The 144,179-nt window shown below is 36.8% G+C and overlaps 1 protein-coding gene across 1 annotated transcript; it reads left to right on the forward strand.

Annotated features, from left to right (window-relative positions):
- The first annotated feature begins 19,721 nt into the window (after positions 1 to 19,721).
- Positions 19,722 to 121,447, forward strand: LOC138711926 (cytochrome P450 6j1-like). The gene is made up of 10 exons (XM_069843226.1): positions 19,722 to 20,392; positions 27,185 to 27,458; positions 35,389 to 35,492; positions 42,568 to 42,774; positions 56,267 to 56,530; positions 109,400 to 109,676; positions 111,815 to 111,906; positions 115,566 to 115,787; positions 116,984 to 117,247; positions 119,716 to 121,447. The coding sequence occupies exons 1-10, from the start codon at positions 19,870 to 19,872 to the stop codon at positions 119,883 to 119,885; spliced, it is 2,397 nt and encodes a 798-aa protein (XP_069699327.1). The 5' UTR covers positions 19,722 to 19,869; the 3' UTR covers positions 119,886 to 121,447.
- Positions 121,448 to 144,179: the final 22,732 nt, after the last annotated feature.

Here is a 144,179-nt window from a genome sequence, read left to right on the forward strand (position 1 = left end):
GAAATATCAACCGTGTGATCAGGGATACCAGATATTATTAATGTCTACTTATTCATAATCCTTGAAGATAGATGCTTTGTCTAAAACGGTAAGCTTCAAGCAAGGAGCACGTGATCGGACATTCTCGATATTTTTAATGTGTATTTGTTCATAATTCTTGAAGATAGATGCATTGTCTAAAGGCAATCAGGGATAATGCTTGAAGCTAAATGCAATGTCTAGGACGGTGAGTATGAAAAGGCGACAAACATAATCCAACGGTTCTGATATTTTTCATGTTTTTTGTGCACAATTTCTGAAGGTTTTGTATAATTAGTCAACAGTCCGAAGACTGGTTGGAACCTCTAAGTGACACCAATAAGACATCACTCAAGAGGCAACTAAGCCAGGAGATAATGGGATAGGTGTTTTTTCCCCCCTTGATTGCATACATCCCAGACTAGTAACATCTTATTTCACTAATCAAACTTAAGATGTATAAACAATATTTTTCTTCTCTGACACAAATGGTTGAGTTAAGATGTACTGTCTAATAATATGGTAGATGTAGGTCTATTAGCCAGAACCTCAATCAGAGTATTGAAGGTACACTAGAATCCCGATTATCCGTCACCCTATTGACCGATTGATGGATTATCCAACAATCTTTTTCTCGTTTTTTTTTCTATAGAAATATATGGAGTATGCTACTGTACATTTGGTAGCAAGTTATTTTTCCTAGACAGGGTTATTACAAGACTTTGCCCTTATACAGTATGTCCACTGTTCGAGTTGTCGTACTGTATAACTTCTATATAAAATGTCTTCCACAAGTATCAAAAGAAATCGTGTTGTGCTAAAAATAAAAAAGTGCAAATAACTGAGTGTATACGAATACGAGATTGGAGTAACAACCGTGTGCAATTAAATAAAAATCAACGATGACGTATATAAAGTATGTAAATCTACAATATGAGACCTCCACTATTCCTATCTTTCCACAGAGAGCCATTACAAGAAACTTCCTTCTCCCCTAAAATTCAGTTGTTAACAACCAGACATATCAGTGTGCTTCTGATCCTCTACAAGACCATAGAGGAAATTACGAAAGTGTAAGCATTATTCACTAAATTTACGAAAATCTTTTATGATACGGATTATCCGATTTTTTCGATTAACCATTGAGCTCACTCCTTCATTACTACAGACAATAGGGTTTCTACTGTAATTAAAATATTTACTATTTTCAACTATGATTTCAATTATTCATCGACTGAAATATATAATGATCCTCAATTTACGCTAAGAGAATATTTTACTGGAACAAAATATGGGTAACTTTCAAAATTTCAATCAAAAGAGATGACCTCAAAATCTAAAATGTTCCGAATGTTACGTAACTTACTGGCGCACCGTGAACGAAACGCTAGAATTTCGGCTTTGTACACATAATACTCACGGCTAAATTTCCGGGAATTAAAAACTGTATTTGGACTAGTTTTCTTAACATACTCCATTTTTCTAACATTTTCCCTGCAATTCTGCTTCGCTTTCATCACCACCATCATTAGACTATTACCATCACCATTATCATCATCACCATCATCATCATCAAGCATAAATACTGTGCTACGTCCGGCACTCGATTTCGTACTCTAAAACTGACGAGTGCGACACAGTTCTGAGCAAAGATCAACTACTGTTCCGGTTCATTAGGTCATAACTTCTACTCTGGGTTACTCGCGCGCTATCAAGAAAAAGACGCTTGTATACGCCTAACATCAAGACGATAAAGAGCTACGGACAATGACCTTGCGCATTATGTAAACTTCAATGTCTTCTTTGACAACTGTTAGCGTCCCTGACCAAGCCAGCCACTGTCTTAGTTACGGTTTTATCATGGTGGGCGCCAGTCTCACCAAGATTTGTCTCCCCTTCGCTATGCATTACCCTCACCCAAATATCGCCACCAATCAACAAGTATATTTAGAAATTAATTTGCATTTCCCAGAATAGATAGGCATCGGTCGGGCCGGTCATAGTTTATCTCTATAGGCTATTAGCTGAGATAAAGCGACCATTTTAATGCTTTTGGAGACAGTCATTCTAGAGTAATTATTATTTCTTAACATTAATTGCGTACACACAAGGACGTGCATATCATTGACTTCTATGGAGCACATGTGCCCATACACACACATACGAACAATATACAGTAGACGTAAAGATGGGCGGAACATGGAGCCATCCTAAGCACTTCAGCCCAAGGACTTTTTATGCACCTATACTGGAATGAGTTCCGTATGATTATCGATTATGTTGTCCGGCTAACCGTCACACCAAGCATTCCTCTGCAACCATCTAATTTGTATATTTTATTTATTTGAATATACAATTACTTAAACCATATTTTACCCGAAAGTACATTAGGGTTGTAGTTATAGACAGATAGTAGATAAGAAATGATTGTGACGTCAATGGATCCCATGGCTCCCAATGTGACGTCATTGTGGGCGTGGCCAAAGTATGACGTCAGAAGTGGGCGGAGCCAAAGTATGACGTCACGGGCGTGCCTAAAGTATGACGTCACGGAGGGTGTGGGGGGCTAAAAGTATGACGTAGGAAAGGGGCGTAACTTAAATTACGTCATAAGAGTTCAAGGTTAAAGTGTGACGTCATGCGGGTATGTAATGGCATGACATGTTCATACATGTTTATCTCCTCAATGTGAGGGGCTTAAATTATGACGTAGGAAAGGGGCGTAACGTCATAAATGACAATCTGAGAGTTCAAGGTTAAAGTATGACGTGCAGGTATGTAATTGAAGTTGTGGCATGACAAGTTCATACATGTTTATCTCATCAATATAATGTCTGCTATGTGTGCAAATATTATGCTGATTCATATCCGGCAATTGTTCTCGGGTTGAAGACACAAGTTCATACATGTTTGAAAATCCCATCTGCTATGTGTCCAAATATTATGCTGAATCACTCGCACTGCTATGTATGCAAGGTCACATCCGGCGAGTGTCCAAGAATTAATCTATCACACTTAAACACATACATTCTTTTTCTTAAGATTCTAATGTAATGGTAATTTAATTGACGGGAATGGATATTGGAATGTGGGACATAAATGGTTCTATAAAAAATTAATCTAGCACACTTGTAAATTAAACAGGATGTGGCTGAAGTTGGAAATGGGGGAGGGGGGTAATAATTTGAAATACACACGGCATAACTTAAAGTGTGACGTCATTCACAAGTGCAAGTATGTAATTGAAGTTGAGGCGTAACGTAATAATTTGAATTACATATGTTCATACAAGTTTGTATAGTTGAAATACAGAAGTTCATACATGTCTGAGATTTCATCTACACAATGATGTGATTACACGTGCAAATATTATGCTATCTCACATCCGGTGATGCAATTGCTGAGTAATAATAAAAGCATGTTTTTGAAGCACCTGCAAGGTGTCATATCACACAAATATTGCATGATGCAAATAATATGCAAGCTGTTAATTCACATCCGGTGAAGACGCAAGTGCTGTATAATGGCCAGCTGTCCAATGGATGTCCTGAAACTGGTTGTACTTTAAGCCAATTGTTGAGTAATTGATAAAAAAATATTAAGATTCTAATGTACTGGTAATTGAATTGATAAATAGTAATGGAAAATGGAAATTGGAATGCGGGAATTATTGATGGCGTAAATGGTTGTACTTTAAGCCAATTTATAAAAAAATTAATCTAGCACACTTGTAAATTAAACACATACATTCTTCTCATATTATTATTATTCCAATGTAATACATTTTGAAGTAAAATTGAGTGGTTTGTTTAGCGTATTTAATTTAAGCCATACATTATTACCAACATTAAATTCATCAGAATGTGACATTACTATGATTTAGAGCAGTAATTGTAGCAGATAAATCAATGTTGTGTAATGCATAAGCGTGCAAATATTATGCAAGCTTGCTTAATCACTTCCGGCGACGATGCAATTGCTGAGTAATGATAAAAACATGTTTTTGAAGCACCTGGAACGTGTTATATTACACAAATATTGCATGATGCAAACATCCAGCGTTTGTTCTCGCAGCGTCTTATGTTACACAAATATTGCATAAGCGCTTTCTGCTATGTATGCAAATGTTATGCAAGGTTGCTAATTTTACATTCGGCGATGAAATTGCTGAGTGATGATAAAAAAAATATTACACTCTATTCATACGTGGTATTTGATTAAAAACAATCGCAGAACATGGAATTATTATTATTATTATTATTATTATTATTATTATTATTATTATTATTATTATTATTATTATTATTATTATTATGGTTCCAATTTAATACATTTTGAAGTAACATTTATTGGATTTATTTTAAGCCATACATTATTACCGAAGCATTTCGTAATACAGTAATTGCTTCTTCTTCTTCTTCTCATTATTATTATTATTATTATTATTATTATTATTATTATTATTATTATTCGTCATAAAGAAGATTAAAGTGCGACGTTATAATTTTGTAATTGAAGTTGGAGTTATTGAAGTTGGAAATGGGGGGGGGGATTTGATAAAATTCTAATGTAATAGTAATTTAATTGATAAATAGTAATGGGTAAGGGAAATTCGCAAGTGTTAATTGAAATTGGAATGGGGGAAATATTGATGGCGTAAATGGTTGTACTTTAAGCCAATTGATAAAAAATTAATCTAGCACACTTGTAAATTAAACACATACATTCTTCTCATTTTATTATTATTACAATGTAATACATTTTTTAGTAAAATTGAGTGGTTTTTTTAGCGTATTTAATACATTACTACCAACATTAAATTCATCAGAATGTGACATTATTATTTCGTAATACAGTAATTGTAGCAGATAAAACAATGTATATGTATATGTTGTGTAATGTTATTACATATGCATAAGTGTGCAAATATTATGCAAGCTTGCTGAATCACTTCCGGCGACGATTCAATTGCTGAGTAATGATAAAAATATGTTTTTGAAGCACCTGGAACGTGTTATATTACACAAATATTGCATGATGCAAATAATATGCAATCTGTTAATTGACATCCGGCGATTGTTCTCGCAGCGTCTTATGTTACACAAATATTGTATTGATTACAAGTAAATAATAGCTATCTGCTATGTGTGCAAATATTATACAAGGTTGCTAATTTTACATCCGACGATGAAATTGCTGAGTAATGATAAAAAACATGTTTTTGATTATGTAGCATAATGACCTTGGAGGTAATATGGCTGGATGATGAGGTGAATTATTTAGAAGTGTAATGAAAGAAGTATTGCAGTTTGGAATAATTGACATTGAACAAGTTTAGACAGCAGTGGGAGGGGGGGCAAGATGATGAATAATACGCTCAAATTCATACAACTATTACACTATCACATATTTTATAAAAGATCTTTGTCAAAAAAAAATTGGTAGTGTAATAGCAGCCATAGCGTTAATAATGTCTCACAATATTTATTTTTAATTTTAATTTAGATGATACTGCATCTCCAGTCTTGGTTTGAGCTGAAGAAGAAGAAATCGCACAATTTAAATGCTCTGAGTGTAAAAAACAGTGACCATGATGAAGCGTGGTGAATGTTAAGCTTGAGTATGAAGAATGTTCGAATTGTAATAAATGTTCGTTTTGGAAATAGTTTTGCACTGTAATTTCTTGTATGTCTTAACCATCCATTTCCATCCCACATAACCAAAGGGTTGGGTTCGTTTAGAGAATTAATCTATAACACTTTCCTTTCAAATATTAGTAATCCAGCATGTCGTTGGAATAACGCAACAGCATGTCGTTGCAATAACGCAACAGCATGTAGTTGCAATAACGCAACAGCATGTCGTTGCAATAACGCAACAGCATGTCGTTGCAATAACGCAACAGCATGTCTTTGCAATAACGCAACAGCATGTCGTTGCAATAACGCAACAGCATGACGTTGCAATAACGCAACAGCATGTCGTTGCAATAACGCAACAGCAAGTCGTTGCAATAACGCAACAGCATGTCGTTGCATAACGCAACAGCATGTCGTTGCAATAACGCAACAGCACGTCGTTGCAATAACGCAACAGCATGACGCGTAATCTTGCGACATATGCGTTACAACTTGTCGAAAATCGTAATCTTGCGACATTTACGTTACAACTTGTCGAAAATCGTAATCTTGCGACATATACGTTACAACTTGTCGAAAATCGTAATCTTGCGACATATACGTTACAACTTGTCGAAAATCGTAATCTTGCGACATATACGTTACAACTTGTCGAAAATCGTAATCTCGCGACATATACGTTACAACTTGTCGAAAATCGTAATCTTGCGACATATACGTTAGAACATGTCGAAAATCGTAATCTTGCGACATGTATGGACATTCTTCATAATCACGCTTACGACATGCTGTTGCGTTATTGGAACGACATGCTGTTGCGTTATTGAAACGTCATGCTGTATTGCAAGCTAGCATAATATTTGTTGAAAATAGTAGATAGCTATTATGTGCATACAGTATTTGTGTAATATAACACATCGCAGGTGGTCGTCAAACAATCACGGGATGTTAATGCAGGCCTGCATCACATAGCATCAATATAAATTCCAACTTATGTCATACTCAATCTCTTTCTTTAGAATTTCACTTTCTTTATGATCCACTTAATACAGTATAATATTATACTTCTCTGGAATTTAAGTGGATATTACGAACTGCTCTAAATCATACTTTCGCTAATATATATGGCTTAAAATAAAACCAATAAATGTTACTTCAAAATGTATTAAATTGGAATAATAATAATAATAATAATAATAATAATAATAATAATAATAATAATAATAATAACAATAATAATGTCACATTCTGATGAATTTAATGTGGGTAATAATGTATGGCTTAAATTAAATACACTAAACAATCCACTCAAAATGTATTACTTCTTCAATTTTGGTGAAAACATTATCACAATTGGGATTCACTAATTGAAAATATATTTCAATACTCAGGGCATTTTATTTCTTTGTATGAATAAATATATACGCATAATTTTATGTTGTTACTATTTTCTTTTACCAAGCACATCCCCATCCCCAATGACTAGATTCAGTTTAATCATTGACATTCTCTCAATAATCCTCAGGTTTTATCATACAAACATGTAATGAATCCACCACTCCCAAATCAGTAAGCTACCACTGGAATTATGTTATATTCTGGTAACATATATGTTTAGAATAATCTCAACTTATACACCAATTCTTAAGAATTATTAATATTTGAAAACCTATATACCAATTCTTAATATTGGAAAAGGATTACTAATATTTGAAAGGAAAGTGTTATAGATTAATTCTCTAAACGAACCCAACCCTTTGGTTATGTGGGATGGAAATGGATGGTTAAGAAATACAAGAAATTACAGTGCAAAACTATTTCCAAAACGAACATTTATTACAATTCGAACATTCTTCATACTCAAGCTTAACATTCACCACGCTTCATCATGGTCACTGTTTTTTACACTCAGAGCATTTAAATTGTGCGATTTCTTCTTCTTCAGCTCAAACCGAGACTGGAGATGCAGTATCATCTAAATTAAAATTAAAAATAAATATTGTGAGACATTATTAACGCTATGGCTGCTATTACACTACCAATTTTTTTTTGACAAAGATCTTTTATAAAATATGTGATAGTGTAATAGTTGTATGAATTTGAGCATATTATTCATCATCTTGCCCCCCTCCCACTGCTGTCTAAACTTGTTCAATGTCAATTATTCCAAACTGCAATACTTCTTTCATTACACTTCTAAATAATTCACCTCATCATCCAGCCATATTACCTCCAAGGTCATTATGCTACATAATCAAAAACATGTTTTTTATCATTACTCAGCAATTTCATCGTCGGATGTAAAATTAGCAACCTTGCATAATATTTGCACACATAGCAGATAGCTATTATTTACTTGTAATCAATACAATATTTGTGTAACATAAGACGCTGCGAGAACAATCGCCGGATGTCAATTAACAGATTGCATATTATTTGCATCATGCAATATTTGTGTAATATAACACGTTCCAGGTGCTTCAAAAACATATTTTTATCATTACTCAGCAATTGAATCGTCGCCGGAAGTGATTCAGCAAGCTTGCATAATATTTGCACACTTATGCATATGTAATAACATTACACAACATATACATATACATTGATTTATCTGCTACAATTACTGTATTACGAAATAATAATGTCACATTCTGATGAATTTAATGCTGGTAATAATGTATTAAATACGCTAAACAAACCACTCAATTTTACTAAAAAATGTATTACATTGGAATAATAATAAAATGAGAAGAATGTATGTGTTTAATTTACAAGTGTGTTAGAAAAATTTTTTATCAATTGGCTTAAAGTACAACCATTTACGCCATCAATATTTCCCCCATTCCAATTTCAATTAACACTTGCGAATTTCCCTTACCCATTACTATTTATCAATTAAATTACTATTACATTAGAATTTTATCAAATCCCCCCCCATTTCCAACTTCAATTACTCCAACTTCAATTACAAAATTATAACGTCGCACTTTAATCTTCTTTATGACGAATAATAATAATAATAATAATAATAATAATAATAATAATGAGAAGAAGAAGAAGAAGCAATTACTGTATTACGAAATGCTTCGGTAATAATGTATGGCTTAAAATAAATCCAATAAATGTTACTTCAAAATGTATTAAATTGGAACCATAATAATAATAATAATAATAATAATAATAATAATAATAATAATAATAATAATGCCATGTTCTGCGATTGTTTTTTAATCAAATACCACGTATGAATAGAGTGTAATATTTTTTTTATCATCACTCAGCAATTTCATCGCCGAATGTAAAATTAGCAACCTTGCATAACATTTGCATACATAGCAGAAAGCGCTTATGCAATATTTGTGTAACATAAGACGCTGCGAGAACAAACGCTGGATGTTTGCATCATGCAATATTTGTGTAATATAACACGTTCCAGGTGCTTCAAAAACATGTTTTTATCATTACTCAGCAATTGCATCGTCGCCGGAAGTGATTAAGCAAGCTTGCATAATATTTGCACGCTTATGCATTACACAACATTGATTTATCTGCTACAATTACTGCTCTAAATCATAGTAATGTCACATTCTGATGAATTTAATGTTGGTAATAATGTATGGCTTAAATTAAATACGCTAAACAAACCACTCAATTTTACTTCAAAATGTATTACATTGGAATAATAATAATATGAGAAGAATGTATGTGTTTAATTTACAAGTGTGCTAGATTAATTTTTTTTATAAATTGGCTTAAAGTACAACCATTTACGCCATCAATAATTCCCGCATTCCAATTTCCATTTTCCATTACTATTTATCAATTCAATTACCAGTACATTAGAATCTTAATATTTTTTATCAATTACTCAACAATTGGCTTAAAGTACAACCAGTTTCAGGACATCCATTGGACAGCTGGCCATTATACAGCACTTGCGTCTTCACCGGATGTGAATTAACAGCTTGCATATTATTTGCATCATGCAATATTTGTGTGATATGACACCTTGCAGGTGCTTCAAAAACATGCTTTTATTATTACTCAGCAATTGCATCACCGGATGTGAGATAGCATAATATTTGCACGTGTAATCACATCATTGTGTAGATGAAATCTCAGACATGTATGAACTTCTGTATTTCAACTATACAAACTTGTATGAACATATGTAATTCAAATTATTACGTTACGCCTCAACTTCAATTACATACTTGCACTTGTGAATGACGTCACACTTTAAGTTATGCCGTGTGTATTTCAAATTATTACCCCCCTCCCCCATTTCCAACTTCAGCCACATCCTGTTTAATTTACAAGTGTGCTAGATTAATTTTTTATAGAACCATTTATGTCCCACATTCCAATATCCATTCCCGTCAATTAAATTACCATTACATTAGAATCTTAAGAAAAAGAATGTATGTGTTTAAGTGTGATAGATTAATTCTTGGACACTCGCCGGATGTGACCTTGCATACATAGCAGTGCGAGTGATTCAGCATAATATTTGGACACATAGCAGATGGGATTTTCAAACATGTATGAACTTGTGTCTTCAACCCGAGAACAATTGCCGGATATGAATCAGCATAATATTTGCACACATAGCAGACATTATATTGATGAGATAAACATGTATGAACTTGTCATGCCACAACTTCAATTACATACCTGCACGTCATACTTTAACCTTGAACTCTCAGATTGTCATTTATGACGTTACGCCCCTTTCCTACGTCATAATTTAAGCCCCTCACATTGAGGAGATAAACATGTATGAACATGTCATGCCATTACATACCCGCATGACGTCACACTTTAACCTTGAACTCTTATGACGTAATTTAAGTTACGCCCCTTTCCTACGTCATACTTTTAGCCCCCCACACCCTCCGTGACGTCATACTTTAGGCACGCCCGTGACGTCATACTTTGGCTCCGCCCACTTCTGACGTCATACTTTGGCCACGCCCACAATGACGTCACATTGGGAGCCATGGGATCCATTGACGTCACAATCATTTCTTATCTACTACTGATAGTTTATATTGTTATAATAAGAATACATTTGACGTCAATAACCTAATCTATGCTACTTAAAATTAACACATATTATATCTACTACTTACTTGCTTATGGTTTTTAAGGAACCCGGAGGTTCATCACCGCCCTCACATAAGCCCGCCATTGGTCCCTATCCTGAGCAAGATTAATCCAGTTCCTATCATCATAGCCCACCTCCCTCAAATCCATTTTAATATTATCCTTTCAACTACGTCTCGGCCTCCCCGAAGGTCTTATTCCCTCTGGCCTCCCAACTAACACTCTATATGCATTTCTGGATTCGCCCATGCGTGCTACAGTCCTGTCCATCTCAAAGGTCTGGATTTAATGTTCCTAATTATGTCAGGTGAAGAAAACAATGCGTGCAGTTCTACGTTATGTAATTTTCTCCATTTTCCTGCAACTTCATCCTACATTTGAAATAATTACAAGTTCTTAAATACAGTATATAATATATATTACATATTAAATTACACAGCTGTTTATAACAGCATGTTTTACTGAACACACTGATTAATAGTTTATCATATATTACATCAGAAAAGTGTAAAGTGTAAATGTCCGACCATTAGAAGTCTTCTGTTTTCGAATACTGGACAATGAAACAAAAGATGATCTACAGTTTGCTGTTGCTCACAGATATGTAAGTAGCCATTTTCCTTATCTAATTTAAATCGTTCTAAATAAGAGCCAAATTTTCCATGACCCGACAAAAATTGCGTTAGCCAAAAAAATCCGGTATAATTTTGTTGCTATTTAAACGGATGTCGATTCTTGTAAAAATATTTCTCTCGTAACTGAACCCCTTGTACTGCATAGCCACTGATTATTCCACCTATTCATTATATATATATATATATATATATATATATATATATATATATATATATGCATGCTCATTTAATTTTCTTTTCCCATATGAATAAGGACCACAGCCTATAGCTGAAATTTAAGTTTGAAACTGCAACACTTTTTGCCAGTTCGTCAGCCCTTTCATTTCCTGCTGTTCCACTGTGTCCTCGCACCCATGAGAAGCAAATGTGTCTGAATTCCACTGCCAGAGTATTTAAGTTAAATTTATTATCTATAGATTTGAGAATCACTGTAAATACAACAATTACAATTATGAAGTTTAGTCTACATCATTGCATCCTTAATAGCCAATAGCTCGGATTGCACGATGGAGCATTCAGGTGAAAGTTTGTTCATCTCCTTGTAGATTTCTTGCCCGTTGCAGAATACAACAAAAGCGTATCCGACCTATCAATAGCACTTCCTTTAGATATTTTGATCCATCTGTAAAGATTTGTACATTGCGGTTACTTATGCAACCGGTGTATTCGACAAAGTCATAAACAGAAGCTCGGTGTCCGGCTATTAAGAAATGGGCCGGTTTCTCAACCTCCAACTTTAAAAGTGTATCCTTATATGTGTGTTCCTTTCGAAGTTCAGCTGTTCCAGTCAGGTATAAGGACTCGATACCTGCAATCACTAACGCTGCATCAGTAGATATGGTTATATTATATGCTTTTATGATGCGCAAAACGAAACCCGTTGAATTTGTATTAATTTATTCTGAGCCCAGCGCATACTGAAGCAAAATTAGTACATTAAACGTTTAGTAGTGGAGTGCCTTACCTCACAGTCATACATGGGTTATCTGTATTATACCCGTCATAAAAGGAAGAGTCGATAGGAATCCCGCGCCTCTTATGCAGATCTGTGATTTATACATACAAGCTGAACCGTAAATAATGTCTTTAATTTCAAGGGGTTATTCTTAGTAATATTTCAAACAGAGAAGTTTAATACAATTTTTTCTTCCTTTCCGAGAAAAATATTGATTTATAATATGATATATGTATAATAAATTATTTACTTTTGTTCGGAACAAATTTCTGCAGATTTAAAGGACAAAACTAAAGTTACTTCAATCCCTTATTTAAATTAAATCAATAGCTTTCTAAAAACATGCCGTGAAATGTTTCATATAAAACAATTTTTTCCTAGAAAAGGAAGCAAAAGCGAACAGCAATAAGTATATCAAACTTTTTTGTTTGAAATATTTCAAAGAATAACCAACTGAAATTAATGACATCACTTACGGTTCACTCTGTATAATATAGTCTCCCACCTTTCGAGATAAAGTCGATAACGACAGAGAAATTGTGGAATGTGTCGATGTAATGACAGGAGAAATAGAGGGAGAAACCTCGAGAAAATTACTACAACCTTGACTTCATCCACCACAAATACAATTCTGTCATCGTCGATATTTAAACTAGTCAACCCCCATTACAGTAGAGCTCTATATAGACAGAGTACCGCAAAGGTCGCCGGTGGACCCAAGCGCTCGCTCTGTTAACATTGCTGGAATAGGGAAATTAACGCTCTCTCTCAGTTTTTATGCTGTAAATTCCATTCTAGGGCACTGATAATAATTGCAAAATATACTGACATGTAGCTAAATGTCTCACGCATGACACTATGAACTTTTAAATGTAATATCTCAATTAGAAGCGTTGCAAATACATGTTATTCGTGTGTCACCTCTGAAAAGCCGGGAGAGCAAATATACATGTAGGCGTACTGCAAGTATTATTCCATGATATGTTTTGAACTAAGAAACTCAGGCAGACCACAACACTCTTGTTTTACAAGTAGAATTTTAAGAAATATATTATGTAGTTTGATGGCAGTTACTTACATACAATATCGAACAGAATACATTAAATAAGATGACTGGCCTATTCAGTTTCAGTGGAATTCTTTACTTTCATATTTGTTTGCAATATTCTCCAATAAAAGCTCAATATTTTAGTAATTTTAGTACATTTGTTTTTAAAGCAAACACAAACGTATAGATAAATAAATTAGGACATTGAAATAATATTATTTGAAGCAAATACTTGAATATAAAATTATTATAATCATGGCCATTTTCGGTCACTCTCAGTAAAATGCGTTGCCTGAAATATGTTTGTAAGTCTAGCATTAATTTTCAAGATTGATGGAAGAAGTGCGTAGCGAAAAATGCAGTTATGAGAACATTAGTAAAAAAAATTCACCAATAAAAATTTTAGTTAAAATTCTCATATTTTCATAAATGAATCTTTACAATAGTTCGTAAGTGAAATTACACTTTACTCAATTTTTAATGCTTTAATAATAATAATAATAATAATAATAATAATAATAATAATAATAATAATGGCTTTATTTAACCTGGCAGAGTTAAGCCGTAAGGCCTTCTCTTACACTAAACCAGAATAGAAACTTCCTTACATAGTTGAACAACAACTGGATCGGAATTAAGTAATTACATACTAATACGATTTAGGTACACAATGAAATCAAAAGAGGTAGTTACATAAAAATTTACCTCATAAAATAAAAATAAACATAGTGGAATACATATGAATGTTGTTAGAATCAAATACTAAACACACAAAAACAGAAGCCGATAATTCAATAAAAAATGTACACAGTAAAAATAAAAATAAACACATTGGAATACATATTAGTATTATATATATTATTTTATATATTATTTTAATGTACCGGAGAGAATTTTTCTCCATTCCATTACTCTTTCATCGTATATTAGTATTAGATTACAAATAAGTAAGATTCACATAATTAAAGCAGAAACCGACTATTGAATAAAATGTACACAATAAAAAATAGACTAATAATAATAAATAATATATAATAAATATAATAATACTAATAATAATAATAATAATAATAATAATAATAATAATAACAGTGGAATACATATTGATGTTAAGTGACAAATAAACACGATTTACATGATTACACAATAAAATAAGAAACGAAAAATAAAAATAAATACAGTGGAATACATTGCATTAAATATTTGCAACGCGTTAGGTCTGGCAACTCATCATAAGATATTTTTCTAATTTACATTTAAAAGAAAATAAAGTTCGGCAGCTCTTGGCTTCAGGTGGCAGAGAATTCCAAGTAGCAATAGTGAAAGATGGTTTAGTAACCTAATTTTATTATTAGGCCTATGGTTTTTCATTTTCTTGAGTTACGTACTTATTCCAGTTTCAGATGCTTGTTTTTAATAAAATAGTGTAATATCAAGGTTTATGACTAGTTCGAACTATTGTTACATTCTACAGGCACCAGAGAATCATATTCTGCAGTAATTATCTGAAATAAGTACTTACTTACATAACCTGACTTAGGGAGTTCTTCCATCCATATTGTCAATTTTAACATTGTAATCTTTATAATGGGACCTAAATTACTTCAAAGTTCGAACTGCCTCTCTCATTCCAACACTTCTACTACCACACTTTGCACTACTTCTCGATTTATCATGCCCTTTTAATTAATAACAAAATAATATTTTGTTTCATTTCATTTAGGAATATTTGTAATATGTTCGGAGACTTATTTAGAGGATAGTTTTTAGTTATACTGGTCAATAATGTGTTCTAACTTTACATTGGAAATCTCCTCTTCGCTATGTAGCATACATGATCGTAAAAGGGGAAGAGTTTTGTTGAATACAGTATTCGGAAAGGCAGAGTCATAAAAGAGGAAGAAAATATTGACCTTCTGTAAGCAGTAACTAAAGAGATATGTTAAAAGGAAACTAATTTTAGAGCTCAAGTTATGTTTTTTCTTCTAGTGATCCTCAAACAGCCAAGGTGGAAGAATGATGGACTCCGAATTTCTAAAACGAAATATCGAAAGGGTCACCCAACCCACTTACCGCGTTACGAAAACAATAACTTTAAAAATGGGTAACTTCTTTTTTTATATAGAATGAAAGTCTCCCACTTTTCAGAAATGTTGAAGGGCAAGGTTTGCCGTTTTTCCTTCTTTTCATTGAACTTGTGAGACCGTCATGTCTCGTTTTTATGGTTTTATTTCTCTCCCAATTCTAAGTGCACGTGTAACAAAGGTTTTAGGCCTATTTTCAAGAGTCTTACATGTGTCAATTTTCCTTTCAAAATAAAGAATTTTTTTGTCCTTCAGCTTTCTAAAATCCTTCTCCGGTAGTACCTTGACTTTAAACGTCAGGTTGTTTGTCTGACAGCTTGTCTGATAGTCAGTCTCGACTGTTCTACATTAGTTTGAGTTAAGTTGTGCGAAATGTTGTGTATTTTTTTTTTTTTTTGAACAGTGGAAGTAGGGAAAAGTGCATAGGGTTTAATGACAAAAAATGTCATTATTAGTTATTAGGCCAAATAATTCATTCATGTATTTGTGTCAAAAATCTGTGTAACATGTGTATGAAAAACCGTGTGGCTACAGTTTCTAGCATAATAAACTCTGAAACATTAAGTTTATTGATTTTCGTACAGTGCCATTTCTATGGATCGGTGGCTAAAAAACAATAAAGGTGACAAAGAAAAAAAATCAGAATACCGTCATCGCCTGCATGTTTGCACCAGACAGAGAATTCAACTTTGTTCAATTTTCCCAAACTTCAAAGAAATTTGTCAGACGAGGTAACAGCAACTTCTTCCATGATAGAAATTATAAAGTATTATTTTCATAGCTGTGCATGCAATTACTGAAATTATATAAATATTAGTATACAGCAGTACAGAGCTCCAATGTAAGCTTGTCCATTTTATATTACCTTTTTCTTATATAATTCGTCCTTAGTATGATAATTTACTTTCTAAATGGACACGCGGTTTATCCTTGCCACCCAAATGCCTTTAAACTTTTTTTTTTTTACCTTGGGGATTTAGTGAAGTGAATTTTAATGGCAGGCAGAGTAACTATCTCATGCCCCCATGTTTTAGATTGCTACCAGTGCACTTCATTAGAACCAGGTACCCAGCTTCGAAGCCGTTAGCCCTGTGAACTTACAATATATTTATTTTCCCCTATTATCATAATACAGGATTGTTATCTAAGAAATTAGCAAGTTCTTTGTGATAGTAGAAGAGAAAGGGTGGGGGAAGGGAAGTGGTCCGTGGCCCATTTCTTTTAGGGCTCATCCCGACATTTGTCTTATTGCTCAAGGGAAACCACGGAAAAACCTAGAGCAGGATGAGATGTCGTTCTGACGACAAGCCAATTGGCTATAGTGTTGTCGGAATATGTTCAGGTGGGAGGTTTTGGTTTAATCATTATTCAAAGTACAAATACATTAAAGGTACATGAAAAAGTGTTTTCAATAAGAACAATGCATCTATGCTGCCAATAACGTGATGACCCTGAAACAGAGAAATAACATTATTAGTGCATTAATAGACTTGTCTGTGTGTAGAGTCAAGTGGTTATTTAGTGTTCAAGTTGGTATTCGTCTTGTACGTTGTCGTTCCAAGCTAGAGGGTGGAGTACGCTCTTAGGTATTTTATGTTTGTCTAATGCAGGGTTGTAATTTCCTAGTGAAGAAATTAGTAGGTTTGTGCTGCTGTACGACTTGGTATACGTGCAGAAGGCTTGATTTGAAATATATTCTTGAATTGTCGAAATTTCTAGTTCTTCATGAATCAATCTAACAGGAGTTACTCTAGGAAGTCCTGTGATGAATCTTAAAATTTTGTTTTGGAAAACTTGTAATTTTTTACGGACTGTAATAGGTGCTAAGAAAAAAATTGGTATTTAATTGAATTCAATGGTTTTCTTATGCTACCACTAGCGGGCTTTGGGTCCAGAGAAGCGCGCGAGGTCACGTGAACAGAATCGGACCGTCGCATTGTCGGCAAGCGGTAGGGAAGACAGTTGCGGTACTCTGTCTACATAGAGCTCTACATTACAGGCCATCGAGGCTCGCATGGCGGCGAAAGGTTAAGGCTCTCACAAAGTGCATTATGGCAGTAGGGACGTCAATCCTGCGTACCTTCCGCCTTTACCCGCAAGAAAATGTTCCTTTCTGTTAGATGCTAATTAATCCCAGGGCCACAGTGCGGCCGTAAGGATTGGATCAAAGGAGAAAATCCATTATCCATGGGAACCGATCCAGCGACTTCTCGACATGCAATGTTACAACTTAACCGTGACGCTACCGCGCGCCCCATGTGTTTATTACTTACCCTATTGTATACTGTTTAATGTCATTATCTTCTTTAATTTTATGGTCCACCTTCAGTGCCAATATGAATCGCCTCATCATCTGCAAATGAAAGCGTTCAATTGTGTATTATTTAGAATTAAAATTAACTCACTGATTAATAGCATCATGTAGTAGAACATTGAAGAGTTCTGGCATTTCAACTGCAAAATGAAGAATAAAACTAAACGATTTTAGTGTACCGTATTCCCTCTTTATTATTCTAGGCCGGTCCATCTCTTCTTCGATTTTCCAATTCTCCGTTGTTAATCTGCTTTATATTTACATTACAACTGTGATATATTTGTCTTTGAGATCCATAACGCAAGTTATTTCTAACTTACCCCGTACTTTTATTTTATTTTAAATTAAAATAAATAAATAAATAAATAAATAAATAAATAAATAAATAAATAAATAAATATTCTTTAATGCAATAATTTTCATATCCTCAGTAGGGTCTTTAAACAATAGTTATTTTTATACAAGTTCGTAAATGTTCTATTTTTCGCTTCGCCTCGTTTCACAAACTGTACACTCGTGCCAAAAAGATCATAGTGTTTTCTCTGCAATAGCACAAATTAACATTAAATAAATATTTCAAGTTGGAGAGGTTATAGGATCACGATTTCATGACCGTCTAAACTCAAAACCATTAAGAAATAAGTATGCATGGAATTACAGCCTGTTTTATTCATGATCACGATTTCATGGTCGTCTAAACCGGCAATAATCAAAGAAAAAGTTGAATGTTAAATATTTTTGCAACGAGTACTATAATAACGTCGGGCTAAAATGTAAATATGAAGTTAAATTTGTTACGTACTTATGTTAGGCCTACATGTAATAGTTACTACTTTTTTAATGAAGTTTATACATTGAATAATGTATTTTCTTTGTTGTTGTTGTTGTTGTTTAGTCAACTGTCTGAAGTCTGAACCTCACAATTGACACCAAGAAGGCACCACTTATGGCAGTGCGTAAAATGAATAGCAGTGACTAAAGTGATTACTTACTTTTTACGCACTAGTTTTTAGAAGGTTTACTACGCACTGATAACAGTAGGTAAAATGCAACATATCGACTATAATAGAAACATATTTTTAAGCTACGACTGTTTTGATTGTTTTCAAATGATTAATTTTGATCGTGTTACAAGCACCATACAAGAAAACGACAAGGAAATTTAGTAAGTTGATATTTCCGTATTTGAACTGACCATAATCTCCATTAACTTTCTCGTCTTAATATTCCAATTTTCGATTTAACTACAGATGTCTTCCCTGAGAAAATGACTCTCATGTCTCAGAAGACTGTGTTCCTCGTAGAACTAACCTATTCACTAAATTTAATATTCACCCCTGCGACGAGTACTCGCCTGTCAAGCATTACTCAATTATACACAGTTAGAGCCACTTGCATCTGCCAGTTTAGCTGGATTAACAACTCCGAATGATTCCAAGGTCGAAGGCGGACAGCCTTAACATATGGCTCCTCTATTTGGGCATTTATTTCATTGCCTATTTTATGAACGAATTGGCCGCTGTGTGCAAACAGACAAGGTACGCAGTTTTAATGTTGCATGAAAATCACGGTCGTGATTTCGAATACCACAACGGGCATAGACGTTTATTCATTGCCAGTGGGATATGTTATTATGTTTTTTTACTTTAGTGGAGGTATAAGATGTGTAGGTAGGTACATAGGTAGAGAAATACAGAGACACACACACATACACACACAGATAGATCAGACAAACAAGATAGAAAAAAGATCGGACAGACAGACACACCAGACCGCACTGTTTTATGAATGAGCTACGATGGATATATGCAACTCTTGCACGCATGACTCATCAAAGTACCATCTCGCTCAGATATTACGTCATGAATATAATTTATTGACATACTACTAGCTACGAGAAGCTGCCACCTCTCAGTGTTTCGTCACTTCGCGATGAGCTTCTCCAAGTGTTAAATTCCACACACAAACCGCAATAGACAAGTGATTTTCCTCATTAAGTTGAAACTTTAAATTAGAATATAGTTATTTCGGTTCAATTACATTATAAAGAATCTACAGGACTGCTCAGATATGCAGTTCCTATTCGACTCATTCATATTGAATCTCGTTACCACAGTTACAATAATCTTAACAGCTATTTACTTGTACTTCACTCGTCATTTCAACTTCTGGAAGAAACATGAAATTCCTTTCGTGAAGCCGACGCCGTTCGTCGGCAACCTCAAGGAAGTATTTTTCCAGAAGCTGGACATCAATAGTCATTTGAAGAATATCTACAATGACCACAAGAATAATCCTTATGTTGGAATCTTCTCGTTCGACAGACCGACTTTACTCGTCAATGATTTAGATCTTATAAAAAAGATTCTGGTGAAAGATTCACAACACTTTGTTGATCACATCATCGCAGTCGACGAAAAGCTGGACCCCATGTTCGCCAAGATTTTGTTCTCGCTTAAAGGCCGAAAATGGAGACATACAAGGAATAATGTAACGCCCACCTTCACGTCCGGAAAGATCAAAAAAATGTTTCACATAGTGAACACATGTGCACAGGAGCTAGTTCATTACCTGCACAAAGCAACAGCAGATGGTGAGTTAACAAGCTAAAATTGTTTATATGTGGATAGTGGAAAAAAATAAGGTGCAAAATAATCACTGTATCCACTATGGGTCATTCCATGTCAAATCATCCAGGTCATGACACCCACCTATCCAGTTTTTAGCCGATAATTTATACACTTGTTCTTTAGTTCATTTCATGATTTCTGGGCAACTTTTATTACATTCTGTTTATTCTATTGGCAGTAATTTTAGAAAGTATGATCGAATGCGTTTTTTGGATGCCGATTGTTAAATTTACAAACATAACTGTTTCTTCTAGAGAAACAATAGTAGGCTTATGATTTTTTTCTGATTATTATTTCATGCCAATAGTTTAAGAAGGCACAAACCAAGTAACAAAAAAAAAAATAAATTGTAGGTGTTTTTTTAAATTTATTGTGCAATTTTTTACTAAAATTCAATCTCAATTTTGAACACATACCTCCCTGTGAAAATGTATGAAAAAATTGCTGCATAATCTACAAATAGTATTATTTCAGCAGGAAAGAAAACCAAATTAGGGAAATGAATGGCACACCCTTTTCCTTTCATCCAATTGTGATTTCCTCTTATGTTGATATGATGATATGATATGATATGATATGATATGATATGATATGATATGATATGATATGATATGATATGATATGATATGATATGATATGATATGATATGATATGATATGATATGATATGATATGATATATGATATGATATGATATATATTTCTTCACAGCACTTCTTTACATGTAATGGTGTACCTCACATTTCTGTATCCGGTCCACCATTAACATATTATTACAATAACACATTATTTGCAGTACACGTCTACACACATACTCTCAATTACGCTATGTACCTTTTTTGTTACTTCGTCAATCTCCCCTTCAGTATTTCCCTACATTTCATTTGCTATTCTCTATTTGTTCATTAGTCTTAATATATCTAATATTATATACTCCTTTCACACCCCCCTTTTCCTCTAACTACTATTCACTAAAATCTCAATTTCAATTTTTCTCTATAAATTATCATATTGAATTATTTGCCTATTTGTTCTTTGACATTTTATTCAATCTTATGTTGATATAAAGAAGAGGAATAAACTTTTAGAGCAAATATTTAATTTTTATACATCCTTTACTTATTTAAAAATAAAACATAAGAAAATTATCTCAGACTACTGGAATATCAAGTACTAATTAATTAAATATACTTACAAAATACTCTTGCAGATAGGAGAAATGAACATATAAATAGCTGATTATGCCACAAATGTTGAACTTGTGGGACATTTGTCACAAAGTCGGAGCATGCAGGTTCTACAGGGACATCGTTTTATTTTTACTTCAATTTTTATTGTACCTGAGTTTTTGAATGTACTTCACTCCCACCCCTTCTACTAATTAAGTTCCAACTGTCCTCCAGAGAGAATCAAGGCTGCATATAGTAAACAGCATTGAGTTAGTGAGTATAGTACGTTCCAGAAATATGTTCGCATTTTCCAGTGACGAAAGAGCTTTCAATATTGAATCATATTTTCGCACAGGTACTGTTCGTTTGCCTACGTCGCATCCCGATTTCCCCCACCTGCTTCTGCACGCCCCTCTGTAAAAGCTGGGCTGTCTTAGCTCTTTTCTGAAAGGATTAATTTCTGTTGGGAATTGGACGTTTACGTAATATTATACAACTGTTAAAATAACTTAAAAAGGGCCTCGTTAAGTAATTAACTGTCACGTGATTTCCCCCCTTTCTACGATCCTGCGGCATAACCACTTGGACGGACATAAGATAGCATGTCTGAGTAATTTTATCTGTGCGGGTCGGGCAGAAGTGAAGATTGAATTTACAGTACGTAAGGTACTCTTTTATAGAGTAGGTACAGAATTATTTCAACATGAGTTACTAGTACGAAGGACGAAACTGGTAATTAGAATTAGATGTAATAGCCTATAGTGCGATAATATGCACAAAAGAATTGAAGCCTGTATCGAAATGAACGGCCACCATTTTCAAAAATGTGTTTAAATATTCATATTATGATTATTTTTCAATTGAACTTCATTCTCTATATTGTACGCTAATGTGCTGTAGACAGTATAATATACATTGCATAATGAATACGTTCGCATGGATAACTCAGTTCGTGAGTAAAAACACTTATTCTTAATACAGTACTGCATTTTGATTAAACAAAAACCTAATGAAAATTATCGAACTCAAAATTGCGATATTTCCTAGTTTACGTAAATGGACGAACTACTTTTCTTCCCTCCTATACCTAATAAAGTGATGTGTTTGTGTTTTACGCCAGTAGGCCTATCATCGAACTCCAGTCGTGGAAGGGGGTAGCGAACTGTGTTTCCGGTTCTCTAAAAGTATAGACAGGTTAATATTAAAAGTGTTAGTAAAAATAAAATGATGTCCCTGTATTATTTGTGTTGCAGGTAATAACTTTGATTAAATCGTGATAAGTTTCTTTAATAGAAATGGCATTTAGGAGCAATTTCACATTTTGATGAATAGTGCATACACACACACAGAATGTGTCCCTGATGTTCCTTCAAGTACACATTATTTCGGCCGGAGAGTAGCAAATTTATAAATTTATTGTTATGGAGAAAGTGAAGTTCTGCTAAGTTGCTTAAAACCAGACGTTTCTGTTCATATAAATTTTTGCTGATGCTAATTTGTCAATTTTTTCCTGCGGTAGAATCTTTCCTTTTTTTTTTCTTTTGTTCAGGCATTGATAAAATGTCTTTTTCCATTATAAGGGCTCGTGCTTGTCTGACCATATATTCTGAAAATTTAAACATTGAACTAACTTTCTGTCGAGACCAACTTTGTGGCACAAGAGTAAGCAGCTGGATTTTCTCACGGTTATTTGCATGTTCTATTTTTTCCTTAATTTCATTCATCAGGATATCAAGAACAAAACATACGATTAACAAGTGGATTATGAAGCCTTATAAAACTAAAATAACCTAAATGGTGGGAAAAATGCATTGTCTCAAATAAAATGTACCTTATATAGTCATTAAGCTTGGTATACTGGTAAGTGACTACGTTTATGTTTTCTTTAAAACTGAGATTTTTCACACTCTCAAACCTATTTTTTTCCGTGTCACATAAACACAGGTTTGTAATGATACTGTTAAAATTTCAAGGTAATCCATGGGGAGGCAATATTTAAAAAAAAATCACATACAATATTCGTTTAATTTGTTTGGAGGTATTATAGTTAATGATTTCCTGAGCAAGGAATTACAGATATTTAATATGTAGCACATAGATTTAAAAATGTATACTTTCCTGCTTCATATGCAAAAAAGATCAAAGTTTTATTGCAAAAACTATGGGAGATATGGCATTTTATGTCTGGTAGAAGGTCACTTAATACTATAAAACTGAGCATGTGCATCTATGACTTCTTTCAATTCCAGCTCTGGAATTATTCAACCAAATTCATTTAAATTTTGGGAATGTTCATATATCTAGGTAATACTTCAATTCTCAAGATTTAAAGAAAATCGGTGAGGAAGGATGTCATTTTTGTAAATTTCTGGATGATTTGACATGGAATGACCCCTATATCGATTAAGTAAAGACTTAATAAATCTATATTTTAGAGATTTTTCCTTTGCGACAGTATCCCCACCGAAGCAGGGCATATTGCTGTTTGGACCTTAAAATTCCAATATTTATTCTTCTTCAGAGGATTATATCGTCTGTCCTGCGGGCTCTTCGTCTTCCTCTCGGCCGATAGTCGTGAAGTAGTTCTGTTAGTCTGTGTACTTCCATTCTTTGGATACGTTCATAAAAATTTCAGCAAACTAAAATCATAAAATTGTCCAAGTCTTAATTTATATAATGATTTAATATTGTATAACCCAGCTATTGATACATTTCTAAGGAATTTCATTTCATTGCTTTCTAATTTTCTCTTAGTATTTGTTTAGAGACTAATTCTCGCACCCATAAGTTAAAAGAAGGATGGCTAAGCTTTTGATCAGGGTTTCTGTTAATGCCTTCTTTTAACCAAGCGAGTTGGCTCAGACGGTAACGGTTGAGACTCGTATTCGGGAGGTCCCGGGTTCAAACCCCGTGGCCGGCAAATCTGACTGGGGTTTTTCATGGTTTCTCTCATTCATCATTCATAAATGCCAGATTTGATATTTACACACCATGATTCATTACCGCCTCAGTAACCAATATCGTAAACATTAATCAAAATATAAAATCAGATGAATACTAGCCATTTATAACACATCTATATATATAATTTGAACTGGTAATGGAAATTACGGGAAAACGGCTGAACGGATTTTAATAAATGGCCCCTCATTTTGAAGCTTGGAACCTAAAGTTTTTCGGAAAAGTAGTAGTTTTCAGTGAAATGTCAATTTTCCTACATAATTTTTCTATTTTCCAAAATCCATCTGTTGTCAGTTTTGAGAACTAATTTTATTCAATAACGGCCGACTTGATTGAATTTCAGAACAAAACACACACTACAATAAACAATAGGCTATTACACGAAGGCCATGACCTGCAGATTGCCGACATATTTAGAGCTCAATTCAATTTGTTATTAAAAACTGATTCTGCAGTGTATAATTTTCTGAGTACAGCTGTGTATTGGATATTCAAATCTACGAAACTTGAGGTAGTTTGATGACATTATTACCATTAGAAATTAAATATTATTATAGTTAATATCATGATGCATCTATTTTTTTATTAATTGTACATAGTATTGATGCTATATTGATGACATGAAAGTGAAACGTTTTGTGGTTATGTAAGTAAATATAGAGAATTCTTAATTTAGATCTTCATTTCTATAATTTACTGAGTGGCTGCTATATATAACTACAAAACTTAAGTAAGATAATAATATTGTTATTAAAAATCAAATATTTTTATACTTATTAGCCCAGTGGGGTTGGGTCTTTTTCATATACTTAATGGCGGTGTAGTGTAGATATTGATATGTGTCATTGTCTTCAGTATTGGCTCGAGAGAGCGCAAAAATTACAGTTCCTAATGGCGGTGTAGTATAGATATTGATATGTGTCATTGTCTTCAGTATTGGCTCGAGAGAGCGCGAAAATTACAGTTCCTAAGGAAAGATCAAAAGGTATTACTTACTGATAAAATAAGAGGCCTAGAAAATTTTATAGTCTCCAGATCATTTCAGCAAGATCTCTTAGTAGGATAAAATGATTTTACGCTCTACATTTCAAGTTCTACAAGAAAATGCTATTATTCGAAAGCTTAGCAAACCTGACATTTTTTTAACTTTTGCCTACAATCCACAATGACCTGAAATAGCTACTGCTATCGTCCTGACATTGATACTTGCGTTTTCGCGTTGAAACTCAAAAACTGAAGTTGGATAGGTTCAAGAAAAAGTATTTGGCCTAAAAAATCCATTCAGAGGGAGCATGTTTCATTATTATGGAAGCAAATAACTATCAAAAAGACAAGTATTCTTCATTGAAAATAAATCTGAAAATTTTTTATTTGAACGTCTAACGAACTTAGTTTGCAGCAGCATTTGCTGCACAAGCCACTAGTAACATTAGAAAGAGGAACACAACAATAAGCAAAAACGGCCTATTGATACACCCAAAGTTCCTACGCACGCGATATGACCACAGATGTTAAAGTATAGATAAACAAACTTAACAAAAATTGTTTTGTTTTTCAAGTGTACAACAAATTCTACACATTTTCTGGAAATTGTTTATTTTGTTAATTATATAATTTCCTTCCACAGGGTGCGTGCAGTGATACTATATTGCAAACTCAGCAGCCTTTCATAGCTCATAAGGCTTAATAATAATAATAATAATAATAATAATAATAATAATAATAATAATAACAATAATAATAATAATGACAGTGGGTTAACAGGAAGATTGGAGAGAATGTGTAAAATTAATTTTCGAAAACTATAGTATTGGGCACTGGAAGATGTGTACACATTGTTAAACCAGTTTTGGATAATAATAATAATGATGATAATAATAATAATATGTATAAGATACATTAATATGTTACTTAATAACACGTTTCAACAACGAAGTTATTTTAGCTTCGACAAAATTTGCGATAGCATGATATTTGGAGAGATGAAGTCGAGAAGCATTACCTTATATTCGCCTTGCATTTGGGGAAAACTTCTGAAAACCGAACGGGACAGTCAACCCAAACTGAAATGGAACTCACGCCGAAGCACACCTCCGAATTAGGAGACAAGAGCGCCTACTTCTTGAGCTGCGCCGGTGGTTGTGTGTAAGATATTGCAACCTCAGTATTCAACTTATGCATTCTGTAATAATATTTTATCAATATAACCTCAGATTTTAGATGGTCTGCTCCTAAAAATTTCAATGCTTTAGATTTTAATATTGTAAATTCTGAAATTGTAAATGATCATATTTTTTGGTGATTATAAGCTGCTGTCTGACTCTGATATAGGGTAAATTAGCTGATCATTCACAAATAACATGCTACTTAGGAGTACATTGTGCACATTAATTCCGTATGCAAAAAAAATCACTGCTATTTTTCTGCATACTGAATGCACAAAATTAAAAAGAGCTGCTGACAATAATAATAATAATAATAATAATAATAATAATAATAATAATAATAATAATAATAGTGGTGGTGGTGAGAATCTTGCTTCACGCTTTGATCTACTTTCATCTTTCGTCTGGTTCTGGTTCTGACATTTCCTCGTGCTTTAAATGAAAATGTATGGTCGCTTTCAGGCTCTGCTGTGCAGACCATGGAGACGATGTGCAAATACACGACAGACGTCATCTCGTCCTGCGCCTTTGGTATCGAGAGCAACTCGCTGAAGAACCCTGACGCAGAGATCAGGGGGAACTTCCGAAAAATCTTCGAGAACACTCTCCTTAAGGGTATTGCTGGTCTTTTCATGTTTTTTGCTCCAAATCTTCAAAATTTCTTCAGACTAAAGTTTGTGGACGATGAGTACGCCAACTTTCTAAGGAAAACAGTTTGGAGTACGGTGGAATACAGGTAAGCCATTGCAATATTCATATAACATTCTTCAAATTGTAAAGGCCGGAATGACGAAATGCTGGAGAATTAGTAGAATGAAAACGTCATACGAAACCAAGGCGAGCTTGGTGTACATACAGAGTGATTCACGAGGATTTACCGTTCCTTACGAAGCTTATTTCCGAAGACATTCTGAGCAAAAGATGTCATATAAACATATGCAATAATCTCAATATTTTCAGTTACACTAATTTGAAATTGTTAGTAAAATTTCTTTTTTTCTTTAGTTTTAAGAGTGAAAAATATTACAAATATAGAATGAACCATTCAGAAGTGTCATTTATTTAATTGTCTAGTGTTCTGAAGCTAAAAATGTGTTGTTAATTGCTTTGTACAGATTTTGTTTTTCAATTTTTAACAAAAAATTACATTATTCTTATGCACTTAACACAAATATTGTTACAAATCATACGACTTTAGAAACTTGATTCTTTACAGTTTAATTATCCATCCTAATGTACAGTCTTGAAGAATTTGATTTGTAACAACTGTTGTGATAAATGTGTAAGAAAATGTAATTTTGTAGTTAAAAATCGAAAAATATTCTGACGAAGCAACTATGGAATTCACAACACATTCGTAGCTTCGGAATATTAGCTAATTAAAGAAATTATATTCCTGAATAGTTCATTCTTTATCTGTAATATTCTTTTACTCTTGAAAGTCAAGAATAATGGTATTTTGCAACCTATTTAAAATTAGTGTAATTCTGAAAATATAGAGATTAGGACAAATGTTTATATGACATTTTTTGCTCAGAATGTCTTCGGAAATAAGCTCCGTAAAGGACAGTAAATCCTCGTGAATCACCATATACGAATAAGAATTTATTATTCACAAAGTTATACTGACACAGACGGTCTTCATTCTTGAAACATTTCTAAGCCCGAATTTCAATCTAATTCGTTACAACAATTTGAATCTTAAGAAAAGGTAATAATTATGTTAACTATGAAACAATCACCATCATAAACTATTTAGAATTAGATCATGCTGTCTGTTTCAATCAATCTTACATATATTCTACATTTTCTTGATCGTTCGTTTCATCAACGCTTCGGTTGTCAATGGCAAAGGTTCCTAATTAGCTAAGGACTGTGGGCTTCTGTCAAAAACTAAATCATGGACGCCCTGCTTTTAAAAATCTTGATACCTGTGCGGTAGTTACCCATACGAAGCATTATTTTTAGGGAAGAAAATGATTTATTTAGAAAAGGAGAGACAAATTTAACTTCACTAACTTATAAGTGAACGAAATATAACATCTACAGCTATTCTACCTAATTGTGAAAGGGATCATGCCTTTTCTTGTCGTGAAAAATTCCTTTTACATCAGCTTCAATATGATATATTTTCAGTCTCAAATCTGGATCAACATCGTGCCGATTCCTACGCTTGTTCTTCACGCAACTAGATTCTGAACTTGTTCTTCATGCAACTATATTTCTAAGTGTATTTCCATAAAGATATGTGGAAAATAAGGGGACCATACAAGGTGGAAGTGAAATAACCTTGCAGATTTTCAGAACCAATAGCTCATGTTGTATATAACAAAAAAAGTGTAATACCATATTAGTGGAAAGTTAATAGTTTTCTCGGGAAAAAAAAATTGTCCCAAATGTTTAACACCCTCTTATTCGATAACTATTGCGAGTAGGATGGTGATTGTTGTCCATATCGATATAAAATCTAATAAGGAATTTCTCACCCCTCTAGAGTATTTCAGTACGTGGAAGGTTTTCGTGTAAATTTAATTCCAAAACCTCTAATTTCAAGCCTCTGAACGATGCGAGCAGATGGCAACGTTGTAGCGACAGAGGGAGACTTGCGTGCAGCGACAGATCTGAGTTCGTTGAGCTCTTACATCTTTATTACGAGAGGAAAGACGCTAGTATTAGCGGCGATGTTGCCAGACTGCTGAAACTTCCAATTTAATTTTCTAATTAACCGTGCATTTAATCACGAAATACAATATAGGTTTTCTTTAAGTGTACTTTATCGTCCCTTTCAATCTGCAGAGTTATTTTACTTCTACTCTGTATACAGTAACTTATTATTTTCACATACTTCCTTAGAATCAGGAAAAACGATCACCCAGAATTGATCTATTGTACGTACATTATTTGAAAACATGTTTCCATAAGTAGTCATAAGTGCAACTTGCTCTCCCGCAGGTACAGTTGTTGACTTATCGAGTCTTCAGATAAGTAATTTCTGAAGCCAGGCACTGAATCACACAGCTGCTAACCGATATCCGTTTTAATTTTGGCAGTAACTCGTCAGTGAACTCCATAAATTAATTCCTCCTGTGTTCAGATATTATACACTGTATTTAACTCGGTTTGTCCATAACCACAATTATTTAATTACTGATTCAATCTTAAGTTCAACGTAAATATTTACATAACTATCTCAAAGCCACAGTGGCTCAGTGCTAGCGACCTGGGCTTATAAACCAAGGGACTCGAGTTCAAGTCCCATTCTATCCTGAATTTATAACTTTTGTTGGGCAGTCCGTGGTTTTTTCCGGGTATTCTGGTTCCCCTATGACACCCAACAATTCTCCTTCATTAAGAGTGTAATGTGGATCCATCGCCTATCGTACATTCTGACGAACTAAGTGGTCTACAACAACTATGAGCCCGCTCCTACAGCTGGGATGAATAAGGACAATTTAAGGGTCCTGCCATTGGACGAATAACCTTGAAGCCTAGTGACAGGAGTATTCAAATATACCAAGGTATCTGCTAAGTTGGCTACTATACACACCAACGCAATATTTGTTGAACTGATGACATTAAAATTTAACATGCGCATTTGTGATGTCTAAGAACCCAAAAATATAAAATACTAGAGTGATATATTAATTTTTATAAATTCTGGTTTTTTGGTCAACACAATTCTTCTCCATTTTATTACGAATAATATGACAACTTTCCTTCCGTTCTTTACTGGACATTCTTGTAATTTAAGCCGTGCCTCTATAAGTTCAGATCATCTTACCAAAGGAATCCCATTCTATTTCCGCTGCTCCTACAAGACATAGCCTACGCTGAGAGTATGACTGAAAAACACTTTCTTTCTTTGTATTCCTTTCCATAATCAATTGATTAGGTCTATACAATAATTATTACAGTGTCCAAACAACATTCTGCCCTCTCATTTAGCTGAACACTAGACCTTAACACTCGGCAGACTAGGGTTCAATCAGCAGCGTTGACTGGAGTAATGCTTATGGTAGTAAAGGTGGGGAAAAATAACGTAATTGTTCCTTGCTTGGAATTGTTCCGAAAAATAATAGCATCTTGGAATACTAGATTCCAAAATAAGTGTTGTTCTGAGCTAATACGAAATACTTGCTGTTACAAAATACTCGTTTCACTCTGGAACTACGGTATCATTACGCCTGTTCCACAGAACGGAACATGTTTGGCACTATTGGAGGCAGTGGCGCCAACTTTTGGAAAACACTGGGTGGGCTCAAACACCTGAGATATATATATTGAGATAAATAAATGTCATAAGTAATAATGATAAAACGACAAATTATTGGATGGCTCGGACCCACGAACCACTGATTGGATGTAGAATTGGAAATCCTTTCATCACACTGAAAGAAATGTTAGAAACTAAAGTAAAAGATAAATAGTGAAGACACGAAGAACTTCTTCGAAAATAATGTACAAATTATCTTGAAACTGATGTTACTGAGTATACGATTCTATCAATATTAACATAATGTCTTTATTTGGGTATAGTCACTGTATTGTGAATTTTACCAAGAAAGATGAAAATATATAGATTAAGCTTTATTTACTAATGTTTTCCATTTTAATTACATTACCAATTCTTGAAATATTATACTAAATTCTCTTCAAACACGACTGTATTTTAACCTTAATGAGACAGCAGAAAATAGTGAAGATATTTTATTTACAAAAATACAAAGGTTGTAAATTTTCCTGTGTCATTACAGTGAGAATATTATTCTTCATGAAGGTATTATGAATTTTAGCACAGCCGAAATTATTATAGCTTTCTATTTACTAATTTTTTTTAGAAACTGAACACCACTGTGAACTTGAGCTGGACAGAAGAGGAAGAATAGTTTAGTTTTTATTTATCACTGGGTTCCATTCAATTTCGTGACCAATTTAGGCCTACTAATAATTTAAAATTACATTAAATCTCCTGTTTCGAACAAATCTATTTGTTCAGTTCAGTTTAGTATGAAAAAATATTTCTTTTCCACGAATTCACATCTCAGCTCATTAATGACATCATATTGCATACCTACTAGTCATACATACATGCTCAAGATACTACTGTTCCGTTAGATACTAATAATACGTACAATTTCCAAGATACCACTATGCGCCTGTATAGTTATATATGGTACTGTTATTTCGGAACTGTTATTTTGAACCTAGTATTTTCAAGGAACTGGAACAGTTGGAACTGTTACGAGAAAATATACTTTCCCCATCTCTATATGCTAGACAAGATCTGAGGATGAGCTTTCAGAAGATCTCCCGTTTCCTTCAATATTTGCTATTTCACTTCGCTAACACTCCACTTCAACGTTAGTCTTTCTCTCATTTTATCTTACAAAAAGGACACGCTACAGGATGGCGTACAAGCTTCGGTGATTCTGAATGAAGATGGCCAGTTCTCACGGTGCTTGTTTCGTTGCTCGTTTCCTTGCTGGCCAGCAAGCTTGATGCTCTGATAGGTACACCGATGGCTCCCGTGTTTGCTACTATGCTGGTTGCTGTTGCAGCTGGCTCTTTTCATAGTTCAAATTGAGAAATCATCTAACCCATGAGTGGAAAACAACTAAAGTCCTACATTAACCTTAACAATAATGTCGTAAAAAGGTAATAATGTCGTAACAAGGTAATTAAACCGGAAGTGTAAAACGGCTAAAGTCCGATATTTAATTGCTGTTTCTTAGAAACTAAGGAATACAGAAAAAAACAGAGTTAGTACAAAAACAACGAACAAGGTAACATGATTTCGACGGTGATACTATATCATCTTTGGTTCCAGCTTGCAAGCGAACACGAAAAATAGAAGCAACCTATTAGCGGTTTCAGAATAAGAAGGCATATGGCCTACGCCAATTGAGTGCTAGCAGCAATACGACATTGTCACACGGTGCACGGTGCACAAGACGTGGAAGACAGAGATAACAGATAAGGACGCTCGTTGCAGCGAGAGGACGGGTCGAGATCTGTTCCTTCATTGTATGTAATGTTTAAATATAATTAATCTTACTGAAGTAATTTTCATCCCAATTTTTATTACTTCTTCGCTTCACAGATCAGTAGACTTTGGCGTCACTAGCTTGCGAATAAAGTGACAGATACGTAGAAATTTACTTTGCTAATGCGTGAGAAAGAATGTCTTAATTCTGTCTCACACTTCCTTGTACAGCAAAGCTGAATTTATTATATGATTATTTCTCCAGAGGAAAGATGAGATACAGTTTGTTTGTAGGGGCAGTCTACGAATCTAGCGATAATAAAACGTAAACATATCTGTAGAAAGGTAATTTAGTATTGATATTGAAGTTGAAAAATATTTTATTTTTCCTCTGTTAAATGAAGCCTACGTAATTTAATCTAATTCTGTAGCTTATACCTACCTAGGGGACCAGGGTTCTATATTCTGGTTACGAATCTGGCTATAATATGTGTTCATACATAATTCAGTACTCATACTGAAACTGTAGACTATTTTATTTTTCCCTGTTAAACTAAGTCTATCTAATTTTATTTTATTCTCTAACTTTTACGTGTCTAGAGGTCCAGGGTTCTATAGTCCGGCTAAGAATCCATATCAGTTATTATTGGATCTATTGGTGGATTAAATCAAATTTCGATCCGAAAGATTCTAACATATTCTTCAATTAATCATATGGGGTGGGGCTATAAGAATATAAGCATATCTGTTTATATTTAGACGTAATTCAGTACTCATATTGAAATTGAAAATTACTTTCTTTTACTTTGTTAAATCAAGCCTATCTAATTTAATTTAATCCTCAAGCTTACACCTATCTAGAAGTCCAGGGTTCTATGTTTTATCACTCTGACCTGTGGCAGTATAAGCATACGAGTGAAGGTAGTTATATAGTCGTGAATTTAACCGTAACACAATAATATCGTTAATATATTGAAGGTAAATTTGTATATTAGAAAAACGTATAAAATGTAATACTGTATATTCTATATAACGCAAGGTTTTTAAAACATAAATTGAGTTTTGGAATTATAGAATGTCCTCGTTTCTTGAATGCTTGAATTTATTTTATAAGTGAAATGTAATTAAATTGCTTCATCTTATAATATTTTTAATGCTCTTAAGAAAGAATTTTGTTAATACTCGTCGTATAATTCATCGAAAACGAGGCAGGAGTGTCTATGTTTACAATATCAACCAAGTATCTCATACGTTTAAGCAATATTTCATCTTGTTCCAATGAAAAGTGAAAATCGTATCTGTGGTTATTCTCAGTTTTCTTCTTGCTTTCCACGTTCTGTAATGGCACAGCTAACACATACTAGCTCTACTAATATAGTATATTTAAAATATCGTACGTTGAAGTATTGCACGATTCTGAAAATCGTCGTTTTGTATTATTTTCCAGGAGAGATAAATACAGGTATACCACCTATTTGAATTGTCTCTGTGCCCTGTCCGAGAATACAAGATAACGTACAGTATGTACTTCTAAACCACACGCCTCTGCAGTCATATTATTTGTGTGTGAAAACCTGACACGCACTGCATCATAAGCAGTATATACAGAAAATACAATACTCCTTGCCTGTGAGTGTAGAACTATCCTTTTGAGTGTAACAGATGAAACACCAGAGTCACTTGCAATACCTTCAAGAGACATTGTTACGGTAAGTTACACACTACACAAGAGAAAACAATTCACATCTGAATTTGAAAATAAACAGAATCTATCTTCGTTTACAGAGAGGGACTTCAGAGCAAAATATGCTGTATATTGTAGGTTGGATATCTCTGTTTAGTCTTAAAACGATAACACGCGACCCAGTTGACATATAATTGCCATTCTTGTACAGTTGAATTCAGAATTCGAAGCTCTGTCGAATGGCGTAGCTTAAAATTCATTCCTAGCCATAAATATTGTGCGCGCAAGAAAGAAACTAATACGCGACGCATCAGCGAGACTTCGCGACGATTTAACTAGGCAACACCGCTCACTGTCACTGGGTAGTCGACATAGACCGGCATGAACTAGCTCCGCCTTATATGCCTTCTTATTCTGAAAGCGCAAGCTAGCCACCTAAACAGCAACCAGCAAGTAAGCATGCAGAGCAGCCATCAGCGCTGCCAGCTTGGAATCCATCACAGAAACAAGCACCGTGGGAACCGGCCTTAAGTTGGAGATGTTCTTTTGCTACATTCATTATCACCTGGGAGTACTTCCAGTCCTTATGGAGGACAGTTTGTGAGTTAGGCTCCCTGTTAAACGGATGCATCAGTCGGAGATTTCTAGTTGGTGAGGATTGTTAGCACATAGTAGTCTCTAATATCGATGACATTAGGGAATTCCGACACTGCAAATACATATAAATACACATATATACAGGGAAGTTAATTCACCTCGCCTTTCCCTCTAAGAATTGTATATATTCCTCGTAGACACATTAAGCAATAATCCCTACCAGATCCTGTATCGTATTTATTTGTGAAGTGTCCATTTTATATTTCCTTTCTGAATTCTTGAACTTTCATACAAATTCAATCTCCTATCCCTCCATACATATCATAGTACCTCATCACGGACATTGTGATCTCGACAAGTCAAAATATATTTAAAGTAACAATTACGTTGTATGTTTTCCAGGGAGAAATATGGAATCATCAGAAACGACTTCTTGGACTGCTTGATGGAACTCCGGAGGAAGGGCAGAGAAATGACACGCGGTCATTCAACTGAGGAGGTCTTTAGTAAGTGTCTCACCACACTGAGAACTTATTTAAATGTATGTCGTCGCTAAGAGCCTACTTCGATAATGGCTTAGATATCTCGATAGTTTATTATATGCTGAAACAAGGCTTATCATTTAAACATTTTTGAAGTGTAGTTTGGAATGGGCTTCAATTCATTGCTGATAAAATATAAAACATATCACGTTTCGAAGGTGGATATACAATCCTTCCCTATCCTATTCGTTGGAGTCAATAACATAAATAACCGAACTCATTTTACTGATCGACTGAGAACAGAAGGTCAGAAATTAAATGCATACACACAAATCATTAATGGTTTCGAGGTATAAAGTGTTAAGAATAAAGAGGTACAAGGTGAACTAGAAGGGAAATGTATAGAATTATTCAAAAGTCAGAACAATTTTCAAAGTCCTCTTTGTTAAGAAGCAAGTTTACAGGAAAATAATGCTACAGTTTTGTTCATTATAAATGAAGTTTATTCAGATATAAATCAATTTCAAAACAGTAAGATATTTTATCCTCTATCATTTGTAGCCTCTCGTCTAGGGAATAAACAGTATTCAGAATGAAATCTTGCGGAATATCCTCAAAATTTTACAATTTTTCACTATGGAGACAAATTACAGGGTCCATACCTCAAATTCACTCAGGGTCTGAATCTTCTAGTGAGCTTCCGATGCACAAAGAATAAGAACAACAGAAATTATATACACGAAAAAACAGTAGTTTACTCTTCGAAGGATCATAAAACTAATACAGAAAAGGTATAAGGATTTTAAATAGTTCAAATGTTAAGAGAATTTGACAAAAATAAATGGTTTCATCGTGTAGACAAATGGCAAATTTACTACCCAAAAGTTTAAAAAGCTATATACCAAAAGGAAAAGAAAACAAGGAAGACCAAAGTGAGACCGGAACACGTCAAGTAGCCTAACTCCTTGAAACTACACGACGACGACGACGACGACGACGATGAAACTTTGTTCAGTCTTTTATTTCTACTTTTTTCTTGCCTCTAACTACAACAATTTTCACTCTTTCTGTACTACTTTACACATGGTCTACATATTTCTCTTTACTTCTTTACTCTCTTCTTTGAGCCAATCCTCCTTTTCTTCGATATTTGTTTATTCTTTTTTAATTAATTTTGTTTTTAGATTTTAATTTCTCTCCTTTTATATCTCCTCTCCAATCTCTTTTTACAGCAACTGATGTCTGAGTTTGTAATGTACAAGTCAAGTGTGTGTGTATACATTGTACAGTATATACACAGGTTATTTCAGTGATTTTGTTGCAAAATTTAGGGGTAGCAGAAGTGATCAATGTAAATAATCTTCACACAGGAACCATGTGCGGAAACATTTCGTTTGATGGCTGTAAATCTTGATACAGTCAACCACCTCAAGCCATCTTTCTGAAATTTGATTGCGGACTTCCTCTTCTTGCGAAGATTGGTGAATTCTTATAAGCATGGTATAGCCTAAGGTAGTTGGCATCGTTAATAATATTATGACTGAAAAAAACTTGCAGTTTTTTTTTCCATTTTCATTTGCTCTTCCAAAATTGAAATACAGATCAGCAAGATCTGTTGATGCGAGTATTCCCGTGATAAGAGGAAGCTAAAGAAACCAAAATTGAGACCCGGAATCCAAGAGGGGCCCAAGTCCATTACATCAAACTTTTGGGAGAGTAAAAAAAATGTTTGCTGTTGCTACAAAATGCTTCTGACTAATTATTTTTTGTTTCGTAAGTACATCTCCATTACATCTTTTCATATAACCATGGCAACAAGCTTCTACTAATTATTTTGCATGAGAAATAAATTTTGAAAGTGATTAAACATTGGGCTCCTCTTGGATTCCGAGTCTCAATTATTGTCTTACATAATGCTTAAAACCCAAACAAGCCTAACGTTATACAAGAAGGGCAGCTACAGTACATTTAAATAAGGTGAGATGCACTGACCATGAATTGCATATCAGTTTAATGTACGCTAGAAAGAAGGTTAAAAAAATGTTATGTTTTACCTAACGATGTTCGCAACTGCCGAGGTTATATTATATTAGCGTCGCAGGTGTGCCGAAATTTTGTCCCGCAGGAGATCTTTATGGGAAATGCCTGTTATTATTCGGTTGAGAAGCTTTTATCATCCAGTCTGCTGCCAAAAAATCTGAAAGTTAGAATTTATAAAACAGTTATATTACCGGTTGTTCTTTATGGTTGTGAAACTTGGACTCTCACTTTGAGAGAGGAACATAGGTTAAGGGTGTTTGAGAATAAGGTGCTTAGGAAAATATTTGGGGCTAAAAGGGATGAAGTTACAGGAGAATGGAGAAAGTTACACTACACAGAACTGCACGCATTGTATTCTTCACCTGACATAATTCGGAACATTAAATCCAGACGTTTGAGATGGACAGGGCATGTAGCACGTATGAGCGAATCCAGAAATGCATATACAGTATGTAGAGTGTTAGTTTGGAGGCCGGAGGGGAAAAAGACCTTTAGGGAGGCCGAGACGTAGATGGGAAGTAAGTAAGTAAGTAAGAAGTTCTTTTACATGCCAGTAAATCTACTGACATAAGCCTGTCGCATTTAAGCACATTTAAATGCCATCAACCTGGCCCGGGATCGAACCCGCAACCTCGGGCATAGAAGCCCAGCGCTATACCAACTGCGCCAATCAGGCCGACAGAGAGAAGGTTCTATGCCTATTCGCATGAAGTTCGTTAGTTTACAAATATAATCTTGGCAACGTCATAGCATACATTAAAGAAATTATTTTTTTTACCATGCCCCTCTAATGTTAACCTATACCGGTTAACATACACTTCAGAATTTTTAACTACAGAACAAAACGTTTCTGGACATGGGTTACTTTATGAAAACTGTTCAAATTATCACTTCTACCATCCTCAAACGTTTGTAACAAAATCTATTAAACACTATATAACAAAGACGTACAATTAAGAATGATTTTATTAAGCCACCGGCGCCGGCGTAGCACAGTCGTCTAAGGCGCTTGCCTGCCGATCCGGAGTTGCGCTCGGGCACGAGTTTGAATGATTGGGTTTTTTCGAGGTTTTCCTCAACTTTAAGGCGAATATCAGGTTATCTATAGCGAATCCTCGGCTTCATACCGCTATCACCAATCTCATCGACGCTAAATTACCTAGTAGTTGATACAGTGCCATTAAATAACCAATTTAAAAAATATATTGATTTATTAAGACATCTTCCTTATTAATGAACTAAATGACGTACAAATGGAAAATATGTAGAACTATAAAACCTAACGTTTTGCTACACAATTCAGCGTTTACTCAGTACAAATGTGAAACTAGGATGTATTAAAAAATTCAATAATTTCCAGACAACTCTTACAACACGATAAACGATTACAAGTGTCACTATTACTGCGGTCAAGACATCGATAGTGTAAGGTCATGAGAATTGTTACTGAGCCGCTGAAAAATTATAGCGATATGCATATGCCGCTTGTAATCAGCATTTAGATTCGATCTGATACATCATGAAATGCTAAGATAAAACAAGCGCGTTGAACTTATATAAGTTGTGATGTTAGCTAAATACTTCTCGGAAACGAGATAAGAAATTTAATTTCATTCCCAGTTTAATTAGAACACGCATAAATGAACTTCAGTAGTAAAGTCGTATCTACAAAAAAGAGCGAATTAATGCCCATCTACCTAACGTATCAAGTTTTCTATCTGGTCAGTTCCTGCTCTATTGCCAACAAAGTTGAATTAGTTTTAAACCAGGATCTGTAAATTTAATTTCATAAATCGTCATTTGTGTGCTCAATATCGTTAATTACATTTCGTAAGATGTGAAATTTATTTCAGATCATTTAATCATAAACTTTTTAAAAATCCAAGTCAAGCATAAACAAAGAAAGTAGGCCTATGTTGAATTGTTTAACATTCGAACTTACCTGGGGGTCTTTTCTAATCCCACACCATATTTTGTTAACATCTACATCCATATACTCCGAAGCGTTCCAGTAACCTAGATATGCTATCCTTGGTTATTTTAGTTTCCCTTAGAATTAAAATTATTATTTAATTTATATATTGATTGTTTTCATGTTTATTGCTTGGATTCGTGGATGGCCCGTGCTATAGAACAAGTTTTTATTTTCTAGTTACAATTAGGCCTATTTTGCAGTGATAGTCTTTTTTGTAAACAAAGTGAACATGTACTTTGGAAAGTGAATAAATGGAACAAATAAAGCATAAATTGCAATGTAAGCTACGGATAATTGTAGGTTCAAGAGTAATTATTTGTATTTGTAAAATTAGCTTCTTGTTCTTCATACTGCATCAGATGATGAGACTAAATTAAATAATTGTCTAAACATAATAATTAACACTTGATCCAAAAACAATTTCCTTTTCGTGATATCTATATTTCAACGACAGTGAATGAGTTCTCTGATAATTGAAAAAATAAAAACAACAGATACAGAACAAAATATTCTGCCATTAGACTAATTCAATTAATTAATTAATTCTTTAAACATATTAAATAATTCTAGGTGCAATATAAACTTTCAATTTGCTTATAAAGTATTATTAGTACATTATGCAACGAGCCTATAATGATAGTAATTAAGACGCGAGGATGTTTATGAAACGAGCGCAAGCGAGTTTCATAATTTTCATACAGTGTCTTAATTACCATTATAGGAAAGTTTCGTACGACTTTTTATGCTCGATCATATTTCTAACTTGAAATTATTCATAAGTATTCATGTTATTCTTATGTGACTGGTGAGCGAACTGACCTTGTGCAATCTCGTAAATTGTGAGATGTGCACAGACGCGAAAGTATTGACTTTTTCCGGGCAACGAATGTCGACGACCTTGATATAATCTAGAGAGTAAGATAAACGTTAAATTTGATATAACCTTGAAATTGAATTCGACATTGAAAAACGAGATGACAAATTGAATTTATTTGAATATTATTTACAATTAACGCTAATTATTATAGTAACAGAACATAACCTTCTGCGACAGTATTGGATTTCCAGCCTGCGTGACGTTTTGCTAGTTGTCTTTCGATTGCATATCCGAGAATAATCGAAAACCTGAACTTTAATGAATAGGTGTACTTTAATGACATGCATTAAAGGACTGCTACCAGGTGTATAATTACTACATTTCGGCATGGTCGAGCATAAAATGCATTAAACTATAAGATATTCTAATTGTTAACAACAAATATTCTTGAGGTAAAAAACACTCCAGATAAGTAGCATGAAATTCTGGAGCAGCTAAGTTGCGAGGGTTAATTATATTAATTATGAGGCTGTAACCAGGGCAGCTATCCCTTTTGGATTCCCCTTTCTCCCCCCCCCCTCTTACTTTGTCTGTCTTGTAACCATGGAAAATATTTTATTCGTAGTGGTGACACTTTGCATCGTAAGATCTTGATTAGTATATGATTTTCCTGTATTTTGTAATTATATTATTAATATAGCCTAAGTGAAATGTATCTTCAAGATAATTGTGGAATATGCCGTGTGACGATGATGAGAAAAACTGTAATTAGACTGTAGCCATATAGACATTTTCCACGAAAGCTGCGTCGAGCTGCTCTTCGCTGAAAGAGGAGATGTTGCTCAGGAAGCAACTTTCCCCTATTTGTAGAACGGCTATTATTGACAGGAAAGCAGAAAGTAGGAAAAATATAAAAAATACTCAGAAAAAGGATAGGGAAATGATCGCTAATGGAGGAGAAGATCAGACAGCATTAAGCAAATAATTAAACGTCAAACATAGGATTGCCTACCACTGAGTCAATTCAGGAACTATAATGTGGAGGAAAATGCCAAATAATCTTAAATGATCAGCAAATGTACCAAATAGTTGGATGGATAGGAGAAGATTCCAGCCTCACTTTACTGTAAAATGAATAATAAATCAAGCAACACTTCAATCTGTCTGCGTTTCATCTGTAGGGAATTATGATGAGGATAAAAAGTTTGTGGTGAAACAAGTGTATTACAACTCCGTAAAAATAAATTCAACCGGAAATAAAGCAAGAAGAGCTTCTGAATTCTGAATCAACGTATTGCACAAGGTAATATAATTATATGGATACACGAGACACATTTTAATTTGATTTGTGGAAGGAAGCAAAACTGTGCAAGAATTATTGGAAATTGTACTGTGCAAATTTGGTCTGCATCAAAAGGACCAAATATGCATTAATCCGTGCAATATCTAAAGTAGACGTTTTAAGAATGGATCGAAGAAGAAGTTCTTGTACAGTTCAGTCTGCCAACGATTGGGTTGTCTCATTTTTCCGAACGTGGCAAGAATGGATAATCAACTGAGGTATATAGTCATAGTAGCCCATAACGTCCTTATCATGCGTCTCTTCAAACTGCAGTAGAAATAACGCAGGTTACATTATTAAACTTGCGCATTATTAACAACACTTCAGTATTTGTTGGTTACAGAATGGGAATGTATCATAATCAAGATTACCCTAGTACTGTAAAAATTACAGGCAGATTTACTTTACTTTTATTTGTCTTACCCACAACCCAAATGTGAGTAAAGTAACTAACTAAATCGCATTTACTGCAATTTTATAACTTATTACTTGTATTTTGTTTAGGGACGACTTTGATTATCTTCAACATCTAATGAAGTTCTTTTAGCTATCTTTTCATTGGTTCACGGTTCATTGTAAATTATGCTTTGCTCTCTGTTCGCAATCACACCACATTGTGTTTTTTTAACTAATTTGCCGAATTAAAAAAAAGTTATTTTTTATAAATACTCTACACTCGACAGAATACAGCTGTCAGCTACAGCATTCACAGTTAATCGTTTTTTTTAATAGTCTTGTCCCAGCTATTGTCACCCAACGCCATCTTACAATATATAATCTTCTAATTGCTACTTTTATGTATCTCTAATTTATTGAAACCCTTATGAGGAGCTCAATATGGGATCTTAATGGGAGAGATCAAGCGTGAAGTCTTTATTTATTCATATGTGTTCCTTCCTTCAGATGACTTACACGAATGTTGCAGGGCTCGATGGGGACGACTTTGTCGGCATGGTGTTCTCATTCTTCATAGCAGGCTTCGAGACGTCCGCCTCAACGCTGACGTTCGCTCTCTACGAGTTGGCCTTCAAGCCGGAGATTCAAGCCCAGTTGCGGATAGAGATTTGCCGACATCAGCGAGTTACATACGACGCCCTCCAAGACATGCCGCTCCTCGACATGGTGGTGGCAGGTAATTGTAGTGTTCCACGTCGTTCTCGACGAAACCGAGAATCAGATGTATCCCCTGTCCATTCTTTATTTTAATCAATGTGCATCTAAAGCATCTAAGAGGGGAAGTGAAATGCACTGAAAAATCCGTGCCCATGTCATTTTTCCTTACACCGCCTTATAAACAAACGCGCAGTAAAGCTCTCTGCATCTCTGCATCAGTGATGGATTTTAGGTGACCAGCGAGAGCCGAAAGTTCGTAAAAGCTACAATGCCCACCTGACACAACCCGTTACTGACCGTCCTGTATGCTCATACCGCACCAAAACATTACTGTCTCAGCCGGGGATGGTGGAATGGGGAGATAAGGGGTGGTCTGTAGTGACTCAATCGAGTTAATAATGCCCAGGCCTGATCTAATGATATCTCAACAATTATGTACAATCATTATATAGAATTCGTAAGGACACGACAATAATCCACAGATTAATATATCGACACAAATATTTTCTAACGCATTTTGTAACCTTCAATCATCTTTACATTATGTTCTTGTTCTCTTTTTCTCTTCTTTCTCTTCTATCTTTGTCAGAATCTCGTCTTTCTTCTCCTCCTCATCTTCTTCATATGCTATTTTTAGGAAAAAGTATGTAAGATTGCAAAAATAGTTTCTGTAACTTAGGAAAGAAGGGAAGTTGGTAGATATAGACCTAGGTTTAGATGATTTCGAAACAGACGTACGGAATGAAAAATAGAGAGAGACCGATGACTGCCGACAGAGAATAGTGAGCTGGCATCTCTATGGAAGCAAAAGCCCTACATGCATCCTAAATGTGATGCATTAGTATGTTCGAGGCACTCAAAATTTCACCAGTATAAATAGTGTAGTTGTAATTTAAATTAATAAGTAATAAAAAACATCCATAAAGAACTTATATCTGGGCTATTTGGGTTTCTAAACTTGCTAAAATTCACTTCTAGAAGTATAGGCCCCATACTGTGAACATCGTTAAATTCCATGCGAACAGATCGCTCGCCGAACGCCATCCCAATAAGTCAAAACTACAACAAAGCGAGAAAGAGATATAAACAGCTTCTAAAAGAAAAGAAGCAGGCGTACAACGAATCTATAGACGATAATAAAGAGAGCAGAACAGGACCCATTCACCATACTGAAAGTAAAACGGCCAAGGTATGCGGCTGACTTTAATAAGGAAGACTGGAAAAATAATTTTCCCACATTCTCAATAAGAATAGCTCAGAAAGAAATCTCTGCCAGAAAACAGGAATGAACTACAATCCATGCCATTCTTCATAGAAGTAGTTCTGATAGCTGTGGGAGAAGGAAAGAGCGGAAAAGCGACAGGAATTAACGACATATACAATGAGTACCTACAAGTCACCATGCCAGAACTCCTGAACACTTGGACTGAAATATTTAACAAATTTCTATAAATGTCTTTCAAGGTTCTGTCTAGATTGCTGTACAAATCCACTCTCGACAAGGTACAAAAGATCATCCCTCAAGAAAAATTCGGTTTCATACCGCGTAAATCGACGATAAAAGCGATAATGCAAGTTCTCAGTAAAGTCCATACTAACCTAATCAGACCGCAATCATAATATCTCTACGCAATTTCCATCGACAACACTAAAGCATTTGAAAGCACTGCATTTGAAAGAATTAACTATTGCACTTGGACCAACAGACCCCATTATTCTACTAGTGCGGAGCATCCTACAATATAACTAGGTACGAATAGACATAGGTTAACATGTACAAACGAAATTTTTAAGACAAATAGAGTTCGACAGGGAGACCCAATGATTCCCTTACTGTTTAGTGTTATGACAGCGGATATTACAAATAGAGTCACACTTAACAACGCGAAACTACTAATGTATGCCGACGATACGGTGATACTCTCCCCGAGCCGTACAAGTATTCAAGCCTCGTTCGAAAGCTTGAGAACGTAGGGTCAACAAAAACAAGGTAGAGATTAAAGGGGGGAAAAACAAAAGGAATGAAAGCTGTCCAAAAATTACATAATTGCATGTGATGAAGAGAAGACGAGTCTCTCATTCAAATATTTAGGCATCATCTTGGAAAGTACCGAGAAATCATTCAAGAAACATATTCAAGAAAGAGTTAAAAACCTGTCAATTGTAACAGCCGTACATCTTTTTTAAATAAAGATAGCTCCAGTGCTGTGGCAAGTACGGGATAGAAGTAGCATGGCACTTTATAATGTCAAGCGATCTCAGGAAACTCGAATCTGTGAAGACGGGATTTCTAAAGAGAATACTCTGCCTATTAAAGTTCGCTCCCAGTCGCCGAATACTTTATGGAGGATATCGTCCAGAAACACTACCTCCCAATCACCGAGTCGTACAACCAAGAGATTGAAGAAAGGGAGAAGAAAATGAAGGGAATGCCAGCCGAGATCTTCGCCACGGATGCCATGAGACCCGAATCTTAATTTTGATTTTGATTTTAGTACCACAATTCAGAATTTATATAACATTACTCAGATGTTGGGATATACCTTTCTCATGCAATATGTTCCACAGTTTTTGTCCATTAACTGGACATAAGATTATTTAGATTCAAATTTTAAAAGTATATGAATTTATGACATTCAACAACGCTGTATGAATATATTTATTGTATTAAAACCCTTCTGTATATATTTTAATTAGACTGTGACTAAGAAATTAGACATATTCTAGCTGTGAAGCGATGTACGAATACTATGAAATGTAAATAAATACAATACACACCTGCAGACACGCACGCACGCGCACACACACACACACACAAATCATTAATTTTTACTAACATTTTTATTTTCTTGTGTATGACTCCCAGATAAATTGACTCGTAGATATTTATACGATATAGCAAAATCTGAAGAATAGTTTGGGAAATGCACCACCATAACATGACCAAACCCACTTTTTCGGATTAGCAATGCTTAAAACCTAAATTCCCTTGGAAGTCTCAAAATAGATTTTGTGTGTTAACCTATTTGAAATAGAGACGAATTAATTTTTACCAACAATTATTATCGAGCATGTGCATCATTCACAGATAAATTGCATCGTATAAACTCAGTATGAACAAAATCTGACCAACAGATCAGAAAAAATCGTTATAATCAATTGGCACGATCAAAACACTCTTTCGATAGCCTACCTACCAGAGATTTTGAAAAAAAAAATAATGTTTCTAGTTTATATGTTGTGTTTTCCCATTTTAAATAAAGACTAATTAACTTTTCATTAAGAAAATAATTATATTTTATGTGCATAATTTTCAGGCAAATTTCTTCCGTCTACCACTGTGGAGTAACAGTTAGCATGCCTGATCGTGTAAGGAGGCGGACTCTGGTTCAAATCCTTGTCGGGACAAGTTACCTGATTGAGTTTTTTTCGGGGTTTTCCCTCAACTCATTAAAAACAAATGCTGAGTAACTTTCGGCGCTGCACCCTGGACTCATTTCGCTGGTTTTATCATCTTCAGTTCATTCAGACCTAGATAACCACAGTAGTTAATAAAGCGTCGTGAAATAAGCCAATTATGAAATTGCTTTCTAGGGACCCAATATGAACAAAATGCAAAGAATAGGTTAAAAAAATCATTGTACTAACACATACAGCATATGAAAAATGACTTTTCCATTATTAAGGATGCTGAAAATTTTGTTTACCAACGAGAGACTGCGTACTGATTATTATTAGTTATTAAAGTGACCTGGATTTGCATCATTCTACAGGGTGTCTAACTAAAGCCATTCATAAATTGAATCGGTCGGAGCTAAAAGGAACTACGTCAAAATATGCAGTTTTTGGTTATGCAACAATTTGAACAACGGATGTTCATGCGCATCGAACGTGGAAGAAGGAACTAAGACTTTTAAATATTCTTTTGTCTTCTATAACATAAAAATAAAATATCTGTGTTATTAGTGGAATGTTTTTTGCTTCTTCTGAAAAGTTGTGAAAAGTGACTTAGTTCCTTTTAGCTCCGACTGATTCAATTGTTTTAAGCATCACGCATAACACGACTAGGGATAGACACACAATACTTTTCGTCGTTGAAATTCTCTAACTCACAGCGCTTGTATTTTAGTTTAAGTAACGATTGAGAACAGCTAAAATAATAAGTAGACATAGGTTCGGTGGACTGATTAATACATTAATTCTTAAGATGCAGCCGAGTAAAGAAACAAACATTTATAATGCACGGATCTCTCGAGGATTGTTCATGGCTCTTAGGTAGATTGATGTGTTCGTATGAATGTTTCGACTGCCTGAGAGGGTTCGATATTCGACCCTTCGTTTCGTATTTTTAATTTCGAACTTCGATTCCAGGTGATTCTAGAACATTCTAATTAATACTGCTTTAAAGTGAAAATACGCAATTCATCGCAACATCATATGAATCAGAAAGTTCCACAGTAATATCTATAAAAGCTCGAATTCTACCGTCGGTAACCATTCACGGTTTGAATATGTGAAGCTCATAACGGCAAAAGTTAAATACAGCGAGAGCAGAACTAAACAAAAGATGTTCCAGCAAGCAAACTATGTCGACATCGCCCAACTACATGCGGGTTGTTATCGATCTCGTATATCTTAGACCATATGGTCTGTCACAGTCTACATCCAACTTTTTTCTTGGTGTACCTAGGTTTTGAAGTTCTCATGATAGTGTCAAAATGTAATGAAATTAATAAATCGTTTTCAAATTCTGCCTTGTCTGTTTTTTAAAGATACGTTGCTTATTCCGAATGAAACAAAACAAATAAATTATTCTGAAGAATTGGGTAATAACTTGCATATTAAGAAAACGATGTTACAGGAACTATGAGAAGAGCAAATGACTCGATAAAACATTATCCAAGACTGGAATAAACGTTGGAAAGGAGGAAGAAAATAGTGTGCATAACAGATTGATAGCATGTGTTTAATATGCAAATTATCGTACAAAGACTAAAATTCGTAACATTCACGTGATGATATCAATGAGCGTTACACTTATACCTGATTCCGCCTACGAAACCATTAAATACCTCTCACATATCTCGATTGTTATTTGGGGCTAAGAGGGATGAAGTTACAGGACACGTATGGGCGAATCCAGAAATGCATATAGAGTGTTAGTTGGGAGGCCGGACGGAAAAAGACTTTTGGGGAGACCGAGATGGGAAGACAATATTAAAATGGATTTGAGGAAGGTGGGATATGATGATAGAGACTGGACTGATCTTGCTCAGGATAGGGACCTATGGCGGGCTTATGTGAGGGCGACATTGAACCTCCGGGTTCTTTAAAAGTCATATGTAAGTAAGTAAGCATCCAGTGTCTCTAATTTATTTTCATTCATAAAATCTCTTTCTTTAAACCTCAATTATATAAACACTCGTTATTTAAATCTAGGATACAACGTTCCTACCTATAAAATCTAATGGATTAGATTCTAGAAGGAAAACTTAACGTTTCTTTCTTACATAGGATCAAATGTATCCCCTTTCAGTTGTGTTTGTTACGTTTAGTATGCGGTTCCCTTCGATAAATTGACTACTTCTACATGGACTTCCAGCTATTTTTGAATACCTATAGTTATATCATTATTTTATAAAGAGTGAAGACGGTACAATTTTAAGGATCCAATATCTTACATTTGATCAATATTTGTTAAAACAATTCAAATGTATAAGTGAAGAAATAATTTCACTGAAAAAAAAATTACTTTCTGAAATTACATTTCTAACGCAATAAATTACACGTGGCAAATGGATAATAGTATAAGTAATGTATGTGTCAAGTTCCTAACATACATAACATTACGTAATTCATATTCGCCATAATGCAATTGTTTTTAAAGCAGTACATTTATGTCAGTCATTGCGCCACGCAAATAATTTAAAATTACAAATGCGACATGAACGACATGATGTATATGAAGTCACAGAACAAAAATAAATTTCATAAATACATAGTGTACTGCATTAAAAACATAAAAAAACGAGAAACAATTGTTTAAAACAGTGATCAAGATTAATTCATTCCATGTGGTTTATGAAGAGTTCATCATAGGCCTAGTAACTATCTCAAAACAAAGAAGATTTTTATGCAGTCCAAGAAAAGTACGCAGTCTACTACTAACGAGGCACCGATAAACCGGAAAGAGAATTTTCAGTCTCTCAACAACATAATGTAAACCTAATAAAAACATTAATGTTTCGTTATTATAATGGCAGTCAGGTGTTCAGTTACATACCTCTAGACCACACATTTTCAAACGGTGTGCCGCGAATGATCCGCAGGTATGCAGTGAGAAAATGAAAATAGTAAAAGTTGCCCTAGTAAAAATTGCTACAATAAAAAATAAAAAGGAAGTAAAAAAGTTAGTCCACAAGAATCAACTTTGAGCGAACGCGGGATCAGTCAACATTCAGTAAACACAGAGTAGGTGTGCGAGGAGCAGCCAGGGTTACCAGACAGTAAAGTTACAAATCGTACCAATCTTGAATTGAATTGAACTGAGCACTATGACCCATCACTGCGACCTTATTAGATCTACTGTGCTGATCCTCAAGTCAGGCGCATTTCCAAACCACACTAAAGCTACGGTTTGTTATGGCTATCTTCCCCGACTATCATCGCTGGCGATCTTCGCTGGGATTCTGTCCTTTTGATTTGAATGTGCATGGTTTCTTTACAGCGATGAACGTCAACGAACGTCGTCGGGCTCGACGATCATCGTCGGAGTTTGCTTTCGAGGCAAAAACCTGACGATCATCGCTGAGAAACCAATTGTAAAATTACAGTAGGTCATGAACTAAATCATTTAATAGCATGTGATTTCCACATTATAATACTATAATGGCGATAAAACAGAAATCTTTCTGCAATTTCTCCACTAATGAATACGAGATATTAATTGATTATGTCTCTAAACACAAATCCCTGTTCGACATGAGCCAAAAAGAAGAACTAACAACAAATCTATACTTTGCAACAACTAGAACTATTAATACTATGGAGTAAAATAATTCATAATTGAAGGACACACACGATACGGCAGATTTAGTTATTGAAGCAAAAGTTTGAGTGTGAAATAGTAAGTGAACTGGAATGCCGAGCAAATGAGAGAAGTGCAACAACCTCTTTCTCAATTTTTTTATTTGAAACATCATTTTCTAAATTTCTAAATGAAAAAAATAACAGTTTAAAAAGTAAAAATAAAATGTTTATATCATCGGTTTTTATCTTAAAGTTACTGCTTGTATTTCAGCTGGGCTTATTGGTTTGTGAATAAATTTTGTGGGTAATTCTACAATATCATTTTCAATTAAACTTAAAACAAAAGGAAATTGTTCGGGAAAGAGTCTGAAATATTCCTTAAAATTGGTGGGACCATTTTCAAAATGTCTTAATATCAATTAATTAAAAGAGCCCTCTGTATAGCTATCTGTTTCTAAACATGAGATTAGCCATTTTAAAGGTCCATGCTTGTTTTTCAATGTGCCGCCCTGGGTGGCACAAGCGCTAGAGGCTCGGACTGTCTCTACCGCTAGGTCCGAAGGGTTGTGGGTTCGAGTCCCGCCTCGGGCATGGGTGTTGTGTTTTGTATTAGTTTAAGCAGGACGAATAGAAGAAATAGTGTACGCACTCTGTGAGCTTACACGGATTCGCCGCAACGCGGCGCTGTTACTGCTAAGCGAGGACTGGGAAGGAATTCATAGTACCTGTTATGCTGAAAGTAGTCCTTTTTAAAAGCAAATATCTTCCATTTAACCCGGCTATTCGTAACTTAAGAAATATCTTTATAGTCTCTTAATCATAATTAATAGTCTTCTATCAGGTATTACTATTATGAACGTTCGTAACAGAAAATACAATGGGATCTGAAACGTTGTGAAAGCAATTATACGTTCAGTATTTAAATAATCTTTTCGTAACAAGTTGCGATTTCAGGGACAGAAAAACTTACGAAATGCTAGTAAATAAAGAGTTGAATGATATTTTACATGCCTATAAATGAATTAAGTTACTCACCATGATTAGTTGCTTGCTATCTTTGAGAGTTTGCGAGATGACTTGACGGATTTACGAGCTTGTAAAAATCTTCGGATTTACTTTGTCCTGAAGAATCGGCACTTTAAATAGTGGTAGACTAATTTCGGAATAATATCGATGATGTGTTCTCTGCAACAACCTGCTCCCGAAGACTGGATCGAAAGAGCGTTAAGATAGATCTCATCCCACATTGCACTTGCTGAGTTAATCTTTTCTTTAATTTTCAATTCTGTTTGAATAAGTACGTCATATACAGCTTGGGAGAAATGGTTTAAAAAACTGACGTTCCTACCTGATCGGTAGTCTTTGATTTGGGTGAGAGCTGCACAATGTTTAGACATATTACATTCCTGTCGAAGGGCACAGAGGGTACACGCAATAAACTTAGAGGAATGATTTACTACATAACCGGCCACATAATACACTAAACATGTCAATTAACGCAGCAGGAGTGGTATTCACCAACTCGGGCACAGGACTTTCCCAGTATTGACCATGTATTTTTTCATGAATAACATTTTTTCCTTTTATACATGTTTCTACAGACTTCCTAACTATCTTGTTGAGTAATTCCACATTTCGCGCTAATGTTCGCATTTGCTTCACAAACGATGTGCGTAGTTCATCATCACTTTTCGTTTCAGAGTTTCCAGCAATGTTAAGAAGGATCTGCTTGGTAGTAAATGCATATGGAGGAAATCTATCGTCGAAGGATGGTCATCTGAACTGAGTGAAAACAAAATTCCAAAGTGATGTTCCAAGGGGTCTTGGGCGAGTTTCCCTGTTAGAATATATTTGTATCCTTTGCTCCGGAGCCATTCTAAGATATTCTGAAAGGTTACTACTAAACATTGTTGTAGCAGACGCAAATGTGTTGGTTGTAATTGTGAGACACTGAAGAAAATCAGTAAGGAATTAGTGATCAGAAGAGTCTTTATAAAGAGCCTTAGCAGAAATGTGTGAATTTAATGCGGCGGCAATACAGTTTAAATGTCATAAATTCTTCAGTGCCCTCACTGCCTTCGAAACCCGATGACCCTAATTCTCGATAAAATTTAAGGCCTTTGGCGACACTGTTGCTAAAGAGTTGGAACGCGAGTCTGGTGGCATCCATTGTCTTAAAGGACGAGAGATAGCCTATAAATGAGCTGTTGTCAAACTTGGGACAAACCCTACACATTCGTACATCCAGATAAGTCTTCCTTAAAAAGTCTCCTATAAAAATTAAAATTGATAGTTTTCTCCTTCCAAGAGAGTTCGATTTTATCATGGAAATCATTTCTCATGCATTTCAGTATGTGCACAAAATCTGAGAATGCCCGTATCTTTCTTTTTGTCGTCGAACGGATTAGGAATATAGTATTATGCTGGAAATTTTTTTCATTGATTTCTAAGACTTCCAGGCCTTTCTATTTGTTTGACTGCCATCACAAGTGAAACCGACTACCCTCGTCCCAACTGCTTCTAATTGAAGTACAACTTGTATAAGAATTTTAGCGAGAATGTCACCTGGAGTACCGTTTCTGCTAGCGTAAATAGCAATTAGTTGAATCCAATCTTGCATAAATACTAAAGCATGATTTGCTAATTGTTTCTTTTGGACATCAGATGTGAGATCTCCGAAATCAAAAAATACGTCCACTTTAAGGGAATAATTATTCAATTGACTTTATTCTCTGAATTTGACCTCATCGAATATTACCACTCCGCAACGTTTATTTTCATATATTTCATCATTTCGGTAAATTAGGGAAAATGTGAGGTACAACTCTTGGTTGTAATTTTTAACGCACTCGCGGTATTGCTGTCTTATGACGTTTTATATTAAAACAGTCTGATCGGTTATTTACCGAAAGCTGCCTATCTTTCCGCGGAATCGCTCTGGCCCACTTTCCAAACTCATCTTTTTCTTTGGGAGATGAAAAGAAATGTCTTGTTACACTATTTCTACTGTATTCCGATCTATAACCCGGAACAAAACAGTACGGAATTTTTGTAATTATTTTGTAAACCACCGCATAATATTCATTTGTCACTAGTTAATTCAAAGCACAACAAATTGAAGATATCTACGTAACTCTCAACAACAAAGCATATTAACAACCCCTAGCAACTTTCATCATTAAACGCGCGAGAAATATATTTTCGAGGTATCTGACTTCAGACAACAGATGGATCCTAGCGATCGAAGCGCCACTAGTTGTCAGGTCCGCCACTGACAATGGGAAAGCATAGAAGTGCGTACACTATTTCTTCTATTGGTCCGGGTTAAGTAAAAAGGAAATGAAAGAAAACGGGAAAACAAAGATAACTTCGGTAAACGGCCTCTGACCGGTAAACTTTAAAAAAAAGGCAAAACTTATATTATAATGTTATCATATTATCATCCACTTATCAGCTGATCAGACTTGGTCAACTATACAAAACAATTTACTATGCACCTACGAAGTTCGCCGGTAAAGAAACCACTCTCTGACGATGAACGCTGGCGATTTCAGTCTTCAGCGTTGATCGTTCGGCGAAGATTGTTGTGTACAAACCATAGCTTAAAGTTCGCTGCATATCCAGGTTCTTAGCAGGCAGCCCCACCCATACCTAGGCCAGCATCCTCCATGCGTTAGGGGAATTATGACGGAATGGAGAAATGTTGAATGAAAATGAGGATTCCTAATATGGGGAAATGGAAGAACCCCGAGAAAAATACCAACTGCAACCTCTTCTGCCCGAAGTACCTATCATATGGACCAATCTTCAAAATATCATTTGTATTAGTTAGGAACCACTGGTTTAGATTATAAGTGTGTGCCGCGGTATTTTAAATTACAACGTAAGTGTGCCACGCGTTGAAAAATATTGAAACACGCTGCTCTAGATCAATGTTTAGCAACTTTCGGTCTGTAAAAATGAATCTCAATGTAACCTATGTCTAATCCAATGTAGGCCTACGCCTAATTGCAATATAAGGGGAAGAAACGTTAGGCATTATAACTTAGAAATTAATTACACTCTATCAAATCATTAAGAAAATATTCCAATTCTCTCCTGCCCTCCTAATGGAACTAATACAAAGTCAGACTGATAGTTGTACTTAAACATCCCAACCTGAAATCGTGTATGTATGTACGTATGTTAGTATGAATTCATTTTTTTATTCATTTTCTATTACATTGTATTGCAGTTTCGGGGATTACAAAATGCTACTATTTTATATTCCAATTGTTACACCACATCTTAATAAACATATTAATTTATAACTGAATTTCTCCATTGAAGCTTCTTTTTTATGTGTACTAAGTTTATTATTATAATAATGTAATATAATAAAATTTTAATTAATAACTATGAGCTTAAATAATCATATTTACACCTTTAGCTATTGTTTCTATTTGCAAATGAATAATTAATTACATAAACTTGTGAAAAAGTCTCATATTATTTATTGGTTATAAGCTGATAAATAATTACTGACTGGCCAATTGCCCCCATTCCTCCCTATTTCCTTTATGAATAATAAATAATAGTCTTTGTTGTTTTGTGTCTGGGCATGCATAAATTAAATGGTTGATAGTTTGTTGCCCTTTATTACATATGCTTGTTGGATCAATTACATTAAATGTGCTGTATATATTAGAGGTCTGCACGAGCTCGCCAATTCATAAATTTCTGCGAAGTATATACTCATTAAAAATAATGCATACACAATTAGATGCCTACCCGACATCCATCCACTACCGATATCGTAAGTTACTGGTAATTCGACTTCGTACTTCGTAACGGCATTAGTCTCGTCTCTTCTCTGTAACAGACGTAGAACATTGATTATTCCATGTTAACACTTGAATATAAATAATTGATTAAATGGCGATCTTACTCGTGTTAATTGTGTAAGCATGTGCGGCTTACAGCTGTTTCGGTGCTTCTTCACACCATCCTCAGAGCCTACTAGATCTCGGCGTCATCTCGAAATTCGCTGCCTGTTGTGTGAGGTGCGTTCGATTGTTGAAAAGTGTTGAAATGTGGTGTCTGTGTTTGTTCTGAAATTGATCAAATTTTTTAAAAAAGAAGTACCAAGATAAAGTCATTCATTAATCTCACAATTAATGTAATGCTCGCTTAGGTCGTAGATCGTTCCTTTTCATATTTGTAATCACTTCTTTCCTTTTCCCTTATTTTTTCGCCTTGCGACAGAGAAAACAAATGTGCGCCTTTTTCAGTTCTCTGTAAACAGTTCGGAACAGAACAGCATGACATTTTTTCGCACTTACATTACATTCGTTTCCTATATGACTATATACTGCATAGCGCGCGCTGGAATAGGAATGACCGATTTGTCGGCGTTTGTCAGCGCAAAGGATTACGGTACTCTGGATTTCCACGGATTTTGTTAGTACTGTCGTGTCTGTGACTCAGAGCTAAAGAGCTAATCGTCCATCCAGGCGGATAAGGTTCAATTCAAGACCAATTTGGAGTGGACAAGGCAGACCAACACATTTCACATCCCCCTCATTTCATCTACACTGCTCCGTCGATATAGGTGAAAATCAATGTTAACCTACTTAGATACAACACGCTGAGCAAGTCTCCTGTAACAGGAAAACATTGTGTTTAGGTAAAGCATGAAAGTCGAGGAATATTATGAACAGGAAAACTTCGATCATACGGGAATTGATGTTTCAAATTCATTATAAAAAGTGAATCTGATACAATGTTAATACAAATTAATTTTATTTCCTAGAATGTACCTATCTTTATAATACAATAATAAATAAATAAATTACTAAATAAACAAATAAATAAGCAAGCCAAGCAAACAAATAAATACATACTGTAAGTAAATAAATACGTAAATAAGTAAATAAATAGATAAAAAATAAATAAATATTACCTTAAACTCTCCAGATGCTTAATATTGAGCCGTTTTCTAGGCGTTGTATAATATTTACTTTGTCAAAAATACTTAGGCGCGAATGTTTTGTAACATGATGCCTAACCGGTATGCAGTGGCTTGCATTCTCGTCACAACAACAGACCACGTTGTACTTTTTTCTGCTTTCTTTAGACTCAAAAGTATTTTACTAAATCGGCGAGCAGTGTATAACCTGCGATCATTAAAAATAGGTTAGGTTCGTGAAGTGCGGTTTTCCTATGTTTATATACGAAAAGTTTCGATCTCCGGACGCTGCGATTTATCAAGCTCTAATATGGGGATGGAACTTGCTTCTGTCAGGTCTGAGACAGGATGGTCCACCTGTTTGCGTCGAATTCACGAATGCCAATCATGCCACCATAACATAAATAGAGAACAAATGGACCAAAAGTGTCTAAGTGTGTGGATCCGTGCCCGGTTCGGTCCTCGAAGATCCAAGCCAACTATTAGTCCACACATTGTAGAATTCACTCATGATTATGACAACACTGTGTTTCAGAAACGCTGCGCAAGTATCCCGTGTTGGGGTTCCTGGACAGAATGTGTTGTGAAGACTACTCGCTGCCACATCCCTCCGGTCGGGGCAGCGTGATCCTGAGAGCGGGCACAGGCGTCTACATCCCCCTGCTGGGTATACAGTTAGACCCGCAATACTTCCCCGATCCTGATAAGTTCGATCCACGGCGTTTTACGGAGGAAAACCGTAAGACGTGGCCCCCGTACGCTTATCTTCCGTTCGGAGATGGACCCAGGAATTGTATCGGTGAGCAACTCTTTGGTTACTTATCAGATATGTCAATAACAAGTGCATCCTTTGCCAAATATTTAGTAAAGTCAACTTGATATCTCGTGTAAACGAACTGAAATGCTGGCCAATCTAAGTAGATTTTGTGGTGGACGAAAATGATGTTACTTTTTTTCCAATTCAGTACAGTACATATCCTTAGTCGAGTTCTAGCACATTCAATTTATATTTGAGGATAGACCCACACTGCGGCAAACAAACATGTTTCAGGCTGCTCGAAACAAAATCTTTGTTACTGTTTCAAATGCCTCCAGTAAACACTGCAGCAAACAAGTTATTACCAAACACACGGTTGCTGTGATCCTTCAAGTTGAAATAATTGTAAATAGCAGGACGTTTTTCTACTCATACAAAGAGCTTCTCAGCATCACACTTCATCTAAAAATTAGTTTATATTGCTTTGAATAAAAAAACTCAATTTCTTACAGTACTATCTGATAAAATTTACTTTTGTTTCTTACGTTAATATGTTGTTTAGTCAACTGTCCGAAGTCAGACTCAATTAAGAATGTTCTACTTGCGTTGGACTCTGAAGATGCAGTCTCAATTGATATCGCGAAAATTGTTCCTTGTGACACAAGTGTGAAGAATGATTTAACTTACATTTAGCATACATTTTCATGTATCATAAAAACGCTCAGAAGTCTCCAAAACAGGTACCTTACACTTTCTGAAAGCTTAGAAATTGTAAATAGTATTGTTGAATAACTGACTCGTGGTATAAGTGAAGTTGTAGGTGCAGTAAAAGCTAAGGTGGACACTGTACTTTCGAAAAACCATGGATATGAAGAACTACAAAAGGTTGTTGCAGTGATGAGTGGTGATTCAACAGTGAAGATAAACTTGGATTATCCCCAGCAGACATTGTGAAATGGAAATATGCACCGATTACTTCTTGTGACGTTGAAAGCAGTTTCAGTCAGTATAAATCTGTCCTCGAGAGACAATGGAAGAAAATTCATTTTTCAGCACTTGAAAGAAATGTTTGTAACCTATTGTTATGGTAACAGGCAATAAAAATTGTATTTTGTTTAAAGGTCACATAACAAAATCATACAATAAAAGATAAGGTACTTCCACTGACCATTATATTCTTTGTTTAGTTTGATTAAACTATACTACTAATATTTAAGGTAGATAGTCACTTTTTGATAATATTAAGTCCACATTTAGTTCCATATTTTGATAAAAATAACTATATACGAGATGTGATCATTAAATTCCGAGACCTGTCCCATAAATGGAAATAATATTACCTGATTTAAATTTAGCTGCCATCCCCTTCAAAGTAGGTTCCTTGTTTAGCTATACACTGATCCCAACGTGTCTGCCATTTTTGGAATTCCTCCTGGAAGTCGCGTTCTTGAAGCCTGTCAAGCACCATCTGCGATTCGTGTTGGATCTTCTCCACCGTGCCAAAACGTCGACCAACTAGCTTCAATTTCATCTTCGAAAACAAAAAAAAAGTCGCAGGGGGCAAATCTGGTGAATACGAGGGAGAGGAACGACGATCATCTTGTTACGGGTGCAAATCTGGCGTATTGCGAGAGGTGTGTGAGTTGGTGCATTGTCGTCATGGAGCATCCATTTGTTCTCTGTCAGAGTTGTGGTCGTTCATGTTTAAAATGGACGTGAGGATCATTATGCACAATTAGTCGAATTTTGTCGACATTTTCGGCAGTCATGCACGTATGTGGTGACCTGGCCTCTCGTCGTCCTCCAGCGATGTTCTGCTATTTCTGAAACTCGAATGCCACACAAAGCACTTCGCCTGACTCACTGCTTCATTCCCGTAGGCTTGCTTCAACATTCCATGGGTTTCGGTTGCCGATTTCCTGAAGAATCTGATGTTGGCTCTCTGCTCCAGTTTCGAGTCAATCGTGATTTCGCAAATGCGCGGATGCACTTGCTAACAAAACCTTATCTAACACAGGTCTCAATGAAGATAGGTCGTCTAATGTCTCTGCTGTGCGCGCGTGTCAATCACGTGATCCCTTCGTTCACAGCAGACACAGTATCGGAATTTAATAATTACACCTCATATATATTTACCTATTTCATACATTTTAGTCCATATAAATCCGTTCCCTGCATATTACTCAACACCTTAAATACCAGGGCATCCGAAAATTAATGGGAATAATAATGTAAAAAAGCGCTCACAGTGGTAATCATTAGAAGTTTACAATATGTTAAAGAGCAACCGTTTGTTTTACACATCATTCATATTGAAATACTCCAAAAACAATATTTTTTATAGGCTATACACTGTGTATGTAGTCAGTAATATCGCTCTAAAAGGTGTTCAGAAAGTATGAACAAAGGTGCTTCATAGACATCCAAACTGCACGAGAAAAAATGCCAACTCAATGCGCCCACCGCAGCATCGTATACGACCACATGCCATTGAGGACAGGCCTACTGTGTTACATAACAACAATGCTCGCTGTCAAGTAGCCGACACAGTGACTAATCTCTTAAGAAGGTGAAACTAGGAAGTACTCAGAAAAAGCACAGACATGAATCCTTGTGATTATGACTTATGCTCGAAAATCTTACAACCCCTGCACGGTACTGGCTTTCAAGCTTCATAAATATATTTGGTTTGTAACCATAAAAGTGGTGTCATTACTTTTGGAATACCCCAGTATAATAGTCTTTTACTTATTTGTCTATTTCTAATTTGTTAGAATAGCTCTACAGAACAGAATAGCTAAAAAACTGAAATTCAGGTTTTGCTCTCTCTTCCAGGTATGCGTTTCGGATACATGCAAGTCAAGACGGGATTAGTCCATATCTTATCCCACTACGAGGTGACGCCCTGCAAAGACACTCCGGTGCCACTCACGTTCAGTCCAAAGTCTTTCCTCGTGCTGCCCCTCACGGAGATACAGCTCGATTTTAAGAAAATTAGCTCGTAGTTCTGTCGCTCCTTCTCCGCAAGCTACGTATAAATCTTTCACAAAAATAATTTATTTTGTTTACAATACGTTGTTTTAGGAAGGTCTTGCAGGGCTATTTGTATTTTTTCAACTTGGTTTTCATAAAAGTATAAGTTTCAGATGTAAAAGTGGATTTAATCTTTCAAAAACCCATATTTGTTTTGAAAATGGGTCATCTCCACGAAAAAAAATAATAATTTTCACAGACATACCGTATGGCTAAAAATGATTATATTGCATAGGCTTTTTGTATCACGTCCAATTACCCTTCAATGATACAAAATTATTATTTTAATTTGTACGCATTATGAAGGATATAAAACAGTTTTTTGCCTCCCCTGCAAAATTTAAGATAGTGAAGATGACCCCTTTCCAAGTTAATTTCTCCAAGTCGCTGTTGAAATTTATTCCTAGTTATTATGAAGTAGGTATTCAGGTAGTTTTAAATTCAAACACAACTGAAATAAGAGAATGCAGCAAAATCTTATCTAAGATAGCGGTAACGAAATTGTACCTTTTCGTATTAAAGTACACGGAAACGAAGCTGTTGATTTAAAAAAAAAAAAAAAAAAAAAGAGGGAATATGTATTTTTACATTAGAACAGAAACAGACAACCTCAAAATTTTGGTGATCTGCTGACAAGTTCTCAGTTTGAAAACTCTACCTCTGTAATAAACAATATCCACGCCATTTTTTATTTTTGTAAATTCAATGAATGTCAAAACTTTAAAAACGTTAGAATTGGAATTAGAATTAGAACAGAATTAAATACTTACGGAAATAACTTTTTGAAAATAGGCCTATTAAACGTTTTGTGAAAAACTAAAAGTTAGCACAAATTACGTTTCAACTTAATAAATATGAAACTTGCCAGGAAATTTTCTTAACAGTAACTTTGATATTTGGTGTGTAACTCACAAAATCCATGGTTGCAAATATTAATCAGTTAGCTTAGTTCTGTATATAATTTTTATAACGTTCGAGTTTGAAAATGAAAGGTAAATTGATATATCACTATGTCATAAATATACGATACGACAGGCCAACATTTCTCAGGTTTTGCAACATCTAAATACATAAATAATTTCTTCATGAGACAATTTGAAGTTTAGCAACTCGTCCATTTATATTAAATTCTGTCTCTACTAAGCAGATAAATTTATGTTTCCCCGTGGAAAAAAAACACAAACTGAGGTACCAAAGAAATATTTTTCAAATTTAAAAAATCTACCATCAGAATCACTTATCTAGACAGATAAAATTTTTGTGTATCAGCTTCCTTTACATGTGGTTTCTTTCCTTTTTCTTATTAAGATTTAATAGTAGCGAAGTGTGTTAAATCAATACTTCTTCAGTTGTTCTTCCATACATTTAGCTTATCAATGAAAGAATGTACTCATTTAGCCTTTCCACAATTTCTTTACCTTCTTCTTCATATTATAATTTTTCCTATCAGGTTAGCTAAGGAAACTAAATTATGAAGGAAACGTCAATATTCAAGATATTTACCATAATACCTTTTATTTATTTTTTTTTTCAAAAGTTATGTGGTAGCAATTAATAGTTTATGCTCGACCATGCCGAAATGTAGTAATTATACACCTGGTAGCAGCTCTTTAATGGACCTCATTAAAGTACACCTATTTATTAAAGTTCAGATGTTCCACCAATCAGAAAACACCATTGTAGCAGTATGAAAGTGCAAGTATCGATTTTATTCTCGGATATGCAATCGAAAGACAACTAGCTAAACGTCACGGAGGCTGGAAATCCATTACTGTCGCAGAAGAAGGTTATGTTCTGTTACTATAATAATTAGCGTTAATTGTAAATAATATTCAAATAAATTCAATTTGTCATCTCGTTTTTCAATGTCTAAATCAATTTCAAGGTTATATCGAGATTAATGTTTATTTTACTCTCTAGATATATATAAAGGTCAATGGCATTTGTTTCTCGGAAAAAATCAATACTTTCGCGTCTGCGCACATCTCACAATTTACGATATATTGCACAAGGTCAGTTCCGCTCCCCAGTCATATAAGAATAGCATGAATACTTATGAATAATTTCAAGTTAGAAATATGGTCGAGTATAAAAAGTCGTATGAAACTTGCCTATAATGGTAATTAAGATGCTCGTATGAAAATTATGAAACTCGCTTGCGCTCGTTTCATAAACATACTCGCGTCTTAATTACTACCATTATAGGCTCGTTGCATAGTGTACTATTAATAAACTGTTGAAGGATTTTGCCGTTACTTAGCCAACGCACCTCGCAATGCAAAAGTAATGGTCCATATTGCAGTTCTAAATCACCAATCAATTCTGTGAAGAGTCTCTGTGGAAACAATGGCACGTATTCTGTTGACTATGTGCTTACTTCAGGCTTTGCTGCATATAATAATAAGCTATAGGGATATCCTGAACTAGCACCAACAGATATCGCGCGTGTATTTTGAGGGATGCGCTTTGCCTGTGCATTTGCTTTCAAGTATATAAGCATTGAGAATTTATGTAGGGTATTAGTACTTATATTAAATGCTCTTAAAAACAACTTTAGATGCCAAATTTTTGTTGTGTTCCCTATGTAAAAACCAGGGAAACTTTTCTGCTGACAATCAGTTTCCGAAACATGCTTATAGCTAACTCAGACATATTTAGTTAAGTCTAGACTCATACCTGCTCCCTCCACACATTCCGTGCTCTTTCATCAATGCCGTTGTCGTTCAATGCCACTTTGATAATATAGGCCTACTGCTTGTTCTTTGTGTATTCTGATTCACAGCAGACAGCACAAATACATCAGCCGTCCGAACAACACGTTTTATATAGGAGTATAAAACAAAATATCATTTTTCAAGTAATTTCAAGTCTGCATTGCATAATCATTTTCATACTTTTAATAAAAACCCCATCGATTTCACACTTGTCTTCCTAACACAAAATAGTCCATGGGGTTTACTTTCACTTCTATACAAAATTTTACATAACAACCTATTCTCCAAATTACTTGTCTTCACGCTTTTAGTTTCTAACTACTTCACAAAATCAGCATAAATCTTTCCTTTCTATTCCTCGTGACAGAACTTCCTTATATTCATCCTCCTATACTGTATCATTGCCTCCCCTCTGGAATTCGTTACCTAGTGACGTCAGGGATTGCCGGACACTGTCATAGTTTAAAAGTAAACTAGAAAACTACGTTTTATCTCACGAAATCCGTTTCTGAGAATTTGCTAGATTAATGTCGAAGTTTTTGTCTTAGTATTTTGGCAATAATTTCCTTTTGTCAGATTAATCCTTTCCCTTGTCTCTGTGCCAGAACACTAGAAAAGCTTATTGTCCCTTGGTTAATAACAATGACACTGAGTGTCACTGTTATTTTGTGTCTGTATTTGTTGTATATGTTTTTACTTTTTATTTGCTCTTTTTGTATCATTTAATATGTTAGACTAATTTTTATTATTTTTAATTTTTACTTGTATGTTCAGTTGTTTTTGCATGTCATATTCATTCTGTGACTCGTTATTACTATAGACTAATTGCACTGATGTATAATTTTTCTTGTAGTTTTATTGCATTTCTGGTGCTGTGGAAGAGAAGGCTTGAAAGCCTTAACTCCTTAATTAATTAATTAAACATATGTGATAGTTTCACAAGTGACAGGTCTCGTAAAGAATGCTAATCATTCACATAAAGTTGGGCGATGCCCATAGGTCTTGGGCTCCTCAAAATGTGTCGTTCTTGTGTACCACAGAAGGGCTGAGGAATTGGAAAAATGAAGCCAATATCATTTGGTAGCCCTATGATATGAAATGACTCTAAAGATCACTGGAATAATTGTTATTTTCGCACAGTTAACATAATTGGATATAGTGCTAAAAATAAGAAAGACATTTTATGCACATGTGTATGCTAACATTTCGTCTGCCATTACAGTATATATTCAGTCTACTTTTAATTGAACCCTCAATGGTCCTGTTGCCATGTCTACATGTGAAATTAGATTTAATGAAACAATCTGTAAAAGTTTTTGATAAGGGTAGTGAATACTTCATGTATCTGTGTGTTAAATTTCTCTCAATCCCCTATGAAAAAATTAAAGCTAGTGTATTCGTAGACCAAGAAATTCGAAAATTGTTGATGGGCATTCAGTTCGAAAAAGGAAATGTAAAGAAAGCCTCGAATGCATTCAGGAATGCTATTTTTAATGTGTTTGCAAATAAAGGAGACTTAAATTGCGTCAACATAGCGAAAGTGAAGTTAGAAAGTTGTAAAAATATTGGTTGTGAGTGTAAAAGTACATTTCCTTCATTCCTATCTAAATTATTTTCCCCAAAATTCAGAAGATTTTAGCAAGGAACAAGGTGAAAAAAATTCATCAAGCCATTGAAAATATAAATAAGAGGTAACAAGGAACATTAAATATTATCATGATGGCGCACTACTGTTGAATGAATAACATTCGAGGATGTCAAAAAAAATTGATCATATGCAGTATTAACTTAAGATTATGGATTGTGCTTGTTTATAGTGTAAATTACTACAATGTTTAGTTTTTTAACTAATCTTCAAGCAAATTTAAATTATGTTTCACGGAAGCTATAACTTTATATCTAAGAAATAACGAATTAATTATTTATCTACTACATATTTAAATTGTTGCGATTTGTATGAAACCATTACGTGATAGGAACATTTGAAAGTTATTTTCGAATTCAGCACAAAAACTATTAAGAACTATGTATCAGATATAAAACAGAAATTTTCAAAATGCAGACTAATATTATGTAACCATCCTAAATCTTGCCCTTCGTCTAGTCCGTCTCCTGGTATCGATTACACATTGCTATGAACTAGTGATATTTGAATAGACTTTTTAAATTAAAAGCTTCCTTTGCAATTGCTATCATGCCAGGGTCAAAAGGAGGACAGCAATGACAAAGAAAGCTTTTAAAAGGAAAGGAAGCATTTTCTGCGGATTTCTGGAGAAATAACTAAGGAAGAAACTGGTGAAGTTCTTTGTGTGGCGTGTGGCAGAAACATGGATATTACGACGAAGTGAAGAGAAATGACTAGAAGCATTTGAAATGTACACATGGAGAAGAATGGAGTGTGTAAATGAACAAACAGAATAAGAAACGAAGCTGTGCTAGAAAGAATGGATGAAGAAAAAATAATGCTGAACCTGATCAGAAAGAGAAAAGGAATTGGCTGCGTCACTGGCTAAGAAGAAACTGCCTACTGAAGGATGCACTGGAAGGAATGGTGAATGGAAGAAAAGTTGGAACCAGAAGATATCAGATGATAGATACAATATTAAGATACATGTATCGTATGCGTAGACTAAGATTAAGCCAAAAAATACGAAAGATTGGAGAATGTTGGGTTTCCAGTGAAAGCTCGGCCCTTGGGGTGAACACTATGAATGAATATTCTCACTTACACTAGATGTCTCACCAATCGTTATCGAGATGACATCCCTTACCAAGAACTGAGAAAATATTAACAGCGGATTTTCATATCGAATTTTGGTTTGTTCATGAGAATAAAGCTGAGGACGTTAAGCCTGGTGGCCCCCTTGGTGCTATTCCCCTTCTCCCTTCCTCACCTTCATCGTAATCACTCATTCCATACACTACACTTACATGAACACTTACACATACACTCACCTTAATACATGACATAACTCTCCACAGATACACATCATGTACAATGTGGCTCGTCGAACTGGTGTGCAACTAGAAAATGGGTCGCAGTCGAGCCATCTATCCGCAATATGCAGAACCCGAATCACGTAAAGTGAAGTGGGCAGGCATTTCATGCATGCATACATACATACATACATACATACATACATACATACATACATACATACATACATACATACATACATACATACATACATACATACATACACACACATACATACATTACATACATATTTTGTATGAGTTTTGTCTGTATTAAAATGTCTCGCCCTCGGCCGATATTGAACGCTTGTGTCTTGAGACAGAGGTCGCTAAAACCCCGAGACCAGTAAGATAAATTATATAGAGAGTTTCACACGAAAAGTAATTCTCATAATTAATCTTATTTGTTCGACGAGTGAGATTGAAGTTCATCTTCAATTTTATTAACAAAAAATATGACGTCCTGCTACGTGATCTCTGAACTTTGTTATCCAGATTTTTTTAAGTAGGCTATAAGAGTTCATGTGATATCTTTTTCGTTATTAGTAAAATACCCACTAAAGTCCGCATGTTTCCCATGTCGCTGATACACAACAGATTGATCAAGGACCTACCCAATGTGAATCACTGAACTTGACCTCCTACTACAGTAACCTTCTCATATAAAAATTGTCATTTTATTAATATTTCAACAGAATTTCAAGTAACTTAGAATTAAATGTAGATTTTACATAGGTAATAAAGCGAATCAGTATAGTGCTCAGAACTGTTGGTATGAATTAAATATAAGAGAATGATCAATTTAAATATAAATACAAATACTTCTCACTCTACTGGTAGTGACAATAGTTAATCCTTTCAACAGAAAAAATTTTTACCACTCACCAAACAAACATTACGAATAGGCTTACAGAGGTGTTCAAATTAACTTATGTGACCATTCATTTTCTGGCAGTATCCTCAAAATAAATTGCTGAAGACTGTTTCCAAATCATTGCAATTATTTTTCATTGGCACTAGTGAGAATCCAATTATAATTTATCGGTTTTCAGAATTATAATTTTATATTCAGTCCTGCATTTCCTGCATAAGAATTATATTGACTTCTCTGCAGTGTCCAGGATATTTATGTTGAATTCGTCGATGGAACTCATGATATATCAAAGTACTTAGTTGTCTATTTCTAGTCATTGAGTTATTAATATTTTTTTAATGTCAAAATCTTTATACAGAGACATCATTTTATTTTTACTTCAACTTTTATTGTACCTGAGTTTTTTAATGTACTTCACTCCCACCCCTTCTACTAACGAAGTTCCAACTGTCCTCCACACAGAACCAAGGCCGCAGTACTGAGTTAGTGATTATAGTACGTTTCAGAAATATGTTTGCGTTTTCCAGTGACGAAAACTTCCAATATTGAATCATATTTTCGCACAGGTACTGTCGTCCGTTTGCCTACGTCGCATCCCGATTTCCCCCACCTGCTTCTGCTCGCTCCACTGTAAAGACTAGTACTTGGGCTTTCTTAGCTCTTTTCTGAGAACTTCAATTTCTCTTAGGAATTAATTCGACGTCTACGTAATATTATACAACTGTTTAAAATAACTTAAATAAAAGGGCCTCGTTAAGTAATTAACTATCACGTGATCCCCCACCTTTTTCTACGATCCTGCGACATAACCACTTGGACGGACAGTAGATAGCATATCTGAGTAATTTTATCTGTGCGGGTCGGGCAGAAGTGAAGACTGAATTTACAGTACGTAAGGTACTCTTTTATAGAGTAGGTACAGAATTATTTCAACATGAGTTACTAAGTATGAAGGACGAAACTGGTAATTGGAATTAGATTCAATAGACTATAGTGCGATAATAGGCACAAAAGAAATGAACGGCCAACATTTTCAAAAATGTATTTAAATATGCATATTATGATTATTTTTCTTTTTAACTTCATTCTCTATATCGTACGCTAATGTGCTGTAGACAGCATAATATACACTGCATAATGAATACGTTCGCATGGATAACTCAGTTCGTGAGTAAAAACACTTATTGTTAATACTGTACTGTATTTTGATTAAACAAAACCTAATGAAAATTATCACACCCAAAATCGCGATATTTCCTACTTTACGTAAATGAACTACTTTTCTTCCCTCCTGTACCTAGTAAAGTGATTTGTTTGTATTTTACGCCAACTCCATCAAACTCCAGTCGTGAAAGGAGGTAGCAAACGGTGTTTCCGGGTATCAATCATTAATCCAAAGCTATAGCCACGTTAATATTAAAAATGTTAGTAAAAATAAAATGATGTCCCTGTACATTCTGACAACATTTTCAAATGTTTATATATTAAGATATGATTTGACGGATTGTTATGAAAAGTTTAACTCTTTGGATGTGCGTAATAACGTAGTATTACATGAATGAAGTGTAGGCCTACTCGTACTTGTTTTAGGCCATCGAAATTTCTGTAAATTTCCAACATCTTTAATAGTCTTTTCATTACCATTCTGTGACAAGTAATAAGAAAAGAGCCATAGAGGTAGCTCAGTTGGCTAAGGCACTTGACTGCCGATTCGGACTTGCGTTCGGGCGCAGGTTCGATTCCCGCTTGGGCTGATTACCTGGTTGGGTTTTTCCGAGGTTTTCCCAATCGTAAGTCGAATGTCAGGTAATCTATGGCGAATCCTCTACCTCATATCGCTATCACCAATCCCATCGGCGCTGTATAACCTAGTAGTTGATACAGAGTCGTTAAATAACCAACTAAAAATAAAAAACAATAACAAAGAACCTCCTTTCACTTTTAATAAAACTTCGATATAACATGACTGCAGTTTTCGGTCTCTTCAAAACAAACTTCTACGTTACATTCACATTGATCTCTTGAGTTCCCGATATTCTTCTTGTTTTAGTTTTCTTCTCCCTTCTTCTCCACGTTTTTCCGTTACCCTTGGATTCTCCTTTTTCCCTTGTTTCATTTCTCATACTGCCCACACGTAGGTCTATGTAAATACATTATAGCACAATCTAGCTATGCACCTTTCGACAAGTACCTACACGCAGTTCTACGTAAGGATATGCAGGATAGTAAGGCTACGTTTTTATTTTTTTTTTTTCGAATTTCTCCACATTGACGTAGTTCACCGTCATACTCGTTTTGCTGGATGCGATACTTCGACGGATACGTGGAAGTTCTATTTCGGTAGATGATAGAACGATCAAATGTGACGGTGGTAAGTTAATTAGGATTGGAAAGGAGACGAATCGTGGTCTTTTGAAGTTCCTGGAAGATCATGGGATCATGGGAAAGCTCGAAAACCTGAAGTCGTGATATCCGGGTCCTGGAAGCTAATTTCGGACCTGTCGAATACAAAGTAGTTATGATACTGATAACCATTACTCCAGTCATAAGACGTAATGACGCAAAAATGTTAACTTCCATATTTTCACGAAAATATATTTTCAGCATACCAAATACCATGAAGTGTCTCTGGATATTCTATTTGCCTGTCCTTCTGTGTACTAAAATCTGAACATCCTCTGTTCACAATCTGAATCTACGAACCAATTCATCTATAAATAATGCACATGAAGTGCAATTATATCTACTAAAAAACCCAATCGCCTTTAAAAAGATAATAACTTTTTCAATAGTGTCGCCATTTCTTTAATGATTCCTTTTACATAATTTAAAATGACTATTACACTTTTACTAAGTCATACTACTTTTTACCAATAAAACGGTAAGAAAGAACATGTTTCAACCAATCATGGCTGCTTATCGCTACAATTTTATCACTTCCCTAGCTTTGTTTATTTTTATCACTTCCCTAGCATTTGTTTCTTTGTTTGATAATATTTCAAACTGCAAATTTTTATGATGCTATAAAACATGCTTTGCGATCGCTTTTGAAAGTTCCATATAAATAAATAGGATCTACCAAAAAATAAAACTGAAATAGTCTTCCATTAAAATATTACGATATTACTGCCAGTATCATTTGCCAGCAGAAGGCTTTCTTGCTTGCATATTAGTAAATCCATCTCATCTAAAATAGCTCACAGAAATTAGTTTTCAACTTACGAGTAACCCGTAATCTTGAGTGATTAATATTTTTACGAATTATGTGCAAGTCATACATCGCTTACATTAGGCTGTATTTCCATACGAAAATCTGATGGGATAATTTTGAGGCGCTTTTGAAAGTTCCATATAAATAAATAGTATCTACTAAAAAATAAAACTGAAATAGTCTTCCATTAAAATATTACGATATTACTGCCAGTATCATTTGCCAGCAGAAGGCTTTCTTGCTTGCATATTAGTAAATCCATCTCATCTAAAATAGCTCACAGAAATTAGTTTTCAACTTACGAGTAACCCGTAATCTTGAGTGATTAATATTTTTACGAATTATTTGCAAGTCATACATCGATAAACTGTATGTATCGCTGTTCTCTAATTCTTGATGTATTAAGTTCTACGGTTTTTCACGAAAGTCTTTATCTTTCGTTTAATAGAATTACTTATATTCTGCCAACTGATCACACCAATACAGAGTGAGTCAAAAGTATGTTTGGAAAACGCGTGAGTATGCTCCTGGATAAAACACACGGACATATTCCTTGTAGGGAAATTTTACGGAAAATACTTAGTTTCTGGAAAAATGAACAATTTCAAGTGATATGGATTGGACGCGGTAGCCCAGTGTCTTTGCCGCCCAATCACCCGAACTCACCCTATTAGATTTTTATATTGCGGGACATTTGAAGACTGTCGTCTATGCAACACTAGTGAATGATGCAAAAAAGATATTGCAACTTGTTCAAAATGCATGCCAGTTGATCCATGATGACAACATGGTGTTTGAGCGAATTCGCCGTCGTGTGTACGACGTGCTCAGGCATGTGTAAACATTAGAGTATGACACATTGAGCACCTTTAGTAAGCATTAACTGACGATTCCATACATCTTTCAATCAGAATTTTGTGTTAATTATTTTTATTTCATCCAGAAACACACTCATCAAGTTTCCAAACATGTAGTTATGACAGAATCAAAACAAAAAGGGCAAAAGTACTGTTCAGATACTTATGAAATAAAGTCAGTATTTAATACTATTTTGTCCATTTTTCCAGAAACTAAGCGTTATCCGTAATATTTCCCAATAAGGAACTGTTCTTTTGTTTTATCCAGGAACACATGCGTTTTCCAAACATACTTATGATGACACCCTGTGGAGCTTTTCAGATCGTTATCCCATTTCATTACTTTCTCTTCTGAATTGAAATTTAAAAACAACTGGCACGTTCTTTTTGTGCACTTCCATCTCTTAACACCATGAGCACGATTCTTGTAATACATTATCTTATATCAATAAATAATATCCTTTTTCCCAATTAATCCATTACTTCGAAATCCATGCCTATAAAAATTACTGCTAGTAATCACCTGATGAACGTGACGTCACTACATAAAACAAACAGGAATCAACATAGGATGCACTGCCAACAAAAAACATGATTATGATGTTTCCAACATAAATTTCTTGATAGCTTAAGTAACATGAATGTGTAGACCACATCAGGACTGATGGATAGACAACTCTGAAGAAAAGAAGAGGAAAAACTTTTGTTTTATCTTCACCAAGACGGGAAGCCGACTAGTATGTTTCCTTGAGGTCCACCTTTGTGAAGTAACGGTTAGCATGTCTGACTGTGAAACGAGCGGGTCCGGGTTCAAATTCTAGTTGGGACAAGTTACCTGGTTGAGGCTTTCTCCAAGGTTTTCCTCTCAACCAAATGAAGCAGAATTGCTGGGAAACTATCGGCGTTGGATCTAGAACTCATTTCGCCATTATAATTACACTTACCCTCTTTCGTCGTCACTTCTATTTCTTTTTCATATTTCGGCCTTCCTGCAATGTAGAATCGGCTGGGGCCGCCACCGAACTGTAAGAAGATTATATTTCCTATACATATGCAGTCTGAGAAAATATGTATTTTCCGGCCAAGTTTGCAATATCCTTCAAAATACATCATGCGCCTAATATCCTCTCAGATGACGCGAAGGAGACTTTCAGAACCCTGTTCGATAATTCCGCCATTTAATTCTCCGGAGAAATGGAATGTTGATTTCTTTTCGATTCACTTTGCAACATTTAATTACTTAAAATATGATAAATGTTCAAAAAATTGAAACACTTTCAAAGATGTACTGTGTTCAATGATTGAAAAGATAATACACCTTGATATGTACGAACGTCTGTTTCGGAGTCCTTTTTTTCATCGTCATCTGACCTAAAGCCTTGGTTTTTCTAAACCGAGACGCATGCGACGTGCGAGGTCCGCCTCGCACCAATTCGAACTACACGAGAGATAGTGAGTGATTTCTATAGTTGCGAGGAGCGCAGACCTCGCATCTCGCAGCTATAGAAGCCACTCACTATCTCTCGTGTAGTCCGAATTTGTGCGAGGCGGACCTCGCACCTCGCACGTCGCATGCGTAGGTTCAGAAAAACCAAGTCTTTAACCTTTTCAACTATTTTAATAAACCGAAGTTTTTAGTGTTTTAATTTTTATCCTTTTATCATAGTATATTTAATGGAATGTTGACTAGTGAGGTTCAAGAATGGTAACTGAAAAACTCTATTCCTGTTGTCTGTAGATTTTCTTTCTTTTATAACCTATATGCAGTGGCTATGTAGGGTATTGGCAGAGTTGCACGAGATTACAGTCTGTGTAATGCGCGTTTGACTGATTTTTGCAGGTTACGAACAAGGTCTGATCGAGAAATGTTCTCCCTTGCCCTTCAATATTACAAATGTAATTTCACCAACACTCTATTCACCTTCGCTGACAATTCCATATCATTCCAGGTCATAACAATTTCACAGGAAGGTGTAGGAAATGATCCTAATGATCACAAACAAGAGGCTCTATAAGATAATTGGGAACCATTAACAGTATTTAAACAACTAAAAATGTTCCTCCCTGAACCAGACTAATACAGTTCCGTGAAACGGTGACGCTAATCGGGAACGCCTAGGTTAACATATGGAAGACGGTCAAGGGTCAGGACGCCCAATTTGCGAAGCTCACTGATATCCAGGAGATCTTCTGAAATATCTTCTAATTGTTAGGTTAACTAGCCGAGTCATATCTGTGTATTCCGGAGCCTCTCTTCTAGAGGTTTTAAGCATGACATATAAACTGCGATAGAAATTCCGAAAGGCTTTCGTCGTCTATTCACTATAAACACACACGCACGCACCTACTCCTACACGTCTAAATTGCTTTCGAACAAATTCGACCTGTGTATGGGATCGGTTCCCACCGAGCATATTGATAAATTTAGGGAGCTACGACAGGTAGCGAAATCCGGTTTCAAAAACCAGCCGTAACGGCTGGAGACAGCATCGTGCTGACCACACGTTATCTCCGTACTAGTTGAGTGATCGTTTACCTCTTCTGACGCATGTGGACATGAGGCCAGCAGGTGGCTTCGCACCACGACAAGTTTTAGAAATTACTTACGGATCTCCACCTTATATTTAGCCTTCAATTTCTTCTGAGATTCAATACTACTGCACGTCATTTTTAAAACAAATTGAATTCAAGAATATCCCGAAGGAATAGTGTGTTTTAGTGATATTTGTATTGCAATAATTGGTTCCTGTCTATATTTTCACCCAGTACCTTCATTTTCCCTGCCAATCTCATTGTTCAATGTTTCTATAATACATTTATATTACTACCCTACTACAGATTATTCTCAAAGTAGCTACTTATTACACTTCAGAAAAATTATAATGCAAGCAGTATAATGGTGGGGATATTTATAAGTTTATGTAGTTATAAATGTTTAAAAGTTTCAGAGCTACGTGCTGGCTCTAACACCAGGGAAGACTACACATGAGAAACATTACCTATATAGTTTTTTATATTTTTAGTCACATATTGTAAAGGTCACATTCAATTTTTAATCTGTTCATATATACAGAGTGATCCACGAGAATTTACCGCCACTTACGGAGCTTATTTCCGAAGATATACTGAGCAAAAGATGACATATAAACATGTTACTAAAATACTTTTTTTTTTAGTTTTAAGGGTAAAAGAATATTACAAATACAGAATGAACAATTCAGAAGTATCATTTATTTAATTGGTTGGTGTTCTGAAGATGTTAAAGTATTTTAGTAACAATTTCAAATTAGTGTAACTCTGAAATTATTGTAAATAGGATTCATGTTTATATACCATTTTTTGCTCAAAATGTCTTTGGAAATATGCTCCGTAAGTGGCGGTAACTCCTCGTGAATCACTCTATACATACATATATATTGTTAATAAGTTATTTATACTTACATTTGAATGTTGAAATTATAAAACAGTTACCTGAACACATTAAAATGAAATTAACAATTCTTACATATCCTATATTAACAAACTTCTTACATTGTACAGTTGTTTACGTAGCTATAGGCTGCATATTTCGAGGCTTGTTCAGGCTCCTGAAGATGTTGCAGCAAGCCTCGAAATTTGCGTAGCTACGTACAATAAAAGGTTTTTAATAAGAGTTTATAATGTCATACTTTGTTAGCAGAAGAGATGATACTAGGGATATGCTACTGGAGCTAAATGACAGCTGTGAGCAATATGGAATGAAGATAAATGCAAATAAGACGAAGACTATGACCATAAGAAGAAAAATAAAGAATGCAAACCTGCGAATTTTAAATGAGACAGTATAGCAAGTGGACAGCTTCAAATGCTTGGGATATACTATAAGCAGTAACATGAACTGCTGCCAGGAAGTCAAAAGGAGGATAGAAATAGCCAAGGAAACTTTTAATAGAAAAAGGAGCATCTTCTGCGGATCTCTGAAAAAACTAAGGAAGAGACTAGTGAAGTGCTTTGTGTGGAGTGTGGCATTGTATGAAGCAGAAACATGGAAATTACGACGAAACCAAGAGAAGCACCTAGATGCATTTGAAATGTGGATATGGAGAAGAATGGAACGTGTGAAGTGGAAGACAGAATAAGAAATGAAACCGTGTTGGAAAGAGAAATAATATGCTCAAACTGGTCAGGAATAGGAAAAGGAATTGGTTGGGCCACTGTCTGAAAAGAAACTGTCTACTGAAGGATGCAATGGAAGGAATGGTGAACGGGAGAAGAGTTCGGGGCAGAAGTAGATATTAAGATATATAGATCATATGCGAAGAAAAAGATGGACGCAGAAAATAGGGGAGATAGGAGAATACTGGGTTTGCAGTGAACACTACGAATGAATGAATGTTACACTTTATTGTACAAATCAATATTTGGGAACGATCGAAGCGAGGTTTCTAATTCTGACGACTGCAATAACGTATCACATTATAAACGTATTCCTTGCCATCCTAGCATTATAAACAGGTTGTTACTACATCGAATATCGTTTATAATCGCCTTACTATGGCCCGTGTGCCGATAATAGCAATGACGTATTTGCTATATGGCGTAATGCCGGAACGCTTGGATCGGAATGCATGCAATTCGTTTGACTATCTTCTACGCGCCATATAAAAAGAAATGAAATGCAGGACACAAGGTAACGTATCATTTATTTCCAATCTTTAACAATTTTGTACTATTCTTGTAATATCACATAAAACAGTTCTGTGGTTCAAAGAAACTATACAGTATTTAAAAAAAAAAGGAATATTTGTAACATAATCTGCAAGGTTATCCCAAATGCCAATATTCCAGGCCCAACTAATCGATACGAACATAGGAAAACAGTTTGTCAGCTATTGATCCAGAATTTCTCTCATTTGTTGGATAAATAACTATTATATACAATTTTTTTGTATGGCAGCATCATAAAACATAATAAAGAAATAACATTAAATTTATAATGATGGGTAGTTTTATATGGTCTATGAGGACAGAGGTTTAATGGGTTGCTATGACAGCAGTGATGTATTAAAATATATTATAGCATGACAAATCGTTTCATAATATTGACTGAATGACATAACTGAAGCGTCGGCTGGAACAACGTTATAAGTTACATTTGGTAAAATTTACAGGAGCTGCAAAAATGTGTACACGTACAACGTTGTTCTTATGAGGGTAGCAAACGTTTGAGTCGATAAATTTCACGTACTGCATTGATGGACAGTAGCAAGCCAAAGAGTATAGCAAGGTAACATAACATACAACATTATTACACGGAAACACGCCGAATGAAACTGTTGTAACTTACAACGTTGTTCCAGCCGACGCTTCAATTTATGTCACCATAATGGAAGTCATGACGTTTTATTTGGCACGGTAATATTTTACGGCACTGATACAATAATGTGGCACATTAAGAACGATTTTCACTAATGATAAAGAGTGATTATAATGCTGGTGTACAAATAAAATTGTTTTATGTTTTAACATTCAAATGCAAATAGTCGTATTAGTTAGGCTTATATTATATTGTATCTGTTACAAAGAACTATTCTCCAAGACTGCATCACCTGAATGTTTCTACTTCTATGATACAATACAAAACCAAATACTCACACCACATAAAGCATTAACATCTATGACAACTAATCATTCAAGCCAGTTTCGCACGACCATTATTTATAACTCTTAATCTGTTATTTAACAACGCTGCATTAACATCGAGGCTATGTAGCGTGAATGGATAGTATTTGGCGAGATGAGGCCGAGAATTAACCATGGAATAACCTGACATTCACTTTACAGTTGGAGAAAACTCGGAAAATACTCAACCAGGTTTCCAATCCAAGTGGGATTCGAATTCACGACCCGAACATGCTTCAGATCTGTAGGTAAATGCGCTACAGCCCAGTTTTTGCCGGTGACTCTTATGTTTGTAACAGCATCATTTTCTTGACTATAAAACTCATGATCGTCCTATGCTATCGTGAGGACCGTCCACATTATGACAGCAACCGGTTTGCAGTTCGCTGCCATCTACACTCCAGCAAAGGAAACGTTGTCTTTTTCCTCGCACGCTCACTATCGACAAGAAAAGGAAATTCAATCCTGAACTAAAATAAACATGTATGTGGTACTCTACAACACTAGCTATACTACAAAAGTACAGGATTTATTATCTCTCACAGAATGTTCAAATTACGTAACAAAATTAAAATAGCATTGACTTAATCTTAAGCGATAACATATCCGGCTATAAATTTTGCTGACTGGGGTAAATGACTACTGCCTGCTCACTATCTACACAGGTGAGGAGAGAGCAGACTAGAAGAAGGAACGGATCCACTGCTATGGAGCAGTAGTTAGCACGTCTGACCGTGAACGAGTGGGCCCGGGTTCAAATCCTGGTTGGGACAAGTTGCCTGGTTGAGGTTTCTTCCGGGGTTTTCCCTTAACCCATTGAGGGCAAATTCTGGGTAGCTTTCGGCGCTGTACCCTGGACTCATCTCGCTGACATTATCACCTTCATTTCACTCAGACGCTAGATAACCATAGCAGTTGAGAAAGTGACCTAAAATAACAAATTAGAAAGAAAGAATGGACGGCAAACTATTGTAATTACTTTAAAAACATGGATACTAACATATTAATTAAATTCTACAAGGTGTTCTTGACCCTAATAGCCTATTTATAATAAATGAATAGACGAGTGGAATTCCAACACTGAGGGAGAAAAATGCAAAGTAAATAGTGATAACAATCGACAGGTGCATATTTTTACTGTGCTGCATATCTTTTCCTAGAACTACGTGTGGATGCAATCACTTCTCTACAGATCTATATAAGAAGAACAAGGAAAGAAAAGGAAAACTCGAGAAATACAAGGAGAACAAAGGGGAATGCAAGGAGAACAAGGACAATGCAAGGAGAATAATGGGAATACAAGAAGAACAAGGAAACATAAGGAGAACAATGGGGATGCAAAGAGACCAAGAGAGATACAAGGAGAGCAACAGGGATACAAGGAGAGAAAAGGGGATATAAGAAAAACAAGAAGGATATAAGGAGAACAAGAGAGATACAAGGAGAACAACGGAGATACATAGAGAGTAAGGGAGATACAAAGAGAAGTGGAATACAAGGAGAACAAGTGGAATACAAAGAGAGCAAGTTTAAAACAATGAGAACAAGTGGAATGCAAGAAGAATAAAGGGAACACATTAAGAATAAAGGGAATACAAGAAGAATAAGGGAAATCCAAGAAGGACAAGCGGAATACAAGGAGCACGAGCCAAATTTGTGATATTTTCGCGACGTTGCCAATTCGCTCAGGCTTAACCAGCAGAGAGTGTTCATATCTCGTTTGATGCGGAGTTCTTTCCACTATTCAATGGTATATGTGCTGCCTCTCTTGTGTATTTTCCTATGCAAGCAGAAGCATTTTCAAGTGACGGTCAATTCTCAAGTTACGAGCATGCCTAGTGAGGAAAAAGACGTAGTTCTACGTGAAAATGGTATTCGTGTTTAAGTTTGCCAGAAAGTCTTTGTGAATTCATTCTAACATCCAGCGAGACAATCGTGTGCGAGCGCTACAGGATCACCAAGATCGAATTTATGAACCACCGACATCTTAAAGGGATGAAACTTAAGAAACTCCAAACTTCTTACTACAAAAATTGGCAACTTGCGTTGCTGTACTTCGCACTTGTCTACAGTTAAAAAATACCTATTTCTCGAAACAGTTCAGACTACAGACTAAATGAGATTGCCAATGTAAAGTGTCAGCAGAATTGTGTCGCCGGCCTAGTGCAACAACTAATAAGGAAAATCCACGCATTGTGTCCTCTGTCGGCTTTAAAGCAAACAAGAGTTCGGGAAAACCCAACACCCCACCCAACGAAGAGCAACATCGTGGTCTGTAACTTAAGTTTTACTCACTCTACAGAATATTCATATCAAATACAAAAGTGTTGTATTCTATACTATAATACTCATAGCAAATATAAAAGTGTTGTATTGTGTGCTAAAATATTCATATGAAATATAATTATTACACTGTGTCATATAATACTCAAGTGTTGTATCGTATGCTAGAATATTCATATGAAATATAAATGTTATACTATGTACTACAATACTCATATCAAATATAAAAGTGTTGTACTTTCTGCTAAAATATACATATTATCAAATATATTTAAGTATTGTAGGCCTACTGAGATTTAGAATACTGATATAAAACACAGGGTTTCCGAGAATGAATGTGGGGTTTTACGAGTTCACTGTGAAGCATGTATTACTTGTAATGGATTGAAGGTGCCTGTAATTAATTCAGTAACTCAAACAGTTTGCTTTCACGTCATTGTTGCGCAATTGAACATTAGTAAATTTGCGTCTTGTGCTATTTTATTACAGACATCACAGCCTGCATATAAAGAATCTGTTTAGAAGTGCTCATTGTTTTCTTCAAACTGTTCTTTGTGTTATTTGATGTGTTTACCGTACAACAAAAAGCTGCATGTGTCTTGTGGTTGGCGAAACACAAATCCGTGATTGTGGCACAACGGCAATTCAGATGTGAGTACAACAAAGATCCTCCACATGGGAATAATATGAGGCGATGGCACAAACAGTTTAAGGAGACCGGTAGTGTGCAAAAAGAAAAACAATAGGAAGGCCCAGAATATCAGAAGAAAATGTCGAAAGAACCCGACAGCCCTGTGTTCAGAGTCCTCAAAAGTCCGTTCCACGCCATAATCTACAGTTGGGTATTCCTAAGTCAACAGTGCATGAGTCATGCAGAAGAGATTGAAATTACATCCATATAAAATTCAACTCTTGCATGCAATAAAACCATAGGAAAAGTTGCTTATGGTTGAATTCGCTGCTACAATGCTACAAAGAATTGATGATGAATCAGAATTTCTAAAGAACATTCTCTTCTCCGATGAGGCCACGTTCCATGTAAATGTTTGTATTAATCGGCACAATTGTGTAATTTGGGGCTCGGAAAATCTACGTGTGATAGACGAACACATTCAACGTTTGGTGTGGCCTAATGCACAATAAGATTTTTATCCATTCTTTTTGTTGAAACAAACATCAACTTCATTGCATACATTTCCTCAAACCGAGAAATTAGAATTGGAGTTGCAAATCATCTTTAAACAAGATTGAGCATCATCCCATTTCGCACACCATGTTCGAGAAGAGTTAAATCATCGATTTCCAGACCGACGGATTGGCACAAATAGACCCATCCCATGGTCCGCTAGAAGTCCAGATCTTACTCCACTGGACTTCTACCTTTGGGGTTGTCAAGAATGATGTCTACAGTGAAAGAACTGAGAATCATGATCACCTAAAACGAAGAATCATACAAGTAATCACAAGCATTACGCCATATATTCTTGTCGGAGTGTGGGCTGAAATTGAATTTCGCTTAGACTCTCTCGTACTGGTAATGGTAATCACATTGCAATTTACAAACGTTATTTGAAAACTGTTTGAGTTACCGAACTAATTACAAGCACCTTCAATCCATTGCACATGGAATGAAATGGAATTTACGGAGGGAGGCACTATGGCCCAGCACTGCGATCTGTTAGGGTCTATTGCACTAACCCTCTACTGGCACATTCCCAAACCCACACCGGCTGACCACGCTAAGGATCTCTGTGTACCCAGGTTTCGAGCAGGTAACCCCGCTCGTCCCTAGGCCAGCCTCCTCCGTTCGTCGCCAGCCGGCGATCGGAGAATGCTACGAAATAACGAAATGGAGAAATGGTGACGGAATGATGTAGATGCCTAATATGGGGAAAAACGGGAGAACTCCGAGAAAAACCCCAACTGCGACCCTGTCCGCCACAAGTGTAACTAAGGACTTTTCAATGAAAAATCCCAAACCTGTTCGGGACTCGAACCCGAATCGCCTGGGTGACAGATTGAAGGTCTGACCACTCAGCCACCCCAGAGGGTAGGTCTATCCACTGCACATAATATGTAGAGTAGGCTATGCTTCACAGTGAACTTAAAAACCCCACCATACATTCCCGGAAACTCTGTATACCATGTGTTGTAATACGCACTGGCATAGAGATATCACTTGTAGAAGTGTTGTGATTAATGTGTCAAGTACTATTATCAAATTTTAAAAGTACGAAAAACTGCAATGATCTACAGTCGCTGTTACCACGCAGTCAGGCGACTATAAATTCAATTTAAAAATACAGTAGAATTATTATATAGTCAGTACGTACGTTTAATGCTTGATAAGGTCGTGTTATAGAACCCGCCTTACGAACTCGTCGAAGAAGTTGCAGCTATCTCCAGGCGTTATAGTTACATATTTAGTAATTGGCCAAGGAAAAAGATTTGATCAACTCTCAAGTAAAATTTATAGTACTCAGGGGTAGTACGTTATTGAGGGCTAAAGGAGCTTAGCCCCACCAGACTTTTCAACATAAGAGCTTAGAATATCCACATTATTTATATTTTAGATCATTAATTTAATGAGACCAAATTTATAGGTATCTGCGTACCTTCACCCTAAAGTAATTATTGGTATGCGAAAATGCAAATGAGATGATGTTACACATTTTGTACGTTGATTCTGATATAAGGGGGCTAATTCGCTAGCAGCCCTTATAGTGAGTAGTACTAAATGCTTTCAAGGTCAGCGAACGCTTGAGGGAGAGCAAGCTTCAAACAGTTTTGACATGATCGCGATAAAATAAAAACTTGTTTGCGAAACTGTATTGGCCAATGGCATTGCGATGTCATTGTGAATTCACTTATAACTCTTCTAACTTCATGTAACATGTTCTGGTGACTACATATGAGTGAAGATTTTGACACGCCTTTCAAATTCCAGATTTCAGTTCATTCTTAGCAGTAGTGGAAAGCATAAGTTCTGGCTAGCACTTCTTAGTTATTTAGAGTTTAAAAATAAGTTATAATATTAATATGTAGTGTTTAAAATAATGATAATATTGGCACGTAGCGAAATTAATAATGTATTATGATTAGAGTAGACACTAGAGTGTCCCTTATTTCTTGACTTTTAAATATTGGAACGCATACTCGTTAATTTCTTTCCTTTTAATATAAAAAAAATATCTCTATGTTCAAACCACAGTCTAGTATATACAGTCACGAAGCTTGAATTGTGAGGGTGCTAGGAACAACAGACTGTGCTGGTACTATTTCTCATTGTCTGTAATGAGGCGATATTAGCGACCCTAGTGGTGAGCAACTATCTATGGATGCATATTTACTACATATTGAGCTTCGTGACTGTATACATTAGAGTGTGATCAAACCAAGTTAAGCCGTGTTGATTTGACCTTGAACTTGTTCAGACTTTCTGCGGCATTTCGTGATAGAACATTTTCTAGGAGGGAAGAAAGGATGCAACAAAAGAAAACAGGAGAGGAAAAAAAAGGCGAACTAAACATCGAACATTAGCACATACTTGATCTACTTCTTGTGTTTTACCATAGCTTGAAGAATTCAATGAGACATTTTCCAGTTCATAAGAAATAAGTAATAGTGATAGGCCTAGTATTTTCCATCCTCAAAAGACACATCCGAACAAAGTGTTTTAAGACGCGATACTAAAAATTTCATTACACCAAAGCTGTCTGTCGGTTGTATTAGACCAGTGCTCGGCAGGTTGTGCATTTGTGACGTCGGAGCAAGGTCAGACTACACGAGCACCTCAAGAGGAGCACAGTAATCGCGCAGTAATAAGTGGCTCAGGGGAATCGGTTAAGTTCTAAGTTTATTTATACGTTGTATTGTATCTGTACAGGATGACTCGTACGTAAAGTCATTGATTTCAGAGGCTTATTCCTTGAAATATTTCAAACAAACCAGTTAAATACAATTTTGCTCGTTTTTACTTTCTTATCGAGATAAAAATTATTGCACACGAAGTATTTCATAGTATTTTTGTGAAAGTCATTAGTTTAATTTCCAATATACTCGGTCAGTTTAAGAGAGAAGTGTATTATGATTAATAATTGATTGAAAGAATTTTTACTTTTGTCCTTTAAATGTGCAGAAATTTGATCCGAACAAATGTAACATTGTAAATTTCCTTTTACTGAGCGAAAAGTTACATTTCTTCGGATAAAATTTATACACATTTAAAGGACAAAACTAAAATTATTTCAATCCTTTGTTATCATAATACACTACTCGCTTAATCCGATTGAGTATATCGGGAATTAAATCAATGGTTTTCGCAAAATACGCTAAGGAATGCTACATATAAAAACCAGTTTTGTCTCGAAAAGGGACAAAAACGAGCAAAATTGTATAAAATAATCATATGCACGAAATTAGATGTAGGCCTATAGGTCGTCACTGAAGAGTTTAATATTGAAGCTATTCTTCGGCCTCAGAGCTCTGGAAGCTGATGTTCTTAAAAGAGAGCACGATTGCTCTGGGGGATGATGTCACAGACGACTGATTCTGCCGATCACTGAGTTAAAGTATTTATTTCTATATCTGTATGTTTATAGCAGTTTCGGAGCCTCATTTATATATGCGAATGCTTCTGCAGCTAGCTGTATTATGAATGTCATGTTATTGTAAGTACATTAAATTGATTACAAACCAAAATATTTTGTTACATTGATTTATCACGGTTGTACAGTTTTGTTTCCGTACAAATGTTTTTTAATTGTGCTGTTCCCATACTACCCTGCATAGGCGCCGTACCGTCACTGTTCAGTTGAAGCTTCTCTCTACGCTGTGCTCAGTACGCAGAGTTTGCCGAGCAAAGAGCGTATTCCGAATCTCACGGGTGAGCAATCCGATGGCATCACGGTGTTCCGAATTCCACCGATGACGTCATAGATGTTCCACCGGTGTCGCACCGGTGCCATCAACTTGCAGAGGTAGTGGCAGTCTCCATCAGCCGCCATCAGTGAATCTGATTGGTTCTTGTATAGGGCGGGAATTAGCAGACGCATAACATCGTGCACCGTTGTGTCATGGCGGTGTGTTCTGCTTTAGTTCTGCTGTATTGTTTGTAATGAGCACAACGTAAAAACAATATGTTAATGGCTTATGAGTGAACATGTCAACGGACCAGTTATTACCACTGGTTCAAGAAATAAATTGTTTATGCTATCTTTTCTTTGAACGAGATGGGTGTACGAAAATTTCGCAAAATTTTGCTAGCGTAGCACAGACAACAACTTGTATAGTAGCCATGTCAGCATCGATCCTTCCAGCAGTTTTGTTCCTTATTTCGCTGCAACGTGACGTCATTGATGCCACCGGACCTGTGAGATTCGGAATACGCTGAAAGAGCATGGCGGCTCCGTGGTATGACGTCATAGAGCAATGAAGATGCCGGCCACTGTATTAGGCAGATAACAATTAAGTGTAAGGGATATGAGGTGTATGTTCTTCAGGTGACAGCTGAAGCCCTTGACCATCAAGTTCATAAACTCTATTTTAAGCGGTCTACCATCCGACGATCTCGGAGAAAAATAAGAAAGGAACGTGCAGAAGTCATTAAACAAGCATTTAACGAAAACATCCCTGATTTTGTGACACTTCATTGAAACGGTTAACTTTTACCTCCATTAAATATTAGGGATTTAGAAGAGGAAAGACTACCTAGAGCTATTATCTATGGAGACAGTGAACACTTAACTACAGTTTCAAAATTTTCAAGCTCTTGGGCAAGGAACAAGCAAATGCAATTCTTAATGCAATAAAAGAGTGGAAATCAAATCGTAAAGTCTAAATTCTTTGTTGTAACATAACTGAGTCAAATACTGACAGCATTTATGGTGCCTGCATATTAATTGAGCAAAAGTTTGACGGAGAATTGCTGTTTTTTCCAAGTCGTCATCACATTTATGAATTAGTTTTACGTAGTGCTCTTAAACGTAAAATACTTCGGATTACAAACAGTCCTGATATTCAGTTTTTTTTAACTCAGAGAAAGGTGGACAAATATAAATGCTAAGAATATTTTTCAAATGACGAAGGATACTTACAAATCAACTTCAATAAAAGTGAAATTAAATTTTGAAATTTCTTCCAAACGAATTGTTGAGTAGAACATTTAGAGGTGATTAACGTGAACTAATTGAGTTATCCATTATGTTTTTGGAAGAAGATAATAAACTCAAAATCCAATCGCTAGGTGCAACCCACCAAGCCCAGTGGATGGCAAAAGCAAATTGTTCATTAAAAATGTTTTTGCTGAGAATTGAAATTCGACTGTCCGACAAAGATCACCATGTGTTACCCATTATAAAGCACAACCCAGTGTATACTTTTCTTATATATCTACAAACGTTCTTTTTATTGTGTTTAGAAGAAAAATTGTAAGTAAAAAAGACTTCGCGTGCACCAGCACAGAGATTTTAAGCTTCACCAGAATTACAAGAATCAGAACAGAACATGTGTGTTATATTTATATTTATAAATATTATAAAGGAATCAAGATAGGGTAAATGAGGCAAAAATAAACAACACTTGATGGCAGAAATCCCCGAATATAGCATCCAAACGATATCATATATTCGGTTTCTTAAGGAAAAATATTCAATGAAAAAATAGTTTTATTTACCGCGAAATATGATTCTATATCGACTATTACGAGTGCTGTTCACAAGTGTTGGCAGATTGGAAATATGACAGGAGTGCTAGTAAATGACAGTGTCGGTCAAAGACTAATACTTGTTCAAGCGAGTACTGAGAATTGATTCATTCCAGGGCCAATTCTTATATAATTTTAGATCAAAAACATGTGCTTATCACCATGAAATGGATGCTGGAAACCATAATAATATATTGTTAACCAATTAATTCGAAGGCTGCAGCCACAAAGTACAATAGTAGACCTATATAACAGAGTGGATTGATTTAAATCAAAGTGATTCTAATCATAATTTTAATTAACTCATTTTTTATCTTTGATTTAAGTCATTTTTTAGTTTTTACATTTGTATTTTAAACATATAAAAATTTGTTCTCTGAGGTCAATGTTATGCATCGGAACTTTTAAAATTTTAAAATATATTAGAGACCATTGTTGGGACACTGTCAGTTACAGGTAATCTACTAACTGCTGGCAGTTTGAGCTTGCAACTAAACCAGCAATCTTATCTAATGTTTGTTGTGCTTAAATCTGTACAGTTTTAGTTTTGTTTTGCTAGAATATCTAATGTAGGGAGGAAAAAAGACCCTATATGAAGAGATTTTATGAAACTTTCAACAAACAGTGGCACAGGTTCCAAAGCAAAATGTAAAATACGTCGTTTAGAAATGTAAGGTTTAATAGCAAGAATGAAATCTTATCATCTAAAACGCAAGAAGATTCAGGAAGATGAAAATTGTGAAGTTTTTTCTTATTCTGAAGAACAGGTACCACTTAGTGAAAATAAGTTTGAAAAGTAAATTAAAATTGATTTTATTGTAACAGGTACTTGCTCATTTCTCCAGTATTAAGTAGGATATTAAAATATTATTTAATACAGCGCCGAGCATGAGAACTGCTCCGTTTAGCCGGCCAAAGTTGCTTTCGCTCTCCAATTCCAAGCCGGAGCAGAACGCTCACGCAGTGGCGGACTCACATTACAGCTACCTTGCCTACATTAATATAACAAGAGACACGGTTGTTATATTCATTCAGTCTGTCAATACATAATAATTTATAAGAATATTATATCTTTAACAATAAATTACATAATGGTATTAATAATATAAACATATGAAATAAAGATTAAAATTAGAAACAAAAGAAGGAAATTAATAATAAACTCTCTCTCACACTTTTATTTTGCATTAATAAACTATTGTAACAAATTCGTACTTGTGTCAATCTGAAATCAATAAAATATGTTTTCCATTGAAAAAAAACTATTTGAAACTCAATAACCAAAATAACTATGTGGTTGTTTTCCGATACTTATGAGGTCGTTTCATTTGCAGAAGTCATTCAGTGTTTGGAACAAATGAATTCAATCCCAAATATAATTTAAGTTTTCGTCTGACAGGCCTGCAGCTTCTCAGGCGGGTGTAGCTTCAAAGTTCGCCATCCTACTACAATCAACTACTACACTGACAGTGAGTTACGTACAGTATGCATGCGTCACAACGCTCGGGAGAATTGCTCTTTAAAGTAAACAGTTCTCATTTCTCAGAATCACATAACGTGCCCAGCCCTAATTTGATATGAGATTAGAATACTGGAAGTTTTTTATATAGCGAATAGCCTATTGAAAATTTACAAAGTAGTCATTTTCTTATAGGTGATCCAACTAAACCAAGTCATCTGCTAGTAGGCCTACAAATAATGAAGTGTGCAAAACACCATCAGCAACGAAACTGAGAAGATTTTCAGTTGTAGAAGAAATGGAATCAGGTAATGTAATTCAAAATTACTCAAAGTCAACTCGGCTCCATTTTTGGCAAAACAACTGCTCAACAGAAAGATACACTGGACAAACAACTAGCTAAATTTTGTTATGCAACAAACACTTTATTTCAATGCATACATCTTCCAGAATTTATCAAGTTAACACAAATGTTACGCCTGGTTACTGTCCTCCCTCACGCAGTGATGTTGCTGAATCCCTTCTTGAAGATATTTATAGGAGTGAACAAGATGGATGTTTCCGAAATACGAGTGAACAAACTGTTTGTATGAGTTTTAGATGGCTGATCAAATATTCATAATGAACCAATAATTTGTGTGACAGTGACAACAGAGGCTGGTCATATGAACTTATACAACATAATTGGTACATCAGCTTACCCACACACTTCAGATTATATGACTGAAATTGCTGTGGATTCTGAGAAACGTTGTGAGAGAGGATTTAGATGCAGTGTTAGAAGTATTGTTATGGCTATGCAAGTACTATGTAAAAAATTAGAGATGCTCTTAAGAATCGTGAAGATTTTGATGTGATTATTTATGGTTCTGCCCATATTTTGTATCTTCTATCTCAAGATTTGTAAAAAAAAAAAAAAGATGCTCCAAATATGGAAGAACATGTTATAGAAATTGTAAAATACTTTCGAAACAATCATTTTGCAAACTACTAAATTCAAAAATGAAGGTGGATAGTCATTAATATTACCGCAAGATGTGAGATGAAACACAACACTGCATACATATTCTTCAGTTAAATCAGTATGCCATTACGTACAAAATTAAATTTACTTTTATGTAGCACACACGATATTGTATGTATAACATAGAATATTCCGAAATAAATTAAAAAGTAATTGCGAAAGTAGGTATTTAATACGCTTTTCTCAAAACTAACTTTCTCTGAGTCACCATCTTTTACATTTCGACATTTTCATTTATTCTAAAGAGGCCTATCATTAACCTCCGTGTGCAAAGTACTGTAAGCAACGAATTTGGAAACATTTCGCTCATTTGCGATAAGAGTGGCACAACTCAAAAATTTTCATTTTTGAGATTTTTACAAAAATTAACTCCAAAAGTAGTATATTTTTTATCATGAATAACGACAAATAGATGATTATATTATTTTCCCACCAGATAGCAGATGTGTCTTTATCAGATTGTTTTAATCTGGCAAAATCTTTGCAATAACAACGTCTTAATTTTAGTTGTTACGAAGCGTTCACATTGAAACGTTTAAATCTTTTCATGAAGATTGACAGAATTTATGTTGTGTCTTTTCATTGAAAAATTTTTTTCAGCAACAACGAATTATTCTGTGTTGTGTCATTATTTAGATAAGTAACAAAGATTTATTTAACTTCCTTTATCATCAATAAGCTTAAATCTAATATTGTGACGGTATTTATGATTAAAATTATGTTAGTTTAATAATTATTTTGCGTTATGTCTATCTATTTGAAAAGTGTAATAAGGTTTTACCTTTTCATTTTCTAATAGGGTTCGTAATATTTTTACATGGAAATTAGTCAATTACGTTCACATTTAATTCTAAAGCTGACAAAACAGAAATTTTTAGAAACTGAGAATATCTAGTAGCCTGTTACTCAAACACAACTCGAGGTTTGTTCAATAATATACTGCTATGTAACATTAATAATGAAAGTAAGCAGGTCAGTGTAAATGATGTTGATCATAATTATGAATATATTCATGGAAAAGAGAAAGTTTATGTCGAACTAGTCCAACTTCAGCCTGACTGTTCCCGAAGACAGATTGCTACTTGTTGTTTTTTAAAAACACTTTGGATATCACTGACAGAGTAATTCGCACAGGAGTAGAGAAGAAGACTGAAATGCCTATGATTATGGAAGATAGACGTGAAAACACGGAAAGCTTAAACACATGGATGAAACCATCAAAGCTGGGGTTCATGACTACTTTTAATGAAATGCCTAAGATACCAAATCATTACACCGTGCACATTCTACTAGAGAATTTATACAATAGATGGAAGTAACACGATAGCTGAGATCTATCGAGGCTATGTTGCTGAATGTCAGAATAAAGAATCTGCTTATTGCAATTACTTACATAATGTCTTACCGCATTTTCACAGAAAATTTCAATTTGCCATTTCATAAGCCTAAAAAGGATCAATGTCAATTATGTGTAGCACACGTCAATTCTATTGGTGAGGACAAAGAATGGTTTAGGATAAAATACGATGAGCATTTAGTTCAGAAGGAACTATCTGGAAAGGAAAAGAAAAATGACAAAGAGAATATGGAGATAAATAGGCTACTATAGTTATTTGTTATGATTTGCAGGCTGTATTTTAATGTCCTAAAGGTAATATTTCAGTCTCTTACTACAAGCCTAAGTTGAATGTTTTTAATCAACATGTTTTGATTTGAAAACAACTGATGTCACCTGTTTCATTTGGCATGAGGGAGAAGCAGAAAGAGGTGTCAATGAAATAGGTACCTGTGTCCTTAACTTCTTGGAAGAAAAATAAAAAAATGTCGACTGAATACATAAACATAATTTTCTATAATGATAATTGCGGAGAACAGCAGAAGAACAGATTCACGATCCATCTGTACACGTTTGCTGTATCCAAATTCAAATCTGAAATCCATTATCCATAAATTCTTGATAACTGGATACACTCAGAACGAAGGTGATAGTGTCCATTTAATGATCAAGAGAGAAGTAAAACGCGTGTCCAAAAGTGGTCCGATTTACACTCCACATCAGTTTGTCTCTATTATTCAAGCTGCAAAGAAAACAGAACGGTCCTACAAAACCAAGGAAATGTCCCACAAGAACTTTTTCAATATCAAGAATCTAGGAACAAGTTACAAGAACGCAAATTGCTTCAGGAACACAAGGAACCACGTCGAGAAAATCAACGAAGTAAAGATTTTAACAGTGCATCGAAGTCATTCATTGTCATTTTTCTACAAAACATCTTATTCCAACGAAGAATTAAAAAAAGCTACAACTTAAAAGATGTTCTTCAAGAAGTAAAAGAAAAAAACGAGACTCAAAAATTGCAATGAGCTTATAATGAAAAAACAGGTATAAGTGAAAGGGAAAAGGCAGATTTACTAATCTGATTACACGTAATCACATTCCAAGCTTCTATAAAAAATAGTTTAAATCTCTGAAAGTGTAAAGAGCTGCTATGAACTGTATTGAAAGTGTTCTGCTATAATTTATGTTTACTGGGCAATTTTATTCCCAAAATAATTTTATGTAAACAATTTCAGATTTTGTATAATGCTTTCTCAATCTAGACTGTCGCTATTATATTATTTTTTAAACATAATTCAGAGTCCTGTATTTAAAAGAGTCTTTATAATTATACGGTAAGTAGAAAGCATAATTTTCATAAACACTTATTACATTCACTTGTCAATACAGCAATAGCTCTGTTACAATTTAGATATTTTAATGAATGTCACAGAGCATCCTTATGTTATGATTGTGTAATGACGTGCCATTAAATTATTCCATTGCATTACTTTATCAAAAATTACTTTTCTAAAAGCATAATAATTGTACAATTGCAATAATTGTACAATTATTGTACATCAGGTAAAAATTCTGTCACAACTAAAAACAGACATATATTTTTTTAAAAAAGAACGACACAACTTAAAAAAAATTGTTGAAATTATTGAAATTAATGTTTAGTTATGGTACTATACGCTATAACACTATAAATATAATCCATGTGCAAAATTGCATTCCATTTGGGAAAAGCATGTGCCTACAATTTGATTTTTAAGAATACGAGAAATTTAAAATGCTTCTCCTGTAAAATTAACACTTTTTGAGTTGTGTCACTCTTATCGCAAATGAGCGATTTATTCTTATTCTTTCGCTACAATTTTTCCGCCCAAATTTGATGTTTCTTCAAATCCAGGAACTTTCGTTTCTGTTCAAGATGTAGCTCCTTGTAGCTTATAGAAGCAGCAGTATTTTTGTAGATAGGCTATGACATCACAAAAATTGCCTTAGTCATCCAGTTCTATTGCAATGAATTGTTCATTCGGAATGCTAATTTGTATATGTACATTAGCACTGACCCGGACCTGCTTGTCATCACTTACTAGTGTTTACAAGAAACTTCTTTCATTGATAAGGCCCACTAGGGAACAGGATATCGCCCGGTCGTTCCATCAGTCCCTGAGGCATCCATCAACCGCCCGCTGCAAAACATACGTAACGTTGTCCCTTCGCCTGTGCACTCTGTCACTCGGTACTCATTTCGTTAATTGTTTATTTGCTTGATATAACAATATGTTATTTCTCTGAACAGCCTTTCTCTTATGTTTCTGTTAAATTAATTCAGAACCCGTCTATATATTATTATTATTATTATTATTATTATTATTATTATTATTATTATTATTATCATTATTATTATTATTATTACATAATTATTTTATAGGTGTTGTGAAGATAAAAAGATTTGTCATTGTATTATATTAATTATGTATTATATTATCTTGCATTGTAGTATTGTATTGCTTTGAATTGTATTGTATTGTATTGTATTGTATTAATTATGTTACATTCATGGCAATGTAGTAATTTTCTCTCATACTGGTTGAGTGGAAGAGAAGGCCGAATGGCCTTAACTCTGCCAGTTAAAATAAACCATTATTATTATTATTATTATTATTATTATTATTATTATTATTATTATTATTATTATTATTATTATATAAGAATTTAAATAATTAAAATATTTCCAATTATTACAGAAATAAATTGTTACGCTTTCTGTGCACCATAAATGATTTGTGTAAATAGTACGCTTATTGTTAGAGTTACTGTTAATGTGTTAAAACAGTTTTTAATTTCAGAGAATAAGTTAAAATATTAATTCTGAGCATTAAAAAAGATCTAATACATTTTCTCCGAGGTTTTGAAAGATATTCATTAGGGGAATTTTACTATCCTACTACTGATACTCCAACTTAGAAACATTTTCAACAAGAATCTCTAATATACGTATATCCCACTAAAATATAATAAGGAAATTGAAAATGTGTTAATATCTTCAATTTAAGTAAATTTATATGTACATAAGTGTTTATGTTGTGTTGTGTTATGTTACATTGCATTGCATTGTAATTTCCAACTGCAGGTTTTTCAAAGTAAATTCAGTCATTTTATCATTACTGTATAATCTTCAGAGGCCAAGTTTCTTGCATGTCGCCACTGCTTCTCATGTTTATATTTTCATTCGTATTTTATATTTATTAGACACTGGAGCACAATATCACACTATTGCTCACATGAGTGGGGTTTCAAAGCAACTGTATGTCATATAATTAAAAGTGTGGTGATCAGTATAAATGAAGTACTCTTTAAGAAACTTGTGCGATGGCCAGAAGATGTTGATGAAGTTAGTAAATTTGGTAGGTAACCATGCAGTCTAAAACTCTAAGGAAACGAAGAATTTACAATACAATCTTGTTCTCCATTATCTGCAGCATTTGTTCTATACCTAATGTTCCGGAAGCCTTTGCATCATTAAGTGACAATTTAATAGTCGAATTTCTTCTTATACATAATTGCATGTGTTTGGAAGACGTAGAGGTTGTGGAAGAATCGCCCTGATAATTTCTCTAGGAACATGGAATTGCTGCAGTAGAGTTCTTGCAAATCTCCCACGGTCTACATGCGAAGCATGGCATGCTGGATTAATTAACTGCCTGGGAGAAATCATCCGTCTTTAGTCTTTCTTAAGCACTTAGGTTATGTGTACACAGGCGACTAACTGTTGAACAAAATTTTTATCGTCAACCTCTCTCGCTGGAAATTCCACGGCAACAGTACTTATTTACTTACTTATGCCTTTAAGGAACCCGGAGGCTCATTGCCACCCTCACATAAGCCCGCCATCGGTCCCTATCCTGAGCAAGATTAATCCAGTCCCTACCATCATATCCCACCTCCCTCAAATCCATTTTAATATTATCTTCCCATCTACGTCTCGGCCTCCCCAAAGGTCTTATTCCCTCTAGCCTCCCAACTAACACTCTATATGCATTTCTGGATTCGCCCATACGTGCTTAATGCCCTGCCCATCTCAAACGTCTGGATTTAATGTTCCTAATTATGTCAGATGAAGAATACAATGCGTGCAGTTCTGCGTTGTGTAACTTTCTCCATTCTCCTGTAACTTCATTCCTCTTAGCCCCAGATATTTCCTAAGAACCTTATTCTCAAACACCCTTAATCTCTGTTCCTCTCTCAAAGTGAGAGTCCAAGTTTCACAACCATACAGAACAATCGGTAATATAATCTGTGGTCGTGCCGGAAAATCAGTCCCATTCCGGGGCTTATTGTTTGGTTTCGTAACAAGCTGTTTTTTTTACGGTGATGTGTTGTTAGCCCTTCGCCCAACCCCCAAGCTGGAGGACCACCCCTTATCGGCTGTCCACGACTGCTTATTCAAAATATTCGCAGCTATCCTCCATATCTGGAGGCCGTCTCCTCTATCCGCAACCTGAGGTCGCGCCATGCCGTGGTGATAGGGACCCACAATACATGGCCACGGCAACAGTGAAAGACAAAACTATCGCGTCGTTGGCGTGTGTGTTCACCAGACACAGTTTTGTTGCCAGTGTCATCATGGATATAGTAGTAGTAGTTGCTATCTATTTTTGGGTCTTACAGACTGGGATTGAAAACGACGACGTGAACATCAATTTTGGGCACATCCTATTTAGAGTGAAATAATGTATCCTCGAAAGTTTTATACAAGTTTTCAACTTTATAGAAATTATTCTGATAGGTTTTGTACTACTAAGTTATAGAATGAGAATTTCCAGTTTTGATGAACTTTTGGCTCCAGTTTGACTCTCAATTGCTAGGGAGGACACCAATTGGAGAAGAAATGTGTCAGAGCTCGTCGTGTGATAGAAGCCACCTTAGAAATTTTGTCGTCGAAATAGTGTGTTTTGTACTAGCCACTAAACACCAGCTTACCTCTTTATGAGTCGACTGTAAGGCCTACTCCTTGCATAATTACGTGCGTAGAAAAGGTGAAATAAATTTTAATGACATGTTATACGAGATTCCTTTTCAACCCATCAACCCTTGCAACGTGTAAAGAGTTTCCTTGACATGGGATGCGAGAAATGACTTTGCACAATACTTCATTTCCCCTCAGGTCAGCGTTCCTTGCCAGTATGAAAAGTGTAAAAGTTAGTCTACTGGCGAAAACTGAAAACTAGTGTGGGAATGCTGTAGTAGGACTACAGCGCTCTTTTTTTTCCTAAGTGGCATTTTACATGCATTCATTTTATATGTATTTAGCACAAGCTGAAAGGTTTGTATGATATTTTTGTGAAATTTTAAAGCAGGCTATAAAAATTCTTCAAAGGGAAAGAATTAAAACACCAGTATAATAAATTTCTTTATCCAACACCTCTTAATAAAATTGTCCATTGGTATGTTTATACTTAACATAACTTATTATAAAGTTTTTTTTGTTATTGAAGTTAGTGTTATTCAAAGAATGAGTGAGATTTTCAAACTTTCATTCACTTGTTACTCCTAGCAAACAACTTAATTTTACATAACATTCTTATATGCAGACATAGCATCTTGGGCAGCGATTGAGCGGAACACTGTGCATCCAAGTTAACTGGATGCTGGAGCATAAGCTTGTGTATAGTTGCAAGAGCAGCACATGTACACAACAGACTATGTAGGAACACTAAGAAATAAAAAAATTCTTGTTCACCACGAGACACATATAGTGTGTAACTACCCGTCAGTACGCTACTTATCTGCACAGATAGTGCATCTGTACTAGGCCTACATCAAAACGAATAAGTATCAATTTAAGAAGTATCAATTTTTGACAGAATTTGGAGACGAGTGTTTTAAAGTGAATGGGGAATAATTACTTGCAAACTGTGTAGCGTAAACATGCAGGATGACAAACGTCAGTATATACAGAGACGTTGTAATACTAGAAAACACACACGAAATAGAAAACTTGCATCGAAATATGAAAGTGAAGATCTACCAACAGGAATTCCATTTCAAATAAACAATCACAATTTTAACTGGATTTGTGTGAGATCATGGTAAAGCTGGTATCGCGTTCTTGAAACTACAAAATCTTCACTTTAAAGTCTTTATTGAAAAGTACACAAATAAAAAGTTGTTAATCTATGTAACATTAAGGCAAAATTATTTTAAAATATGATACGATAGCAAATTGCATCAAATAAGACATGTATTTAGGCATTTTCATTTTTAATATATTTATTTAATTTCCTATAAATGTTCTTATGTAACCCATCGTTCCTTGCAAGCAGTGTTTATGTTCATTAGAGGCCAACATAGTTGTATAATATTAAAACTCAAAAATTCTTGTCTGATTCTGAATTACAAGGTCAACACACATTCAGCAGTAAACAATGCTCCTAGAGTTTTGATGTTTCTGTATACCTCCATCTTATGCCACTAAATATCAACGAAGCGTCAGTGTATACTCCGTGCTGCAGTCAACTTAACTCATCGGTCCCCAAGATGCTATGTCTGCTTATATGATATTGATATTTAGTCATAATATTAGTACCAAACTACTGTAGCTGCAGCTGCTACTGCTGCTGCTCCTACTACTACATACTATTACATCACAACCATCAACACCACCACTAGTAGCCACCAGTACACGTGACAACATGCCGTCACTGTTGTAGATCCTCCCCAACTCTTTCAACAGCTCAGAAACAGTTTTGTCGCGTCGGTGCCTGTGTACACACGCTCATTCAAACCTATTGAACAATCGTAACGACAAAAATGTGAACAATTTGTCGCCTGTGTACACATAGCCTTACAAAGGAAGGTTACAAAATGCAGAGGAATACAGCGAATTTCAAAAATATTTAAGGGCACTTAGACATATTTTTTGCCGGAACTTTTTAAAACTTGTGTATATATAATTTTTCTTCCACCAACAATTATATTGCAGCAATAAAAAGCAGGGGCGAATGCGGTCACGAAAGTTAGGCTTGCTCTTTTATTGATAGGGGAAGATGGGAGGATATAATTCATCTGGTTTGCAGACTTTTCGTGTCTTGTAATAGACAATGTTAAAGTATTTTAACTGTCAAAGCCACTTTTACACCATACACCGTTATCTGTAGAAAATAACAAACACGGCCAACAAAACAGTTTATTCAGTTTTTTCGACCCTGCCAACCAATGCGTATTGTTGTATTGAGATGTACTGAACGAGCGCACATATTCTCTATTTTTTTCCTTATGCTGTCTTTTTAAATCTGGGAGCCCTGGACATGGTCTGCCGTTCTTTATAATGTCTGTCTTCTCTTGAATAGTCCTCCGGGAAAATGGATTTGATAATAAAGTTTCAATAACACACATTTCCGAACTCATTGCAACACTTCAAATTAACGTTTAAGAACTAATAATACATGCAGCAGCTAACATATGTATTCCCCTCATAAAATTACATTACACTCGCAAATCACAGCACATTCACTGGTAAAAACTGCTGCCAATCAGTGTTGCCAACTTGATTCTTAAACATCCGCTGTGAAGCCTTGCAGAAGCCGCTAAATTGCTATATTGTCAATGTAAAATTATATTATTTTGCCGCTGTGAGTGCTAAAAATACCCGCTAAATCCCTAGATCAGCAATACAAGTTTCATAAATTTTACCCGCTAAACTAACGCCGAAAAACGCTAGATCTAGCGGGAAAATCGCTGAATTGGCGGCAACACTGCTGCTATCTGTGTAATGTTAAATAGTCGCGTTGGTGTAGCTCTCGGACCACTTCCAAGGCATAGCATCAATCACACAGTATACACCAGAACAAACCTCACACCACTCTTCACACATCTCGAACATATAAACAACAAATACACTCACTCAGCATTAAACAGACAATATACACAACAACTTTTCACTAACCCACCAAACATAAATAACAGAACCACACTAGAGAAACTACTCACCAACCGCAACAACCAACAACACAACCACTAACAAAAGCAACTGTAGCTTGCCAGTACGGAGTTGCCGCAACTTCCCAAGAGAGGCATATGGTGGATCACATCAACAAAAGCTTTCCGTTCAACCAGCGAATGTACACAACTACAAACTGACAAATTGCCAAAATCAACATACAACACTAAACCGGAATCTCCACCGCAATTTACAGTTACCACAATGGGGAAAAAGGAAATAATATCTTGCAATATTTCCCAATTTCAAACACGAAAATATAAACGTTATTTTTCTTTAATCTACACTCCAAAAATCCGATTTGTCTGGCTGATATTTATGTCAGCACCTGACAAAAATGTATTTGTTAAAAAAAAGAAGGAGAAATGTACACGACGGCTGAAGAGGGCACATAAGACCTTAAAGCAGCCGCCGTTAATACTCATATGTGTATATGTATAGTATTAATGGCAATAAAACCTTTGAATTGCAATTGCAAATTGCTCTCGGACCAGAGCTTCATACAGCATATAACAGAAGCATGTGCGACTGGGACGGATTAGGAGGAAGGCACTTGCGCGCGCATCATATTCTCGCTGTTTCTACGTCTTTCCTGTAGCTCCGAGAAACGAGCGTTGCGATCTTGCGGTGCGCAACCTGCGGATGGTATTATGCCTAGACATTATTACAAAAATCAAAAGGAATTTTAATGTACGTAATCCCATTTTGAGAAATACACATTCTACGAAAATATTGGGCTTGCGCAGCAAGCATAGCACGCCCGGAGAAATCGCCCCTGATAAAAAGTACTCTGAAGTCATGCGTGATCAACATGTCTATGTATACACTTATTGTGGGTTGAGTTAAATTTTATTGTAAATAATATATACAAGTATTTAGGAACATTGTCGAACGACAAAATGTCCTTCGGTACATACACCATGTATCAAAATACAGTAAACAATTTCTCAGTTGAATTATGTTTAAACGATGTTAAAAACAACAATGAGGTTTGTTGTATAACAATCAGTAACACTTTCAGTTTTTTTTTTTTTTTTTTTTTTTTTTTTTTTTTTTTTTTTTTTTTTTTTTTTTTGCGCGCAACATCGAAGTGACAGTCCTAAAGCAACGTGTTTTGTGCTGTTAGCCGAACTCAGATTTGTGGACCATTTTTCTCCACAGAATCTTCTATCACTTAAATTGTCTATCTCGACATGTTGACCAATTTTCTCATTCCGTAGCTATAGCAATGTGTTTCCCAACAAGATGGAGCTCCACTCCACTAACGCAGAGAAGTCATGGATTTTCTGTGTGAAACTTTCTCAAAACGACGGATAGTACGTGGTGGTCACATTGACTAGCCACCCAGATGCCCAGACCTAACACCCCTGGACTTTTGCATTTGAGGCTTTGTAAAAGACAAAATCTATGTGTCACTTATGCCGCAGAATTTGGAACACCTAAAAGAGCGAATAAGGAACGCCCCTGCTTTGGTCAATGAGGAGTTATTGGAAAAAGTGTGGCAAGAACTAGAATTTCGATTGGACCTGTGTCGAATGACTGGCGGAAGCCGCGTAGAACATTTGTACATATCCATAAAATCTTGAAATGTTACGGATTATTATGCAACAAACCCAATTCATGTATTTCATGTAGTTTAGTGAAAATAAATTTTTTAACTTGTTTACTAAATTATGATACACGGTGTAATTACGCCTATGAACAAAAATCCGTTGGTACCAATTGTCAGTGTGACAAATAAAATTGTCTATCAAGAAATAATATCCATGATGAGAGTTTTCGGATACGAAAAGTACTAGAACCGATTTATTATATACAGAAAGTCCACTAAAAGATACAGCTCTCATTTTATGGAAATCGTACATATATTTTTGGTCTAAATATCTATTTCCCTCGGCCGGGATTGAACCCGCGTATCTTCGGTAAAAGGACAGATCCTGTCACAGGTAGAAAGAACTATTATGACAGATTTTCTTTTCCACTTGCTTGGGTTTCCCATATGTGCAATCCTATTCTAATACATTTAAATTAAAATTATTAGTCTCCCGTACATTTAAAACAAATCAGCTGTTCCATAATCGCCTCTATCATATCACCGATTCTTAAATTAAAGTCGTAATTTAAAAGTGCCGTTATGTATAGAACTGCTCATAAATTCTTCCTATCTCACAATCTACAAAATTCTATATTCATGACAAAACAAAATAGTGTATCTATGTAAACAGCAACAGAGGGAATAATTAAGTACTCTCAAAACGATTCTTGTCGTGTTTGTTTTTAAATAAGGAACGTTTCCTGTCATAAAAATATATTTTAACTAAAAATATCCTTGCCTTGATAATCAAGTTACCCTTGTCACAATTACTAATGTGAGCTAAATATAGACTACTATATTTACAGCATATTTTAGGAACACTGAACTCACTAATCATCTGCAATTCAGGACATAAGTGGACTAACGAATTAAGTAAGAAAATAAGTTTTTGATAAAATCGCAGTCAAATTTTAGATACGGTCGAAAATGAATACAAATATTTTTATATTACAATGAGCACACACATATTATGAGTAAGAAAATAAGGTCTTGAGAAAATCGCTGTCAAAATTTTAGAAACAGTGGCAAATGAATACACTTATTTTATTATATAATAAAATAAGTGTATTCATTTGCCACTTTTATAAAACTCAATATATATATATATATATATATATATATATATATATAATATTATATAATAAAATAAGTGTACTTATTTGCCACTTTTCTAAAACTTTGACAGCGATTTTCTCAAGACCTTATTTTCTTACTCAAATCATTAGTCCACTCATGTTCTCAATTTTTCTTATCTTTCGACTTGAGGCAACAACATTCATTTCAAATTTACAAAACAACGACTCCCTGTACCAAGTAAATCAAATAAATGCTTTATATTCCAATTAATATAATTACTGATTACTACAACATAAAAAGTAATTCATTTACTTTTCGTATTTAAGAAAATTAAATTGCGATCTAACTTCAGAAAGACAAAATGCCCTGCCAAAGACGAAGTTCTTTTAACACATAATACAATATTATTTGAATACGTTTCACTTTATAACATTTACTAGCATAAAATACTATGCATCAGTAAGATCGCTGACTATGAATCATAACTACTTCGTAATGGCCGTGCTGCACATTACCTTTTAAACTATTTTAACACTTTAAAGTTTTAAAGTTTTATCACAGTTTACATTAGAATATTAATAATCTGATGTTATTCTACAAATCATAAATTCGGCTAAAAATCCTGTGAACTACAGTTAACTAGTTAGTTAATTAGTTAACTGGTTTCTTAAAACTATGCAACTGTTAGTTATCTTGGTATTGTTTTGTTATTAGACCTCTGCATTCTCTTGAAAACGGACGACCAAACTCGTCGATCAGTCCTCGGTTGTAAAGAAAGCGGCCGGGCAACGATACGCTCGAGCGCATGTAGTCGAAAATTTATAACCGGTTGGTTGAAACGTTTACTCGGTCGGTCGCGTGCGCTCATTTTTACACATCACCTTGTAATGCCTGATACCCAAAACAACCTACCTATGAAGGTTAACATTTTGTTTTTATTTCAGATAGCACGAAAATTAGCAAGTATTTGAGCATCTAAACAAGGAAACATAATTTTTAAATAACACAATTCTTTAAATGAAATAATACTTTATATCATCAATAATGTTACTCAGCATCCAGCTTGTCGAACTCATTATATCAGTAACACAATGTTTAATGTAGCGTAGTAAATAAGTGATTGCATAAAAAACAGAGATTATGTGATGCGTGTCAAAAGCAGACATAATCTACTTAGGTCACAGTATTTAATAAAAATAAATTAAATCTACATGTTCACTTTGCTTAACATTTTTATAATAGCATATATTAAGAGATACTTAATCTCAAACAATAATTGATGTTGGAGCTACTTATGGTAAGGTATATGCAAATTCTATTATTCCACATTCAACGACCATATCACGAAATGTCAAGGATGGAGCAAACAAAATTCATTCCTCCTTGAATTCTTTAATGTATTTACTTTTGTCCTGTGCCATTATGAATATAACACTGTTACAAAATATTGTAAGTTATCTGGTCCGTTCAACTAGAGGACATGCACGAATATATATATAATCTTTTTAGTGCCACTTATACTTTATATTCTTGTAGACAACATACTTTGCTAAAATTCATTTTATTTGATTGATTTATTAATGTATTATTATTAAAATATTTTGTTGTAATTTTTTATTCACTCTGATAGCCTGCACACCTGGTTCACTAAACAAGTGATAGGGTATCAGGCAGTTCAACAATTTCCATAGCGCATACTGTAAACACATCGATCGAAGATGGTTTTCAGTCTATGATACCCTTCATATGACCAGAACGACCGGTCGTCCGTGATGCTTCGGTTGGGTGTTTTGCTTTCAGCGGAGTCAGGACACGCGGCAGCCAGCCTGCGAAGCGAGCAACCGATCGCGCATATTACCACGACTCTCGGCCGGTTGTTCTTAATGAAATGCAGAGCTCTACTTGTTAAAAAATTATGATTTATTTAACGACGCTCGCAACTGCCGAGGTTATGTCAGCGTCGCCGGGATGCCGGAATTTCGTCCGGCAGGACTTCTTTTACATGCCACTAAATCCAGTGACATGAGCCTGTCGCATTTAAGCACTCTTAAATGCCATCGACCTGGGCCGGAATCAAACCCGCAACCTCGGGCACAGAAGGCCAGCGCTATACTAACTGCGCCACTCAGGGTGACCTCTAATTGTTACATGCTGTAAATGAGTACCTTACATCATTTTGACAACAGCGCATGGGAATGTTTTAATACAGCGATTTTAAATCCGCCAAACTATGATTTCACAGCCAGTTTCTCCACTCAAGGAAAGCCAAAGAATACTGGCCAATGCTAGGGCGTGACGTGTAGCATGCCTCACTGTGAAACAAGTGGGTCCGAATTCAAATCCTAGTTGGGGCAAGTTACCTGGTTCAGGTTTCTTCCGGGATTTTCCTCTCGACTCATTGAGAGGAAATGCTGGGCAATTTACGGCGCTGGACCCTAGACTCATTTCGCAGGCATTATCATCTTCATCCCACTCAGACATTAGATAGCCATATCGTGAAATATCGTTAAAAAAACTGGTCAATAAGCGTGAGAGAGAGTAACATTGTGTCTGGGAACAAAATTATAACTAAATGTAAATGGAACTTATGCACATACCTCCCACAGTTAAGTTTAAGGGCGATTATTTTAGGTTCCAACCTTATCTACTCTTATAGTTTTCATCTTCCAATTTCTATTATTACGTTACGGTGAACAAAATATGAGAGATCTAATTTCATAAGTTAATTTCGGAGTTATGACACAAAAATTCCTAACTGATTATTTGGAAAATATAGGACACTAAATGTTCGTTTCTGTGGTCTTGTTTGTTTACATATTTATATTATTACATATTTAGTAATTTCTTTAGAAAACTACTAGCCGGTATTTCATTTAAATCGAGTAATTTTAGTGTCAGTCAAGGTGTACTTTGTTATTACGAGGGTCTGTGAGAAAGTAATGCTTCCTATTTTGTTTGTTCTTAAATAACTTGGTAATGTGAAAAATGTTCATTTGACGCAATTCCTCAAACCTTCTTCTACAGATCACTCTTGCAACAGCTTCCTAAATTAACAGATGGCAGCACTGCATCAGTTTAGAAAATGGCTGTTATGAGGTACGAATAAGGCAGTGTGCTGTGATAGAATTCCTGAATGCGGAATGTAAAACGTCCATTCGCATTCATGAAAGGCTGAAGAAGGTTTATGGAGATGCAACAATGGATGGCAGCACTGTTAGACGATGAGAAGCTGAAGGGAAACATCTTTGGCTGATGAAAAGTGAAGCGGCCGGCCAGCGACTTTAGTGACTCCACGCAACATCCAGTGAGTCGACGAGATCGTTCATGAACAACGCTGGGTAACAACAGATGAATTGTGTCACATGCTCTCCATCGGTAAAGGCAGTGTGATGGCCATTTTTGATAAACTGGTCTAGTCTAAAGTTTGTGCACGCTGGGTACCAAAAATGTTGACTGACCAGAATAGAGGGAAGGAAAACAACAGCCTCCGATCTGTTGCATCGCATCAGTGTGGAGGGGAAAGTGACGTTCTTGGCGAAAATTGTGACTGGAGATGAGACTTGGGTTCATTTTGAATCTGAGTCAAGAGGCAGTCGATGGATTAGCATCACACAACGTCGCCGAAGAAAAAAAATTTAAAACTTTGCGATCTGAAAAGAAAATTATGGCGACAGTCTGTTTGGATGCGGAGGGTGTGGTTCCAGGTGATTTTTTTGGAACTCAATGAAATTCTGTCCAATACATTGAAATTCTTAAGAAGCTTAAATCACGTCTTCGGCGAGTTCGCCGATCAAAAGCTACGATGGATATTCTTCTTTTGCACGAGAATGCAATATTACACACAGGTCAATACACCACTGGCGAGATTGCGAAAATTGTTTGGGAAGTCTTGCCTTATCCACCATACAACCCTGACCTAGCACTATCAGACTTCCATCTGTTCCGTCCACTAAAGGAAGCTCATCGTGGGAATCACTTTGGATATGAGGAGACCTTGAAAAATTCCATGCACCAATGGGTGAGGAAGAAAGGCCAACAGCCAAGGGTGACCTACTCGCATTTGACAAAAACGTAGATTCATCATAGAAGAGGCCGATGTTGAAAAGACTCAGTCATGAGGCAGATGACGATCCTCCAAAAAGAATTACTTTGTAACTGGCTACAATACCTGACAACAGACTTCGGAGTTTTGTAACAAAAAACGTCCGGTGGTTCTTCCAGATTTTACCCATCCCATATTCATTTTTGGAGGTGCATCCTGACACTTGGCTTACAAATCTCGAGTACTTGCAAGCAGAGCAGGTCTTTCTAGAGCTTCGCGTTGTCAACGACACTGCGGTACGAGGGGTCGCTCTCATGCAGGAATATAATTCTTTGCTGAAAAAAAGATGAAGAATAGACTCAGTTCATCTTGCAAGTCGTCCAGCATACCGCAAGTGCTATTCCGATTCAAATAAGTCTACACTCCTCCAGGGTCTTTCTTCACCCTTTTAGCAACATAACATCGCAGTTCCTTCTGTTATTAATGAACGGGCTCGACGGATCGTAGTATTCTTGTATACTTTCAATATCGACCTCCAGCTTTCTATGTGAAAATGTTAGCCTACTGTTTCAATTGTTCCATGTTGTTACCTACAATAATAAAAGAAAGATACATCGATCGACGGACTGATTGATTGATTGATTGATTGCTTGGACTGATTGATTGATTGACTGATTAAAACATAGTTCCAACAGATCCCACGTAATATGCGGAATAACCGATCAGTAAGGGGAAATTTCACTTGGATTGAGCATACCTTGAATATTAACCTATTGGACCAGAATTTTACCCACATTAGTTTCAAGCCAGGGAAAATCGATTGGAGGGGTGGGAGGGAGGTATTTTAAAACTTGAAAAATAAGAACCACTGTAATATGCATAGGCCTACATCATAAAAATGACTAAATGGACTGAGCCAGTTTTCGAATCATAATCTTCAATTCATGTTTATGTTTATAAAAAATAAAATTGTTCACATAATAAATTAAACCAGATAATTTGATCGCAACCATCCTCATAATTTTTTGTTTCAATTTGTAGACAATAAACGAACATATTGTTTACTGCACAATCCTATGGCTTCACTCTTTGGAGTTTAATTTAAACTACAACTTTTCCAGTTGTATTTCAGAAAATATCAATTCTATTTCAGAAATTATCAATTGTATTTCAGATTAGTCAATTTAATTTCAGAAATTATCAATTGTATTTCAGATTTGTTTATTCAATTTCAGATAGTATCAATTGTATTTCAGATTTGTCAATTGTATTTCAGATAGTATCAAATGTAGTTCAGATTTGTCAATTGTATTTCAGATAGTATCAAATGTATTTCAGAAAATAAGCAATGCATTTAAGATTACATAGTCACTTTTATTTCACAAAATAATAAATGTGGGCTACTTGAGATTTTAACATATATTTAAAAAAATGGAAAATGTATTTAAAAAACCCTCAACTTTATTGCATTTTAGCGTCCGACAGGCATATTCACCATAGCTAAAGCTGCAGCTTGATGAATTGTACTACGTTGTACTGCACGAGCAGTGTGTGTTGCTTCATCAATTTTACTCTCTACAGTAGGTAAATGAGCCTACAACACCACGAGCCATGACGTCAGGAATTCCAAGATGGGTTCACTTTACACCAAATGATCTCGATTGGATTTAACATTGGAGAATAAGGTGCCAACTGTAACTTCTGAAATGCAAATGATAGTTTCTGAAATACAATTATTGATGTTTTCTGAAATACAACTGATGTTTTCTGAAATACAATTGATGCTATCTGAAACTGAATTGACTAATCTGAAATACAAATGATACTATCTGGAATTAAATTGACAAATCTGAAATACAATTGATGTTTTCTGAAATACAATTGATACTATCTGAAACTGAATTGACTAATCTGATATACAAATGACAAATCTGAAATACAATTGATATTTTCTGAAATGCAACTGGAAAAGGTGTAGACAACAATTATATTTAATCAATCAGCAAACCAAAACAAATCTAAAATCACTCGAATCTACAATTAATGTTTTAAGTAAACGCGGTTATTTATATACCCTTATTAATGAAACAAAATTACCATGCAAACAAACGAAGTTAAGTGCATAATAAATAACACGTCATGTACATTTTTCAGGAAAAAGAAATGGAGAAGAAACATGTCAACAAGCAGTGCTTATAAAAGTAAAATATGTAATAACATCAACCTCTCCGCCTTTTAAAGGAAGTATAAATCACTTCTGTCTCTGCCCCTCTCCCAGTATTCAGCTCAGGGTATAAAAGCGCATCACAAAAGAAAACAAAGCACACTCATCGGCACCACTACAGATGCTACTTTGTAGACCGATAGAAGCATTTCAACAGTATATGTACAGTTTACTCTTCCAATAGAAAGTATTGTAATTAAGACATCTGAGAATTAAAATGGAAGCACTATTGGCATTACTGTTCAACCTCGTGATTGTTATCTTGATCATTTTTACGGCGTGTTACTTGTATTTAACACGCAATTTTAATGCGTGGAAAAAGAGAGGAATCCCCTACTTAAAGCCGCTACCATTCTTTGGAAACTTAAAAGAAGTAGCACTTCGAAAAATGGACGTAGGGCAACTCGTTAGGAAAATCTACGAAGAAAACAAGGATAAACCGTATTTGGGGCTATTTTCATTCGATCAACCTGCCTTATTCGTGATCGATTTAGCTCTTGTGAAGGATATCTTAGTGAAAGACTCACACGCATTCGCCGATAGGATCTTGTCTGTGGACGAGAGCTTAGACCCGCTCAACAGCAAGATCATGTTCACGCTCAAGGGACAGAAGTGGAAACATGTTCGCCAGAACTTAACACCAACTTTCACTTCCGGAAAGATGAAGAAAATGTTCTACCTTGTGGACAATTGCGCTAAGCAGCTTGTTCAGTGCATAGACGACACAACATTTAAAGGTGAGTTTGACATTAACTATTAGGATCAATTAAATTAGTACGTTATTTTTTGTTGTTTTTTCTCCCCCCCCTCCAAAAAGCAATCAACTATAGTGCTGTGATTTCCTTACCATGCCTGCCCTCGTATTTTCTACTTTTGTCTTACAGACGTCTCTGTAGTCTCGTAAAACTTCATCCTGAAAACACATTTCAAGTCTCAATCGAGAGATATCATTTGTCCGCAAAGAAATGGACTAGTATTTTCGAGTAATTTTGTCCGAGTTCTTCTCTATTAGGGACAAGTTTCTTCCAAATACCTAAATCTAAGACAAGGAACTCCCAGTTTGATTCCAATGGTCTCTTAAAACTTGTTGGCCTTGAGTGGATTTTAACACACAAGTCTCTGGAACTATCAATTTTCGCTTAGGCTGTTTGGTCCCCCCCCCCTTGACATTCCACGACTCTAAGGCGAATGTCAGGTACTAACATGAGAATACTGGGCTTCATCTCGCAAAATACTATTCTGCTATAACCACTTCCACCGACTTTAAATAACTTGGTAGCTAAATTATTTTTTTTGTTTTGTTTTATTTTTATATTAAAATTAATTAATTGTTTTTGTATATGTAATACAAGCGTCGTTAAATAAAAGGCATCATAGCCAAAAAATTATGATCAGTATCCTGTTATAAAAGACCTGAAGGCCGATTTCTTAAATTTACAAACTGGAATTGGAAAGCTTTCGAACATTATTTTCACTCTGGACTCCATTAAAATATCTATAAAATCTTCTACAGACTTCAAACATTACCAACCCACAGACTTTATACGTCATTAAGGTGAATCTTCAGTTGCTATAGATGCTTATATTGATGAAATAGTCGGCCTCTGTAGCGTAGTTGGTATAGCGCTGTCCTGCTATGCTCGAGGTTGCGGGTTCGATCCCGGCCCAGGTCGATGGCATTTAAGTGTGTTTAAATGCGACAGGCTCATGTCAGTAGATTTACTGGCATGTAAAAGAACTCCTGCGGGACAAAATTCCGGCACACCGGCTACGCTGATATAACGTCTGCAGTTGCGAGCGTCGTTAAATAAAACATGATTTAAAAAAAAAGTGTGAAATAACATGTCAGATAGATGACAAGCTCGCTCAGACCATTGTCTGCTGTCTTGAAATTTTTATGTGGGCGAGATGTGGCAGGCGAATTTTGCCCGGAGCCCTGTATCAGATAGAAAGTATAGGCCTATTATTTTATCTGAGATATCTACGACATGGATCTCCCACCTTTACTCCTTTCCCAGAGAGAGACAGTCTCAGAATTTTGTTAACCATTTAAAATCGAGTTTATCCATTGCTCACTAAAATGTATTCAAAGACTTATTTTGTAGGTCTTCTATGGTAGAGCTATTTTTGCGGCGTAAGAGATCGACACGAATTACGTACTGTAATAACAGGAAATTAGAATCTTATGGTTTCACGAAGCAATAAGAATCTTTTCGCAACGTGACAAAATATAGAGTTAACTGCACAATAGCGGAATTCTGATGCAGATCTGTGCATTTTTTTTTTTTTTTTTTTTTTTGCGACTTGCCCAAAACAATAATTTATCAGTTTACAGGAGTAATCCAGCATCATGAAGCAAATTACATAATTTACGTATCTATAGTTATAAAAACATTATACTGTAACTTTTATACAACAATCTGACTTTTATTTTTACCTTTAATCACACACCCGTCAACAATGTGTATTCCACTCAACACAGCAACACAGTAATCGTTATTGCACTCCACCGAACGACAATGACAATTCACATGTATTATTGAGAAGAACAACAATGTACTCCTAATTTCAACTAATGTTCACAAAGCACTATGTGCAGAACAAAACTGTCAGTTCTCAGTTCACAGTTCGTTCGCCTTGGCTAGTTCTTGTAGCTCACTCACTCAAGTTCACTGTACGTCGAATCCAAGCCTTCTAGATACAGTTCACTACACTTCGAACCCAAGCCTCCGGATATGTCGCACTCGCCTGGATACCGCCACAGTTACAGAATCACTCAAGTTCACTGCACATCGAACTTAGGTCCACCTCGCTGCTGTCCAAGACTTGAAGGCTGACGAAGACTAACTGCCGAAAATTGCTCGCGCTTTTATTACTAAACCATAACATCTCGAAACTTCGATCTGCGTGGCTTACAGAATCTTCGGGAGAGAACTGCTTCCACATATTTCCCCTGCTCTCTCCGCTCCGCGTCATCCCGTAGTTTTCCTTCCCCTCGCTCCGTACCGCCTACCGAAGCTCGAGTTTAGTTTCTCTGCGCCTTCCTTCTCGCTGGATGCGCGCGCACACTCCTGAGGCAACTAGAATCTTCCAACACGGTTGCCAAAATACTAAAACAAAACATGATAAATGACATCTCTACCATTTACGGTACAAAGGCGTTTACATCATTCAGTATGGAGAATACGAGTGTCTCTCATATGTTATTTATTCATTTTATTAAATAGCGAATATAAAGTAATTATTTCGTTCAGTTACTTCTCTTGTGTATATAAGGGCTATAATATATTGGGAATCATTAAGTGGAAAGCTGGCGTACGTACTTATAATAACATTCTCTATTTAATAAGAACATAATTATAATCATAACATAGCAAATCCTAAAAAAAAAAGTTGTCGCTCTTAGAAAAAAAAAAAAAAAAAGGAGTGAACTTACCAAAGACAGGTACAGTATGGAGAATCGTTGATATCCTCTTCTCTGAAGATAGTGAGAAGTTTTGTAATTTTAAAGTAGAAATTTTTATTCGCAATAGACTATTGTGTGGTGTAGGTCGCGGAATTATGAATACCAGTCCGTGTCGCGTTACTATGACGTCACGTACGTCGCTAGTATCGCTTCATTGTTCATCTCAAAGCAGACTAATCGTCCACATTTCTTCCCCCTCACAGAAAATTGATACATCAGGATTCTAGAGCTTACAATAAAATTGTACTATACAATAACATTATTCACAAATAATCTCCTTCTACACTTAGTAGGCTACGTGCTCTACTGTATGTGACCAAAATTCAAGTCAGAGGAAAAGTAAAAAATACTATCCAGTCTTCTTTTTGACGATAATTTCAGGGGCCAACGCACTGACCGTCAAGCCGATGATGGACCGCTACGTGATGGATGTGATTTCGCGCTGTGCGTTTGGCTTGGATAGCAGCTCGCTGCAGCATGAGGACGCCGAGTTCAGCCGCAATATGCGCAGAGCCTTCCACTTCTCCTCCCTCAAAAGTTTCGTGAACCTCACCACGTTCTTCGCACCTGAGATTCAGAGTATCCTTCGCGTCAAGATTATGGATCAGGAAGTGGAAAGCTTCCTGCGTGACGTCGTATGGGGCGCAGTGCGCTTCAGGTAGGTATCATCATTGTCATTATCATCAACTAAATAGTCATCTATTCTTATAATTACACAGCTGGATGCTGCTTCCATAATACGTGATTACGTATAAATATTCAAATGTCATCATTTTCTATGCTATGGAAAGACTTAATTTATCTCCTTTATTATAATTTTTTCTAAGAATTAGTCTATCATAAGTTTCCAAAGTCCTCGCCCGTTTTTCTTTACCGCATATATTTCTAATACAATTTTATATTAAGATCTACATATGAAACAACATGAATAATGCAAATAATTAAAATACTATGTACTGAAAGATATTTAAAACAGAAATTGCAATTACAAAAGAAATGTTAGAAAATTACAAAATATAAAACGTCGTTTTTAATGCACTGTGATATTTCATACAGGGACATAATTTTATTTTTACTTCAATTTTATTGTAGGCCTACCTGAGATTTTGAATGTACTTCACTCCCACCCCTTCTACTAGTAAACTTCCAACCGTTCTCCACACAGAACCGAGGCCGCGCATGCAGTACTGAGTTAGTGAGTATAGTACGTTCCAGAAATATATTCGCGTTTTCCAGTGACGAAAGAGCTTTCAATATTGAATCATATTTTCGCACAGGTACTGTCGTCCGTTTGCGTACGTCGTATCCCGGTTTCCCCCACCTGCTTCTGTTCGCCCCTCTGTAAAGTCTAGTAGCTGGGCTGTCTTAGCTCTTTTCTGAAAACATTAATTTCTGTTAGGAATTGGACGTCTACGTAATATTATACAACTGTTTAAAATAACTTAAATAAAAGGGCCTCGTTAAGTAATTAACCGTCACTTGATTTCCCCCCCCCCTTTCTACGACCCTGCGACAAAACCACTTGAACGGACAGTAGATAGCATTTCTGAGTAATTTTATATTTTCGGATCGGGCAGAAGTGGAGATTAAATTTACAGTACGTAAGGTATTCTTTTATAGAGTAGGTATAGAATTATTTCAACATGAGTTACTCGTACGAAGGACGAAACTGGTAATTGGAATTAGGTACAATAGTCTATAGTGCGATAATATGCACAAAAGAACTGAAGCCTGTATCGAAATGAAGGCCACCATTTTCAAAAATGTGTTTAAATGTCCATATTATGATTATTTTTCAATTTAACTTCATGCTCTATATTGTACGCTAATGTGCTGTAAGAGTACAATGTACACTCCATAATTAATACGTCCGAATGGATAGCTCAATTCGTGAGTAAAAGCACTAGGGGAGAGTCGGGTAGTATCGGACATCGGGTAATATCGGACAGTGCATTTCTTTCATCTACCACCATACGGTAGTACCTGAATGACATGGTTACGTTTCTCTATGCGACATCACAGAAACGTAACCATGTCAATCAGGTACTATCATCGTGTGGTAGATGAAAGAAACTCACTGTCCGATATTACCCGAAGTCCGATACTACCCGACTCTCCCCTAAGTGTTAATACAGTACTGTATTTTGATTAAACAAAAACCTAATGAAAATGATCAAACTCAAAATTGCGATTTTCCTAGTTTACATAAATGGATGAACTGCTTTTCTTCCCCCTATACCTAGTAAAGTGATTTGTATTTTACGCCAGTATCATCGAACTCCAGTCTTGGAAGGGGGAGCAAGCGGTGTTTCCGGTTCTAGACCTTTAATCCAAAGATATAGCCAGGTTAATATTAAAAATGTTAGTAAAAATAAAATGATGCCCCTGTACTATTTTAAAATATATTTCTATAATAAATTACAGAACTTTCGGAAACTTTACAAAACTGTAAGAATACTAAAATAAAAAAAGAAGAGGCAATGAAGACTTCGTAGATTTAAGTTTTGGTTGAGTTGGATTCCCTCAAAGAGCAGCCTTACGTAATTTTTTCGACATGACTAAAGAGTCAGGCTATTAGTAAACGTCTAGATGCTGTTTCAGAACCCTAAGAAGGATAACAATAGGTAAAAATTCCAACATTTTAAAAAGTGATGATAGTGATGAAGATAAAGATGATCAATATATTTTCCTTCACTACAATTCGTTTGAGTTGATTGAGCCAGTTACTATATTCGTATGCTACTCATACTTTGTACAATTCTATATAGGCCTAATTCGTGCGTCTTCAACTTACAGAGAGCAGAATGATATGCAGCACCATGACTTCTTCGCACATATAATGAAGTTACGAACTAAGGGATTTGTTCGTGGAGAGGAAGACATGTTCCGTAAGTTCAACTCCATATGTGCAGCTATAATGAAAATATAAATAATAATAGCACCCATTAATTTTATTGTAAAAGTCCGCATTACGACTCCCACCAGCTTTGCCAATCCATAGAGAATGCAAGTTTTTGGTACTTCTGCCGAGAACATTCACATATTTCAAATTGAAATATCAAAAGATTATTTTCTTAGATAATGTTTGTAAACGTGACATTATCTCTTGGTAGCTTAACTGAAAGAACAGACTACGACCCCGGTTCGAAACCCGGCGATAGCGAAGTCGTATTTGTCGTGTACAAAGTAAAGGTTCCCAAGAGATTTTCTCGGGGCACTCCCGTTCTCTTCATCATTCCACCGTCGCTCTCCATCTTAATATTCACTGTTCATTTGAATAGCATTCATAAAAAACTGTGAGTAGCGATTAAGTATTGTGATAGGCGTACACAAGGTATCAGTCTGAGGAGGAGAATTAAGGGACACTCCAGTGCAGCTCCACCAGAAACTTCAGACTAAATTGACAGATGGTACCACACAAATGAGTCACCGTATCCACAAAAACGCGACTGATCTGACTTCAAAAATCATTCCCAGTATAAGAGCGGTAAGGCACAATACTCGTAAACCCACTGGAAGCTGCAGTGCTAGTTTTTGAACTCATCCTCCGGATGAAGGAAAAAAAGTGACAGCAGATTTTATGCAAATAGAGGCTAATAATAATTTTACACGAAACCGTAGATTTAAAATAATACTCATACTGTTTTCATATTAATTCAACAATATACTGTAGGGCAATCATGTCAATTGATGCCCATAGAAGCAAGCGCGCGCTTTAGAGCTCAGGAGAGCCTGAGCGCTTTACAGTGGAAAGGAAAGAGACAGACGAAAGAGGTAGTATATGCCGCTTGGTCGAGCTTCATTCAGGGATGGAAAGCACTGATTCAACGAATAAAGGGAAGAGAACTTATTAAAACTGTATCATGTTAATTTTTAGATTTGTCTGAGAAGTATGAGTACAATATAAGAATGTAAGTTTTAATTTTAATGTTCATTTTTCACAAGTTTGATTTTTTTGTTCAAAAGAAATATTTTCTCAACTTTTTTTATAAAAAAGTGAAATTTTCAGATGTAGGCATATTTATTTAGTAGCCTTACAGAACGTTTTCGTAAATCTAATATACCATAAATACGTATTAGGCCTACTGAAGATAGTGTATTTAAAATTTAGAAAATATTCACATGGAAATTGTTTGTAAGGAAATGAATTAATAAAGCTACTGTTACATCATAAGCAAAAGATACGTGGCCATGTGTTGTATAGCTTCAGCACATTTCGAGAAAATAATTTAATAATCTGCTGATAGGAAGTTGCTCACCAATATCACCTTAAAAACATAATGCGAAGAGAGTTTTGTTATGGAATATTAGTTACACTTAAAACATATACAGCACCTAGATAACTTTGTTTTGTACTGTAATATTATTTTGATTAGTTTATTGATTACTTTTATAAGGCTAAAGGTACCATCAATACCAATTCAACTTATCATGTCATACTCAATCTCTTTTTTTGGGGGATATCACTTTCTTTATGAATGATGTGTTTCATCCATTTAGTACAGTATAGTTGTACTACTATGGAATTTATGTGTATATTCCTTCTTAACGCTTTATTATGTTATTAACGTTTAAAACACAATTGCAATATTAAGAAATTGGTATTAGTACTTTGTTTTACAGACAATATAGATAATATCAAACAGTAAGAAGCCATATAAAAATAACGACATAAAATTTCACGTTCCGTTTGAAGTTTGTGCACCACTGTTTTCTTAATCTAACAGGCTGCTTATTCATATACACAACCCTTCCTCTTTCCATACTTAGCGCTTGATGCCCGCGCACGACGTCAAGGTCAGAAAAATGCGCTTGCTTTGACATCACTTCGTATTTCTCACTTTCAAGTTCATGTCATTCTGAATCAATATTTCAGTAGTTCTTATCCTATTCCATTTTTTCTTATCTGCCTCTTTTCTCCTTCCCTTATTTTTCCTATTCTCTCCTCTCCCCACTATCTTCTTAACATTTCTCTCCTTTTTCTTTTTCTTTTTCCTCCTCCTCTTCCTGTTTTTCTTCCTCTCCTTCAAGATAAGGACGTGTAACGCATATTTACATACACAATCATCGTTTGGTCTCCAGGATTCCATCATCCTCAATTAAGGGCTCACCGACGGGGGGAGGGGGGGTTCATCGGGTCCGGATCCCCCTCCTCTAAGTGATGATTGTAATATTTTTACTGAATTTTTTAAGCATTGATATCATATAATTCCGTTATCTATAACTTCACCGAAATCATTCACGTACATGTACAATAGCGGCAAAAAAACCGGACCGACCCTTGTAGCTGATTTCAGAGCCTTATTCACTCCAGAGCACGATAGACTGGTAACTAAGACTTTCGTGGTTCGAATCCTGCTTGGGAAGAAAACTTCTTTTTGTTCCTTATTCAAATGTATTCCCAATACTTTTCGATTGCTGGTAAAATTCATGTTCTGGGAATAATACGTTAATTAAGTAGTAAAATATCGCTGCAATCGAAATAAATTTGAATAAGGAACAAAAAAAAGTTTCCTTCCCAAGCAGGATTCGAACCACGAAAGTCTTAGTCACCAGTCTATCGTGCTCTGGAGTGAACAAGGCTCTGAAATCAGCTACAAGGGTCGGTCCGGGTTTTTTTTGCCACTACTGTACATAACACTTTTGATTTCACATCCATCGTGACATCACAGTTTCTCCACAAGATTTTGTTAACGAACTAAAGAAAAAGCCAAGAATATTGAACTTTGTTTTGTAAAAAAATAGAAGAAGGTATGTTTGGATGTGTGTGTGCATTTATGTAACTTAATATCCTTTTATTGGACCACCCCCAAGAGAAATTCCTGGGTTCGCCTTTGTCCTCAATATCTTAAAAGTTTAGATCATAAACTTCTAAAAACGGAAAAATATAAACTTTAGATATCCAGAATAATCTTCCTAGTGTACTCTTTTACGATGGATTTGTAGATCAGTATTTCTTGATCTTAAAACAAGGACACCTCCGCTAAGGGAACAGAATCAAAAAATATCATCAAACATATACATAGCTACTTAAAAATGGCAGTATCTTCTTAATAACGGGTTGTTCTGTATTATAAGAACATTAATAAAAAAGCAGAACTTCAAAATACATTTTACATTTGTTAATTCGGATGTTAATTCCGGTGAGTTCAGATGGAATTTGTGACGTTCTGGTAAGTTCTCACTTGGTACGTGTAATTCCACTAAACTTAACCATAATTCTTGCTGCAAAGTAAACACAGCTCCACGTAGTGCACCGACAGCAAACTTTTAGATCTTAAAGATTCTTACGCAAGACACTTATTTGAGGATGATTAATCAAATACCAGTAATTGAATTTAAAAATATTTCGTTAATGCTGTTTGCATACATGTACGCATGTATGTCGTACTTGTATAATATTAAATTAAATTATTTCGTACCGTATCTTTCACTTGTATCGATATCATTTTTGTTTGTTTCTCAAATTGTAAAACTTTCACTCTCACGCGGAAAAGAAAGTATAGAAGCACCTCATAAAATTGCAGTGTATTGGAACATGTTTCAGGCTTTGAAGGCGATAACTTCGTCGCACAAGCTTTCCTCTTCTTCGCTGCCGACTTCGACACGTCGACCGCCACCCTAACCTTCGCCCTATATGAGATGTCACAGAATCCAGATGTGCAACAGAGGCTGAGGATGGAAATCGAAGATGTTCTGGCAACACATGGACCGGAAGTATCCTACGATGCGATACAAAAAATGACGTATTTGGAAATGGTCATGTCAGGTAAGAACTTAAATACCTACCAGTAATCCATAAATTCGGCGTGATGGTAGACATTGATCGGTTTACATATTGGAGTAGTTGTTTTATTTAAGAAAAAATAATGTTCAAACCTCACATTTTGTATATAGCAATTTTGCATTAGTATCTCATAATATAGAAATGTGTATTATCATCGAACATAACTTAGTCACTAATATATTACATAAGGCGCAGATAAGACAATACTGGACGAGCCAGTATTATTGCTGAGAAGAAATGTGCTTATCTGTTTTCATGTTTAAGTACCCGATTAGCGTCACTAAGTAAATGTTGGAGAGTGATTATTTAGACAATCTCATGATATAATTTGGTAATCGAACTTCCGCTAGTACAAGCACTAAGCATAGGTCTACCAAAATTAATACCAGAATGTTTATAAATTTCCTGAAACATTTCGGATAAAGATATTTCGGAGACGTAGGTAGTGTTACCTATCTAACAATTGTGACGATTTATCGTCATACATAACAGTCGTTTTAATACTATCCCAACCAATTCATTTGTGGCTCCTCAAAGACCATCTTCTCACTAAACATTATGTTATATTCATTTTAATATTTAATATTCAATATTTTCACTCTTCATTTTCACACACATTATATCTCAACCACTTAATTTATGGTTGTTCAACGGTTGTCTTTTCTCTAAACGTAAAATGTTATTTTCATTTTAGTATTTCCATAGCTCATTCTTACAGACATATTTTTCCGCCGCTTAATTCATGTATGGTCAATGACTATCCACTTTCCAATTAACTATAAAATGTTATTCGCATTTATGTAGACTACTGGCTGTACCCGAGCACAAGCATATGCTCATTTAGGGTATCTATTTCATATGTATCAATTCAAATGTTAAATTGTGAATAAATTGTGTGTGAATTGTGTGATAATTTAGTATTTGCAAAGATCAAGCCATGGTCATTCGTAAAATTTAATTACCTTTCAAGAATTATTTCAAACTCTTTATATTCCGATTCTTCTCTTAACATATTGCAATAATAATAATAATAATAATAATAATAATAATAATAATAATAATAATAATAATAATAATAATAATAATAAATTCCGTTTCACATAGTCTGATATGTTATGTTACTAAAGTCAGCTTCACGGGACCACCTTCAAACTAATCTTTCTTTATCGCTATTTCAGAAACACACAGGAAATATCCAATCGTACCATTTCTGGACAGAAAGTGTGTGAGCGACTACACTTTACTATCCCCATCTGGAAAGGAAGCTCTTGTCATCTCAAGAGGAACTGGAATAATGATTCCTGTAACAGGCTTCCATTATGACCCCGAGTACTTTCCAGATCCAGAGCGCTTCGACCCGGAGAGATTCAGCGAGGAAAACAAGAAATCCATACCCCGATTCTCCTATCTTCCTTTCGGAGATGGCCCCAGGAGTTGCATTGGTACGTTTGCCATAAATTGTATATTATCATTATTACTTCCTCCACAATGATTATCATTATGACGGTAACAATAGCCATGATAATTACGTCAATTATGATAAGCGCCAACAGTGAGATTATATTAATAATCATAAGGAAGTTAGGTTAGAGTAGTGATCTCAAAAGAACCGATACGGAGCACAGACTTGCAGTTTATATGCAAGACAGTAAAACTGAAATAGTTCGATATCTTTGTGTGACGTCATTCAGTGCTAAATTTGAGTAGCCATGCGTCATGCTATTCGTGCAATTAAGTTTCAGTTTCAAATACTTAACAGTCAAAGTGAAATCACTCCACATCTGTGGAGTAACGGTTAGTGCGTCTGGCCGCGAAACCAGGTGCCCCGGGTTTGATTCCTGGTCGGGGTAAGATAATTGGTTGAGGTTTTTTCCGAGGGTTTCCCTCAACCCATTATCAGCAAATGCTGGGTAACTTTCGGTGCTGGATCCCGGGCTCATTTCACCGGCATTATCATCTTCATCTCATTCAGATGCTAAATAACCTAAGAAGTTGATAAAGCGTCGTAAAATAACCTACTAAAATAGACTGTTCACACATCTCATATTTTCACCATCCACTGAATATTCAAAATATGATGTAGAAAAAAGTAATGGGGCGAGTCTTGATTACAGTCCTCCTGTTTGTAGGCAACAAGTTTTGTAAGACTGTCCACAAGTAACATACATACAAGGACCTATGTTTACTACACATGCGCAATGCGTTGTATCTGGAACTTGTTAAATTAGGCGGTCCATTTTCTTCTGGAAATGTACGCTGCAAAACCTACTTATAACTAACGAACTACCGGTATGACTAAAGTGAAAGATCCACAATGTTCGAACAGCATCTTTTACTGTAATCATTTAACCTTGAAACAAGTAAGTCGGGGCAGTAAGGGGATTAGCATTAGCCTATTCTGGGCTGTAGGCAAGGGGCCGCATGTCCGGGGGGTGGGCATAAAAATGAGACGCTATATAGGCATAAGAAATAAACTTTTTAATAAATAACAGCAGAGACTAAAACCAAGGCTATCCTTGAGACCCTGATTTTATTAATCTTGTCCCTCTCCACCTCTTCTCCCTCTCAGGGAAATGGCAGCACTTCACGGATTACAATTTTAAATATGTTTCAAGTTATCATTCTCTGAATTTGTTAAAGCCCAGTGTCAATATTGAAAAATCTACAAGGGAAAGGGTATGTGTTATTTGTAGGAAAACATTCCCGATATTTTATTTCTTTCCGCTCGAACTAAATGATTGCCATTTTTAATATGCAAGCTTATGTAAACTCAACCTAACTCACAGAGGTTATTTGAGGAGACAAATTCGCTCCGGCGCCGGGGATCGAACTCGGGTCCTTGGTTCTACGTACCAAGCGCTCTAACCACTCAGCTACGCCGAAGTTCAATCCACAGTACAAGATCGAATTCCTCTCCTCTAGTGTTTATCCCTTTGTGGCCTTACTCCATGTTCGACATATATGTTGACATATATTAAATCAACTGCCATTATGCAAGGAGCGCACTCAATTGAATGACTTGGTAGCCGGGATTCCACAGTATTATTCACTGTTGGGCGAATAATCTACGTAAAGATTAATTTTTGTCCTACAGAATTTATCTGTTACGGTAACAATGGTTATTATAAATTCTGTAGGACCAAAATTAATCTTTACCTAACACACAGTGATTAGGCAGTGTATGGAGAGCTGTTCTCGGATTCCACAGCAAGTTAGTTAACACTACAATTCGATGCCAGATACAGTAATAAATGTCCAATGTGTATAATGTACACCAACACACTGCCTAATCACAAGTTATATTTATTTGATATCTCAAGAACTATTTGAGTTAGAAGAACATTCCAGAAAATTGTGTTAGTTTATTCATCAGATACTCTATGTAAAACTTGGAAGGATACTTTCTCTGTGTAACATTCATCGTATAACGTAACCATTTCAATTCGTGACAACAAATAGCTTGTAGTAACCTATTTCGTGACAATGAGAAAACAACAATGCAAATACGATGGCAATAACGACGGTGTGACATATTGTGCTATGTTCAATAAAAACCTTCTGAAGACTACACTTAATCTTATGTAAACTATATTTCTTCAAGGTTTTTAACATGTAAATTATCGCACATCATTATTTAAATAAGATCCATAGCAACGCTTTTCACGACAGAATTCTGAATGTAAATTGAAGTAAATTAAAGTTGAAACTGTTAAATTAAAACTCTGTGACAGTTTCCACTATACTATTCCATTAATACACCTTTTCTCCATTAGCTATCACTACCAAAATAGATAATGTTTTAATAATACTCACAGTTCATAATCAATGACAAATTTACCCACTCGTGAAAAATAAGCACCGAAACAAAAAAATCTAGAACTATGTGATACAGTGTGAATTTTACTTTCAGGAATGCGGTTCGCTCTGATGCAAAACAAAGCAGCTTTAATCCACATTCTGCGCAACTTTCAAGTGGTACCTTGTGAGGACACCCCCAAAAAACTGAAACTCAACCCTAAGGCCTTCCTCATGGAGCCGCAAGGAGACCTTAACCTCCTACTCAAGAAGTTACCTAAGTGATATTGTGTTAATAAACTAAATGACTTGGCTTAGTAAAAAAATTTAGTGACGGTGTTGTCCGTGATGAGGGAAAGTTCAACAGATAATTTTCCACAATCTCGAACTTGATGACAATTTATCTACGGTACATATATGTGCTTAATGTGGTGATCTATGTGTAGTATAATACAGGGTGTATCTAAATTGGTGTCAAATATTTCGGGGATGTGTTCGTAACACAAAAACATTACAAAAGGTTCATATGAACATTGGTCTCAAAATAATTTATTTCAGAGTTACAAGACAAAATTTAATGTTACAAAAGTTGCTCGAAGTGGCTTTCTCCTGATTCGATGTATCCCCTAAACCTGCGTTACATGCTCTGACGTACTCTGTTGAAAATTCCTGGAGTGTTTCGTATTTCGTGAAATCCATTTGGATACGCTCTTAGAATATCAACATTAAGTACAGGAGTCGCATAAACCAGAGACTTTAAATATCCCCAGACGAAGAAATCCATTGGATTCAAATCAGGCGATCGAGCAGGCCATGCAGTGAATCCCCTTCGACCAATACATCTTTGGGGAAATCGATCATTAAAAAATTACGAACTATCAGACTGAAATGAGCTGGAGCAGCATCGTGTTAAAACACATTCGTTTGATGACGTCCAGAAGCACATCATCAATTAAATGATGCAAATCATTTCGTTCTGTTCACTCACAGAATACATTTTCTTCTGATTTCTTTGCTCTACAAAATACAAACAAACAAAAAACCATCAAACAATCAGCGGTCAATGAAGGGACAAATCCTTTAATAACTCCCTAACGAATGGTTTTCAGACCCATGTTCTTATTAACTTTTTAAATTGTTTTGATGTTAAGAACACGTCCCCGAAATATTTGACACCAATTTAGATACACCCTGTATATTCCAACAGTTACATCGGATACAATCAATGCAAGTTTACGCTAATGTCTGATAGAAAGATAATGGGAAGGATAACGTTCCCATGCATTAAGCAATTCTGTCAGAAGGATCAATATTTATTTTTCGATATTTATAAGAACACGATAACATGCGAAAAACACAGATGAATGACTAGTGAAGTTTGTCTGCGATACTAGAAACTGGACTTAGAATTTCTAAGAGTCAGAATGAATGTGTGGTGAAAAAAGACTAGACATAGATTTTATGGGTGTGTCTCAGTTCTTCTTCCCGTTATTTAACCATTTTTATATTACTGTTATTACCATCAAACTTATGAATATAGTCGCCATGCCACACTGACTTGTCCATAGATTTTATAATGGACGGCGGAAGCAATAACAATTTACCCATTATGAATTTGGTTCAAATTACCATTGGAAATGTCATAATAATTGTAGCAAACTGCGAAGAAAGGAACTATAAAACATATAATTATGTTTTCATCAAAGCAAAACAAGCAATTTCATCCATCTCAATGTTACCAATGACGCACATAATCCTTTTATACATCGTGTATTGTAATGTATATATTTATAATTATTTTGTAATGTAACAAAATATTTATAATTATAATGTCTCCTATATTTTTATACTTATATAATCATTTCTCCTGCAGTCATGCCGAGTCCCTCCAGATTGAGATACCAGTTAGTCAACATGGGATTTTTCGGTCTCAAAGACAATATGTAGGACGGGTTTTCAGGCAGTACCTCCCTTTCTCTGCGTTCATTCTTTCATTTCTCCTTGTATCATCATATTCATTACCATCACTACTCCTATAGACTAATACAAATCCGCCTCAAACAGTTTCTGATCGACAGAATCGGCGGTTTGCATCTTCTAGAGGAAGACCCTTATCTGAAGGTAATGAATTAAGTATCAGCCTTTTAATAATAACTTATACTGTACAAACAGCATTTACTGAAAATATAATCTCTCTGCATAGACTATTCAAATTAATAAATAATTTTTCAAACTGTTTCTTCCCTATGTTACTTATAATTAAAAATCACATTATACATCACCTATGACTTAGAAAACCCGGAAGTTCATTATCGCCCTCTCATATGCCCTCCATCGGTCCCTATCCTCAGCAAGATTAATACAGTGCTACCTCAAATCCATTTTAATATTATCCTTCCGTCTACGCCTCGGTCTCCCCGAAGGTCTTTTTTCCTCAGATCTCCCAACTAACAACCTATAACTAACTAATCTTCTTCTTCTTTTCTTGCTCTACAGCCCTTTGTGAGCTTTGACCTCCTTCATAAATTTTCTCCACTCGTCTCTATCTCGTGTCTTCCTTTTCCATCCTCTTATACCCATTCTTCTCCTATCCATCTCAACGTCCTGTAACCACCTCTTCCTAGGTCTTCCTTTCTTTCTTACTCCTATAATGTGTCCATGAAGCAGGAGTTTTGGCATTCTTCCTTCTCTTCACATGACTCAGCCATCTCAATCTCATGTCTTACTAAATCTTCTCCTTTCAGTATTTGGTCAATTTCCGTGTTTGCTCTAATTCTCCATTCTCCGACTTCAAATATTGGTCCATATATGCGTCTGATAATTTTTCTTTCGAATATTCTTAAAGCATTATCGTCATCTCTTTTCAACAGCAGAATATGTCACTACTGGCTTTATTAAGGTATTATATATTTTTAATTAGGTTGTTCTGGTTAAACGTCTTCATTTTATTAATTTAATGTTTGCAAAATAGGCTTTATTTCCTATTAATATTCTATTGTTTATTTCTTAAGTTCCTTTGTTATTTACTTTAACTCCCAGATACGTGAAAGTAGTGACATTTTCAAAATTATAGTTTCTTATTTTTATTGTTGTTGTTGGTCTTATGTAATCTGTCTGATCCACTTCCATCTTCATATATTTTGTTTTATCTTCATTGATTTTTACCCTGCTACCTTTCCCACTGATTCAATTGTTGTAAACATTTCTTGTACAGTAAATCATTCATATGTCTAGCATCAGGGCAATATCGTCTGCATAAACCTACGCATATTTGTTTAGATTTGTATAAAATACTGCCAGTGATATTTAATTATTTCAGTACTCTATCCAAGGCCAAGGTGAACAAAATTGCAGATAATCCATCTCCCTGTCTTACACCTGAGGTAATATTAAAGGTTTTACTCATTGATCTTCCTATCATTACTCATACGTCTTTACGTTCTCAAAGGTCATGTTTACAAGTCATGAGTTTTGTTGGTATATTATATTCCTTCAACACATTCAGTAGGTATACTCTATTTATACTATCGAAAGCTTGTTTAAAATCAATAAATAGTGTGTGAAGAGGGGTATTAAATTCCTGACACTTTTCCATTATTTGACGCATTACAAAATATTTGCTCTGCTGTACTTATTTCCTATCTAAATCCGCATTGAAACTAACTAACCTATACACGCAAAATCCATACAAAAATTCTTACTTTAAGCAAACAGCAGTGTTTGCCAAACTTCATAACATTAGCTGTACGCAGCAAAACCAGGTTTAAAATATGTTTAAACTAAATTAAATTTGTTGTGGACAAGGACGGTGTTGTGACAGAATTACTCGGGATACTTCCAATTCTCCTACCAAAATTCCGCCACAATCCATCTTCATTCCTATCACACGTTCGCAAATAAATGTAGACTATTTTGCATCGTATGATAAAGCAAGAGAGTATGAGAATAATGTATCATCTCCCCTCCTTAACGAATAATTCATGTTACTTGATAATAATTTATTTTTCTCTCAGATGAATGTCAATTAATTACATAAGTACATTTTTGGTAATAAATAAATTGTACTATTTGAATCCATCGTCCTTCATAGTCGAATTTTTTTCAAGCCTATCTTTAGAAAGTGGATTCAAATCCTGGCCAAATAAATACATTTTTAGAAATAATGCACGCTACTACTGTTACGTCGGCTTTACAATGAATGGAGTCAATCATTACGTCATGTTTTAAAACACAAAATAATAGATTAGTATAACTCCCATAAGAACACGTGAGCCCTTTCCATATCATTAACTGCTTTCAAGAATTGGACTCTTCAGACCATTGAGTCCCCACCCTTGTAATTATCCTGGATCAACACTAATATCCCAAATATCTTCATATCATGCCAAGCGCAATGGAATACTGTTAGCATAATGCAGTTATTGACACATTGTCAAGAGTTGTTACAACGTTCATTGTGTTGTTAGATAAATTTTCCCATTCATCTATTATAATTAAAATAGATTTCTGGTCCAACACATGTTGATTCTTGATGCCATTAAAAATTTAAAACAATGTTAATCATTTCTTTGCCAGTTAAGGGGTTATGAAGATCGCATTTTTGGCAGAAATTCTGAAATGAGTTTATTCACAATGCTCAATGAGAAAAAGTTACATTCACACAAAACTTTGTAAAGTGCAAAATCAATATCTCATCTCATTGTCATCACTGTGTTCATAGTTACACAGTTAAACCGCCTGAGATACTAACATAAGACATCTTTGCTTCTGCCTATATCCATAGCACAGATTAGACTAAGGAAATATTTTTCAAACAATTCTCGTTAACAATAATAGTTGTTTCAGGTTTCTCAATGTTTATATAACACAGGATAAATATTTAAATTATTTCATTAATGCTATTATTATTATTATTATTATTATTATTATTATTATTATTATTATTAGTATTAGTATTTGTATTATTATTTCTTATTAATATTTATTATTGTCTTACTAACGTACTTAGCTAACTTTCATTATTCACTTTCATGCTGTTTTACGATCTAGATATTACTGTAATAACTACTGTAAGCCTATTGTATTCAATTAGAATTAGTCTGGCTGGGTGGAAGAGAAGGCCTATTGGCTTCAGCTCTGCGATATTACAGAAATTATTATTATTATTATTATTATTATTATTATTATTATTATTATTATTATTATTATTATTATTTACTTACATATGGCTTTTAAGGAACCCGCAGGTTTATTGCCGCCCTCACACAATCCAGTCTCTATCATCATATCCCACCTCCCTCAAATCAATTTTAATATTATCCTCCCATCTACGTCTCGGCCTCCCCAAAGGTCTTTTTCCCTCCGGCCTCCCAACTAACATTATTATTATTATTATTATTATTATTATTATTATTATTATTATTATTATTATTATTACAGCACAAGAATAATGGATCCAGAAAGACATAATAGTTGCCACTAACCTCATGTCTGAGTTTTGTATTTGCGGAAAGAGGAGAAGAAGTGTTATACGTTTACTTATATCATAACATTTTCACTACAGATGTGCTGTTGGAGGGCTCTTTGAACTTGTATAATCTTAAACAAACAAAAATAAAATGACCGTCTGCCATCCGCTAAGTCCCCTTCGGAAGACTCGATTGATTCCGTGAGAACTTTGATTTGCATGTGAATGAATTTCTTATGCAAGACTCCGCATTTGATTGGTTTGTTGCTTTTTCTGTCTGTTTATAGATGAATTATCATATTCATAACTAAGCTATAGTAAAGATATATTCAAGGGGCAAATGAAATACAAAATAAACATCCTTCTCTTAGTCACGTGAACCAGTCCCTGCGCGAAGTGCACAAATTCACGCTACAGGACATCGATCATTTTTTATGTCTAAAGAGCCCCATACACTATCAGTTTCGCCTTCAGTGAAATTGTTTCATATGAAACTGATCAGTTTGAACTGATCTGCACTATCTCCACACACTGTTAGATTTGTACGTCACTTGCTTCAGTTTAGTTTATACCTGTGGTGATTGTGGTCCGTGTCATTGTGATTGTTGCGTTTGCCCACTACAAAGGGATGACACCGAATAGTTATGCTACGCAGCGACAGCCGTCGCTATTCAAAACAAGAAGGCCAGGAGAGAAAGGTTATCGCAACCTTTATTTCTTTTCGCTCTACTGTGATATTCTTTACTTTTCACTTTCCATATGTAAAAGGTATTGTGCACTAAACAAGTCAATAAATTCCAAAAGAAAATCGTTCCACCATAAGGTCATTCTAACAAACCACAAACGTATTCAGAAAATACTCCACTTTCAAGACACAGACGTGAACAGATCAATCCGAGTGAGCCGTGGCACACACACTCCGTTCAGTCAGCCGATTCGACAGATTGATGGACTTTTCATCAGTTCTTCAGTCAGACTGGTCAGTTTAAAACGGAACGATAAAAATATCACGTACATTCAATGTATCGCAACAGTCACGGTTGATCAATTAGAACTGAAGACCAAACTGATAATAAGTGGGGTCCTTAAGGCTGTATAGGCCTATATATTTTTTTCTGAAAATAGACGTACTTACATTCGGTTCGGTTTCAATACACTTCTTGACACGATTCAGAATTAGATCAACTACTCTATTATTATTTTCCATGCACTTGCAACACTGTCATGTATATGTCGCTTGCATATGGTGTTGGCCTGTGTCCTCTCTCTTTTAGAGAGCTAGTTTTTCGGAATTTGTATGTTAGTACCCATAACTTTATTTCAGAAGCTTTTGGGTAGCTGTGATTACCGGAGCTAATCATGTAGCCCAGCTCATTACGCGGCCCGCATGAACTCTCGAGGACATTTATTATGGCTCTTGGAATAATTTTACTTTCATTACATTTACATCTACTGCTGAAGCTGCTGAAATGCGATTGCTAAGACCTCTTGCATGATATACTCTTTACGACCATAAAAGGAACGCTGACATCCGAACAGAATTGAATATTACCGCCATTACAGATATTATAGAATCTTACCGCAACAATTGGTATTATCGCAGCGCTCTCATGGTTAACATGTCGGCATCAAACAATAACGTGCGGTGTGCTTTTAAAACATAATTTTGCTGACCGATTGTTGCTCTGTAGGTTTCACTCTAAAGGTACATTATTGCCACGGCACGGCACGAAATGTGATTTCCTGTGCTGTCACGTTCTGCATTCAATGTGTGGTATTCGTTTTCTCCATTTATTTACGTTGCTTAGAATCACACTGCTCCCACGCCACGGACACCACGTCCTCTCCTGTGTAGCACTCGTGCCATCACGATTAGATTTTAGCCGGAAACACATTATTGCCACGGCATGTGTTCTCCTGTGAGATCATATAAGCTGGAAGGCACGTGCTGTGTCGCGTTGTGTGCACAATATCGCCACGCCATGTCACTTCACACTAAATCTGTTCAGTCGCTATTTTATTCAGTAGCTTTCTGTATCAGAGATGGAAGGTGAATGGGTTAGTAGTTCCAGTAGTTCTTCAGAGTTTGAAGAACACATCGAAAATGCGGCTGCGGCTGTTATCATTCAGGAAAAAAAGGTATCGGAAGTGGGTGCATGATATAAACTTGAAACGGGAGGAATCTGGTGAATTTCTTACTTTGTTTAAGCAATTAGAAGAAGACCCACAACGTTTTCATGTGTACTTTAGAATGAATAAAGAAGAATTTGAATTTATTCACAATCAAATAAAAGAGAAAATACAGAAACAGAACACTCAGTTTTTTAATTCTCTAGGCTCAGTGCCTTGGCAATTAAATGTTGTTCGTCGAGGTAGATCGCAAAATTAAGATTAATGTCTACAGTACAGCTGTTGTAGTCACAGTACAGCTGTTGTAGTCATTGTTAATATGCACTTTTATGTGTATGGTCGCATCAACACTGATGTACCTCCTAAAATAATAATAATAATAATAATAATAATAATAATAATAATAATAATAATAATAATGACAATAATAATAGTAATAATGAGGTTAAGTTGAATCGATGATTTACTTATGGGCTATTCCATATGAAATCGATCAGTAAAAAACCTCGCATTTTTATACTCATTGTATCACTGTTCTCTACGTACAAAAAAAGCTTCATTGTATTTAGAAATTTTAAGGTCAATTCTTTCAATATTTCGGTCGATTTGAGATGGAATAGCTCTTGGAAATAAGTTAACATGCAGTACTCACCGCTTATATTCATCTCTCTTCCTATTTCCTCCCAAGCTTCTTTTCTCATGTTTAAGTCTCTGTAATTGGATTACTTAAAATTATACATAAATTCATATTGCCTTACTTTTTCAATGATATATTCCTCCATAATGAACCTGCATGTGCTCTCCACCGTCCAACAATGTCCGGTGCGACAGAAAATCTAAACGTGATGGCACGAGTGCTACACTGGAGAGGACGTGGCGTCCGTGGCGTGGGAACAGTGTGATTCTAAGCAACGTAAATAAATGGAGAAAACGAATACCACACATTGAATGCAACACGTGACAGCACAGGAAATCACATTTCGTGCCGTGCCGTGTCAATAATGTGTTTCTACCTATTCTGTCGCACCGGACATTGTCGGACGGTGGAGAGCACGTGCAGGTTCATTATGGAGGAATATATATCATTGAAAAAGTAAGGCAATATGAATTTATGTATAATTTTATGTCATCCAATTACAGAGACTTAAACATGAGAAAAGAAGCATGGGAGGAAATAAGAAGAGAGATGAATATAAGCGGTGAGTACTGTATGTTAACTTATTTCCAAGAGCTATTCCATCTCAAATCGACCGAAATATAGAGAAAATTGACCTTAAAATTTCTAAATACAATGAAACTTTTTTTGTACGTAGAGAACAGTGATACAATGAGTATAAAAATGCGAGGTTTTTTACTGATCGATTTCATATGGAATAGCCCATAAGTAAATCATCGATTCAACTCAACCTCATTATTACTACTATTTTATTATTATTATTATCATTTTATTATTATTATTATTATTATTATTATTATTATTATTATTATTATTATTTTAGGAGGTACATCAGTGTAGATGCGACCATACACATCAAAGTACATATTAACAATGACTACAACAGCTGTACTGTAGACATTAAGCTTAATTTTGCGATCTACCTCGACGAACAACATTTAATTGCCAAGGCACTGAGCCTAGAGAATTAAAATATTCCTTGAAGTTTTCTCACACTTGAAAAGACTCGCGTGTACTGTTTCTTCTCAAGTGGTCTAGGTTTCTTAGGGCACAGGTTGGTAGTGAAAGTGCTTGCACATCAGGCCCAAACATATTGTCTTTACATAGCGTATTATGCAGGCAGCATGACGCAAGTACAATTCTATCGACCATGTTCGGTTGTACCTCCATATATCTTCGAAAAATTCTCCAACGAGCAGTCAAAATTCCGAATGCATTCTCAATCACATTTCTCGCTCGGGAAAGTCTATAGTTGAAAATCTTTCTTGTTTCGTCTCCATTAAATGGTGCCTGCCATATGGACGCAGAAAATATTTTTTTAGTGGAAATGCTTCATCCCCAACAATTATGTGTGGTTGTGGCTCCACATTTTCAACTAATGGAGCATTTTGTGGCACATTTAAAGTATTAGATTCCAGTTTTTTCCCAAAGCGTGAATTAGCAAAAACACACCCATCACTGTTTCTGCCGTAAGAACCTACATCAATTGTAATAAATTTATAACCCTCATCAACCAGAGCATTTTCGATGTCTTCTTCAAACTCTGAAGAACTACTGGAACTACTAACCCATTCACCTTCCATCTCTGCTACAGAAAGCTACTGAATAAAATAGCGACTGAACAGATTGCAAGTTTAGTGTGAAGTGACATTGCGTGGCGATAATGTGCACACAACGCGACACAGCACGTGCCTTCCAACTTATATGATCTCACAGGAGAACACATGCCGTAGCAATAATGTGTTTCCGGCTTAAGCGTCACGTTGTCACGTCTACTTCCTCGATAAGAATAACCACTAGTTTGTTACACTGTTAAATAGCTATTATTATTAATTATTATTATAATCATTTCATATACGAATACGTTGACATTCTTAACTCTTAATAATAATTCTTTCATAATAATTTTTAATCAAGTACTTTAATGTTTGTCCTCAGCACAAGACATTGCAACCTCGATTTTAGTCCACGTGGATTAGACAATTAGGTGTCATTTAATAATGGAAGCAGCAATATTGAAATTGGGGCTAGTGATTGGAGCGGCGACATAAGAAATTGAAAACAATAATACAATTAAATTTCAAAGACCTGCCGAATGTTATGCACGAGGCCGCTCAAAGACCTGCCGAATGTTAACCATGAGAGCGCGGCGATAATATGAACATGTATTAAGAATGCCGAACAATAGATTACCCAAGAGACTATTGAACTATACACCTCATGGAAAACGAGACATCGGAAGCGGAACAGGCCAGGAGGCCTAATCCAAGACTGTTATTAATGACGACATTTACATCTAAATTCTCAAATCTAAATTATAAGTATAAATATATTGTGACAGCTGCAACGGGGTTTGAACACGCGTCCGACAGGGCGCGCGGCAGACGAAACGCTGGTACGGTGAGCATCTGCATGCTGAAGGGCAGAGGGGTTGTATTATGTCAACGCGACGAGGGGAGGGTGCGCGCGCAACTGCTGCGTGCGGAGTGAAGGGGGCACGGACCCTCCCGACTCTTCCAGAAGTCCGTCGAAGTGGAGATATCCAGATAATTCGAGAGAGCTATCTCTGCACACCCGTAGAAATTTCTCGCAACTATGATTTTGCTATAAAAGAAGAAACGCGAGCGAACTTGGGCAGTTTTCAGTTTATTCAGCCATTCAGTGAGTAAGCCAGAGCAAGCAAGCCAGTACCGGAGTTCGACTCGAGTGTGCGTCCGCAACTGTGTCAGCATCCGAAGGCCTGAGTTCGAGTGCAGTGGACCGCAGTTGGAGGGACCTGAGTTCGAGTGCAGTGGACCGCAGTTGGAGGGACCTGAGTTCGAGTACAGTGGACTGTCTCTGAAGATCTGTGGTTCGAAATACTGTGAACGCGAGTGACTGAGCTAGAAGAACTGTGAACTGAGAACTGACAGTTCTGATTTGTAAATAGTGCTTTGTAAATATTACTTAAGATTAACAATTCATTGTTGTTCGTAATAGTCCAAGTAAATTGTCATTGTCGTTTGTGGAGTGCAATTACGAACGCTGTGTTGCTATGCGGAGAGCAAATCCCATTGTTGACGGGAGTGAAGTTAAATTGTAGAGACTGAAAAGTTATTGTTGTGACAATAAATTACATTGTTGTTGTCTAGAAATAAATTCACATTGGTGTCAGAACCGGGATATTATCGACAATGGAGAACCTACAGCAGATCCTGCAAGCCATCGCGGAAATGAAAGCAGAAATGAAAGACGAAATGAACAAGCACATCAGTGAGTTGAAGAACGATATAAGTGAAGTGAAAACGGAGATGAAAAGTGACATAAGTGGAGTGAAAGGCGACAGAAGTGAAGTGAAAACGGAGATGAAAAGTGACATAAGCGGAGTGAAATATGACGTCACTACACAAATTGAAAGCGTTTCAGTCCACGTAGATGGAATTGTCGCCATCGTGAAAGACGAACTCAAAGCCGATCTTGACAACCTAAACAAGAATTTTACAACTATAAACGAGACAGTAACCGAATTGAGACAGAAGGTAGACCATTTCGACGGCAAAATCCGCGATCTCGAGCGTCGTCAAGAGCAGACGAGCGAGTTGCTGGACAAGACGAGTGAGGTGATGGACAAACACGCCGAGGAAAACAAGCACATACGTTGATGGACCGACATGCTGAAGAAAACAAGCACATCCTCACGTTGGTGGATCACCAGGCTAGAGAACAGAAACAGATAGTTGCCGAGGAGGTTCGACGGGCCATGCTAGCAGCGGCCACAGAGTTGAGGACTCCCTATAGTGGCCCTGCGGAACCATCGCCTTCAGCCAGACATTACAACGTCAAGACGCCGAAGTTCGACGGTACGACGTCTTGGGCGATATTCCGTCGCCAGTTCGAGGCCATCCCAGAGCACAATGGGTGGACGCCAGCAGAGAAAACTACTCAGGTGCTGGCTGCGCTTCAGAGACAGGCGTCGGAGATTCTTCACAGCGTTCCACAAGATGGGACGGCCGCTGAGATAATGGCGGCCTTGGAGGGACGTTATGGTGACCATCAACTTGCGGCAGCATTCAGGACCCAACTGAAAACGAAGGGTCCAACAGTCAGGCGACTCCCTACAAGAATTTGCGATGGCGGTGGAACAACTGGCCCATAAGGCCCTCAGGGGCCTACCTAATGATTTCATCGATGGAGAGGCGCCTACACCTTCGGCAGCGGAGTTCGAGATCCCGAAATAAGACAACAGCTACTCTTGGCAGAGCATCGCACCATCAACGCATCTCTGGCGGCGGCCCTCAGGATGGAGGCAGACAAGTTGACGGCGAACGTCTCGGCATCGCACCGGATTAGGAGCGTCGCGGCGGCCGACGTCGAGGAACGTCAACCGAAATCACCACAGCGACGAAGACGAGGAGTGCCTACCTGCTGGTCCTGCGGCGAACCTGGGCACTCGAGGAGGGACTGTGACCGACCTGGTCACAAACAGGAAAACTAAAAGGGCCGATGCGACGAAGGGGCACGTCGGCGCCGTCATCACCATCCCCTCGGCTGATCTTGAAGACGGTTAACAGAAGATGCGACGATGGGCTGATTGCTGACGGATGGATAAGAGGCCGCCCATGCAGAGTACTGGTACACACCGGGGCGTCGCTCACCATCGCCAGACCGGAAGTCGTGCGTGACCTACCTGGGAGGACGCCGCTGCGCCGATATGAGCTACTTACTGCCTCAGGCGAGAGCCTGCCCATCCAGAAAGTGGTTTTCCTGGATTTGACCTTGGGAAAGAGGAGACTGGAGATGTGGGTGTTCGTCGCCAACATCACTGAAGACGTCATCCTGGGACTCGACGCCATGCGGATCTTCGATGCAACGGTGGACGTCCGGCGCCGTATCCCCCTTTTTGGTCACGATGAAGTGTTCCTGAGGGACGTCGAAGACCAACCCATGGACAGCAGACTCACCTTGGAGAATCATGTGACAATCCCGCCAGGCTGCGAGATGGTGGTGGACGGACAACCTAAGAGAAACCTGCTCCTCGATTCGCAAACAACTCAGATAGATGAGGTTTATGTGGCCAGATCCCTACTTCCGAATCAGAAAGTGGTACCGGTGAGGGTCCTGAATGTCACCAATCGGGACAAGGAGGTACCTAGTGGAACTGTACTAGGTAGCGTCGAGCCGGTGGTGTCTGTGACGTCTCTGGCAGATAACGAGGGGTGTCACCGACCACGCCCAGATCTAGACCCATCACTGAAAGAGCTGGCTCGAGAATTGGAGGAGAATTTAAGCAAAGGAGAAATAAGACAAGTCCACGATCTACTGACAGAATTTCAAGACGTGTTCAGTCTGTCTGAAAACGACTACGGGAGAACGGAGAAAGTTCAGCACCGCATCGACACCGGAAATGCTCGCCCAATCAGACAACCTCCTCGACGCGTCCCCCTAGCTAAACAGAGGGAGATTGACAGCCAACTGAAGGGCATGAAAGCAAGAGGGGTCATCGAGGAATCCGACAGCCCTTGGTCATCACCTGTGGTGCTGGTGAAGAAGAAGAATGGGGACCTGCGTTTCTGCGTGGACTACAGAAGACTGAATGACGTCACTAGGAAGGACTGCTTTCCCCTTCCACGAATTGACGACACCATGGACACCCTGGCCGGAGCAGAGTGGTTCTCAACGTTGGATCTCAAGTCAGGATACTGGCAGGTGGCGCTACATCCTGAGGAAAAGGAGAAAACGGCATTCTCTACAGGCCAGGGACTATGGCTGTTCACCGTTATGCCGTTCGGCCTCTGCAACGCCCCGGCTACATTTCAGAAATTAATGGAGTCCGTAATGAGAGGCCTGACATACGACACCTGTTTGCTGTACCTTGATGACGTCATCGTGGTCGGCAAGACTTTCGGCGAACAGCTGTCCAACCTGAGGAAAGTGTTCGAGAGACTGAGACAAGCCAGGCTGAAGTTGAACCCGAAGAAATGTCATCTGTTCCAGAAGAAAGTTAACTACCTAGGGCACGTAGTATGGACCAACGGAGTGGCCACGGACCCGGAGAAGCTACAAGCCGTCAGAGGTTGGCCGAGACCGAGGGACAAGCATGAGCTGCGCCACTTTCTCGGCTTTTGCACTTATTACAGAAGGTTCGTAGCTGGGTACGCCAAAATCGCTAAGCCTCTAACCCAGCTGACCGAGGAGAAACGACAATTCCAATGGACGGACGAGGCGGAGTCATCCTTCCAGTCACTGAAAGAGGCGCTCTGCACTCCTCCTGTACTGGGATACCCCATCCCTGGAAGGAAGTTCACACTTGACACGGACGCTAGCAACGTAGGCGTCGGCGGAGTACTCTCTCAGGAACAGGACGGGCAAAAGAGGGTGATTGCCTACTTCAGCCGAACACTATCCATGGCTGAGAGAAACTACTGTGTGACGCGTAGAGAACTTCTTGCCATTGTGGAAGCCCTGAAGCATTCCCACAAATATTTGTATGGCCAGGAATTCCATCTGAGGACAGACCATTCTGCACTCACCTGGCTATTAGGCTTCAAGAATCTGGAGGGGCAGACCGCCCGTTAGGTTCAACGACTGCAGGAGTACAACTTCACCTCCGAACACCGCCAAGGGAAGAAACATTCCAACGCAGATGCCTTATCAAGACGCCCGTGCCCGGACGACTACAAACACTGCCTGAAAGTAGAAGAGCGAGATGGCGCCCACGCAGTCCGAGCAATTGCCGCCCAGCCGAGCCCAGGATGGGATAACGCCGCCATAAGGAGAGAGCAGCTGGAGGACCCAAACATTGGACAGCTACTACGTGATGTGGAGTCCGGCCAGAGACCAGTATGGGCCGATATCGCCAACCGCAGCACCACTTACAAGAGCTACTGGGCCCAATGGGAATCCTTCACTGTCAAGGACGGTATCCTGAAGAGGATTTGCTAATCGGCCGATGGAAAGACCCGCATAGAACAACTCGTCCTGCCCAGGAGCAAGGTGAAGGAAGTGCTGGAGGAGACTCATGCTGGAGTGACTGGAGGACACCTGGGAGCCAACAAGACGCTGGACAAGCTAAGGCAGAGGTTCTATTGGTTGCATCAGAGAACCGACACGGAACAATGGTGCCGAAGATGCGACACCTGTGCGACCAGTCGCGGATCAAGGACACGCAGCAGGGGAGCCATGCAGCAGTACAAAGTGGGAGCTCCCTTTGAGAGTATCGCCATCGACGTTGCTGGACCGTTCCCGGTCACGGATCGTGGGAACCGCTATCTGCTAGTCGCCATGGATTACTTCACAAAATGGCCAGAGGTGTACGCGATTCCGAACCAAGAGTCTTCGACGGTGGCCGACGCGCTGCTTGACAACTTCATCTGCCGATTCGGGATGCCCCGGGAATTGCATAGCGATCAGGGGCGCAACTTCGAATCCAACCTGATGGGAGAATTGCTCGAGCGTCTGGGGGTGCATAAAACCAGGACCACTCCCCTCCACCCACAGTCCAATGGTATGGTGGAACGCTACATCAAAACCGTGGAAGAGCATCTGCGGAAGGTCGTGTCCAACCATCAACGAGACTGGGATGCCAGAGTCCCACTGTTCCTCTTGGCCTACAGAGCTTCGGTCCACAATACAACAGGGATGACACCGGCAAACATGGTTTTCGGGAGAGAGCTGCGCCTGCCCTGTGATCTGCTGTTTGGCACGCCACCCAGCGCCGACCAGCCAGCAACTGACTATGTGGCAGAACTCACCGAGAAGTTGAATGGAGTTCACCAACTGGCCAGAGAGCACCTCAAGATGGCCAGCGACAGGATGAAAGTGCGCTACGACAGATTAGCCAACTCCGCAGGATTCCAGGAGGGCGACCTGGTGTGGCTGTATCGACCTACCAGGACCAAAGGGAAATCACCAAAGCTGCAGCGTGCCTGGGATGGACCATACCGCGTGGTGACCCGGATCAACGACGTGGTGTACCGCATCCAGCGACAACCTCGAGGGACGAGCAGCCCTAAGGAGGGAGCAATGTGACAGCTGCAACGGGGTTTGAACACGCGTCCGACAGGGCGCGCGGCAGACGAAACGCTAGTACGGTAAACATCTGCATGCTGAAGGGCAGAGGGGTTGTATTACGTCAACGCGACGAGGGGAGGGTGCGCGCGCAACTGCTGCGTGCGGAGTGAAGGGGGCACGGACCCTCCCGACTCTTCCAGAAGTCCGTCGAAGTGGAGATATCCAGATAATTCGAGAGAGCTATCTCTGCACACCCGTAGAAATTTCTCGCAACTATGATTTTGCTATAAAAGAAGAAACGCGAGCGAACTTGGGCAGTTTTCAGTTTATTCAGCCATTCAGTGAGTAAGCCAGAGCAAGCAAGCCAGTACCGGAGTTCGACTCGAGTGTGCGTCCGCAACTGTGTCAGCATCCGAAGGCCTGAGTTCGAGTGCAGTGGACCGCAGTTGGAGGGACCTGAGTTCGAGTGCAGTGGACCGCAGTTGGAGGGACCTGAGTTCGAGTACAGTGGACTGTCTCTGAAGATCTGTGGTTCGAAATACTGTGAACGCGAGTGACTGAGCTAGAAGAACTGTGAACTGAGAACTGACAGTTCTGATTTGTAAATAGTGCTTTGTAAATATTACTTAAGATTAACAATTCATTGTTGTTCGTAATAGTCCAAGTAAATTGTCATTGTCGTTTGTGGAGTGCAATTACGAACGCTGTGTTGCTATGCGGAGAGCAAATCCCATTGTTGACGGGAGTGAAGTTAAATTGTAGAGACTGAAAAGTTATTGTTGTGACAATAAATTACATTGTTGTTGTCTAGAAATAAATTCACATTGGTGTCAGAACCGGGATATTATCGACAATGGAGAACCTACAGCAGATCCTGCAAGCCATCGCGGAAATGAAAGCAGAAATGAAAGACGAAATGAACAAGCACATCAGTGAGTTGAAGAACGATATAAGTGAAGTGAAAACGGAGATGAAAAGTGACATAAGTGGAGTGAAAGGCGACAGAAGTGAAGTGAAAACGGAGATGAAAAGTGACATAAGCGGAGTGAAATATGACGTCACTACACAAATTGAAAGCGTTTCAGTCCACGTAGATGGAATTGTCGCCATCGTGAAAGACGAACTCAAAGCCGATCTTGACAACCTAAACAAGAATTTTACAACTATAAACGAGACAGTAACCGAATTGAGACAGAAGGTAGACCATTTCGACGGCAAAATCCGCGATCTCGAGCGTCGTCAAGAGCAGACGAGCGAGTTGCTGGACAAGACGAGTGAGGTGATGGACAAACACGCCGAGGAAAACAAGCACATACGTTGATGGACCGACATGCTGAAGAAAACAAGCACATCCTCACGTTGGTGGATCACCAGGCTAGAGAACAGAAACAGATAGTTGCCGAGGAGGTTCGACGGGCCATGCTAGCAGCGGCCACAGAGTTGAGGACTCCCTATAGTGGCCCTGCGGAACCATCGCCTTCAGCCAGACATTACAACGTCAAGACGCCGAAGTTCGACGGTACGACGTCTTGGGCGATATTCCGTCGCCAGTTCGAGGCCATCCCAGAGCACAATGGGTGGACGCCAGCAGAGAAAACTACTCAGGTGCTGGCTGCGCTTCAGAGACAGGCGTCGGAGATTCTTCACAGCGTTCCACAAGATGGGACGGCCGCTGAGATAATGGCGGCCTTGGAGGGACGTTATGGTGACCATCAACTTGCGGCAGCATTCAGGACCCAACTGAAAACGAAGGGTCCAACAGTCAGGCGACTCCCTACAAGAATTTGCGATGGCGGTGGAACAACTGGCCCATAAGGCCCTCAGGGGCCTACCTAATGATTTCATCGATGGAGAGGCGCCTACACCTTCGGCAGCGGAGTTCGAGATCCCGAAATAAGACAACAGCTACTCTTGGCAGAGCATCGCACCATCAACGCATCTCTGGCGGCGGCCCTCAGGATGGAGGCAGACAAGTTGACGGCGAACGTCTCGGCATCGCACCGGATTAGGAGCGTCGCGGCGGCCGACGTCGAGGAACGTCAACCGAAATCACCACAGCGACGAAGACGAGGAGTGCCTACCTGCTGGTCCTGCGGCGAACCTGGGCACTCGAGGAGGGACTGTGACCGACCTGGTCACAAACAGGAAAACTAAAAGGGCCGATGCGACGAAGGGGCACGTCGGCGCCGTCATCACCATCCCCTCGGCTGATCTTGAAGACGGTTAACAGAAGATGCGACGATGGGCTGATTGCTGACGGATGGATAAGAGGCCGCCCATGCAGAGTACTGGTACACACCGGGGCGTCGCTCACCATCGCCAGACCGGAAGTCGTGCGTGACCTACCTGGGAGGACGCCGCTGCGCCGATATGAGCTACTTACTGCCTCAGGCGAGAGCCTGCCCATCCAGAAAGTGGTTTTCCTGGATTTGACCTTGGGAAAGAGGAGACTGGAGATGTGGGTGTTCGTCGCCAACATCACTGAAGACGTCATCCTGGGACTCGACGCCATGCGGATCTTCGATGCAACGGTGGACGTCCGGCGCCGTATCCCCCTTTTTGGTCACGATGAAGTGTTCCTGAGGGACGTCGAAGACCAACCCATGGACAGCAGACTCACCTTGGAGAATCATGTGACAATCCCGCCAGGCTGCGAGATGGTGGTGGACGGACAACCTAAGAGAAACCTGCTCCTCGATTCGCAAACAACTCAGATAGATGAGGTTTATGTGGCCAGATCCCTACTTCCGAATCAGAAAGTGGTACCGGTGAGGGTCCTGAATGTCACCAATCGGGACAAGGAGGTACCTAGTGGAACTGTACTAGGTAGCGTCGAGCCGGTGGTGTCTGTGACGTCTCTGGCAGATAACGAGGGGTGTCACCGACCACGCCCAGATCTAGACCCATCACTGAAAGAGCTGGCTCGAGAATTGGAGGAGAATTTAAGCAAAGGAGAAATAAGACAAGTCCACGATCTACTGACAGAATTTCAAGACGTGTTCAGTCTGTCTGAAAACGACTACGGGAGAACGGAGAAAGTTCAGCACCGCATCGACACCGGAAATGCTCGCCCAATCAGACAACCTCCTCGACGCGTCCCCCTAGCTAAACAGAGGGAGATTGACAGCCAACTGAAGGGCATGAAAGCAAGAGGGGTCATCGAGGAATCCGACAGCCCTTGGTCATCACCTGTGGTGCTGGTGAAGAAGAAGAATGGGGACCTGCGTTTCTGCGTGGACTACAGAAGACTGAATGACGTCACTAGGAAGGACTGCTTTCCCCTTCCACGAATTGACGACACCATGGACACCCTGGCCGGAGCAGAGTGGTTCTCAACGTTGGATCTCAAGTCAGGATACTGGCAGGTGGCGCTACATCCTGAGGAAAAGGAGAAAACGGCATTCTCTACAGGCCAGGGACTATGGCTGTTCACCGTTATGCCGTTCGGCCTCTGCAACGCCCCGGCTACATTTCAGAAATTAATGGAGTCCGTAATGAGAGGCCTGACATACGACACCTGTTTGCTGTACCTTGATGACGTCATCGTGGTCGGCAAGACTTTCGGCGAACAGCTGTCCAACCTGAGGAAAGTGTTCGAGAGACTGAGACAAGCCAGGCTGAAGTTGAACCCGAAGAAATGTCATCTGTTCCAGAAGAAAGTTAACTACCTAGGGCACGTAGTATGGACCAACGGAGTGGCCACGGACCCGGAGAAGCTACAAGCCGTCAGAGGTTGGCCGAGACCGAGGGACAAGCATGAGCTGCGCCACTTTCTCGGCTTTTGCACTTATTACAGAAGGTTCGTAGCTGGGTACGCCAAAATCGCTAAGCCTCTAACCCAGCTGACCGAGGAGAAACGACAATTCCAATGGACGGACGAGGCGGAGTCATCCTTCCAGTCACTGAAAGAGGCGCTCTGCACTCCTCCTGTACTGGGATACCCCATCCCTGGAAGGAAGTTCACACTTGACACGGACGCTAGCAACGTAGGCGTCGGCGGAGTACTCTCTCAGGAACAGGACGGGCAAAAGAGGGTGATTGCCTACTTCAGCCGAACACTATCCATGGCTGAGAGAAACTACTGTGTGACGCGTAGAGAACTTCTTGCCATTGTGGAAGCCCTGAAGCATTCCCACAAATATTTGTATGGCCAGGAATTCCATCTGAGGACAGACCATTCTGCACTCACCTGGCTATTAGGCTTCAAGAATCTGGAGGGGCAGACCGCCCGTTAGGTTCAACGACTGCAGGAGTACAACTTCACCTCCGAACACCGCCAAGGGAAGAAACATTCCAACGCAGATGCCTTATCAAGACGCCCGTGCCCGGACGACTACAAACACTGCCTGAAAGTAGAAGAGCGAGATGGCGCCCACGCAGTCCGAGCAATTGCCGCCCAGCCGAGCCCAGGATGGGATAACGCCGCCATAAGGAGAGAGCAGCTGGAGGACCCAAACATTGGACAGCTACTACGTGATGTGGAGTCCGGCCAGAGACCAGTATGGGCCGATATCGCCAACCGCAGCACCACTTACAAGAGCTACTGGGCCCAATGGGAATCCTTCACTGTCAAGGACGGTATCCTGAAGAGGATTTGCTAATCGGCCGATGGAAAGACCCGCATAGAACAACTCGTCCTGCCCAGGAGCAAGGTGAAGGAAGTGCTGGAGGAGACTCATGCTGGAGTGACTGGAGGACACCTGGGAGCCAACAAGACGCTGGACAAGCTAAGGCAGAGGTTCTATTGGTTGCATCAGAGAACCGACACGGAACAATGGTGCCGAAGATGCGACACCTGTGCGACCAGTCGCGGATCAAGGACACGCAGCAGGGGAGCCATGCAGCAGTACAAAGTGGGAGCTCCCTTTGAGAGTATCGCCATCGACGTTGCTGGACCGTTCCCGGTCACGGATCGTGGGAACCGCTATCTGCTAGTCGCCATGGATTACTTCACAAAATGGCCAGAGGTGTACGCGATTCCGAACCAAGAGTCTTCGACGGTGGCCGACGCGCTGCTTGACAACTTCATCTGCCGATTCGGGATGCCCCGGGAATTGCATAGCGATCAGGGGCGCAACTTCGAATCCAACCTGATGGGAGAATTGCTCGAGCGTCTGGGGGTGCATAAAACCAGGACCACTCCCCTCCACCCACAGTCCAATGGTATGGTGGAACGCTACATCAAAACCGTGGAAGAGCATCTGCGGAAGGTCGTGTCCAACCATCAACGAGACTGGGATGCCAGAGTCCCACTGTTCCTCTTGGCCTACAGAGCTTCGGTCCACAATACAACAGGGATGACACCGGCAAACATGGTTTTCGGGAGAGAGCTGCGCCTGCCCTGTGATCTGCTGTTTGGCACGCCACCCAGCGCCGACCAGCCAGCAACTGACTATGTGGCAGAACTCACCGAGAAGTTGAATGGAGTTCACCAACTGGCCAGAGAGCACCTCAAGATGGCCAGCGACAGGATGAAAGTGCGCTACGACAGATTAGCCAACTCCGCAGGATTCCAGGAGGGCGACCTGGTGTGGCTGTATCGACCTACCAGGACCAAAGGGAAATCACCAAAGCTGCAGCGTGCCTGGGATGGACCATACCGCGTGGTGACCCGGATCAACGACGTGGTGTACCGCATCCAGCGACAACCTCGAGGGACGAGCAGCCCTAAGGAGGGAGCAATGTGACAGCTGCAACGGGGTTTGAACACGCGTCCGACAGGGCGCGCGGCAGACGAAACGCTAGTACGGTAAACATCTGCATGCTGAAGGGCAGAGGGGTTGTATTACGTCAACGCGACGAGGGGAGGGTGCGCGCGCAACTGCTGCGTGCGGAGTGAAGGGGGCACGGACCCTCCCGACTCTTCCAGAAGTCCGTCGAAGTGGAGATATCCAGATAATTCGAGAGAGCTATCTCTGCACACCCGTAGAAATTTCTCGCAACTATGATTTTGCTATAAAAGAAGAAACGCGAGCGAACTTGGGCAGTTTTCAGTTTATTCAGCCATTCAGTGAGTAAGCCAGAGCAAGCAAGCCAGTACCGGAGTTCGACTCGAGTGTGCGTCCGCAACTGTGTCAGCATCCGAAGGCCTGAGTTCGAGTGCAGTGGATCGCAGTTGGAGGGACCTGAGTTCGAGTGCAGTGAACAGAAGTTGGAGGGACCTGAGTTCGAGTACAGTGGACTGTCTCTGAAAATCTGTGGTTCGAGATACTGTGAACTCGAGTGACTGAGCTAGAAGAACTGTGAACTGAGAACTGACAGTTCTGATTTGTAAATAGTGCTTTGTAAATATTACTTAAGATTAACAGTTCATTGTTGTTCGTAATAGTCCAAGTAAATTGTCATTGTCGTTTGTGGAGTGCAATTACGAACGCTGTGTTGCTGTGCGGAGAGCAAATCCCATTGTTGACGGGAGTTAAGTTAAATTGTTATTGTTGTGACAATAAATTACATTGTTGTTGTCTAGAAATAAATTCACAATATCTTTATTGAAATTCTACAAAAGTTTGGATATCCCTGTATCAATCCCTAGCAGTGCAGTGCAGTAGCGGACAGTGCAATGTATTAAATTTCTATGTTCAGCCTTGTTGGTTTTGAAAAATGAGTTCTATTCAGTCAATACTTAACATAAACACAATAAAACATGTTATAATAACATTTACACAGATTTTAAAAACAAACGTTTTCGCCAATTTTGATTGGCATCTTCAGGTCGTGTAGGTCGAATGGAACATGTTATAAAAAGTGGACACTTGGTATATGACGTTAAAAACCAAAGTTACAACTGTAATATCACTTAAAAACAGAGAATAGAATATAGCAAAAAGCCTCCACGATATGTGTAGAATCACTGTGTTGAAAGAGGCGTGTGTGAACCAAGGAAACAGCAAAACTCTTCTGTCATTGCGGATACAGTTTTCAAGATAGATTTGAAGATGCTACGAACATGTCGGTCGTGTGGCCGTTATGGAGAGCAGGAAAAATCCTCTGTTTAAAATCACACGCAAGTAACGGTCATTCATCCACTAGTCGTGCAACGTATACAGTTTTCGTCATACGCTACCACTTAATGTAAAGATCAGTCGTGTCGCCGTCCTCATGGAATTCAAGACGTTCTTCCATTTTTTGTAAGTATTGTTTTAGAAGATTTAAATAATACTTAAATGCTTCTAAATATTCTTTCATTCTATCCTTACAATTTACAGGATTTTTCCTGCTCTCCATAACGGCCACACGACCGACCTGTTCGTAGCATCTTCAAATCTATCTTGAAAACTGTATCTGCAATGACAGGAGAGTTTTGCTGTTTCCTTGGTTCACACACGCCTCTTTCAACACAGTGATTCTACACATATCGTGGAGGCTTTTTGCTATATTCTATTCTCTGTTTTAAGTGATATTACAGTTGTAACTTTGGTTTTTAACGTCATATACCAAGTGTTCACTTTTTATAACATGTTCCATTCGACCTACACGACCTGAAGATGCCAATTAAAATTGGCGAAAACGTTTGTTTTTAAAATCTGTGTAAATGTTATTATAACATGTTTTATTGTGTTTATGTTAAGTATTGACTGAATAGAACTCATTTTTCAATTAACATTGAACTTAACGGAACCAATATGCCTTTGAAATTACTTATTGGTTTTGATGAGATGTACGTTTATTTGGCAGACCGTTTGAATTTGTTCATTGTCGTCGGAAGATTTCAAAATAAAATATGCATTTTCCTTAGTTTCTATGAACAAGCGACTGAATACTTGGTTACTGTTATACTCCTATTCAGTTGAACAATTAATTTATAATTGTAAGTTCATTGCAATGCAGTGTTTAATAATGGCTGTTTTTTTTTCGGAAGGAAAAATAAAAAAGAAAATTGCAAGCGGAAGGAAGAGTTTTTCAAGATAGTTGGAAGCATGATTTTTTCTTCATACCTGCTAAAAAGGAAGACAGTGCCATGTGTTTATTATGTCGTAACATAGTTCAAGGTTAAAAACGACTTAATCTTAATACGCATTATAATATCGTGCATTCAAATTTTGACAGCAATTATCCTAAAGATTCTAAATTCAGAGCAGGAAATCTAAAAACTTTTAAAATGACAGCAGATGTAACTGGGTTGTCAATTTTTGGCACTGAGATTAGAGATCTCAAAAATGAACTTATTGATCTTCAGCAGGATTCACAACTAGAAGGTATTTTTCAAGAGACACGAAAAACAAATTCAATTTTAGAGTTTCGGAATACAGTTTCAGAAAAAAACAGAAAAAGCACTTCTGCATTAGACGAGAAGTCAGGAATTTAAATTTGTTTCTAG

This window comes from Periplaneta americana, chromosome 13, assembly GCF_040183065.1.
Source record: "Periplaneta americana isolate PAMFEO1 chromosome 13, P.americana_PAMFEO1_priV1, whole genome shotgun sequence".
Classification (NCBI taxonomy): Eukaryota; Metazoa; Arthropoda; class Insecta; order Blattodea; family Blattidae; genus Periplaneta; species Periplaneta americana.

What these genes read in the sequence shown, in the direction of transcription:
- LOC138711926 (XM_069843226.1), top strand. Translation starts at nt 19,870, where the DNA reads ATGCAGTTCCTATTCGACTCATTCATATTGAATCTCGTTACCACAGTT. An exon ending in TGGAGTACGGTGGAATACAG is followed by an intron (nt 27,459 to 35,388) that starts GTAAGCCATTGC and finishes TATGTTTTCCAG; the next exon opens with GGAGAAATATGGAATCATCA. An exon ending in TGGGGCGCAGTGCGCTTCAG is followed by an intron (nt 109,677 to 111,814) that starts GTAGGTATCATC and finishes TTCAACTTACAG; the next exon opens with AGAGCAGAATGATATGCAGC.